At 41.4% G+C, this 121789-nt stretch overlaps 1 protein-coding gene across 4 annotated transcripts; it reads right to left on the bottom strand.

Moving 5' to 3' along the window:
* Positions 1-622: 622 nt before the first annotated feature.
* agap3 (ArfGAP with GTPase domain, ankyrin repeat and PH domain 3) lies at positions 623-116327 on the bottom strand. Of its 4 annotated transcripts, none has more exons than XM_056391305.1 (18): positions 114150-116327; positions 64103-64161; positions 60993-61080; positions 57387-57472; positions 54691-54832; positions 53933-54067; positions 51009-51136; positions 50575-50730; positions 45216-45299; positions 40612-40716; positions 38648-38819; positions 32381-32530; positions 26102-26257; positions 16325-16479; positions 15755-15845; positions 14655-14877; positions 4809-5064; positions 623-3854 (listed from the first exon to the last, which is right to left on the bottom strand). In XM_056391305.1, exons 1-18 carry the CDS (start codon positions 114517-114519, stop codon positions 3618-3620), a joined length of 2793 nt encoding a protein of 930 aa, XP_056247280.1. In that variant the 5' UTR covers positions 114520-116327; the 3' UTR covers positions 623-3617. The 4 variants fall into 4 exon arrangements, with proteins under 4 accessions (XP_056247280.1, XP_056247281.1, XP_056247279.1 ...); XM_056391306.1 differs by lacking the exon at positions 114150-116327 and adding an exon at positions 74459-75491; XM_056391304.1 differs by lacking the exon at positions 114150-116327 and adding an exon at positions 70479-72565.
* Positions 116328-121789: the final 5462 nt, after the last annotated feature.

Here is a 121789-nt window from a genome sequence, read left to right on the forward strand (position 1 = left end):
GATCTAGCTGATTGAGAAAATACGTTTTCATGGCCTTTAAGCTGTGCATTGAGGCTCGATGTCAAGCCAGCACCTTGGGAGGAAGAGAAAAAGTAAAGAGAAACCAGGTGATAAAGCACAAACAATGCCAGCCAACAGAGAGAGGAAGGGAATGAAGATATGCTGAGACAAGATTAGCAGGAAATAAGAAGTGGATTAGTAAGGGCTTGACTCCTCTGAACACTGAGACCTTTCACTTTTCCCCACAGTGTTGTGCTGCCTGACACTAAGCCTGGCTCTTTATCTTAATCCTCTTTCAGCAACTGTTGGGGGTCCCACAAGCAGGAAGTGGAGAGATTGCTTTACTTACCTCAAGACAGGCCTGGTTGAGTTCTCTGGGTCACATTAACAGGACAGAGTCTGCACCAGTGACGTTGAATTTCTCCACGTGGTTCGTTGAGGGAACATACATGCAAAAGGGGAGAACATGAAATGGCAGTGCTTGCTGAAATGATTGCGAGGCTTTTAATTTGAAAGAGAGTCTCACCTCCTCTGTTAGGCTTCAGCAGGTCAGGTAGGCCCACAAAAAGCATCAGGAGCGTGATGGATGACGAATGAACAACACGTACACAAGACAAATGTGTCGATTTCCCTAAATCCAGGGAAGGCTACATCGTTTTATTTGAGTGTTTATTAATAGGTCAACAGTCAGCCAAGCATCCAAGCATACAACAAGTTACTCTTTAGCTTTTGCTTTGTTTTACGTTCTGAACGTAAAGGAATTACAATAGGAAAATTAACTTGGAACAAAAACAAAACAGAACCAAAAAAAAAAGATATTTACATACTGCATTATAAATATGTCAAATGTACATCATTATACACAAGTACCAAAGATGGTCGGTTAATGTTGAGACCAAACAAAAGTACCTTAAAAATATGCCTAAAGAGAAACAAAAACAACATATCAAAATATGGTTCATGGGTCAAGAGGACCAAAAAACGAGTTCAGTTTGTTTCTCTAGGAGGAGCTTGTCTTCAGATAAAAGCATTAAGCTAATATGTACACTTCATGTTGTGTTTGGAGGGGGAGGGGAGTCAGTTTCTAGTTTTTTTCTGCATCTACAGTATGTAAATAAAGGTTCAGTAATCACTGTACACATTAAACTCTCAGTTATCTCCTCCTACACTGAAATGAACTTAAAAAAATAAGTTGGTCAAGTAAAGATCAGAAATAAGGCCAGTACCAGAATACAGTACAGAGAAATTTGAAGGTAAATGGTTGAATTTGTGGTTGGTTGTGTGATGTCTTAAGAGGATAGCTTGACATTTTGGGATACATGTGTATTTGCTTTCTGAGAGTTTGATGAGAAGACTGACAACATTCTCATGTGTGTGTGTTTAGTACCCAACCAGAGCCAGAGGCAGTTAGCTTAGTTTAGCTATAAAGTCAGGAAGCATGGGGAAACACTTCAACATGCTCCTCTAAAGCTAACACAGTAAAACAATATATCTTGTTTGCTTAATGCATACAAGAACAGAAATATAAAAAATGAGAATTTGTGTTTTTAGAGGCAACTACATGGTGCTTTGCTACGCCAGACTACCTGTTATGGACTCGGCTGAACGCCTCCCGGCTCCAGCACTGTACCTAATGTACAGACGTGGGCGGCGTATCGATCTTATCATTTAACTCTTGGCAAGACATACAGCATATTTCCCAAAATGTTAAACTTTTCCTTTAACATTTAGCTTTCTCCTGGATTCACAAATGTCCATTTTTAACAGATTAATTTTCATTTTCTGTAGAAAACAAACAAACAAAAAATCCGTAAAGCAACAACAAAATGGTATTTAAGGTACCAAGTTAATAACTTGCTCTGTAAACTTACATCCTGCCTTTGTAAACGTATAAAATCAAGACGGTTTAAAACCTTAAAAATGGCAGTTGAATTAATGGGAAAATACACTGTAGACATTGTGCCAACTCCACCTGAAATTATTTCTTGCCCAAGTCCTATTTACTAAATGAATGGGCTTATCCTCTCTGTGGAATACTGTACATTTGTATTAATGCAAAGAGAGTCAAACTAATTATATTTCCCTCTATGAACCTCCTTGCTTATTTGAATCCCTAAATGTCACACTCATTTCACTCACTTGAATGCATTTCGTTAACTCCCTGCTTTTAGGCTGACAGGTTCTCAGGATTGGGGAGGGCACATTGGGTTAAGGAAAAGGAAATGGTTGTTTTTTTTTTTTAAATGGACTCTAAAAGTCAGAGTAACTTCTTATAAGGAATAAGGTGAAGGAACAAGAACTACTTTTTACAGAGGTCTGTACATTAAAACACAGTTATGTTCCCAAATCTTCACTGTAAGGTGTTTGTCTTCTCTCCAGTGTCCTTTCTCCAATGTTCATGAACAGAAATGCCCAGTCGCTCTCTGCTGCACACGGTCACAGACGAAGACGTAAGCACACACGTATCGTACAGTATGTACGGATGTACACACACAGTACCATATATGTATTTCACAGCAACAATAGAGGAAATGCACTCGAGGGTACCAGTTTTACAGCCACAGGAGGTGAATGAATATTCCAGTATGCTTATGGTTTGAAATCGTGTGAATCTATGTCAAACAATTATCAACACAATCTAGTCAATCGGAAAATTACTCCAACAAAGACATCATGATGGTACAATTCCACTATTTCAATCAAACCCTTGAATTTGAATGAATTCTGATTGAAGAGGCACGCTTACAAAGCCATGTGGCTCGAGGGTCATAAAACATTATGCCCCTTAATTCCTTTACAGTCGTGGACATTTTTACTGGAGGATCATGATAAGGGTGGTGAAGGAAATGACTCACTTTCACCCCATAGGAATTCTGCAATCAGCTCCTTTTTGATGTTCCGAATCCATTTTCCTGTGAATTAAGTATCTAAATCATTTGAACTTCTCAACTATAATTGCTTTGCCTTTGTATATGAATAGTATGTCAAGAGTTTGATAGCTGTGTTGAAGACATGCATCATTACTAAAGCTGTAACAGCCACTGATATCATGGAAGATTTAGTTTCTTTCCGACATCAGTGTTTTGTCACTTCGAAAACTATTCCTCACAGTTTTGTGTTATTATGCCTTGGCTTGAAAATTTGAAAGAAGTTTCTCATTCACACTCATTATAAAATCAGTTCACACCGCAGAGGGGGGAAGACATAAAAAGGAAATGTTCAAGCATTAAGGAAATGCTTTTCGTAGGGTAGGTATGAATGCCAAAGTAAGTCATTTGTTTGGTTGACGCTTAAAAAACATAAAGCTTAAAGCTGATCATGATCATTTCAGACCAAGATTGAATGAATTTAACTAACAAAACAATTAAAAAATAATAATATAAAACAAACAATGTACAATGTCCGAACCCCACACACCCACTTCTTTCAGCATAGTGGAATATCAACAATGAGTCCGTCACTCCTGATATCTCTCCATTGGTACTGATTCTGGGTTACACAGTGTGAAACAGAGGAGGAAGTACTGGGAAGAGACAAGGGTGGGTGCAGGTTTTCTTTTTTTTTTTCTTCTTTTTTTTTTTCTTTTCCAATGTCCGTCTGCGGCTGCTCTCTGGCTCCTACATGATGCTGATACTGCGGTTGAGCTCACACTGGGCGTTGTTGTTGTTGATGTTGGGGTTGGGGTTTGGGTTGCGGCGGCTCATGTTGGGCGTGGGCACCGAGGTCAAGGTGCTCGTATCGTTGGGGCAACCGTGCTGAAGTAAGATGTCTGCGCACTCCTGGCTGCCAGCTCGCCGAGCGTAGGACAGCGGTGTCTGACCACGAGCATCCCGACTCTTCACATCCACACCGTACTGTAGCAGAAAACCAAAGTTTTAATGTTAGAACGGACAGATTTAGATTTCACAAAGTCTTTGTTTTGTATTATTAAAAACAGGCAAAAATCGGAATTTAAACTTAGTTATATTAATAACAATGTTACCATGATTTTCTCTTTACATTTTCCTTTTCCATTAGATTTGGAAAAATAAAGATTTTTACCACATAGTATGATAATACAACATGCTCAGTGTATTCTGTATCTGCCTGTGCCAACAATGCATTAAAACTGCATTATGTTTTTGATGCTTAAGTTTGTGAAATATTGAAACCCTTTATGGCCCAACCATAACATGACTCATTATAAATGACACACATTACATGAAATTCAGCTATATTTCAGCCTTCTGTATTTTTTCTGGGAGTTTTTCTTTGGAGTTTTCCACAAAGTTGAAAATAAAAAACATACAAATTTTGGGTATTTAGGCCGATTCTATTATTTCCGGACTCAGTATATTTAAATTTGACTATTTTCTAAACAAAGGATTCTGAATTTCTCCACAAGACTTTTACTTCAAGCAGGTTAAAGAGATAAATCAGTAAAATGTAAATGGTAAAGCTACACGAGTCTGTGATTTCCTAATCATTTCATTGGAAGTTTGTCGGAAAGATCTAAGTAATCTGGTACTAATTTTAAGGAAAATAGAGACAAATGTCTGTGACATTTATTTTAGTTAGTTAATTACACACTTTCTTTTGCATTATGTGGGATCACTTGGATCTATAACCTCAGTATTTCTAAAATCCTGGCTACAGACCCGCCCTGTTTATAATGAAGGGCTGGCACATCTGGCAAGATTAAAGAGGTTAACAAGCTGTTGGGCAATCTTTCCTTTCACATTAGCTCACGTGCCCAACAATAAATGCAAACAAAAACAATGTGCATCCACCTCTGACTGTTCCCTGCAGAGTCAGAGGCGGCCACTCACCCAGATGAGTAGCTGTGTGATGACCACATTCGCCATGGCGCAGGATAGGTGCAGAGCGGTGCGTCCGTCTCCGTCCCCGTAGGTCTCGTTAACCTCCTCCTTGGTGCCGTGGGCCAACAGCACCACCACCAACCTCAGGTCATCCTCCACCACCGCCCGAAGCAGCTGCTGCCCCAGGGGCACGTCCGACTGGGGCAGCCCCACCACGAACAGCTTCTGCTCATACTTGGCTCGGATCCAGCGCTCCTTCTCCTCCCTGGAGAGAAGGAAATGACAGGGACTCTATAGTTCAGGCCGGGTAAAACATGATGAACGTGCTATGTGCAATTTAGCACCTAAGTTAGAGAACTTCCAATGCATATCTCATAATTCGGAGGCAGTGATTTAAAGGCAAATACACGTATAAAAGGAAGAATGTAGACACACGAGGGAAACATTACAGTAATTGGCCTAAGAGACTCACTGGTGAGAAGTGACATTTCTAAATTATTAGAGCACAGGAAAGCCACTAGCCTCTACTATCGCAGTGGGAAATAATACAGTGAGATGGGCTGGAGAGATGAGAGAATGCCAAAGGGTGTGACGCTTTGGGCAATATTCCACTTTCTAGTGATTACAGTCGACAGCAAGACGGTTAGAGCCTGGCTAGCTTTCTAAAGGTTACATATCTCGAACAGCATGTCTGCTGCGGACAATACAGGAAGGAGGGGGACTTTTTTTTTTTTTTTTATCAGCGCTGTCGGCTGTCAGTCTGAACTGATGGATCCCCTCCACAAAAGAGGCAGTGTGTCTCCGGGCCCCAGTATCCCTTGGGGTGGCTGGGCCCTGAGTCAGATCGATGGGGCTGAATGGCAGCCAGAGAGGGATGGCGGGATGCGGGGCTCCTTCCCTCCAGCCTGCAGCAGAGAATAGAGACTGAGGGAAGACTCCATCCTCTATTGCAAAGCAGAATTCTATCTATTGCTCTCCATCTTGACCCCCGTTTCTTTCTCTGCCCACATACAAACTGTCAAAATAAGAAAGAAAAAAAAAAAAAAAAAAAAATCAATATCAATACGTGAATGACTGAGCATGCCCAGTGTGGCACTAACCCTGTGACCCTGTCAGCCGGTGTGATAAGGGGAGCAGAAAGAGGCTGTTGTTTGGATTTGTGGGTGAGTGACAGAGAGGAGAAGGTTCGTACGGATAAGTTAAGGCGGCGACGCTAGCTAGAGTGACAAGGCTCTCATGGGATTCTCTATCAACGGGCAGAAGCTCAGCAGCAAGTACTAACTGACAATCTAATTCACTTCAATTCTATTTCATCATAATCACAGCAAAAACAAACTCAAACAGTACAACTTAATTAACCTTTTAGATGAGCAATGGGACATCACATGTACGCATTAAATTGTTCATTTATCATCATGTATTAAAGGGTTGCTTCACCCAAATTACAAAAGTAGTATTGTGCCACACAGATATATTTGGTTTTATTTGCCCAGGTTTTGAATGCGATTGTGTTTGTGGTACTTTGAAATATCAGAATACTGTTATTCTATGTTTTTCTTATTACCCACAAACCAGCCTCACACCCTCTGGTTTCTATTGAAGTTTAGTAGTTTTATCCAGATTTTACTCTAATGAGAGTAAGAAGTCTATTTGTCTGGGACTATTTTCAGCAGCGGATTAATACACATTTGAAACACTAGTGAATTTACAGCTGTATGTAAAAATAAATTACTGTGCCCTAGTTTGTCATATCGATGGAACATATCTTAGCTAAGCTTAGTTAGCTGGAAATACTTTGTATTGAAGTAATCTGCTTGGCTTAACACCACCAGAGGTAAGTAAGAATTTTTTTTTATATGGGTCAAACGGTCCTTTAAGTATATCCCCAAATAATTTTTCAATTTTCAATTAACAGCAGCCATTTTAACAACTGTGACCAGTTCAGAATTAGTCACTCTCCTTGATTACGACCTTAGCGGCTAGGCGTCAGGGCTGCCAACTCGCCACAGACAGCAACCGTTTTCAGACTCATATGTCAGCTGCCAGACTCACTTCACAGAGCAGTTCGTCTTACACAGAGGAGCCTGGCACCGACCCTAACTACAGGAGTTAGGGATGTGAAGCCTTTATCAGCGAACCAAGCACAAACTGATTAACTGCAAAACACAACTGGAAGCTCATAAAGCAACTTCACCCACAACCTAAAATTGTCTTAAAGCTATTGATTCTATAAGCAGACGGGAACATTTTTGTTATGGCCTGGAGGAAAATGTGGAGGAGAAAGTCTGTTAGCCTGCTCCACCATAAGCAAATCTTTTCTTAAGGGTGATGGTATTATGTGAACAACAATACAGCCCTAATGGCAGGCAATTGCAGTGGCTCAGAGTTTTATGGTGTAAGACCTCCATCAATCCCTACTCAGTCATTATGTGTGGACAAGCCTGTTAGCAAATCAATTGGCCTTAGAACCAGTGGACTGCTCAGAGCAGGAAGGGGCTGTCCTGCCCTCCCCTCTTATTTCCGGTGAACCCTTTGAAAACAAGTCTTTTTCTTTGCCAAAGAGGATAAAGTATGTCTGAAAACACTACAGCCAATGAAGTCATCCTCGCCGCAAAATCTACAACCTTTCACAAAAAATTTCGAAGCATGTTTAAAAAAAAAAAAAAGAAAACCCCAAACAAATCAATCGCTAAGAGCTGTTGTCCAAAAGTTTGTTTCAGAAAGCTACACCATGAATGAGATGCTGAATCTGTAGAGCCCAGTGAATTGATATGAGCTAAATGAGGCAGAAAGTTAGCACCAAGATGTGAAACAAAAAGGCTGAGGAGAGCCATTAAGAAGACGTCAACGTCTCAGAAAGGAGCCCTGAGGACACTTTGTTAGCCTCTGCTACAAAACAAGCCCTGGAAACCTGCAAGGAAAGGCCTCAGTCACTGCTGATGCTGAGCTCTAAATTCAACCACGGTTCTTTTTTAGATGGTCCACTTTAACCAAAAAAAAAAAAAAAAAAATCAGCAAGGCAGTGGTTTTTAAAAATTCTCCAGCTGCTGCCACTTGAAAGAAAGAGTGTGAAAGGAAGTGAAATGGTAATCCCCCCTCTGTCTTTTGTTTGAAATAGAAAAACAATCCAAACAGAGGTAGGGTTTAGACAGTCAGGGGGAAAACTGAGACCCTTGAAAAGGACACTTCCTCACCACAGGAGGAAGAAAAATAAAATCAGCAGATTTAGCATGTCAAAACGCCTGGTCAGAGTGGGAAGGGGTGGGGATGGGGGGTGGGGGGTGGAGAGGGAGAGCAGAGTGAATTTTCACAGCATGGGGGGATATTAAGGAAATTGAACTGATGGTTCCTCTTATATACACGCATATACACGGGCATGGGTTAGCAGACACCACCCTGGCTCGAGCGCATACTTGTTCTAAATTTCTCTGTTGCTTGGGGGACAGAGGGGAGCTCAAAGTTCCCAATAAAAATGCCTGAGTCTCTCTCAACTAAATAACAAGAGGTGTTTGCTTCGCCGCGAACGTCCTCCATCATTCAGAGTTATCTCGCAGACGACCATCATTGTTGAACTTTCTTTCATTGAGTTTTATTTGAAAGAAATCTCCGGGCAAACATCAAAATGCTTGCTGAGTCTTAAGTGGAAATGGGATTCCTGGTGTCCCCTTTCATTTGCCTATGCAGAGCCCACCTAGATAAAGGCAGCCTTAACAGTGGAGAAAGGCCTCTTTTATAATTCTATTAGAGCTCTGTCCCTTCAGCTCTGTTGAGCAATGGATCCTGACCCTGACTTAATTAAGTGGCAAATGGCGGAATGATTCTCCTAAACCCAGCCCACGGAGTCAAGAACACATGACTGAATTCAAATAAAGAGGTACAAACAAGGATAATTAGTCAAGCCTGAAAGACAAAGGCGAACGGGAATTTATAGGAAGGGAAACTGAGACAGAGGGGGTGGAGCCAGCGGTGGAGTAGCCACAGAATGTCCAATCTGACCGCCTGCAATAAAGGTGCATTGGTCCATAGGAAGAGGAGGATGTCCGTCCCACCACCAGCCCATCTTTCAAACACACACTGAGTCCTCCTAAACAATCAAAGCTTCTCGAGCTCCTCCTACTCCTCCCTGAGCATCCAAATTCACTGCGGTCACATCAAATAGACGCAGTGAAGGGGAGAAATGGTGGTGTTGAAGGGTTTGAGGGGGTTGTGGTTGGTGTTGGGGTGGGGGGGGCTTTGGGTCTGAGCAGCCTGAACAGACCTCACAGTGGGGGGCGGGCAGCTTGTATGGGACCGATTCCCATGCAGCCAGCAGCTTCACTTCCACAAACCGAGGGGAGGGAAGAGACAGGGAGTGAGGAAGAGGGACAGCAGCAGAAAGACGGAGAGGGGGCTGAGAGGGAAAACGACAGAGATGAAAAAAAGCGCACACAACGGGGAAAGAAAGCTGGGCCCCAAAGCATCAAAGGTTGCTATGGGCGAGAAATGAAGGAGCAACACAGTAAACGCCGCAGCAAAAAAAAAAAGTGCTAAATAAGGCCCCCTATGGTCCAGCGGGTACAGTGTTGACATGGTATGCTCTGCTCTGAGAATAACGGCTGCAAAAGAATGAATGCAAATATTTTTACAAGTGGAATCGATGCCACTTTTCTTGCTTGCAGAGCGCCGTCCGACCAGATGACTGGGACTCAAAAGGTTGTTGTGTTGGAGCTCTATAGATAGAGAGGCCAGCAGGAGAGCATCTGGGTGCCGTAGGCATGGCGGAGGGATGTGTTGAATATATTGTGACATTAATGAGGTTGTCAGACTCCTCATGATGGAGTGGCTGTGTTTTTGTGCCAGCAAAACTAATACCTTTAAATGCTCATGCTGTTAACCCCTGCTGAACCCTCGCCTCACATACAAAGCTGAGGGGACGATAACACATGCCCTTGCTTATGTATGCAGCCTGCTTCACAGACCTCCACATTTCCTTGTTCACGTCATCGGGCAAGAACTCTTTGTAAGGATTTTGTAATGCTTACAATATTGAAACTAAACCGCATGACTGAGTGGACTTTACCATAATGAATCAGTCACTTCCTCTATGTGTACCTGGCTCTGAAACCCGGTGGCATGTGGGCAATTAGCGACTGTGGTACCACTTCTCCCACACAGGGCTAATTACTGACCTGTGGGTTTCATTTAGAGAGAGAGAAAGAGAGAGAGGAGAGGAGGACATGGGAAGACCCAGTCATTCATTTGTCTTAATTAATTACTCTTTCCTCCACCAGGGCTCCTGGCGAGGCCGGCTATTCTAAAAGCTCTTCTGAGAGATGGCGTTCCAGCACTCCTAACCTGTGAGTAGCCTGGAAGCTTTGCTCTGTGTTTTGGGGACTAACATAGAGGACACAGGCCAATGTGGGCAAATTCCTAAAACAGGAGTCTTATGGCCTCTGCGCTGATGTTGTAAATGCAACAAAAACGGCTTCGGGAGCACGAGCCAGGATGCCACTGCCGGGGCAGAAGGGGTTAAAGCAGGCAGCGGGGCCAGGTTTGGAGAGGTTAGCGGTGTGATTCATTTTTATTACCACGCAGCCCCTGCAGGCGGCAGGAGTGGCAAATTATTTCTGAAACAAAGTGGAGGGCTCTCATCAGAGCTATTACCTGCCTGTGGCCGAGGGCGGCGCGGAGCCTACAGAGGGTGACAGTGAGAGGCCCGCGTCAGTGAGGGATAGCCGTCCACATCCGTCCACGCTCCAGGACATCTCCCCCCCCAAATGAGAACTGCTGTCTGTGTATGTGTGTGTGTGTTTTACTGTGAGTGTGTGTGTGTGTGTGTGTGAGTGTGTGTGCGTGCACGTGCTTGTAGAAGATAAGGGTAAAGTTAGTCGCAGGACCTCCCCCATAGTATCCGTCAAAATAGTCTGCGGTGTTTTCTATCACGAGCATGCCAAGCAATTAGAAGTGACATGTAAAACACAATGACTCCCAGGTGCTAATTAAAAGAACAACTCCCCTCCGATATGCTGACTGCAGAGATCAGCCACAATGCACATCTTCCACACATTTATTATCACAGATTTAGCTGTGGCCTGGCCAGATTTGATTTCTGCATTTAATGCAGTTAGTACCAGTCTCTAATGAGGCATCCTTCATAAATGAATGATAAAGTGTAACAAATGGCTTCATTAATGGTTAATAAATCATTCATTATTTATAGATAGGTTATACGCCATTAATAGGAACAACTTTGGGGGTTGAAAAAAAATCATGGAATTAATGGCTTATCAGAAAGTGAAGCCGATGAGCATTTATTACCAACTTTTATAACTGTATTATTACTAAATAGGAAGGCCCAACACCAACCAAAGTGTGTTCCTATAAATTGTTTATAGATCTTAAAAGCATTAGCAAGTGATTTATTAACCTTGCATTAAGCCATCAGTTACAACTTAAACAAGCTTTATAACAGCTGACTCATCAGAAAGTGCTGCCATGCATTCTTCTTCTTCAAGGACTAGAACAGGTGATCAGGTGACATACATGTACATATGCATGGATGTAAACATGTTTCCAATTAAAGTGCATGTAATCAGTCTGATGTACACCGGTAATTTCATTGTTGCTGTGCGGCTCCACGTACGACAAATCTATATATTGTGTTCGTTCGATCCTGAATATCATAAGCTAAACCAATCTTGTGGATGAATGCTTTTAAGTTAAATCTCAAAAATGCAAGGGATAAAACTAGTCTTGCAGGCGACATTCAATCAGACGCTGAGTTGATATTCAGGTAGTTACTGAATCGTTTAGATTAGGTGTCACTAATGTTTAGCGGGGAGTCGGGAGCCATATACTGCCTGCCTAGGTGCCATCACAAAGCTGCTTCATGTCACCGATGTGACACAATTAAAATCCTCTCATAGGTGCTCCACTCTACATAAGAGCAGCACACGCAGAAGGAGAGTCAGGTGAGGATCTTTTGTGTAGAAAGAAGAAAAAAAAACAAAAAACACACTACATCCCATTAAGTTAGTCATAATTCATCTTTCATGATAAAGCAAAAAATAATTTGATACTAATGTTTACCCCACAAGGCTACATTATTCTATCAGCATCAGAAGCACCTCAATATCCAGTGGCCATATGTGATATTTACAACAGCTGTTTTTTTGTCTGAGGATTAGTTATGCTGCAAATGAGATTTATTGTTTGACAGTGAAAACTAATGGAGACGCTGCTGCGGGATAAGATCGGATTTTTAAGACAATGAAGAACCTTCCTGCTCGAGGCGACGTGGGACTGACAGTGGGAGGGAGAGGAATCAACATCAATAATCTTTCATCAAGTCCACAGTGGAGCACTTTAGCACAGATACCATTCAATAAATAACTGTAGGCCATCATTCAGTTCTGAACTGGCCGGAGAGTGGAGGATGGATTCAAGAGGAAAGGGCCCGAGACTTCCACAGGACAGAAAAAAACAATGAAAGACTGTTCATTTGCAAACTTCCTTTTAGTTAACATTTCTTCAAGATGACTATGTGTTCGAACGGTCCCAGTATGAGCATGTTAAACTAGATTTAAGGGCACTCACTTACTGCACATTGCTTGGACTACCTCACAGTGAAGTGAGCAGCTTCATGTTATTTGTATGGTTGTGTTATAGGTTCAAAACCATTAAATGTTATGTGTTCCAGGCAAAATGGATACTATACTGTCATTGCCCCTTTTATTCAAATTTTCTAAATGACTATCAGCAAAAAAACACACACATGAATGTGACATCAGGCCAAACTTGATGTGATGTGAATTAAGGTCTTTAATGGTCATGTTTCTCCACTGCTGATATATGATGGTCTTCTTCCACTACATAAAAGCTGCCCATTTAATTGTCTTTGTACACATAACATTAAATTGCTCAGTCTTGTTTTAAGATATAGGCCTATATACTGTTGCTAAAGACTGCATATAAAAAGTGCTATACCTTTAATAACACACCAGCATCAGTAAGACTCAGTAAGACAGTAAGCTGCAAACCCTTGAAGGATCTGTTCACAAGTCACTCTTAAAACAAGACTGACATGTCCATATGTTCATGGAAACAGATACTAGTCACTGTAGTTGTTCCTCCTGCCCACACTGTGAGGAGATCAGTTCGTCCACTCAGCTGAAGCTGATGCGACGCTTCAACAGCCTGAGTCAGTCAAGTCAAGTGCAGGATTTTCCAGAGTTTGAGTCCTTTTAGTGCAACGCTCAAATCTCAAACTCCTGGAAAAATCCCTGCATATCTGTCACAATGATTCTTTTTATTACTGATTAATACACTGATTTTCTTCTCGTACCATCTTTAACTGATTTAACTGCTCACTCTACATAATGTTAGAAAACTGAAAAAAGTTCCCAGAGCCTGAAGTGAAAGCTTCACATTTTTTTTACAACCATCACTGTAAAACTCAAAGGTCTTCACCTTACAATTATAACAACTAAAGAAAAGCTAGATGCAGATTATGTTTAGCAATTTTGCTTGAAAATGACTAAAATGATTGATCAGTTATCAAAATTTATGTTCAGCACTGGCTGAAATTTAATATATAACAAAAGGAAGTACTCATACAGAACCTCCACTGAATAATAAGCAGATTCTTGTTACCAAAATACATCAAATTACTCCATGTAGTGTCATTAATATGTAATTAGATGACAGCATAATACACATCGTGGTCCTTTGTAAGGCTTTAACACTGGATTTTATTAAACCCTGAGTAATATCAACTGTTATAGCAGCAGGAGTCATAATAAAAAAAGAAAACATCTATGTCTCCGTGTTGGTATCACTTTTCCTAACAAAGTTATAAAGCTGTGATGTTAAAACAGTCTAAAGCCAGCAGGGAGACCCTACAGACAGTCTTCGCTGCGACAGACAGAGTGATGACCCGGCCCTTTGTGATGGATATGTGACAGGGCAGCTTGGGGCCCGAGGGCCCGGCTCTTGGGGTGGGGTTTAGCCATAATGGTGTGCTTAATTACCTGCACAGCCACACAGCAGGTCATTAGTCAGACTGGGACGCTAGGTCTCACCTGTCACCAAGAGATAAACAATCCTCCTACCAGATCTGGGTACCTCAGAGGAAAGGGAGCAGATAGTCGTCGAGGTAAGTTGGAGCAGGGTAGCACGGGGTGAGTGGCAAAATAGATTTTTTTAAGAGATGCATATCAAAAAAATGGAAAGCTACTTGAATAGAAAAAAAAAACCTTTGGTTGAGTTTTTTGTAAAAGCTCTGAAATCTTCATTCATGCTTACTATTAAACTCCCATCTGTATCCACTGGGACTGAACGGGAACAAAGGGCTTGGGCTGGTTTCATATGTGGTTTAGATTATATGATCTTTTCTTGATTAGCGCTTACATGTCAAGTGACAAACTTGATGGATTTGGAGCTAGTCAGGGCATTTACCAGGTAAGTGCAAAATGTCACACACAACACTCCTTTCATGAATTATGAGTTCCACATTGAGTTAGTGGAGGGACAACAGATCCTGTGGTGGAAATATTAGATATTACATCCTCAAATGAAGAGACAGAGGGATGCAGACGCCAACAAGCTACTGACTCAAATAAAACAGAAGCATTGTGATCACTATGTACAGAATGGACTCGTACTGAAACATAAAATACTGTGTTCTTGGCTCAATAGACTGACATTTATGGACCCCTGGTGCTTCTTATGGAGCATTTTGTGGTGTGAAGTGCCTGTGCTGAAATGTGGGTGGCTAATAAATGGCAGCTAATGGAGAGAAGACGGTGCTGGCTTCCCGTTCTATAATCTCTGTATGCTTCATTAAGCAGCACCTTTTATTTGCAGGAGGATGCTAACCTGGTGCTGTCGCTCCCCGGCTTGGTGTAGCCCTCCAGAGCGCCCTCCCACACGCTGTTGGCCATCGTGTTTCCGATGGCCGTCATCACCATGCTGAGCTCCACCGGCCAGTCGTCCAGGTCCAGCGAGCGGACACGGGACAGGTGGGTGCCCAGGTTCCTGTGGATGCCCGAGCACTCGATGCACATCAAGGCACCCAGGTTCAAACTTGCCCAGTCTGGGTCTGCATGAGAGGGAACAGAACTTGATCATGATGACGGAACAGGAGAAGTCACAAGAGAAGCTTTATTTATTAGTCTGAAATGGATTTATGATGATCTCCTCGAACAGTTTTCATCTTTTTCGTAAGAATGGTTTTCTGCATATTACACTGCATTCATACGTTCCAAAAAATATCATCTAGTTATAAGAGAAGCGGGAGTTTTTAACTTTATTTTAATTTTACTTGAATGATTGCAGGTATAAACTTGAATACATTCGGCATCTGCACTGATCACATGAGTTTTACACATCTTAACACCCTTCGGTTTTCAAGGCTTTGATGGGCAAGAAAAGAACAAGCAGGATCCATAACGGCTGAGTCGTGAAGCCAACAAGGATTTGTTTTAAGATGAAGCTCCTCTAAAGGTCACGAGAGGTTTTATACTGTTACCGTGTGGTATTCCTGATGTTCCACTCTTAACGTGCAAGTTTGACTAATGTGTTACCACTGACAACCATATTCAATCTAAGACAGCAAACAAAGACTGAGTTGGCAAAATAAAATACAATCTTAACCAGAACACCAAAAATTTGAAATTATACTAACAGAATTTTAGGAAACAAAACACACAGTGTCAAAGACTGTCAATACAATAAGTTACAGTAGGTGGCATTATACCATGGTAACAATAATAGGCTATCGAGCTCTGAATAAAGCTCTGAAAACTAGCGTGGATACAGATACAGATACTGCAATGCAATAACTATTTTCAACCACTCAATTCAAATGTTTGTTGTTGAACATATATATATATAGATTTACAGAAAGTCTTGGTCTCTTACGATACAGAACCTTTATCCATAATGCATCAGCTTTTGAGGTGAAGGATTATACTCACTGGGTGCGTCACAGTCCACACAGAAGCTGTTCCCCCTCACGTTTCGTATGGACTGAATGGCCATTGCATCACTTTGGCTACCTAACCGAGACTGTGAGGAACAAGGGAAAGAGTAAGTCAGCGGGAACTAATCACTGCGAGAGTAAGAGAAGGCAAACAATTATAGCTGGACTCAAATCATAGACAACCAGTGATGGGTGGGAGGGAAGAGGTGTTTCAAAGTCTTGGGAAAAGACTGAGGCAGAGAAAATATGAATATGAAAATGAGGCCGTGTCTCCCCAGTATGCTGACACAAGCCGTGTTCTATCTCTGATGTCTGTCAGTTCTAATAAGAGATCCCCCACACTGCGGTGCACCTGTCTGACAACCTCCCACATGTGACAGCTTGAAGTGGGTGAGGGGGAGGGGGGGGCAGAATAAAGGTTGGAGAGAAGGAGTGGAGGGGGGGCAGGGGGGGATGTAAATGAAGCAGCAGAATTGTAGGATGATGACGATGTTGTGATTAGACGATAATCGCCAATCCCTGTCCAGTGCTTCTGGTATTTCTTATCTTCCGTGACCTACTGTACCTTATTTTTTATGCTCTCACAAGACTGCAGGCTGGCGAAGATCTGGCTCTCGATCGCTTGGACCCACAGTTCCCTCTCCTCATATGTGGACGCTTCAAAGTTCCACGTCTGACCCGTCAACGACACAATGATGAACTCAAAGGAATCCTCTTGCTCTGAAAAAAAAAAAAAAAAGAAACACACACAAATGAACAATAAATTAGTACTTAATCAAAAACAAATGTCATACATCCACCAAATACAAGTTTTCTTGGATTCTGAGCCATCACTCGTGCACAAGTTTTAGGGCTTCCTTTCTGCTTCGCATCCGTATGGTAGAAAAATCACCTGTCAGCACATTGAAGGGGGAACACGTTAGCTGGAGCAACACGCATGTCGGTTGTGCAATCTGACTCTGCAAATCAGCGGCACAGCTCAGTGATTGAGGCCCATCTATGCACGAGAGCACTGTGGAATGGGCTTCTGTTAAACTCAGCAACATCCAAGTGATTTCTTGGCACCTCCTGTGCTCCCTGGCACCGCTGTTTGGTTTGATGATGCCTCAAAACCTCCAACGCATAAACGCCAGTGCACGTTTTAATTCCACTTTAAAGAGCATTGCGATTCACCAGCAACACAAACTGATATGTTTTTTTGTGATTTAACTTTTTTTTTATGTCTTTAACATTTAATTCAGACATATCCTAAAGTTGCTGGGTTCCTGGTAAATATTAAAATCAGTTTGTAAACTGTAAACTAAATACACAGCCAGTGTCTGTTTTGTTGATGAATTGGCTTCTCGTAGAAAATAAACATGGACTGCGAAGACGCTATAGCGGTCAAATTTCTGCTCATGAATCCAAGTCTAAAACTCTCTTTGTGTTCAGTGTGAACACATTTTACAACTGTATATTATGAAGGCGTCAGGAGACCTACTGTATCCGCCAGCATTCCCACTGGTGGAAAACCAAAACCACTCAGCTAGCCAACTCCGCTGTCAGTATTATCCCATTCACCCGTGTGTCACCCCGTTACTTCTGTGACACAAAGAACGACTGTTAAGTGTTACAGCAGTTTTCCCTGCTTAATAATTATATTTCTTTCACATTCAGTCAGTCTACCGTCTCAGGAAATCCATTTTGTTGTTGTTTTTAAATCACAAAATCTGTGTTTTATCCTGCCTGCCCTGTTTAATACAGAAGCTCCAAGACTTTCTCTCATTTGGAATCTTTGCTTCTATTCTCGCTGCTGGTTGCATAATGTATGCTGACGTTCTTGGTATGTCAACTCCCCCTCAGTCAGTCTCAGTTTGGCCACACCAGATGAAGGTTTTGTCAGATACCATTTAATACGAACACAGGCATAAAAAAAACAAAAACAAACAAAAAAACAAAACAATCAAAGCATCCCATTTTGGATCCTGAAATCATAGTTTAGGCTTCGTAACTCTCCACATTTCCAAGAATGACTTTTGATGACACTCCTGGGATGATAAGTGACCAGAGCCAATCTTATTGCGTTTTTAAAGACAAATCTAATTATTTTTACCACCACTTACACAATCTCAAAACTAGATTTCAAGATTTCATTGACATTTTGAAGAAATTAGAGTAGGGACTGAAGCATCCTCTAATTTCTTGGCCAAATGCTTTTTAAAAGTGAACCGCACTGGCCATTTGATATCTCGTCTTTCAGCATAAACGGACAAAGCTAGAGACTGGGTATCTGTTTTGAGATCTTTTTTTAGAACTATTTTATTTCAACTAACCATGACTTAATGTTATTTCCTTGAAATTCTCCCATGAATTCTCCCATGTCAAGTGCGCTGACAGCTATTTTTCCAGGCCATGGTACAATGAAAGGTAGATTTGATTTTCATTACTTTGTCATATTTAAGTGTCTGAAAACAAGACAATAATGAGTCCAATAACGTTTTCTAATAATATTGGCGTACATATTAGCTACTATGTCCACACTCAACTAGAATAGTTTATACTTTTTCTTTTTTCTTAAATGCATTTGATATTTTTTGATATAGCGCAAACTCATTTATCTCCAAACAGGCTTAGAAAATTGTGAATCGACCATGGTTCTTCGCATCCTTCCTTTGTGTTTAACTAAGATTTATGAAAATGTCACCTGTCGTTTTCAAACAAGAGGTCTGACACAACATATGTTCCAACACATGCTGTAATGCCTCTGCTGTTCAGAAGCAATTCATTAACTCCGTACTGTACAATGTGACTCGTTTAACATCTCTGGTCTCTGCACATGCTTGAGCTCATAGCCAAATGATTTGTAATTACCTAATTATGTCTATGCAAATAGTCGTCTCATTTGCATAAACCATGTTTGGAGGACTGGAGGCAAGTAGACACAAGGGGAATGTTTTTTCCTGTGTAGCTTTGATCCACCAGGTCCTGGAAATAGTTCTGCTGATATGCTATTAATGTGCTGTATTAATTACCCACAGTGTTGATATCATTTATCATTACCAGAAGTCACATTACAAAGCAAAGTTTTTTCATTGCATCCATACACATGTAGACTTCTACCGTAATCCTTTCTGACGTTTGATGAGCGAGGAAATGCTCAAACTTAAATCAACTCTGTTATAAAGTGATGGTAGTCTCGCGATAATAAGATCATCAGATAAATGATATAACTAAATAAATAACTACACTTTATATTTATAATCAATTCACCCTCCTTGGTGCGAGACACAGACCTGTGCAGTTAACTGACAGATGTCTGACGGATGCCACTAATGTAGCGATCCCAGTGCCGTGGCGGAGGGCGATCTCTTTAGGGGGAAAGCAATAATCCAATTAGCTCGACACCGACTTCAATTATCTGATTTAGTTTGTGGAATTGACTACAGGTCACAGACAAAATCAATAAAGACCTGGGAGCCTCTTTATTTAGACTTAAAGTGAAAAAGGTCTTTTGGTTGTGTGTGATGTTTTAGAGCCGTAGCAGGGATTAAAATTCTTCATTTGATGGAATAAAAATGGTCTATTAGAAGGAACCTAAAAGGTGATAGAGAATAAAAGCAAAAAAAAGCAAAAAAATATGGAAAGAAAATTAAATCTGAAAATAAAAAAAAAAAAGCAAAAAAAAAAAACCTTGATTAATTGGAATACATAGAGAAGAAATCAATTTTTTTCTAGTCCAATATACCTTCAGGTACAATAACTAATGCATTTGATTAGAATTTGTGGTTCCCAGACTCAAATGTTGTTATACTTGTGTTTTCATCTTTTTAAAAAACCTGAACAAAGCTAATTATTCTGTTGGCTGCCCAGGCAATAAATTGGAGGCATTAAAACACTTTCATTATGGAGATTAAAAAAGCAATGGATGACTGATTTCTTAAACTGATGAGTATACGAGGGAAAACAAATCTAATTCTCCATGCATAGTAATGCACATGCGAGACATACAGTAGCCACTAAAGAGACAGAGGGCCATGTGCAGCAGGAATCTTTACGGGGAGACACAGGTATTGTCATTACATGCAGCTCCAGCACACTGATATTATTTTTTAATGCCATCCGCAGTGTGGCAATTCAGCTCCCAAAACCAAAGTGATTCTGCTCCATGTAAGCATGATGCTGAGGGTCAAAGTCTTGATCTCACAGACAGTAAATCTGAGCATGAACAATGTGTCAAAGTTAGCACTGCTACCTTACAGGCACCTGCCATGATGAGCTTGTAAAAGGGCCATTAGTGCCTCTGTCATTACTCAGTGGTCACAGTTGGAACATGGCTGGCAGAGGAACGATCACCTGGTCACATTAACATGAGCATTAACCTCCTGACCATATCTATCTGCGAGCCGACAATCAACAAGTTCTCGCCAATTACAAATAAATTAACAAAGCTCTGCCAGTGGGCGGACAAGGAAGAACACAATTTAAAAGCAATGGAGGAGCCAACTGTGAAGAATGAGCGAAATATGATTTTCCTTAATTAACATGGCGTAATAAAAAGGAAATTAGAGTGTAATGGCCATGGAGCTACAAAGAGGAAGGAGCAGATAAAGATACTCATCGTCCACCATTTACATGGATCATAAAACTGTTTGGGAACCTCTCAGTTACAGACGTTCATCAGATACTCGATGGCTTCTAGCAGCAACACAACAGCTCTTTAATAAGCCCAACGTTTCGCCACTAGCAGATGACTGCTTCAAAATAGAAAGATAGATTGTGAATGCATTTTTAATATTTACTGGCTGCAGTGGTAGAAAGTAAGTACATTTACTCCAAGTACCGTAGTTAAGTAGTTTTGAGGTACTTGTACTTCACTTTGGGGTATTTACATATCATGCTTCTTTATAGAGAGATATTGTAATTTTTACACGACTGAAGTCACATGACAGCTGTAGTTACTGCCGACTTTTCAGATGAGAATTTTACTTAAAAAACATATAATAAGCTTTGAGCTGTTAGTTTAGTGATTTTAACAAGTGGAATATACTGTTCAAAAAGGTCAAAAAGATTACAGAAAAGGTCCAAGGAATACTTGAATTTTTTTTCTCTCCTTCTCTGTTAAACATCCCATGACCCCTGATATTTATCTTGTGAGCAGGGGCCCCGCCACCTAGGTTGGGAAGCGTAGAACTACACCACCTCACTGTATTTTAGTTCCACTTCAATGAGCTACAACTGTAAAGTGCTGCATGATAAATAAGAATCGAATGATGTCGTATATATGACATTTACTACATTTAGATGAACTGTTACTGTTACACCTTGAGTACTTCCTCCACCACTGACTGGCTGCCATTAAAGGAAAATCTTCCCCTTTCCAAAACTGTTTAGGTGCTGTAAATCATAAAGGTATATGTTTGACCTGAAAAACAAACTGGAACCTGAAAGAAAAGGAGGTGACCTGAGGACGGTGATCCCTCTGTCGCAGTGTATGTGCACCACCGAGGACCTGTGGACCAGATTACCACCTCGGGGGGTTTGCTGCTGAGCCCAGCTGCGCTGTCTACACAGCAGGCAGCAACACAGCATCTATTCTGTCTAAGCCTCTCAAAGATCCTCTGGAGACCAGTGTGACGAACCCTTGGAAAGGACTTAACAAACAGCTCGTAGCCTTGAGGACTCCCCCCCCCCCTTTTTTTTTTTTCACCCATTTGTGTGAGAACTCGGCTGAAATGATGACAAGGTGCAGAGGTGCACGAGGTGAGCTATTGTTGTGGTGTGTAGGATGTGTTTTGTTGTGTCGTATGCATGCATCAGGCAGTCACTTAAAGAAGTGCTCGCCGTTCCTGTGAATTAACGAGCAGTTGGGAAGAACAGGCCAAGGCGGTGCCATCTGTAAATGTCACAGGCACTGCTTGCTCATTTTACACATCATTAAAGCCAATATTCCTAACCTGTATCAGAGCAATCAGGAGCAGGCCATTACTGCGACAGGGGCCCCAGGGGAACCACGACCAAACTCAGAAAGAAGAGAGCAGGGAGGGAGAGAGAGAGAGATAGAGCACACTCTTTATCAATCTGACACACACACACACACTCTCTTCCACACACTCATACATGCACACGCACATGCTCAAACAAACAAGGAGCACACCTTCCAACAATAAACAAACACATGAAATCAGCACCAACACCACTACCCTAATAGCTAGTGCATTTAACAACAGAGCAGAATGAAAACAGGGCCAATTATACATGTATCTGTGGGCAGTGTGTATAGAGCCCAAATGAGAATCTTGTTATTCCTTTCCCTCCATACTGTGGCGCTCAGAAAGCTAAGCCATTACAAGAGTGGAGGCTCCAGGGACAGCTTTCGGAAATGAGAGCGAGACGGGGAGTGACAAAACAAAGTATTGAGATAAACACCCACCATTAGCACAGGCAGTTAAACCTCCATTTCCTAATCCTCAGCTGGACTCCAGAGGATATTAACCCTTAGTTTACTAAGGTACAGGACAATAGGATACTGGATTAAGTTGGCCTTGCAGTGCAAAATTAACATTATTAATGATCGACGGTCGGCGCAGGTTATTTTGTGGCGCAGAGCGGAGGGGGAACATGATCTCTTGTTCCAGTCTATCTGTAGATGAGTCCGAAGCATCAGGATGTTGCCTAACAGTGTTTTCTTCTGATCTAGAACTTCTGCAGTGTAAGACAGTCAAAGCCCATGAAAGAAATCTGAGAGCAGACAGCGACTAATAAAAGCTCAAACAACGAGGAATGAAAGAAGAGGGGGGAAAAAAAGACAAATGGTGAAATGAACATTGTTGTAAAGAAAGTCTTTCAAATACATATCAAGGTCATTGCAGTCAATTCATCCCAGTTCTTCACCCTCCAGTTGGCAGCAACTTTGTCACTGATCCCCATGGATTCACATCACTCTGTGCGTGATGCCCCTCATTCTCAGCCAAAACGAAATGATATGTGTCAACAGCTTCCTTATTCTGTAACCCTGATGAAGACTGCGAGCTGAAACTATTGAAGCCCGATGACCCTGATAGGGTCACAAGGCCACAAGCTGACACACGATGGTCTAATAAAGTTCTTCTGTATACTGGAAGTGTTGCTGGAGTTTTGACCTCTTACTATTAAATCCTAACTGCTCTTCAGCATCTTAGTTTTAGTTAGTAGCATGGCATGAGGATTAATTTAATGGATTAAGTGGTATCCCATCATACATTTGTGAAAACATGCACATTTACAGTATATGGATATTTTCTGGTTACTTTCCACCAGTGATCCATATTATTTAAACTGATTTCATGAGGGCAGATTGTTTAATCCTCAGATACTTATGGGACACAAGACTCCCGTTATCACCATCCTTGTAAAATTCTGTTTTAAGCTTAGGGATCCACTTTCTCCAAACATAAAAATTATGTGGAGGAGTGGAGGAGTACTTTCAATCACTTTAAATAATCAGCTCAAATTGTAAAATAAAATCTATTATTGAATCCTTAATCAAATACGGTTTATTAACCAATTTAAGATTAAAAACTGGAGTTTGTGAAAATAAAGTGAACTGACCTCAGTCATTATTGCAAGTCTTGAGTGTATGTCTGGCAGTATGAGTGATGCCTCCTTTAAACATATCTTCTCTTAGAACTGTAGGACTTTTGCATTTGTGCTCAAAATGTGCAAGAATGCACTTTAAGTTTGATGAGACTTGGTTTAATTTGATGTCTTTTGCTGAAATTGCACCAAATCAAATCCTGCAGTGGAGATGTAAATGAAGACCTTAACACCTCCTTTACATTAAAAGCGTTCAGGCAAACACTTGGCTCTTGTTTCCTCCCTGATTTCTGTGACCTTCGCACGAGTAAATATCTTCATCCATAAAACTCTGAGAATCAGGAAGGAGCCTCGCACAACCGCAATCTCCCTTCATCCCTGCACCTCCCTCTCTGCTCACAGTGGACAAGCTAAAACCCCCAAAACAATGAGCATTTGATACACTTTCTTTAAAAGAGAAATACATTAATGATGCTCCCTGACAGTCTGCATTAATCAGAGGGGGCTCCCCCTGAACACAACTCTTTATCGGCCATCGATTTTCCAGTGGGTTTATGGCGAGCGACACACCGAGAGAGCTCGTCGCCGGGTGGCTGCTGGGAAACACATTACGGGGCTGTCAGTTGTCTCGCCATGCATCCTGCATCATTCTTTAAGCACATGAGAAGTTCATTACACCACACAGCTCTGACAGTGCATAGGATATTAGGGACTGTGTCCATTGTGCATATCCTTGGTGGAGGTGTAGCACTGTAGACACAACAGAGAATTCGTGGACAATCCAAATAAAGCATTAAATTGAAAACCAATACAAGAGATTAAATGTGATTTTAAGGCCATCAGCTGGACTTTATAAGGGGCGGATCAAACCTATTTGAAAGGTTGTTTGCAATTATTGTTTGTCATTTAGCCTTTCATAATCATAGTGTCTAGGATTTTCTGCAGCTTCAGCGGCCATGTACAAGAGTCTTGCTAAGTACCGTAGTTCCATATTTGGAAATGACGGTGCAGCAACAGTTTCTCCAGGCTCCCTTGTACATCCTTACACGTTCCATGTTGACCAAAATGATTTCTCACCTTAAGACGCTCACGCTGTTTTGATTTATGATGCTTCACAACTACTAAAATTCAATTTCAGCCTGCATTGCACGCTTCTGATTGCCCCGTAAATGAGACAAACTGATAGCAATTTATTCAAGGATCCCACCTCTCCTCTCCTCTCCTCTCCTTTCCTTTCCTCTCCTCTCTCTCGCCTCTTCTTTCAACAGGAGACACAACTCACATCACCAGACTTGGGTGAATCCAATATTTAAGTGATACGTCTGTATTCCAGAGCACTCAGCAGAACAGACAAGTTGATGCTAATAGAAAACCTTGCAGAGAACAATGAGAAAGATAGAAAACAATGTGCATGTTTGATGACGTGAGGAACATTCAGAATCTGCCTCCTACAGTCTGATTACTCTTAGACTTCCTCCTCAGGAAGTCCAGGACTAATCTGACTTCAATTATGCAAACGTATACCACTGTAATTCTGTCAGGAGACCCCATAAAGAGTAAGCAATGTCAATAAAACTGAAGTAGTGGACATCTTCAAAAAAGACCAGGCTTGAGGAGATGCAGGGAGCTGCAGACTGCTTCTGTATACACACAGCAACTCATTATATAGTGTCTAAATATAGATGATAATGCTCAGTATACCTGCTACTACTGACGCTGTTGAGACCACATACTACTCCAACAATAAAAACAGCACCACTTATCTCCGAGATGCTGATGATGTTCACTCTAAACAACAATGTGGTCAACAGACCCATTCAGACTTTAAAGAGGAGCTGTCAGAGACCATGATAAAAAAGTATAATGATTATAAATGCTAAGCCCCATTTAGGAGGCGTCAATGCCATTGTTGTTGTTATCCAGCGTATCAATCTTGTTGATTGATCATCGCGCTCTGGTGACATCAGTTTTATGGCCTCTGAAATGCGTCTCAGTGTTTTCACAATGCCATCCAATTAGGGTATTCCATTCATCATTGGGCTGGAGAATCATTATTAATTGGGTGGAGAGCTGACTGCCACTCCCCTGCCGAGGAGGGCAGCGGCTTCTGGAGATCGGGCCATTCATTCGCCGGTAAAAGAAATGAGGGGCTGCGAGGGTGCACGGTGCAGGGGGCCACGCAGAGATACAAAACTACATACCTTTATGTACTTCATGGGCGTATTCAATCAGAGTAGACGAGATTACATGCTCTTTTTTTTTTTTTTTTTTTACAATGAGTGGAGAAATCTGATCAGTATGTAGAAGTTGCTGAATTCAAAGACAATCAGTGAATCACTGCGAGGCAGCTTTACGACTGGTACATCATGATTAAATAAAAAGAAGTGATAAATGCATAGAAATGAACATGACAAGTTTCGATTAAGTTTTATGTAAATATTTTTCCACTTTCCGACGTAATTTAGTGTGGGCAGTTCCCTTGACTCCTCTGATACAAACACGGTAATTTACCATTTCCTGTCACCTGCCAGTTGGGAGCTTCACTGGGAGGGCGTAATACTCAGGTTTGCCCCATCTCCCGCACCTGCCTGGAAATGATCCCTCACTGGCTTCCCAACACTAAAAAGTGCTAATTGTGTTGTTCGGTAACAGGTAAATGAACCTGGGTCTCTACATTGATATGTGAATATTTGGCCTGTTAGGAACCTGCGCAACCCATGGATATCTTTTTTTTTTTGTTTCATAAGTTTTGGTCTTTTCAGGACTAATGCAGTGATGCAATTTTTTGTACCTTCATTGCCTCCAGATAAGCCGTCTGGCTTTGTGATGCCCGTGCTCTTTTTCCGTCTGTGTTTCTTGCGGTTGGCGTGAGGCGAAGGAGGTGGCTCAAGTTTAGGACTCGTCGCGCTGCCCACACTGGAATTTGCGGGATCACTCGTCCCGTTGGCTGAAAAGAGAAAGACAGGGGGAAAAAAAATCATTATTTCTTTTATGTTAAATAACATTTTTTGCATTTTTTTTTAAGGTTATCTTTGTTTTATACTCAGTGCCCATGTGGTTTAGGGTTCACTGTCACAGCTTCAGCTTGTATCTACAGTTCCATGCTATACTAACCAGGTACAACTCCACAGTCTTTGCATAAGAGTTTCTCGTGAAATCTTATAATGCACCTGCCCCATTGTAGGGTCATAATTACAAGGGAAATAAGCTTTGGTTGAAGCCACTAAATTCTTGTCCAGATCATTTCAAAAGGTTCAAAACACTGATTTATATTACTGACATTACAAAGAAAAATTTATAGCCAGGAATATAACATTTTCAAATGTTATGAGTCACAGAAATTACCCCATGGATCTGACAATTTAACTTGACAGTAATGAAACAAACAAGTAAAGAATATAAATGGTTTGTGTTAAACAAAGTCCACTAAACTGTTAGCGGTAAAAATTAAACACTGAAATTAAGAAAATTAAATTGAATTAGGTCATATTTATTATAACTGTAATATATAGATGAGGAACTGAAGGAGATGAATGAAGAGCAAGTGTCATATTTAAAAATAAAAAGGACTTCTTTCTCATTATTGCATTAACTGGTCATGGGCATAGTGTGAAATGGAGTAGATTTGAAAAATGTGAAACTTCCTTTAAAGATACACTAAGCTGGCAGCTGCAGTGTAACTTATTCAAGTCAGTAAGTGAGGAATGGTACGCACTCTTATGTATCATTGTGAAATGACACTGAGTAATGAATAATGAATGATATTGTTGAAAGCTTCATGCAAAGCAGGGGCAGACTTGTCACAGAAATGTGTCCACAGAGTAGTGAGAGTTGGAAATGGCTTTGAGTGCTCCAAAAGTAACAGTGTGACTCCGGCTTTAGATGGAGTGAAGGACAGGTATGGGGCTATCAGTGAACAAATGGTTACCTACGTTAGCCTGCAGCAAAGCTCTCTATATGACTGTCTGAGAGTGACAGGGGGCTAAGAGCCGGTTTTGTTTCTTGTAAGTGATTTTATAAATGTGATATTAACCTGTGCTACCGTTGGGCAAAGGGATAGGATGCATGGGACGATAGCAGGGGGTTGTCAGCTTGCCATCTTTCTGATTTCCTGACATTTGACATCACTTTCCCTTCTTTCCCCCTCCGGATGCCATTATGAATCTGGGAGTGGGGGCCAGGGGCCTGGGGGAAGGAGGGAGGGAGGGCCAGTAGATGGGCCCCATATTGCTCTCCTCTTACCACCCTGTGTGGTGCTGGCAGCCTCCTCCATTGTCTCCCATCAAAAGCTCATTGTAGTGTGGCAAACTCCATTCATTTCCCTGTGCACCGTCCCAGCCCCAGGGGTGGAGTGCAGGAGGACAAGGGGCTCAGGGATTATTGCTGTTGTCGTTGCCAGTTGAACATGCTATAATGTGCGGCACTGTGCCATTAGCCAGTGTACAACATTAGGCCTAATTCGGTCATTACCTTTAGGGAGATGGGGCTGTCTTGGAGGAGTAAGATGGGCGCAGCAGGAGACTGAAGATGGCAACATGGGGGAAGAGCGGAGCTCCGAGGGCCCGGCGACGCATTGTTTGAGCGTGGGCAAAATATAGGAGACAACACCTGAGACACACACTGCTGTGTCCATTCTCAACTTCAGAGATTCATCATGATGAGAGTTGATGAATATAAGAATGTCATTACAGTCAAATTCATTAAAACTATCTCTAATTTGTTAAATGTAAGAGACCATCCTTAAAAGTAGTATCAGTATTTCAGTAGCAATGTGTTGAAAAATAATAATGTTGATTATATGCCATCAGATTAATAAACATAACATTGGTGCTTGGACCACATGCATTAAGCTCTCTGGTGTTTTGAATGGCAGCACACAGCCACACATGTAGCAGCTCCTAGTCGAGGCGTCTGTTTCAATTTCCCTGCTCTCTTACAACAGCCCCCCTGAGACGAGTCATTAGCTGGCTCAGACAGCTGGGGGCACAGGGGTCCTCAATGTGGCCCCCCACCCCCACCCCCTCCTCCCACCCTCTGCTTCCTCCTCCCTCCCCATCCCAGCGTCTGTCCCGTCAGCACAGCTCCGTATGGCGGGTGGAAGACTTGAGCTCCAACCTGCCTCCGACGTGACAGCCAGCATTTGTTTAATGTCGCTTGGGGTTAAAGGGGAGGGCTGCCCCTCAGGGGCCCCAACCGTGTCATAAACACCTCTAATTATCAATTTCTGCCCCTAATGTTGTGGAAAATGACCCTGGCCCTGCTCATCCTGCACCTGAAACATATACTGGGTGATATACCTCCCTTTGTTTGTACCAGTCAGCCTTTAAGTGTGTAACATGAAGTTAGAGGAGCAGGAAATGTATAAAACTACAGGACACACCAGTGAGCAACAACATCTAAGCACCTGAGATCTAATGGTTTTATATAATGTAAAGTTTCCTGCCTTTAAGTGGTTCTCACCTCGAAGCTATGCATGATTGCTAGATTTTATTTCTTAAGTTGAGAATTATAAAGTTGGAAATCGACTGATCCTGCAAGTCGAGAATTCACTGTAGTGTTATTAGCTAGCTGTTAGTGTGTATGAGGGCCATCAGGACCAAGCTGGGTAATGAAGCACACTGGGGGATCAGGAGTCTCTCTCCTACTCAACCAATATCACCTGGGCAGCAGAATAGGTATCAGCCTAACCTGTGATTACAGTGTATTGCCTGCACTCCCACCACGGAGATGACAGTTTAAACATGCTTCAGGATGAAGGCTGTGGGTGAGACAAAGAAGGAGCTGCTAACAGCTTCCTGTCTTTACCAATGCCACACTGAAAATGAATGAGAATGAAAAAAGGGTGAGAGAGAAGAAGAGAGGCAGAGGGGGGGAATGAAGAGAGAGAGAGGGGGGTCATTTCATTGTTATTCAAGAGGCTTCGGGTGAGGAGCACTATGATTCCGCCAGGCCCCTTGACATGGCAGCCCTGCCTGTCCTCAATCAAAACCAACGGCTGCAATTAATGGCAAAAATTAGAAACAATCACCGCCTCCCCCTTATTATCCTCAATTAGAGCGTACTAATCAAGGCCTGATCGCGCTCTGCTGCTCTCTCCAAACTAAATGTCAAACTTCATTACGGCCTGGCGTAGAAATCAAACGCCCCACATGCTATCACCCTCGCATCGGGAGGCCAAGGTATAAAACACAGTGCCACAGGAAAAGGCTATCTGTGCATTAACTACCTGTGTCCTGATATGCAAAATTAGTGGAGAAAAGGCACTTATATATAAATTAGCACAGAGCAGCAGAGACATGAAGGAGAAAATGAAAAGTGAGGTAAACTTAACCCATACAAAACTGTGACAATTAACACAGATTTATCAAGATGTAATGATAATCTGTTTTTAAAACTTTTCTCACAATTATTTTCATTAGGAATTAATTTCCTGCTTATTTTACAGATCGATTTTTTTCCATAAAATGTATCAAAATAGTGAAAAATGACCAGAGATCAATGTGACATATTCTGACTGATTGTTTAGTGAGACCAACTGTCTAAATAAAACCCACAAGATATTCAGTTTGCTATCATAATTGACAAAGAAAAGCAACAAATCATCACATCTGAGAAGCTTGAACCAGAGAATGAAAAACCACTGTGTCAGAGCGGATGCTGATTAATTTTCTCTTAAATCAACCTATCTATTATTACCTTATCATTTCAGATCTAGTCTCCAGTGTCATTTTTTGTGTTTTACCAGAACAAAAATGTGTAATAGTACATTTTAAGTAAAAGAAAAAATCACCCAATAAGACAAATCATAGCATAATTTCACTTATTATTATTATTATCATTATTATTTATTTTATTTTATTTTTTGACCATGAGAAAAATATCTCATCTAACAAACGGATAATATTGAATTCATTACTGAATGATTATCCATGGAGGGTACTGATTTGCAGTAATCCGTTGACTCTGGGAATGTGACATTACTCACACTTTGACCATGACTTCTGTTATTGTCATCAGCGCTCTTACATTGCTCACTCAACTGTTTGAACCTCTTGCTTTTAATTCAGGTTCAAAGATTGAAGTGTACCAAGGAGAGCAGGATCTAAACAAGCATGCGGTGCATTAAGAATGGGTGTCTTTATGAATGCAAGCAATAGAAAAATTGGGCCGGGATTTAATCAAAAATCTGCGCTCAATATTCAAGAGACGTTACTACCTCTGCTTCTGCCTTTGCTCAATAGGTTTACAAATGAGGACATTCTTTAAATAATATGGAAATGGTTACCTGGCTAAGATGCATTCATCCTCCAGTGAATCATCAATCTGCTGTTTTTGCATCTCAGAATCACATTTTGTGTTAACCTGCAACCTTCACCAAGGATAATGGAGTGATTGGGCTTGGTTCAAGTCAATTCAACTGGCAAAACATGAGCACCCTTCACTGTGGAACACCCTCTATTGATTATTGAAGGCACATTAGGATGGAAGATAAGAGGGTTGCGTTTCAATCAAGTTTATGTGTTCTGATAGTCCAGTCACACCACAGACATATCCTCCTGTTTTTATTCAGATTCTTCAGTTGTGCGGAGACAGAAAAACAAGATGTTCTGAGAAAGTTTTTGAGCTGCAACGACGTCCCAGTGCACATTACAAGCCTTTAACTGTCTGCACCGAGTATGCACTGATTACAGAGACACGCCTTCCCAAGGACGAACAACATATCTATCATTTGACGCAGTGTTTCTACTATTATTTTCAGCTCATTTGCCTCATTCAAGCTCATTTGTGGTTACCTTAAGAGTAGCATGAAAATAATTGAAGAAAATAGAATAATGGAGCAAATTGTGGATTTGATTTAGTTGAAGACTGGGTGTTGGTTAATGAGCTATGTTAATATTAAGGGCTTTTCAGTTTACCAAACATGAAAATGGGAAATTCTCGCCACCTTATTTCCACTGCGCGCAACGTTTAGGAGTTCCTATTTGTCCGCTGCAGACCGGCCGCCAGACACACGTTCACAAACATCCAGTATGAAGCCTCTTTTTTCTCCCACACACATATTATAATACAGACGCAAACACGCTCCGTGGAAAAAACTCACATACAAACAGCGACACAAAAATATTCAGCAAGAAACACACACACACACACACTCGCGCTCATTTATTTGAGGACCCCACGAATCTAAGTAATTCTGCTTTGGGCATGCTGCTGATGGGAGACAGGGGTAGGGGGTGATGGAAGTGCCTGCGTCCAGGCAGAATTGATCGTTTGGCAGCTCCAAATGAGAGACAGGCTTGTCTGCGGAACCACGAGGGCCATGCAGTTGGACTCCAGCAGCGCTCATAAAGTGCGCTCTTTAAACTGCCGGGGCCCCTGGGAGCCCATGGGGAGGGGGGGAGCCGCCGCCGTGCTAATGAGAACTACCAGAGTGCAAACATGCATGGAAATGACTGTTATTCTGTTGATGTGCATTTAAGTGCTTTTTTACTGCCAACCACAAAGAGAGGGAAATAACTGGTGATGAATGGTACCCCCGAAAAGCATTCATTTTCCTCTTCGGAAGAAAAGAGAGGAAAACAGAGGAGGAGGGGAGGAGTGGGGGTGGGGGGGGGGCAGAGAGTAAGATGGAAGGTAAAGACAGGATGGGGGGGTGTGTGGGGGCAGACATGCATGGTGAATATATTATCTTACTTTACTCAAGTACAGTGACATGGTGCAATGTGACACAGAGGCGGTAAGTGGAGATGCATCGATGGCAGAAAGTTAACCTTCACTGTTCCTCTCCTCTGAACACGCTGCTTCTATCAAAGAGCAGCAGCCTAAAAGGTCACAGCGATCACAGCCCTGATCAGCTAATCATGAAAATGAGGCTTGTTTCACCTGTCTGAGGAACCCAGGAAATGGCATCGCCATCAAACCACACCTTTAGTTCAGATCCATCCAACCTGTTTTAATTCACTGAACCTCTTGTGTCCTTGCGGTCGTAAGATGTGAATATTTCAATTGCACTATGCATGATGAGGGCTGTGGGAGGGGTTGTAGGAGTGTAGAAGGTCGGAGGTCTTACGGGCTCCGCTGCTTGTGCTGGTGTTGATGGCTTCATTCCACTGGTCGGCGCTGGACACGGAGAAGGAGCGCTGGTGCATGCCATCTTTACTGCCGGCAAACACTGACGCGCCCGTCTGGAGGGATGTACTGCTGTTGGAGTGAGGGGCGCCTGGAAAACAAGTGACAGACACAAGAAAAAAATGAACCCTGATTCCTCACGTTCTCTGCAGCCGTTTGAATTCTTAACTCGGTCTGGTAGGACCGTTTTCTTTGAACGCAAAAAAGTCCTGTAAAGAAGTGGTAACGGTGTAATTGAGTTCAGAGTTTTTCGGTTGTTTCTACAGCACTTCAATGCTGCCGCCGCCTTATTTGTGCACATCTCTCTGTCAAACACCCCCCCCCCCCCCAAACACCACCATCACCCTCACACAGACACACACAGAACCCCTCTCCCTCCGCCTCTGCCTCTAATTAGCCCTTAATTAACAAGATACACTCTGAACGCTAATTATCTCGCCTCATCCCTCTGACTGCCACATCGATCTCCACTGGCGTCAGCAGGCGTTCTCCCCCTAACTTCCAATCAGGCATGCCACAGACGCCTGGCTCTCTTTACTAATTCATGGGCTAGGCTGCACCATGTGAGGTCCTTCCCTCCTGTTCGCGAGCAGCCGCTACAACACATCCTAACTACTCTGAAAAACTCATCCATACACTTCCAGTCATACGAGGGGAATCAGATTAACAGCTTAGAGCTTTAAAATGCATCAAACTGTGTCGTGAAATAAAATCATTTGTTGCAAACTTGTGTGATTTTGTTCCAAAAAAAAAAAACATTAAAAAGAATTTAAGATGACGTTACACTAATAAGAACATATTTTATTGGATCTAAAAGAAAAGATGGGTTGTTTATGAATAAAATTTTCCACTGTAGTTATTCTCGAAAAGTTGACACAATAACTCCATAATCAGATTTTAATGAGGTAAACAGATATCGCTCTGACACTGGAAGGTTAAAACTTCCACGGTTTTGTTTTAGGAAACAAACTAAAAAAGCCATCTCTGATTTTCTCAACAATGCTTTTCTCATCTTACAGGTATCACACATCAAGCCCTTTCATTCAATAATTACAAGAGAATATCAGTTTCTGATTGAGGTGACAATAACAGAAAATATAGTGTGTGGGTCGTGTGTAAAGTAAACTAAGCGGCACGGGTGCTTGTTAGGATAATATGTCCTACTCATTATCTAGAGTAATAAGTGTATCAAATTCACATAATCATGTCTAATTAGTATCAGTAATTATCTTGTTGGGCCCAGGAATATTAATCTTCAGGTCCCAGAGGGGAAGGAGCAGAATCGCAGCAAGAATGGGCGAGAGAGCGAGGGAATCATGCTGAGGAGCACTGACTAAATTAGCATGCTGAAATCAGAGCGGAGGAGGAGGAGGGGGAGAGGGAGGATGGGGGGGGGGGGGGGGGGGGGGGGGGGGCAGAGCCGAGGAGTTGGGGATACTGAAAGAAAAATGTGAAACTTTGTTTATGGAAAAATGATGGATGAATGATACATAAAAGAAGCTCATGACTTCTATAAAAAGGCCTCTGATTGCTAGTATCATTACTGAATTAAGAGTATTTAATAACATGATCTATAAATCATCGAGGGTACCGTGTTGCCAAGACCCGATACTACACAAATAAATGTTTAATCACCATCATCACTGTTTAAAGATACAATAATTCCTTAAACAAAATTGATTTTCTGCTATTAAAGGATCTACACTCTTTATTCCCAAAGTTTGACTCTTTGACGCCTTAAAGAAGAGAAAAAAAAAAACAAAACTCAGGTAACTACAAGGCAACTTCGATTGATATTTAAAATTCAACAATCACGTCTAATTGTCAAATTGGATGCTAATGATTAATGAATTATACATGGCTGTATCCATTAGTCCCCAGAGACCACTCCTGCATAAAGGGGAGGATAATGTAATTACAGTGGAGAAATAATCAGCCTGTGGCATTAAAAGCGCACTGTACACGCAGCTCCAGCCAGGCCTGACGCCAGCACGTTTTACAGCTTTAACACTGGCACGTAGTGGACTGACGGTGACAAACTGCAATTTGGGATCTAAGGATTTAATGCTGGATGTCGCCAACTTCAGTGACAACAAGAGTGATGTGAGGGTCAAATACAAATACGCCAAGTATTATTTAATTTTAATTAATACAAAAATAACACTAGGGTGCAGCAGATCGTTTTAGGTATTAAGAAGTAATAAGCCACTATAATTAACATTATTATGTATAGAATAAATCAAAGCTGAATCGGAGGCAAGATCAATATATTATCTATATATTTTGCAAACTGTGAAGTTGCATGAAATCTAGACAATGGTTAAAGTAAATAAGTACTGTTCTATAGAATAAGTCTATGGTTCTATTCTATGTGACTATTTACATTTTCTGCTACTTTACACTTCTATCCTGCCACCTTTCAATGACTACCATTTTACATCATTTAATTTATTTGACAGCTGTAGCTATGAGTTACTTTAGGATAGAATGTATTTTTTATAGATTAAACTGCCCAACAGTATAAAATATTAAAAATGAGCTCCACCTGATTCACCTATAGATACAACTTTAAAATACCTCTTCCTCTTTGATGCATAAGTAATAATAACGTGATGACGTAATGATATAATATTTAATAATATGACACAGAGCAGCCTTGCTATTACATAACGAGTGTGTTTGATAATCCTTCTGTACTTCTACTGAATCGAGATCTGGAGTATTTTTACATTGTAGTATTAGTACTTTTACTTCATTAATAGATCTGAATACTTCTTCCACCACTGTATACTTCTAAAAAAGTAAATATTTCATAGTGAACTCCTGCACATTTCTTGTCAAAATTAATGAAAACTCGCAAAGTACAAAAGCCCCATAATGAGTATTTCTGGCTGCCTGTATCGTCATGTGTATAAAGAGATAACAAAAGCCATACAGTGTGTACTGCAGGCTATCCAGGGCTCGGGTGTTAAGTAGAGGCGATGGATTAGCGGGGAGCAGCGCTGCCTTGCCTCTCATTTCTCTTTAGTCCGGGCCGTCAGTGGGCTGATGAGCCGTGACGAGGCCTGACCCCTCCGTGGAGTTGTTGCCATTATGTACAAGTAGTGGGATAATGAAGCATTCATGCTAATGTGGGCCGGGCAGCACATCATCTGCGGCTGTGTGTAATCCACCACCATCATCCCGACCAACGCCCAGACGCCCCCCCCCCCCACCCCACCCCACCCCCCCCACCCCTGATACTGCCACTGCTGCCAGTCTCCACACGAGTCACTCAGACATAGTCATAGTCAAACTTATCTATTATATACTGTCATCTCACATAATATATACATCAAAATAACTTTAAATACTTACTTAACACTTGTGTGGGGCATAGCACCCTGATTTCTTTACTTATCTAAATACATACTTATCTACCTTTTCCCCCTTCATTTAAGCTTAATGTAATGTAATAATGTAATAATGTGGTTTTGAATTGTCAAAGGATAAATTCCAGCTCACAGCTGCTCTTATGCCGCACTGGCGATTACCACAGATAGTCCTCATGCGTTGGTAAAATCTCTCTATATATACATATTTTATGTGGATATATAGCACACGAATTGGATTCCAAATTGGTGTGAGGCTTATCCTTAGTATACTTATTGTCTCAGTAACCAATTAAAGAAGATAAGGTGAATGCACTGGGCACGCCTGGCACCACACTTTAATAGAGAGTGCGTGAAAGCTAGTTAGCAGGCCAGTGGAGAAGTGCTGGATTATGGCTGTAACATCCAGCTTCTGTCACTATAAGCGGCAGTAGTACAAATGTAGATTTTTGTTCACATTTGCATTACACTTGTTCATTTGGCAGAGACTTTTATCCAAACTGACGTACAAATGAAACACAATCCAAGCCACAATATATCAAAGCCAAGCCTTGAAAGAGCCCATTGACAAGTGCACGCTCATTGTATGAGACTACATCCACTTTTATACAACTAATAACTGTTAAAAAAACAAAGAGATTCAGTTCAAATGAACGCATTTGGAACGATGATCAGCGGTGTTCATACTTGAGTTCATCCAACAGGGTTGAGTGTGTCTAACAAATAGGTTGGGACCCTCTGATTTATAGTACCCACACCAGGCCAGACTTGCACCAGCGTCGGACAGAGAATAGTCGTGTTGGCACCGGCTGTGGTCTGCTGCGCAGTATGTATGTGTCTACAGGTTATAGACTGCTGAAGATCAGAGCTGGAGACAAACTGTGGTGCAGAGTGAGGAGGGACTGAGCTAAACACTTTCCTGAAATCTCCACCTCTTCCACATGTACCCCCACCCCCCGCCCCTCACAGGATTGATTAAAAGTGACTGGGCCCATTAATACTTTGATACAATGTATCTGTCGCCAGTGACACGGCAGGATGCGTGTTAACAGGGAGGATCATATTTAAAATGGTTCCGCTCCGCACCCAGCAAAGGAATTAAACCTGGTCGCTTGGCAAACTCCTGGGCGCATGCGTTCTCTCATTTACTCTCTGTCTTCTCAACCTCTCCTCTTCATCTTCCCATCTCCCCCATCCACTCTGCCCCTCCTTCTCTCTGTCGCTATCCCTCTTCTTCCAGTGATTATAAAGGTCTTTAGATCTAAGGAATGAATGAATTACCAAAGGCAAAGACAAGGCTTGTGATTTGGGCGCCGTGAATGAAAAATTACCCCTTTGTTCCCTTCATCAATTGCATGTCTAATGAAATCAAAATCCCGATCGCATAATCAGAAGAGGGTCCTCTACCCGGAGAGAGACCTGATGTGATTTGTAACCTTTCTTCTCCTAAGTGGAGATTAAGGCAAATCTCCCTCACATTGTTCCCTGACGTACAAACGGATGGCAACTGAAAATCTTGGGAATTTGCCATTGAGGCGTCTTTTCCAAAGAAATGAATATGAGGAGAAAATAACATTGTTGGGTGAGAAAAAAAAAAAAAAACTAAAGGTGAAAACAAACCAGTTGGTGCTGTTTTCCCCCAAAACCTTCTCTGGCCTGTTTTTGGTGGCCCTTTGAATGACTCCCCTCAACCCCACACTCAAGGTTAACAGTCTGTGGGATGAAACAACCTGGATCCAGTGTCCTCTGCTGTGTAAACTCCTACATCTTCCTGCTTTTGACTGATTAACCCGTTCAGCGGTGGCAGCACTTTGGCCAAGTTTAACAGTGACCGGCCTGGACGGTGCTAATGGTCCTTGATGACCCATCCTTGGCTCTGCACCCGCTCTCGGCCGGTTTAGCTTTAGCCCGGGTGATGGAAACACTGTGCCCATTTCACAGCTGATGAAGGACCCCGCCTCCCTCTGGGGATCACTTTGCTAATTAGTATTAATTACTCTTAATCCTAAATCCAATCACTGACTTCCACTCTTTACGCCTGCCAGACTCTCTGCAGCCTCCGGTGGCACAGCGCGCTGGGAGAAGAGCAACTATTTTTAAACTTGTGAGGTGGAGAAACCCTGACACAATGCTCAGGACCAAACTGTTATTTGATGCTGCGACCCCTCTACCACAGAGGATGAAAAATAACTAGGTCAGTCTCATAACGGTGTAATCGTCCAGTAAAAACAAACCTTAAAGGGATATTTTTAATATGGGCAGTTGTTTAAACACAATTTTTAATTCCCTGTCTGGTCATTTGGAGGATTAATAGATTTCTCATAGATGCCCATTAAGTCATCATTTTGTACAGTTTACTCTGAGGCAGCTAATTTGCATGAATGAAGCATATAGAAAGTAGATAATTAACCTTCAGGATACTTTCACAAAGTCTCTGAACTATGGCTGCAACTAAGGAATACTTCATCAACGTTTCATCTGTCTGTTGTTCTCTTGACCGATTGATCGTTTTATTAGGAATATATTGAACAATTATTGTCACCGTTTCCTAAATTCTGAGGTGATGTATTCAAATTCCCTGTTTTGGTGATAAACAGTATAAAACCCAAAAATTAACAATGGTATAAAACACAGAAAAGTGGGAAATCCTCACACTTGAAAAACTGGAACTATCAAATGTTTGTCTTAAAATAATTGACTGATTATCAGAATTCTTTCAACTGACTAATCTGTTAAACAATTAAACATAAAATACTGCATCTTACATAGAGTATGAAAATCCACAGTTGTACCCATTAATCTGGCCTTTAGCCTTGTAATGAGGCAGGGACTCATACCTGTGTTTCCTATGCCCAGCTGCAAGGTGCTGCGGTCCTTGGTGAGCCCGTTGGTTTTGGGACTAGCAGTGGGAGCAACGGTGGCCACCGCTCTGGGTGGTCGTTTCCCAGGAACCTTGACTGTGGTCCTCAGCAAGTCAATCTCTTTCCCATGCACATTCTGCATGTAGTCCTGAATAAAGTAAAAAATAAGAAGAGCTTGACATCAGAAAGTGGTCTGCACTCTGCACACAAGTTAGAGTCCAAATATTTCCAAAATATTTCCCTCAGTTCAGGGAACTGATTATACACAGTGGACCAACAAGAATCCAGGAATTATGGAAGAAAAACAAATTAAAAGACTATTCAATTTCCATCCCCATTAGTCACAACCCATCTTCAGACCTTCCACTAAGGGTGAATGATAGTGGAAAAATGATTGTAGAGCCATTATACATCACCTGTGCCCACGCCGTCTATCCAAACAGCGAGATGTTAGGCTTAATGAATGCAAACAGTCTCATTCTCTTTCAATTTGGCCATTTGATTTGGTTTAACGCGACTACCGCCCAAATGTGGGAAGCCAAGGTGAAAATCATTGGGCTCAGCAGAAAAAGACCCAGATAGTGGCGAGCTCGGCCTTTGCCGTCCCCCCACCGGCTCCTCTGTTTTATTACCGTGTCATAAAGCACTCATTTCTTTCCCAAGCCTCCTCGCTAATTACCCAGTGAGCGCTCTCATTTCATTTTATTGCTGGAATTAACAGCCAGATCGAAGCGTGCAAAGCTATTAAGATGTGTGATTAAGCCACATTCAATTAGTTTCTACAAACAATTTAATTGATGTAGCAGATAGAATTAACAGAAGGTGATTGTGTGGATGGCTTGGCTGACTGCGAAATTAAAGGTTCCCCTCTTCCACTCTCAGTCTGTCTCCCTCCCTCTTTTCTTCTTCCCTCTCTCCTCTCCTCAATCTTTCTCTTCCCCTTTTCTCTTTCTTACTCCGGCTCTGCTCCACTGCTCAAAATGAGCTTGAGCTGTTACCGTGCTAATGTAACTGTCTCCCTTATTTCACCTCCCTCCGTAAGTCAACAGACTCATAGATTCATAGATTGCCCCGATGACCTGTAATAGCTGTAATGATCAAGAGATAGCCTGTTCAGTCAATTACATACATCACTGTAGCACAGCGCTGCTCTACTAATAACTGCTTGTAAATTAAACCACTAACACACTGTCAGTGCAACAAGGCCACACACAAGGTTCACGTCTAACTGTTGGGCTTGCGTTCAAAGTTCAAGCTGTCTCATTAGACACAAGATGCTGCTAATATTTTCCATCCAACCTGGCCAGAGGATGTAAACACACCAAACACTGGTGAGTGACGGGAGGAATCAAAGGGATTTTTTCAGAGGGACTGGCATTTCTGAGTGTGACACGGGGCTCCTGAGCTGTCTGCTGCCAGCCAGCCGAGTGTTTAAGAGGTATTAGTGGCCCAGCGGGATTCTGACAAAGATGGATGTGGGAGGCTGGTCAGGCTCTGCTGCCATGCGGTGGGAACCATTATAAATACAAGCCAGCGTGGAGTCCGGGCACAGCGGGCACGCAGCAGCACAGCCATGTCTCCATTAGCCAGCACTGGGGATGGGCACTGCAGAGGGGGGGAGGTCAGAGATGACCACCAGGACACCCTGTTTCTTAATACTGAGCTTGAAGTCACAGGGTTAGCTAATATAGACGTTATGTACAGCAATAATTCTCTATAGAAACCATGAGGATATATGGTTGGGATCCGTTTCACCACAGCAGTGATGTTAAATAGGATTGCATCAAGAGAATCGTGCGCGGTGGTTGAAAAACCCCTACATTAAAACCTCCAGCAGCACCCTCGAGTACAAACAGTAGTCTAACAAACACATAAAGCCGATTGGAAAAGAAATGGGAAGGGAAGGGGGGGGTATTTTTTTTTTCTTTTTTGAAACTCACATGTAAACTGGGGTGGTAAGTGAGGACGCCATTATCACACAGTGTGACATATTTCTTTTTCCACTCCTTGTTGAGGGATTTGCCACTTCGCTTCAGAAGGATTCCCTGTAAGAGACAAGACATCACGGTGAGCTTATGCTCTTCCCAAAGCAGCATGGTGGATGATAGGAGCCATTTTGGATGTTAAATACCATAAAGCAGCATTATTATTGATATTACAGATTTGTTATGGTGGTTACATGGAGCACTTTGGTTGTGGTAAGTCATAAAGCAAACATACATCAATGTAAAAGACAATTATAAAACAGCATGGAGGTGAAAATGTAGAAAATGAACAGTCATTTGTAATTAAATCCCTTTAAACGTTCCATCTTTATTATAATTTGTTTGGGTGACAGGTTTAATGATACATGGGTTTTTCCTACTATGAACAGCTGAAACTCCAAAACTGGCCAAATTCCTCTGGCTGAGAGGCCATTCAGAAAGGGAGACAATCCAATTTGCCAGACCTCCTCCCTGCATTCATACACATAACATGCTGAACTCTGGAAGACCTCTCAATCCTGGGATTAGGGAGTGTGATCTCCCCTCTTCAAAGCCCACTCAGGTCTTATTCTATTCTACTTTATCTTCTGGGGCCTTTTAGGGCCTCACATGGTTTTCCTTATCTGTTGAGTAAATCCACTGGTAAACAATGCAGTTCCTCTGCTGGAGGTGACCAAATGCTGCTGAGTGTAAGGGCCAGGAGGCTCTCTGGGGTTAAATAGTGAGGAGGGGCGCGCTTAATTAGGGGATTAAGACGGGGGCAATGTTTGTGCTTTTACAGCCAGAGCCCGAGTGTGTGTGTGTGTGTGTGTGTGTGTGTGTGTGTGTGTGTGTGTGTGTGAGAGTTGAAGGGGTGGGGGTGGAGGGGGGGTTAAAGGAGTTGTGTTTTGCTAGGCAGGCCCATCCTGCAGGCTTTAATCCTGATTAACACATCAGGAAGAGCTGACCCTCGGTGACCTGGGCACCAGGCTGTTTGCCGACAATCATCCTAATCCGAACCCTGATTCATCCACGGAGGAAGGGGGAGGGGGGGCAAGTGCTGACTGTTGGCTGCATGCTGGGACTCAAGAGTTTTGGCTTCTTCATATCTTATCAGTAAACCTTTCTGTTCATAGCTTCTCCCTGGAGCAGAACTTTCAAACATGTCACAAACGTGTTCTTTAAATCTACTGAAATCATTCAATTAGTATAAGATAATAAGTATATAAGTATAGGACAATATTTTCCAATGTTGTCTTATCCTACAATGGAAAAAAATTACTGACAAAACAGATCAGCATCAGTGTGAAGCTCAATAAATTTGGCCTTTTTATTTTATTTTTTAGTACTGAACCAATTAGTAGCAAATTTCAATCAAATAAAAAAAAAAAAAAATCAAAGAAGCAAAAAGGAGTAAAAAGGAAAAATATTTCAACATTTCATATTTTGTATATATTAATTTATTTAATTGCTGTTTCATAAGAAGACCTTGATCAAAAGTAAAAATCATGCGTTTGACTTAAATATAAATGTTATTATTAATATCAGAACGCCTCAGTTAATTCTTTTGTAACTATTGATACTTTTGATGATTTTACAGGAAGAAACACTGTGTCCTTCAATCAATAAGTTGCTTACTGCCCGGACTCCTGCTCTCAATTTAGTCAATAAAAGAACTGTAAACACTTTTTAAATGGCTCTCTAATCATACAGAGTAAATGATCCAGTCACAGAGCCTCTGGCGACTTTATAATGCATGTTTTACAAGCATATACAGTATGTTCCTCATCTCATGGTCTTACTGAAGCATACATAAATCTATACACGCAATCAGTGTGGAGTTCCATATATTTATCAGAGCTGTGAAGCAGATCAATAAAGATATAAAGACATTTATGTGAAAATCTTTACACGTGCAGACAAATTTTTCTGCTTTCTTTGAACAGTAGCCCATTATGGCTGTGATGTATCTTTCATAAAGCTTGTCACTTTCAGTAACTGGAAGCTTGACAAATGATTTGAAATTATTTATCATAATTGTTCTCTTGTTTGGCACCTTGGATTGGTCTGTATGTGATAGTTTGACTTCGAAAGGTAACAAGTGTGGAGTCCTGTGCTTCCCCTCTACACTGACACACACACATGCAAACACACACTCACAAAAAGATGAGTGTGTTCATCCTGTGTGACATAAGGAAACAGGCCGATAGTCAGACGCGCTCTCTGTGTCCACACAATTGTCATATCTACACAGAGGAGATAGTGTCTTTCCCTTCTTTTGTCAGACGACCAGGAGAAAAGCTGCATCCTGCCACTGAGGCTGACTGATAGGCCGGCCCTTTGTAACAGACCGAGGAGAGGGGGCGAAAAGTGTGTGTGTGGTGTGTGGTGTGTGTGTGTGTGTGTGTGTGTGTGTGTGTGTGTGTGCTGGGGGTGAGGGGGTCGGTGATGGAGCAGGAATGCACTCACTGCAGCATTATTATCCTCACTCACTATTTTTATAGATGGGTGGGGGGTGGGAGCAGGGGGACGGGGGGTGTGTGTGTGTGTGTGTGTGTGTGTGGGGGGGGGTGTTGTAATTTGATCTCCTTGATTGTGCATTTGACTGGCCTGCAGATCACACCAGTACCCCCCACCACCAGCACCACATCTGTAACCAGCCCCCCCCCCCTCCAAAAAAGTTATTTTACAATAAAGAGGGAGATGGTTTATCTTGTCAAAAGTTGCCATGATACTGAGGGCAGTTGGCCCTGGACTCCTATGCTGTGTTGGATAAGTGGGAGAGTTTACAGTAAAGATTGCTCAGAGGGTGATTCTGTTTAATCTGTGACAATCAACCCGCAGCTCACCTGCAGATTAGCCAGGTTCTGCAGGGAATTACACTAATCTACATAAAAACCAAGAGCTGCACTGAGATCAAACAGAAACGGCGTGTTTTTGGAATGGCCACCTAAAAGTTTTAAATCACCATATTGTTTTTTTTTTTAGGACATTTATGGCCATTTTTCCAGAGGTTGGGCACAAATAAATCCACAAATTAAACTTCTGTCATCTTAATCTGTATAAATCTGATAGAAAAGAGATACAACATGTCTTCATTGTCAAAAAAAAAAATCAGTATCATGAAGTGTATCTATTACACGCACATCTACTATTACTAACAGACAGATGGACTGATAGATACTGTATCTGTTTTAACAGTGGTTTCCCCAAAGCGTTATTTTCTGATTGAGTGAGGGGGCTTGGAAGTGTCACCCTGTCATTATTTCAGATGGACCAAAGCCTTGGCAATTTTCTTTTTTTCGTTCTTGGCCCCACGTTTTCAAAGAAAAAAGAAAAAAAAAAAAAGGACATTACCTTCTATCATTTGCAGGTAAAGAGGATAATATAAGGATGCTGACCCATTTTCAAAAGCCCTCATATAATCATGAGTGATTACTAATCAATGTGTCAATTACGTCTCCTTCAGTTACACTCGGACCTTTGGAAATGATCCTTACTCAAAAGTGTGTAATTCGGTGTTCACTACTACCCGTCTGGTCCTTTAAAGCAATGCATGAATATATAAAAAGAAATAAAACTGGGGAAATAATGAAGGAAATCATAATGAAATGAACAGACAGAAGCAAAAACTCAGAGATGGGAAAAAATGTGAACTATTTCAAAACAGAAGACGACTGATTACTTAATTTAGTGCAGAGTAACAGAATATGAAACCACCTTTTAAAAAAAACAAATTGTCAGGCTAATGATCTAATGAAATTCTCAGCTAATTAATAGCCATCTAAGTTGATTATATCGCTATGCATGAATTAACTTTCATGAGAAAATTCTACCCACAGACGATTATCAGCAATAATAACATTTCCACTTGGACCAAATGCTTTTATACTAAAAAGGTACAATCCATGTTCCGGATTTAAGTTTATTATCAAAACTGATCATGGAATTGGATTCTCTCCCACATTAATGAGTTTAAATACACAGATTAACTCAAGTCTGTAAAATGTATACCTTTGTCATGCTGTGATAAGTATATTTAGACTGGTAGTGTTTATTAACGAGATTAAAACAGGCCTATATTATCAGTTATAGTCATGTAGAATGATTATTTTCATTATCTGTAAGATAACTCTTCGATGACGCATGTAAATTTATGCAATTCATGATGTCAGAAATGAAACGACTGTGCCTTTAAAATATCACAGCTGTATATTTTCAGTCTGGTAGGTGTGTGATTTACACAAACGGGGACATTTCTTTGCTAATAAGTGATCTGATGTTATGTCTGAGCCCCCAGCCTTCTTCTCTCTTCAGCTACACTCGTGCTGGCATCGAAGTCATTTGTTATGTTGTATTATGTCGCCATCTAGTGGTTACAGCGCCACATGGCTTTGCCCAAATCACACTGGTTAAAACTCCATGAACTATCCACTGTGATTAAATCTTCAAAGCACAGCATATCAGTGTTAAACAGACATCCACTGACACAAAAAGGGATCATACTTACCTAGGGAACTATGGGAAATGTAGGAGAAAATAAATAAATAAATAAATAAAATACAAGTAAAACTGCTTACCTGTTTGATAGGTATGGCCCTTCCACTGCCTATGCTGTCTGTTTTACTGTCAACGCTCTTTGCTTGCTCACTGGCTTTCCGTGACTGCAAGAAAACAAGAAAGTCAGTCAGCAACTGAAGCGACACACTGACGACGAGGCGCAGTGGGAGTCGTGGGGTGTGAGGTGAGTTTTTGGGTGTACTTATGTATGTTGGGGTGAGCATGTGTGTGTGGGTGTGTGAAGGAGGTAGAGAGAGGGAGAGAGAGAGAGAGAGAGAGAGAGAGAGAGAGAGAGAGAGGAGAGAGAGAGAGAGAGACTGGGGGTCAGAGGAGGGAGGTGAGGGTTTTTTGTTTTGAGCGTTTGCAGTATTTGTGGAGAAACTCGACGTTGCAAAATAAAAGTCTCAAAAAGAAGCTTGAAATTAACAGACAAGCAGACCAGCGGAACAAACAGCAGTAACATCGACGTGCAAGTTCAAAAGAAAAAATTAAAAAAGAGACCAAACCAAGACCACACTAGACACATCTCAACACAGAGGAGACCAAGGACGATCACACATTGAGTCATGACTCAGCCCTGAAACCCTTTGGGAAGGGGGAGGGAGGATCCTTCCCTCTGTTTGAGACCCAGAGCGGGCCCTTAGTGGACCTGCAGGCCAACTGCTGCTACACCCAGTGTAGCTTCAGCTGTACCTTTAGCATAGTTGCACTGATGCACTGATAAGGGCTTTTGTAGGTACATGAGTTAAAGTTCATAACAGGTTAAAGGGAGAGAAGGGAAAATGGTTATTTTAAGAAGAAGACTTCAGTACACGTTGGTTCCTCTGACCTTTGACCTGCAAAACCTGCTGGGACATAAAACTTATTTTGCAACTGTCAAAACAATCGAAGTGTCAAAAAAAAAAATGCAAGAAATACATGAGCATTTCAAGTTCCAGTTCGTGTCTGCGGTAGGAAAAAAGGTTAGACAGTTAATATAACTTTACATGGAAATAAATCATGTAAAAAATAACCTTCCCACCCCAACACAAATAAAGAGATGAGGTACAGGCAGGGACAGACATGAGTGTGTATGGTCTCACTCAGAACATGAGAAATGTCCAGTCACCAATGGAGAAGAGGTAGAGTCTGAGTTCAAGTAAACCAACTCTGGTGTTTGTATTTTTTCCAACATTTTATTTTTTTATGATGACTTGTTTAGCTTCTATACAGACACCATACAAAGCAAGTCACAAATTCACTTCAAAATATTCAACAGATTGAGCCAAACATTGCAGTTCCCACAAAATATAGGATGGACAATAAAGGCATTATTTCATATATTCCTTATATGTATGTACTTTTTATAGAGTACCATTGTAAATAAAATACAATACAAGATATACAGCAGTCTATATTTTCGTCAATCCGTTCATGATAGAAAAGCGATTATGCAAGAGTTCATAATCTCTGTACCAAACCTAAACTGAGAAAAATGAAAATAAATAAATGAATAGGAAACAATTGAATGTGCAAAAATAAATAACTTAAAATAAATAAATAAATAAATAAAAGAAAAACAAATGTTAAGTTTAACTACATTCATACAAGTCGGTGCAACCCAGTTTCATTTGTTGGCAACTTTCAGTATAATATCTCTGTAATACCTCAACACCCTGACACACTACCTTGATTTTTTATGAAGGCCTTCATAAAATTACCCTAAATTACTCTAATCTAAAATACCTCTATGATAACACATTTATACCACATTTTTTCCATTCAATACTTCAATACTCCCTGGAAAATAAGCAGGAATCAAATAAAAAAACAGACCAAATGAATGTAGGAAAGTCTAAAAGGAAGAACAAAAAAAAACTTGGCACCTCTAGTCCTTGAGTCCTCATTTATGGCAAAAAGGCAGTGTGATGTCATGTAAGGAAAAGTTGTGTCCTTTGGGTGGCTGGATAACAGTTCCAAGAGTGACTTGACTGTACAGCGTGTTTTTGTATGGGATGTCTGAATGGGAGTGGGGGGGCGCGCGGGCAGGGGTGGACGGGGCATTTCCAGAAGAGTCCCTACAGTCTGTCTCACTTCGTGATATTCGACAGTCTACTTTGAGTGCGCTCAGACATTCAAATGGACTCGACTTAAGCCTGCGTTAGACGCAAAAGTCCTAGGGTTTCCGTATAGTGCGAGTTCTATGCATTACCCTAAATGCCATAAAGCACCAAGGGTAAAGCAGTGACAAGCTTTAAGTCCTCAATCAATAATCTCCTCTCTCTATCAGGATTGGCAAAGCAGGGGGACTCTTTTTTCTAACCATCATGCTCTTCTAATTCGGAAGGAGTTGGAAAGCCCTTTTTGTTGAAGAAAGGTTGGAAACAGAAGCACATATCTGCAAATATTGAAAAACAGTGTCAAATGGTTATTTATTTTTTGTTGTCGTTTTGTTTCATACGTGGAGATCCAGCAACAAGTCAAGGGACTAAAAATATGAAATGGGAAACGTCGAATGGCAGACATTAATAAATGGACTGAATGAATATGAACGGATGAGTGGGATGGAATTAGGTATAAAAAATGTCTTAATATTCTTCTAAACTCCTAAACAGTGTGCTTTTCAACACGAAAAAGGGACAGACAGCCTGAAGACGTCAGGAAACCACAGACAGATTACAAAACAGATTGTTTAGAGTTTTAGACCATGGAAGCACTAGGAAAGAATAATGTGTACTGTGCTGACACCTAGTGGCCGAGGACAGTTATGGTAAAAACTGGCTTGAAATGATTGTGGTTGGTGAGATTGATTTGTGAGGGCGGTGAGAAGACGGAGTGATAAGACTTTCTGTAGTAAAGCTTTGAGTTTTCATTACGAAAAAAACAGCAAAACTAGTGTACTTTAAAAAATTCCTCACCTATTTCAAGGGGCTTTTCTAATAAACGACATCTGATGTTTTTGTCGTCAGATTAAATTTGGGACAAATATCTGAACCCAGAAGTAATTACCTTTACTCTCCAACACCGTTAACTCAATAAACTGCACGTTGCAAAGGATATTTTTCTTAATTCCAAGAGTCCCAATGCCTGTGCCATGAAAGTGACAAATATTACTTTTATATCTGATTACAACTGGACTGGAAAAAGTTCTTGCAGCAATTTTTTCCTCTGTACTATTAGAACAAAATACCTTGTATGTAATGATTGAAGTGAGTCTGTTATTGATCTGACAAAGCTCATCTCCTGATGACATTAAGGCATATTTTCTTTCATTGGGTACTTCTCTTCAAACTCCCAAAATTAACAGAAAGTGAACTACTTACAAGTGTGGCTAGAAAACATGAATGGCAGCCTGCACTCTATCTGTGACTAGCAGGACTTTTTGAGAACTTGTTTTTTGTAACACATAGGTCAATTTATTTTTAAAACGGACAAAGCTAGGAAAGGGACATCCTCGACACCGTTGCTGTGTTGATGAAATATTTTCTCTTTCGGTTGTTTTGGAAAATGGCAAAAAGGTTGGCATTGTACGTCTTCCTCTCCTTAGCCCATCGCACTCTTCAAGTGTCACTGAAGAAATGTCGACATCGCCCCGTTTACTTTCCGTCCCCTCCTCCTCATCCTCCTCCGTTTCCTCCTCCTCCTCCTCCTCCTCCTCCTTTCCTCCCTCACCCTCCCTCCTCCCACCCTCGGCTCGCCGCTCCTCAGAAGGTCATGAGCTGAAACTCCCGCTCGGCTTGCCACTCCGGCACCCACACTGGGTAGGTGGCGTGCTTCGGCATCTCCATGATGCGGACGGGGAGAGGCTCATTTCTCTGGTGGACATGGTTAGTCACTACCTAGCAGGGGGGGAAGGGAGACAACAAGGGGAGCTAGCACACAGCCTGTACTGCTCGGAGGCCACAAAGCCTGCGGCTCCCACAGCAGCTAGGGGTAACAGGGTGAAGGCGGTAGGAGACATAGAGGAAGGGGGGGAGTAGATAGGGAGGTTAGAGAAGGAGTTAGTTTGAAAGAGATGGGGGAGAGAAGAAAGCAGGAGATGGGAGATGGGGTCAGAGGGCAACAGGAAATAGGTGAGGGGGAGCAAGACAGGTGGAGGAGAAGGGATATTTTAGAGGTAGGGACGTGGTATATTTACGAGGGAGGAGTTAGGAAAGAAGAAATCTCATGTAGCCTGATCTCTGTCTCATAAAGCTCACAAAGTTCTGGAAATTTCTTTTAAAAATGAGAAAAAAATTGGGGACATCTTAACTTTTGGAAAACCTGAGTCAGCCATTAGTTGTGAATTTAAAAATGCATTTTGACCATTTTTGGAGGTACAAACAAGCTCTCTATAGAAAATCATTGATTTAAAATATAACAAGACCATATTTGGTAGGTTTTCCACAGAGCTCCCTGAGCTTGAAAAGGCCGAGGTCTGGCTATGTGAGATTAGGAAAGGCTTAGCAGCAAAGAAGGAGGCTGGAGAGAAGAAGAAAGGAGGAAAGAGGGGTGCAGGCTGGGTAGAAGAAGAGGGCAGAGGCTACAAGTGAAAGACAAGCTTAGGACAGCTAAGGAAATTAGAGTGGTTAGTGCACACATATGCTTTTGGTTAGAGCAAAGGGAAAATACGACAGGACACGGGGTAAAGAGCAGGCAGACAGGGGTCGGGATACTGGTGTGGTAGTGAATCTAATCTCGGTGGTCAATATCGGATTCGGGCCAGAATAGATGTGACTGGGGTGAGGATTGGGGAGTAATCTAGACTCAGCGAGATGGTTAGTGGGCAGTTAGAGCGTTTCTTATGTGGAGCTGTGGTGTTAGACGGTGCTGGCATGCGTTCTTAGCAGCGTGTAAATAGGCCATAGGCTGGCTGGGACTTTTAGTTTTGCTCGGTCAAGCAGGACAAAGTGGCATTGGCGATTTGTTGCTGCTGTCTCTTCCCAAAAGGGAAGTCACTGCAAAGAAAGGATCTAGTAAAAATAAGAGGGGTGGGGGGAGGGAGGTCAAAGATTTAGACAGCGCAGAGGGCCCTGTTTGTTATGGGTGAGATGAGAAACTTAATCCATGTGCACTTACTACATCCAATTAGAAAAGAAAAAGGCATGAAACATGAAAAGAGTTGACGATTTTTTTTCCACAGTGTTTATCTTTGATATTTGCTTTAAGGTTTTATTTTTATTAGTATTCTTTTTTTTTGGAGCGTTTTAGGGAGCTAATGTAATTTCTATTTAGTCTTTTTCTCCTTTGCCCATTGTGCTGTGTGAACAAGACGCTTTCTTTGCCTCCATCGGAGGCAGGAGAGGTGGCTTTGATGCATTTCGAGCTACCTGTCTCCCTCTGGTGGACAAAGTGTGCTTGGCAACATGCCTCCTAGTAGTGTGAGTGGGTGTTGCTTTGCATCAGCTGTCGCATACTTACTGTGAAAATGTTGGAGCGGCGCTTTGACTGCTTCCGGATGGGCGTGGGTGTGTTGGAGGCAGCGATGGTCTCAATGCGCATCTCCCGCTGACTTATGCTGGGGGTGGAGGGAACAGAGGAGGAGTAGTCACTGAATGCACCCCCACCATTGGCCGCCTGGGGAGAGAGAGAGAGATTAAGAGGAAACGACAGAAAGAAGAAGGGAAAATGCCGGGGGGGGGGGGGGGGCAAGAGATTGAAAATGAGAAAATGAGAAAATGGAGAGGGAATAAAAACAATAGCAGGTCACTGCAGGATAAATTTAATGCACACAATTATAATAACAATAATTTCGTAAACTCAGTGTGTTGGAGACTTAACGTAACAGTGTAAAGCTTAGAGTAAAGTGAAATGATCAGTAAGTAAAACAGAGCGCCGCTGTCTGTGAAACTTACCTGGTTAATATGAACAGAGGGGATAGATGCAGCGGGGACTGATGAATGGCTGGGAGAGTTAGGGAGAGATTTGCATGGACCAATTGAGAGCTGCTGCTTTTTCCTCATGGCCACAACCTTCTGGGCAACTGGAGGAGAGAGTGGCAAAGACACAGTAACAGACTGTTCATTAATCCGTTCAAATTCTTGATTCTGGTGAATCAAGCGGTGAGAATGTAGCGACCACAATAATCCAACCGCTTCTGTAGATGGCTGTGTTATGGTGCTCCCCTCTCACAATTTAGCATGGCTACATACTGTGGTGACATATAGGCAGCTGGCACTATTTCAAAAAGAGAGAATGTAAGAGCTTGAGGCATTTATAAACCTACACAGTCAGCAATTTTAAATATACATACAAGGGAGGATGGAAAAAAAAAAAACCAGAGGAGGAGAAAAAAACAAAACAGAATAAATGAGAAAACCAAATGAATGCAGATGCTCCCATATGACGGGGGGGGGGGGGTCACTGGATGGTGTGATGAGTATGAAAACGATGTGAATCATACGCCCTCGCAGTTACCAGATCTCAACCCAATCGAATAATAACTGTGGGAGATTTTGGGCCAACAGCGCGCTCCACCAGGCAGCGTCATCAAAATACCAAATGAAGGAATATCTTTTAGAAGACTGCTACGAGATAGACTTGTATGATATAAAACTTGTATAAAAGGCAGCGGATCAGCAAGTGGTTTGTTCAGCCACGATAGAGGAATGGTTTATTTATTAAATTGATGAATATGTATGTCATATACTAAATAAGTGCTTAATGAAAGTCCATTCTTGTTATTTTTGATAATGTTGGTCACCTGCTATCTCCCACCACTGCATATGACTGTAGTGACTGAAGTGTCTGGGGCACTAGCATAAACCATTAGCATCAACAGATACATATTAATAGCACAGGAGTTCTGATGGGTAAGTTCTGATGGACACGTCTGCCTGATGTTTAGCTGACATGCTAAATTTCAGGGATGAGATTTTCTTCCCTGTGCCATTACAATATCATGAAAGATTTTCACTTAGTTTTCTCTGCACACAAGGAAGATATTGTAAACGCGGCCACAGCGCATTTCATTTAGCACAGCTGCAGGTCTGAGCAGACACAACAAAGGGTAACTGAGGGGACAGTTTGTCTGCAGGTTTACAGGAATACAAAGTGTTCGGAAAATGTCACTAATGTGTTTAGAGTGTGCCACTATTTTCTGTTTTCCTAAACACAACACTGGCATTAAGGCTCAACAAAGTAAGCAAAGCTAATTCCAGTCAGAGGCATATGAGCGCATTATCTAAACCACCTCAGGCTATTTGTTTTCCAGTAAGGTAATAAGCAACGTACTGCTAAGTGGCTCATGCACATCTCCTGCGGGGGAAAAAAGGTACCTCTATTTTCGATTTCAAGAAAGGTAATCACACAAAATGATACTTGCAATTTTTTCCCGTCATTCACTGAGCTTTTGCAGTGTGACATTAGCCAAATGAGACTGTTGTCTCCATCTGAACAACCTGATTTGCCGTGCAGTTGGTGCAACCCGTCATTTAATTCATGGCACACTCGAGTGAGGGACTAGGTGGAGCGAGAGGGAGGGAGGGAGCTGATGTTCGTGGCTGCGTGATGTGAATTAGCACTGAGGGAAAGAGAGATGATTTGAAGTTGTGCTGACAGCTGGGACCATAACGCCTGGCTGCCTGCTGCAGCATGGCAAATACAGAAAGAAGGCCCATGATACAGAGCGACTTCTCCAGACAGCCAACACTCCTTCATCTCTTTTAATTATTTCAAATTGGGCTTCAGGAAGCAATTAAGGCAGGGAGGGAAGACAACGTGCCTGTGCATCAACAGTCAAAGAAATGCAAAGTGAAAGTTGTGTTACATATTCAGATGTTTTGTGAAGGGGTGACAGGCTTTCAAAAGGAGCTGCAGCCTTAGGGGATAATGTGCCAGCGTTGAAGCAGCCGACTTTCCAAATGACAGTTTCATGACTTCAATTATGGATTCAGGGAAAACTCAGAGTTTCCAGACACCTTTAAGACGCATTAAAAGTATATTTCACCATTTATACACAACTGAATGTTAACTTGTCTCTCGCTTAGAGCTCCACATTTGTATGCAATCCTACGTCATGATTTCAGCTTCCATAATTATTTACTGTAGTGTTTGACAATTGTAATAAATTGAATTTAAAATACCTGCTGCATCATTAATTGAAGAGAGCCTGTTAATGTTCCTCACACTTCCAATCACAGCTGCTGAGCACGCAGCATAAGGGGCATTAGTATCTACATAAACCACTCCATGTGAGACAAGCATGTACAGGCATTTACGCATGTTGCGAGCAATAACTCAAACAGCTTGAAGTACTTCACAGTTCGCCCAGGGTGGAGAGGGAAAGTCATAATTAGTATTATATTTTAATAGCAGTTCTCCTCATGTTTAACAGAGCGTCACACAGAGGATGACGAGGAAAAATGTTGATTGAAGATTATCGAGTTGATCTAATCTGTTGTCAGAGGATGCAACTGATTGAGTTAATTTAGCTCATTAGTTTTTCACTCACCTAAGCAAGACCTAAATTCTCGAGATGGGAGGAAGCAGAAGAGAACCTGTACCCTCGTCGTGTTCACATCATTCGTACAAAATGTTGCTCATTAAAAGCTGTGGCTTCTGTGTTTTATCAAGAAATTGAGAAAGAAAAACCCTATAGTCTTTCCAAGCCGTCTGAAATGTGACTGGTCTAGATGTCGTAGCCTTTGGTTTTGCGGTGAGCGAGGCCTGAGAATAAGGCGATAAGGGCAAAACTAGGAGTGTAACTCCTGTAACCTCAACTATTATCGTGTTCAAGCTGCACCTTTTCCTTCCACCTTATTAAAATTGCCCCTCTCACCGTCCTGGAAGACTCTCTCCACATTCAGGCCGTAGGTGGAGCAGGTCTCATAGTATGTGCAGCGCTTCAGGTCGTTTGACAACTTTCTGGCCCGCGAGTCATCGATCACTCTGGGGTTGGCAGCACTGATTGCATCTAAGAGAACAGGGTAAGAATAGAAAAGATATTACAATATTTCATTTGAAGGATAAGGAGGGAGATATTTCTGTTAGTGTCAACAAAGTCTATGGAAAGAGCAAATCCAACAGGGTGTTAGGTCATCTATCGGTACCTTAAGATTGTCCTATACTATCTGTGGGTCTCAGCCTGAAGCACATTCATCCCTAATGGAGATGTGAATCTTGGGTCACAATTATACGCTATTGGACTATTTTCAGCTATGGATCAATACACATGGATGGTGTATTGGATCTAATCAAGATAAACTACAGTGCCCATTTTCACTGTAATAAAGGAACATGTCACCAAGTGCAAACGTTCGCCGCACTTCTGTGTTTTTAAGTTTAGTTTTGGTCAAATATGAAGTTCTACTGCTCACAGATAAAACTTGTTAGTTGGATTAATTCATTATTAGTTTTGGTCTTTTAATTGCATTCATAGACAATAAGAAAAATGTAGGATATGCCAGACTTATCCTTTAACATTAGCGCAAAGACAGTGTAAGAACATCCTTCCTGTGTAAAGAGTGTACTGCTCCATTATGGGGGAAACAATATCTTAACGAAACATAAAAATATAAAAAGGTGAAGGGCAAACACCTTGTGTTCCAACGAGGACCATGGGGACCTCAGCTGTGTTCCTGTAGCTGGAGAGGCGCACAAAGTAATTGTAGACTGTCTGGAAGCTGATCTCATCCTCCAGGCTAAAGACGAAAACCACCGCATCCACCCAGGCAGCAAACTGAGGAGAGAGCAGAGGAGGTACTGTGAAGTAAAACCTGCCTCATTACAACACAAGAACATTCACACGAATTAACAGTTTGCGTTAGAGCCACTGCTGCACTCAGCAATGTGGTTTGTGGCTGTACGAGCCCGATTTTGTGACATCACATCTAGTTTGTAGCCTATCAGCAATGATTTATTGTGAAATGATATGAGACACAAATTAATTTCAGTATTTTTATGTCTTAAAACATGTCTGTAAATCTCTTATGAATACCAGTTGCTCTAATAATTAAAAATAAGTATTGTTGTTGAAGACATTCACTACTGATTTTCATGTGATGCAGGCCATCTTTTAATGGAAGTTCATATATACAGACAGAAGGGGGCAGTGTAGCAACAGCTAAAGTACACTGAAAGTCTTGTTTTGAGGCATTGTACCACTGCTACGTGGATTGACAGTGAATGATTAAACATTACTACTGAATCTCTATCTGTTTTCTGTATTCCCGCTGCTATCATAATCTTGGAGTCTTTGTATTTGCTGCGTCATGTACATTGATAATCTTTGCATACTTTATGATCAAATGGCAGAGAGAGGTTTCCCCTGAGCGGAGGAAATCAGCACTAATCACCATCCATTGTATAAGAAAGAGGCTAAGCAGAACACAGAGTAATACTAACAGTGACAATCAAGTGATAACTATTCCCCCATGTTGCCCTCTTCTTTCATTCAGCTCTCACAACTCGTTCAGTACCCCATAGGGAATGAATGGGAAATCAAGCCTCCAAGCCACAACTCTGCTCAGCCTCCTGCGAGTGGGAACATAATGGAGGCCTTTAATTATGCCACTAATTATACAGGCAGCTGACAACTGAGCCGAACTCATTCTCATTCCCTCACTGACCATAATGCAAGTGTAAGTCGGAGCTTTGCCAGGCCAGGTATCTGTAAGCTGCTCATAGAAAATGCATAATAAATTCACACCAGGTTCACATGTGAGAAGAAACATTGAATCTAGTGAATGAAGCCTCAAGCGAGTCTTTGTGTATTCTCTAGTGTTGTGATTCGTTACTGTTTTATTGAATCTGCTAATTAAATCCTTATCAAATCTATTTTGATATAGCTTTAAACAGCTTTAGGCTGTAGTGAATAACTTTTTTAAGAGCTAAGTGATGTTAAAAAATACTCAATACATTCTAATAGTCATGTTTTGCCACATATACTACATATTTGCTAGTTAGCAAGGGTAAAACAATTCTGAAATCAATACCGAAACCATGATACAAGTGTCAATGATGTATAGCGATATCGGAAGATGAAACGTGGTTGAAAAATCGAGGTTGGAACCGTGGATTTGGAGAATCATTACACCTCTACTAGTTAGCGAAATAAAGGAATGTGTTATACATTGTTCTTTGATAGTAAAAAATAGGGAAAAGATAAAACACTCTCGAACAAGTTATGATATGGCAAACTTGTTAGCAAGCAGTTGCTTATTTACACATATGATAAAGAGCATATAGCATTCATTTGGATTCCTGTTTCTGACCTCCTGACAAAAGTCCAATATTCAGACTCCATTTAGCTCTTTCATCAGAGTTTGCTGAAAACAGCTGTCTGCTGCTTCTAAATGAATGAAGTTTAAAATCAGAACAATGCGCTAAAAGATGCTAAAATACATGGAGCTGAGGGGGAACTGTAGAGTTCAGAGATACTTGTGTGGGTTTGTCACTACGAGTACTGATGTTCACATAACACGTAGTAATTTTGTCCATGGTTAATATAAAAATGTGGATTTTAGCAGATTTTAGCTTGTGCTTTACTAGGATATTTGATATTTCATACTACTTTCTCTACTCTTGCCACACTTGAGAGGATAATATTGTATTTTTTTCCTCCACACATTAGTATACAGTGAGATAATCCAGATACTGTGTAACCATGCAAAAGCAAATGTTAGAATAAATCCATCTCATTCTTTTGGGCTTCCCGAAAGCCCAGGCGGGTAAAGTATTATCAAACACAGACACCCAGAGGTAACTCCGTTAAAGTCCTGTCAGATCTGTAAGCGGGAGGTAAGACCCACGGTTCAAGAATAACTGAGTATGAGAGTCTGATGGCTGCTCTGTCATTAAACAAGGCTGAATTACCGGGAAGCCCTTCATCAATTTTCCCCCTTTGAAAAAGCATAAAACAGTGTCACATCGCATGATCAATACCAATATGTTCTCTTATGAAGACTTAGTAAAAACCCACTCTGGATGAATCACTGGCTCCATTACTCTTCATATTTCACATACTAATAGAACAATTAGGTGCTGCATTGTCTCTTTGACCACAAAAATGATTTTGGCTCGGCTTACTCATTGATCTGTTGCTGCCCCTTAAGTGCTTTTGGTAGAGCAACCACAGAGTGCTGTCACACTGCTCCAGTCACAGTCCTGCAGTGAAGTAATAGCCAGTCTCTGAACAGTTCCCGTCTGAATGACAGTTTGCAGACAGTCTCTGCTTGACACATCTCGCAACTTTGGAGAAAAGAGACATTTTTTTTCCAGATTGACACTCTTACCTGCAACTCTGGAGGCCCTCCTTCATCTCTGATCAGGAGAAGGTAGCTCTGTCCATCCACAACAATTTCTTTCTTGAACCGTCCACCTGAGGAGGAGACATTTATTTCAAGAGTTTATTCCAAGGTCATTCTGAATCGAGTCTGGCCTAGTTGCTAGCACAAAAATAATGTCTTTCTTGAGATATGATAACTAACCAGCAGGGGTTTCTGAAGGAGAAAAAAAGGCTGCAGACACATTTCACACTCCGTAAAAACAATGATAATGCACCAAATAAACCAAAATTCAATATCAAAACACAGCTTGACATGGCTCATAAAGGTTTGTTGAGATGTGTACGGGTTTAAGTGCAGCTTCTCAATTTAGGCCTCCTAGAATGTGTTGCTGTTACAATCACATGCCAACAGGAAACCTGGTCTCTCTGGAGCCAATTATGTGGGCGAGAAATTGCCATTTAGCATGTCTAATGCACAGCTGCTGAGGGAACCAGTTCAGTGCCACCGTCACTGCAACCGCCACAAGTCCTGGAAAGACCCAACTTTCACTTCATTATCCGGCTGCGTACTCGCTCTCCATCACTTCACCGTGAGCGCTTCTTGGGTGTGTTCGAAGATTTTCACAGTCTTAACAACATAACTCATTACACTTTGCTACGAAATGATAAGACTAATGGAGTAAGTTTAACGCTGACACTAAAAGAGAGGGAAGGAAACGATGGGAGATAATATCAGAGGCAAAAAATAAATAAATAAATAAAATTCTGAACTGGTGTGCCTCAGGTCATGGCCACAGGATAGTAGTGAGAAGTTAACATTTAGCGGGGGCTTTTATGTAGCCTTGAGTTTCTCTCCCCTTTTCTTCATTTCTTTTCTAATACAAATTCATATTCCTTGCCGCTGGCGAAGCTGGCTGCAGATAAAGAAGAAACCAATGGGAGAACAACGCAATAAATTAGATTTTGCATATCATTTGAGTGGTTTGCGATCCTTTGGAGATTAAAAACATTCAAATGAGAAAGCTGTAAGGCTAGAGATGTCCCTGGGAGTGAAAACAGTGCTTTATGAATTCAAAAATATGCTGAAAGCAATTTGACAAAATTGAATAACGCATAAACTTAAAGGCCTAGGAATGGTCGTGAAATGTATGGAGAAAAAAAAAAAAAAAAAGAAGAGTGTGCCAAAGACAGTGGATATGCAGGCCAAATAAGATTACACCTGTTACACTTTTCCAGGAATTTCATAAGCAGGCATGTTAGCAAAGATTTTCATATGATTAGATAATAAAGTGTCAGAGACCTCGCTGTTCAACCAGCATATTAATAACTACACATCTCACATCACAGAGGAGGAGGTGCAGGGACAATACAGTAGCCAGGCACTGTAATTTTTAAAAGGCGGAAAGTATTCCTGTCTCAGAAAGCAATACATATCCACTTGAGCCACACTTCCACCCTGTTAAGTCCACTTTAGCCCGCTTGGCAAATAGAGGACTCTCCCAGCCTTTTGCACAGGCTCTCAAGCCCTGGTGGATGCTGGTTGTGTAACACAGAGAGAGAGAGAGAGAGAGAGAGAGAGAGAGAGAGAGAGAGAGAGAGAGAGAGAGAGAGAGAGAGAGAGAGAGAGAGGGAGAAAGGGAGAGAGAGAGCGAGAGAGATTCATGTATCACCAGCCAGCTTTTTTTTTTTCTTTTACTCAACTCACAGAGCTTTGGAGATTCTAACAAAGGACTGAGAAACTATGTGTCTGTGCGTCTCTGAATCCTGCTTAAAAAGGGGGGGAAGATGAGGAGGATCTCATTACACAGTGTGAGCGAGTGGATCAGAACGATACAGAAAACCAAAGATTTATCAGAATATGGAGTTTGTATGGAAGCTGGCAGCATGTACATACGCCAGAGCTGATTACGGAGAGACTCTCTAAAACTAGCATCTGCAATGAGAGCATACGGCTGCAGGGAAAACATGCAAGGAATTTGAACTAAACATTTCAGTTACGTAATCATCCACGATGCTGTTGTCTCCAGTCAGAGCCGAGCCAATGCAATACATGTAAAAAGAGAGCCGGTGCTGAGAATAAATGAAGCAGACTACCACACTCTTCTCTTTCTTTGGCATGACGGAGAGTAAGTATGAATTTTTTAAATGTGTTGTTCAACCTCACATGAAAGGAGGTGACTAATAACCCTGCAGACAGCCTACGGAGAGACGGTAAGTTGGTAGGCATGGTTAACACGCAGTAAGCATACTCTGCTTACAAGGAGGCTTAGACCTTGACACAGAGCCACAATCCAACAGAGCTCCATCCGGTGTTGCCATGGCAACACAGCCCAGTACCTTTTTTCAGATATCATAGCAAAAGCCCAGGAACAAAACACTGAAGAAACAGCCACAGCTGAACCTTCCTCTGCCGGGCAATGCCTCTGCAATGTAAATACCCAATCTGGAGTAAGGCCAGTGTTAAGGCACATACAACAAGAGAGCCTGAGCAGCTGCCAATCATGAGACGCACACAACGCGCGGCAATGTAAAAGGGACACAGGCACATATCTGAGCTGACATGTTTCCCTGATTACAGCAATAACACTCGTTCTGTTTTTCCAGCATTTCCACCATTGATTTCTCAAGGACTAATTAAGCTATGAGGATTTTTCTCCCTTGGTGCAGCAAAATGCCAGAAACTAATTATGCGCTTCATGTCTCATCCTCACTATAATTACACTAAAATGAAACACTGCAAACCCCTCAAAGATCATCAGTTAACTCTGGGTTTGCCAACAACTTTATGGATGTCTGAGAGGAGGACTTACCTTTCAGGCCAGAAGGGGGCATTCTCATTATGATCTCGCTGATAAACTGAAGGATATCAGATTTTCAAATTTGAGCGAGTGAATTAATCTGGCAGGGGGTCCGTCTCTGGAGATAGGACCTCTTAAACACGTTCAACTGGCTCGGGACATCCAGGAAGTAAACGGTTTACGACTGTGATAAAAACTTTCCCAGAGAACAGGGTTTAGATTTACCTTCATGTTTTAACAATGAATAATCTTCACAGCTCTAATTTACTGGAAATGTCACGCTTTGTTATTATCTCACCAGTTTTAGTGGAGGAATTAAAAACGAGATTTTTAAACTCAACTGAACCAATTATCAATCTTGGCATCCTGAAGCTTGACACGACCCGACACACAACATTTCGATACGAACTAATTAGAAAAATACTCACGAGGCAAACCAGCGCCATGCTTCATGTAAATATCCTAATACACCCATCCTAATACGGCTATCCCTCTGTAAAGCACAGCAATCAGTGCCAACATGCTTGACTTTCTTCTTGTGAAAAACAAGAGAAAACTAATTTAGCAGCCAGCAGGTTTCTGCATAATTACACTTTGATGCTTTTGAGAAGCATCATCAAGCTAATAACAAGGCTACTCCTCATTTGCGAGTTAGTTTTCGCTCTCCAGCAACAATGTGTTTTATATAACAAGTTGTGAGGTGAATCAGCAGCGTGACATTAGGCTACAGGACACACAGTACACATGCCACATTAATCCGAACCTTCGTGTCTGAGTATCTGACATGTTCATAGTGACCTCCAACGGACTCTTACCTTCAGGAGACTCCTCCTGCACATATGTGCCTGTCAAGTACCGGTGAACCAAGGCAGACTTCCCACTGGACAGATTTCCCACGATGCCCTGCAAGGCCAAGAACAAAATGCAGTGATTATTACTGACAGGTACAAACCACTAGAGTATTTAGTAAAAGACCATAATGGTGACCTAACAAAAAAAAAAAAAAACTTCTCAGCACAAGATATTTCTGAGGCTTTCAATTTGAGTAATGCCACAAAATGTGTCTTACAGGTTCAGAAATACAAAGTAAGTGAACTTTTCTTTTTCTCTTCCTTTTTGGTCAAAATGCTCTTTTCCTTTTTCCCAGGTCAAGGGTGAACCTTTAAGATCAATCATAATAGTGGTTCCACAGGTTTTAGCCCATTATTTTCAAAATGCATTTACTTTTTATTACAGCCAACAACAAAACATTGCATCAAGAGTTATATGATTGGAAATAAAGCCATTTTCTTATGGACAGGGTGAAAAGAAATCTGCTAGTTTCTTTGATGGTTTCTTTCATTCAAAAGAATGCACTGAATGCACCACAAAGGAAAGGCAGCATTACGATTAGAGCCCGACTGACAAATCAAAGGCTGAGGCATTAGTTTATGAAAGGCCTGTCACAATATCAGATTTTCCCTTCACAATTATTATAGCCAAAAGAATTTATGATAACAATATTATTGTGGTATATATAGAAAATTTGAAATAAACACATAGATTATGCTATCTGTCAAATTCATCTTTAACTTTGTTTATTGTGTGTTTTGTCTCTTTTTTGGCAAATGATTTAGACTCAAATACGAGTGTAGGGAGATGGAGAGAGAGTCTGTAACAATGACTGTACAAAAGTGCACAAAAACAGCAATTACACTTAATGCAAAGTGAAAATGCAACCACATGAACTGATAAACAAAAGACCTGCAAGACCTAACATGTGCCATCACGATATTATCATATATGTGTTATTAACACAATATCAATACTTCATTTTTTAAATATCACAGTCAATACTGGTATACAGCAACTGACCCTGAAAAGAGTCTAGGTAACAAGTAGCTGTACAAAGATGAAATGTTAAATGTATTTTGAAACGATTGTCCACTGGTAAGCACTGACAAGTTTATTTATTAATTGCTCAGTACATATCCTCAAAACCAAATTTGAGGGATTTTCATCAAAAATGTTTATGTCATGTGTATAATGTGTAAAATGAATATCGGCCCCAGTTTTTAAACTCATTGTCTCAAACTAATCTAAACTCAAACTCGTTAACTGAAACTAACTGCTGCCTGGAAGGTAGAAAATCAAAATCAAAACATATGGTATTACTAGAAATGGAAAGTACATTTGGTTTGTGGTTAAGGAACAAAACCTAAAAAACAAAACAAAACAACAACAAAAAATCCCCCCTAAAAAGACGGCTTGGTCCTTCATGCAGGCTGCGTGAGGTTGAAACATTATGGAGGAAAGTCCTCTAGCATTCATTGGTTTGGTTGCAATCTTTCCCCTGCTTCCTGTCCCTGGTGTCTAGACCAGGCCTAACTACAGCGCCTTCAGGGTGATGCATGGCGGAGGGTGGGCTGATGATGCCTGCATGTCTGGGAAGAACAAAGGCTGCAACATGCCTCATCTCCTCCCTCTCCTCCTCCTCCTCCACCTCCTCCTGCTCCTCCTCTACCCACCATCGTCCTCTTCTTCTTCAGATCATTAGTGGGTGTTAAAGTCAGGTATGGTTCTAATTATAGGGAAGTTTGAGGCACAAGAGAAAAGATCTGTTGAAGGTCTTTCCAAGCCTGTCCACTCTGTAATTGAAGTATATATATATCAGGAGGTACCCCGGCAGAATAAACTATGAATAAGCTTTAAGTTAGCAGAAGTTGTAGGCTGTGTGAGGTGAAAGCTATGAGTCAACAGAAATCGACTTTGAACGTACCACAGCCCCAACGTTCCTGCTCCTTTAACTGCTCAGCTTTGTGACCTGCTGGTATATAGGCTTCATGAAGTCAAATTGCCGTATCAGCACTATCCTATTTTACTCCTCTTTGCAGATGTTTAGCCCCGATCTGGAAATATTAAAGAGCGTGGGCTCGATTATCAAAGGGTGACAATAAAACAAGGCTTGACCACAGTTAAGCTGCCATCAGGAAACTACAATAGCAGGGTGCAGCTCAGAGTGGTAGCGGATGTTTCAGAGGTATTCTCACATGATTATGATCATCATTTCAACTAATCTGCAGGAAATGTTTTGACCCCAGTTCCGATCATAATCACTGCGGCATGAAAGAGAAGGAACTGACGTTGCCATCATATAGAAAAGCTTCCCAAACATATGACCAGCTTCTTTTCAGTACGACCTTGTCATTCAACAGTAACTCTGTGAATATTGTGTAAGGAATGATTGCTATTTTGCAACTTAATTCAGCCTTTCCAGGTCCATTTAACAAACCCCTGTGTGGAGGCTGCCAATTAACACCTTAGAAGTATAAAAGGAAACAGACGCATTTAAAGTGCTTGAAGAGAAAAAAAAAGAAAAAAAGGCAAGTTTGTTTTTTGAGCTCCCTGTGAATTGCTACAACAATGAATTCCCCTCACATGGAAATATGATGTCGACTGGCAGGATGGTGGAGTGTAGTTTTTCAAGGTTGCTTGTCTTTATGGGTGGAAGACATTAAATCATGTGAGGATGTTAGCTGGGCATTTGGCAGCGGCTGTGTGTGTGTGTGTGTGTGTGTGTGTGTGTGTGTGTGTGTGTGTGTGTGTGTGTGTATGTGCTCCAGTGGCGGTGTGGGATCAGACCCAGGACGTGTCACGAGTCTAGCCCAAAACTGTCACTCAACTCGTGTCCTGCTGCAAACCACCCTGCAATCTCCATGCCAACGCATCTCATTAAAAATCACCCACTACGAGCCAGGGAAAAGTTCAGCCAATTTCTCAACTGTTCTCCTTCTCTCTTGTGTAAAATGCAAAAAGCGGTGTGACATGGACAGAACATGCTCTCCCACTGACATTTAAATCGATCAGTGAGATGAAGCCTCTGAGGGCGAATCGACAGAGGGGCTGGTAGAACATTTTTTTAATTTTTTTTTTTAAAGTTACTCACCACTTTCAGCTCTGGCACTGACCGACTCAATGTCCATTCCTGGCTGTTGACGAAAGAGTCTAAAAAGGAAAAGGGCAAAAAAAGAAATGAAGTCAAGCAGCAGTGAAAGCTAACCCATGCGTTTGTGTCCCGTTTGACCCCAGCTACAGATAATAAGGCATTAACAGTATTTCCCGCTAGATGATGGCAAAGTGACTTTACAGCTGCAGTGTATAGACTGCCTGCGGTGTGTGCAACAAGTTTTATGACGGACTGTTCAGCTGTCAAAAAGATATGACGGAATAGATAAGTCTACCCACAGTCTGCTCGGGTATCTAGTGCATTTTAAATGACTGGGGGGTTGATTTTTGTCACTCAATGCTCAGTGTCATTTCACCTAGTTTTTGTCCTGCACACAAACACAACTTAACCAGTGGGATTGTGTCATATCTTTATGGACTGAAGTGTAGATTTGCAGTCGATTTGCAAAACCAGGCTTATTTAAGTCAAAGGGTAAAACGGTTAGGAAGACAGAGACTTTGAACCTGGCAAACCTCGACTTTTATTTCTGCCATGACGGATTCTCTGTTCCATGAGAAGCCATTTCTATATTCATATTTTTCTTTGCACATTATTCCCCCTGAAGATCAGTGTGAACAGAAGCCAAAACAGCTGAACACATTAGAGCTGTACTGATTAGCCAATTCATCCATCAACAGAAAATGAATCTGCAACAATTTTAATAATAGATTCATTAGAGTCATTCTTTGAGAACCTAAACAGGTTTCACCTTGTGAAATGGGAATATTGGATGGTTTTCTTACAGTATATTGAATAACTATGGGTTTGAGCTTTTGCTCAGACACAACAAGCAATTTTAATAAGCCAAAATATTTGGAACTTATTTGGCTTTTGGAACATTTTTCTGACATTTTATCAATAAATTGATTAAGAGAGAAAATATTCTGCAGATGAATTAACAATGAAATCAATCATTGGCTGTAGACCTAAAGCATATTCAAAGAAACAACCAGTCCATACAAATTTCTCTATCTCCCCAACTAATTTGCTCAGGTCTAATTTTGTTTGTGTCTTTACAACTTTACAACTAAAACACACAGCTGCCAAGAGGCAGCTGTGAAACACCTCTGGTAAGTACAATCTATACAGGCCTTGTCAATATAAGGTTTCTACACAGTGCAATTTCTGAAGGGGATTAAGCAAATCCATTTTAAAAAGGCAGCTATTAACAGGCTTGATTCAACTTGTTTGGTTTTCCAGTGACATTTGGAGACTTTGACTAGATCGTAATGCTTTGAAAAAGGGCAGCGGGAAAGAGCACTATAAAGAACAATACAAAACCCTGAGAAGTAAAAACACAAATGACAACTCCACAAGCTGTGCCTGTTTCCCACTGAGCCCGAATACACAGTTATGTGTCATAACAACTATCAGAACGAAAGCCACCTTCCTGTTTTGGATCATGCCCCGCCCCCCCCCCCCCCCCCACAAAAAGATAACATCTCTAATATGGGAGTGTAGACTCCCTGTCTCCAGACGACAAGGTGTGCAAAACCAACCCCTCCCCATGTCTAAACCATAACAATTAAATTGTTCATCCAGCAAACAGGGAGTCATTATTACTGTATGCCTGTTTGTTGCAGTAATAGTGGTTTCCCTTTGTGCCCCAGGTGATGCTAGTATGAAAAGAATGACAGCATAAACAGTAAGGTACCCACTGTCACTATAAGACACGTTTCTATTTTCTCTCCAAAATGTATGCTAAAAGCACATATGACTAATAACTGAGCAGACCTGAGCCAAAAAAAACCTTTACATACTACAATTATAGTAAGTAAAAAGAAACCCTCGGCTAAAATGTTTACTTATTTCTGACCTCCATTTACAAAGAGCCTTGTGCTGCTCTGGATGCTTCACTTGTTGTGGGAGAGGAGAGGAGTGAATCCCAAACAGAAGGGCCTTTCACCAAGCATTGTGTGGGGCAGAGTAGTCTTTAAACAGCACGCCCCATGTTAAGCCCTCTCAGTGTGGGTTTGACATGTCGGGACACGAGCGAGGACACCCATCTGACTCAGTTTTTAAGTGCAGGAAACCGAGTGCAGGTCACAGCGCTCTGAGATGATACCAGACGAGGCTGTTATCTCATCTCCTTGGATATCCTGTCATTTTCTACACTGCCGTTATTTCCATGTGTGTTCATCTGCTTTATATGATGATTTTCATTTAAATTATGTCTTTTTTTTTTTTTTTTTTACATAATTGGAGGGTGGATAGAAATGTAACACTCACTAGCAATTAGACAAACACATTGAAAGGTTCCGGTCTTTAGCACTTGCTGTGGTAAACCCAACATTAACACAGAGTCAATGAACAGAGAAATTAAACAGAAACAACAAAAAGTCATATTTAGAAAATAAACAGGAAAAAAAAAAAAGCAGCAGCCAGATGCCCTGATGTTTTTCTCACATTTGTCTAGTTCACATAATCAGACTTTTTCAGACTCAAAGAGGGACACATTCAAACAAAGGGCCAATCCCAATCCATAGATAACCATGCAGGGAAATTACACGTCATCAAAAGCCAACACAGAAATTGAGTTTTTTCGGCTGCAGCTGACAAGTGCTGCATCTCTGCTACAGCATATTTTTTAACTAAACTGGCCCCGACCTAACACACACATACACACACACGCTTTTTTATTTTTCCAACATTAAAAATCTTTTTAGGAAATCATCATTTTCCTCTCACAAACAAACCCTTAACAAACTGTCACACGGGAAACAAGACCAACTTTTGCCATCCTTGGAGCAGCTACAGAACAACCAGTTTGGTCGCCTGCTAAAAAGAAAAAAGAAAAAAAAAAAAGAAAAAAAAAGCCCAAATTGAATCCATGTGCTCTGTGTTACGTCATTCTTTAAATATGAGCATCCCCACTTCACTGTGTCCCAGAATGCCTGTGGAAACATAAAGACCCTGCATTTGTGATGTTTTCAGAGGACACCGGTGTCTTTGTCTCTGCGAGGGCAAAACTGTGTTGCTAGCTTGTTTGTCAGGTTTTTCACTTCACTGCTCATGTCCACTCGGATAAAAATGACCATTCAGTCTGAGGTTAGCGAAGCACAATCACTCAAGCCCCCCCTCCCCCTCCCCCACTCCTCTCCCACTTATTCCATTTCATGAGGAGGAAAAAAAAAAAAAAAAGCAATGTGAGCAGAAACCCTGTGTGCATATGGTTATTTGAGTGTGGGTGCATGCGGGCACATGCATGGATTTCTATGTGCAGTGAATCTGAAGTGGTTTTTGGAATGAGGGAGGAAAAACCTTGAAGTTGAAACTTCCACTCTAGCTCTGACTGACTTTCCAACCCTGCTTTCCCACCATAATAAATTACAGTGCGTGAATTTAGCTACCAATTAGTAATTCTACTTCCCTGATTTGGCAACCTCATGACCAACCAACAGTCCCTGTCTGACTACTTTTATCATGCACGTCTTGACAAAATGGTCCAGTAGCATCTTCCTTTTATGTGCTGATCTACAAAGCCATATTCACAGCGAACAACCCAGCAAGAGCTTGTGTCTTTGTTCTGCTGAGCTCCCAAACACCACTCTGTTATTTCTATCAAGAGGAGCTAAGTCAGAAAGACGATCAGCAGAGAAAAAGGTAAAAAATATTCATGCCATGCCAGGGTAATGCGGTCTGCATGGCCTGCCCTACTTAGAGCTCTTAAAGCAGTGTGTTGTCTGCAGACAAGCATTGATCACTTCCCTGGAAATAAATTGAACATCCTGGTTCAAGCAGGATTCCCTTTTAAACATGAGCTCTGTAAATTGGGTTTTCAAGAAGTCTTGCAGAACATTACCCAGGTTGATTGACTCAATTTGTAGAGCTAGGAGAGGAATGTGTCAGACTTAGCTAATCTTTTTTTTTTGTGCCACACAAAACAGTCCAAGAGAACAAACTGATGGAAACAATCAACCATGAATTAGAGAGAGAAGCTGCGTGCAACTACAAATTGTGGACCCTCTACTCAGACCCCCAACGAATTCAACAGTTTGTAGACTTGTTGCTAAAAGCTAACAGTTTCTAGACGGGAGAACAGCAGGATGCTGCTCACCTACTGAACCACAATCCTGAAGAACAAAATGTACCCGAGAGGAGATTTGCGGTGGCAGATGCTCAAATACAAATTATATTCGGATATTAACAGATTTCTCTCCGCTCATGCCCAAACTGTGTATCACACAGTACAATATCTCACTGTCTCCTCGTGTCTCCTGCAGCAGGTGAGAGGGCATTATCACAGTGTCACTCTTTGTCCAAATTTCCTTGAAAGTGTCTGTTTATCTTGAACGTGATTACATGCTGGGAGTTCGGCTCACCCACCCCTATGAAACACACAAACAAATGCATCTCTCAAATGAATTCCCAATCTGCAGATTTTGAGGCCAGCAGACTGATTCCAACTGCAAGGTAAAGTTGACACAGGAAATGCTGTTGGCAGGGATCCACAGGAAATGGTATCAAATGAGACATAGCAAAAAAAAAAAAGGAAAAAAGAAAGAAGAAGCATAGGGAATTCATGAATAAATTGTATAATCTGATTCAAGATAAAGGAGGATGGATCACACACATGGGGGATTTTCTTCAAATTGTCATAATGGCAAGTTAGGGCAAGTCAGAATAAATATACATCAGCGAGAATTCTTCTATCTGCTGGATCCAGTTGACACCCTACAATGAAGGCTTATCACAGAGCTCTATCCACAGCCCCGTTTCCACCATTTCAACCCTCACTAGATAAGTGCACTGCTGACCACCTATAACTCATGACTAGTGACCCTTCCTCAAACTCAAAGACCCCCAGAGAGCCCCCCCCCACCGTCACAGCCCACTGATTACTCATGCATCCACGGGCACGACAGAGTGGCTTTGTTCATCCACAGGTGGGGGTGGGTGACACAGTGCGTACCTCAAACCCCTCATCCTGTTACCTCCCCTCCCCCCCAATCCTCACTAACACACCAAACGTAGAAGCTATCATCAGGACACACTTACTCTGAGTGTGTGTGTGTGTGTGTGTGTGTGTGTGTGTGTGTGTGTGCACACATGTGTGTTTGTTTAGTTGTGCGGGACGGCTGGGCCTCAGCTTTCCTGGATTTAATTTGGAAGCAAACACTTAAGCAGGTAGCAACAGGCACCGGGTCCCGCCCAGGGCACTGAACACCTAGCTTTACTCAGGCTGATCGGCACACCTACATTCCTAATGCCTGACTGACTGCCTGACTGACTGACTGACTGACTGACTGACTGACTGACTGACTCTGCAGTGGAATAAATGGACAGATACGACTTCCCACTCCACCACAAAGGACTAGGTATCCCTGGTAACATGTCACGTGCAAATACAAATAGACCGAGCGATCAACAAAGTTGACCTCAGAACCTATTACAAGGTTTATGTTGGCTAGAGAATTACATATACGCTCTGCTGGTTCAAAGGTTGTCTTAATGAGAATGAATACAGCATATGTGCGACCTGACACTGGAAGAAGCTGTTAAGTTGTCATGGACGACTAATTAGGTCTTCGTGTAAACGTGTGAAATTGGTGCTTGACGCAAAAAAAAAAAAAAAAAAAAATGTAGCAAATCACAGCTATTAATTCAAAAAGTTGCAAATATTTGCCTCTCTCTCCCTGCTCTTCCAGGCAACCGGACAAACACCCTCCACTGTCAGAGTTAACCTTTAAACACAGTGCTTAAGTCGTCTTCTCTTCTCCCCATCATTATAGCATGTAAGCCCTCTTAATTTAGCCTTCCTAGGCTGCCAAACGCATCCCCATTACAGCCACTAACTGCTTTAATGCTACTGCTTTAAGCTGTGTCTCTCTGTGAGGCCAACAGACAGCATTATCAAGACTCCCATGTCCCGTGTCTAGGTGACACAGAGACAGAACTGGGACTGGGTTTCACCACAGTTACACCACTGTAAAACAATCCATTAAAATGTGTTTTTATCAATCACTGCGGATTTAAGTTTACTGCACCCGCCTATTCATTTACCCAACTTCAAAAATCTTACGTAAAGCAAAGTAATTGTGCTGTGTAAGTTCATATAAACAGGCAGTTCACAAAAACACTGGAGAAATAAAGCACCCAAAATAGAAATTCCAAAAGGACTCTCGAACCAGACGTTTTTTGAATGCCATCCAAACTCACAATTCCCCATGTGTTTTTCATTTGCCTGTCTTTCCTTGAAAAAAAAAAAAAGCACACTTCCGTGTTGCTCTTGAGCTGTAACTTTCTGTGCAGTGAACGAGGGGCTAAAATGGAGAACTGAGCTGCAAAATAAATTCAGCAATCTTGCAGGTCTTACCTTGACCTTTGTGGGAGTCAATGCCTGCCAGAGTCTCTATGGAGACTGGCTCTGACTTATTATCCCCAGCCGGGGGATATTGGCCAGTGTCTTTGCTCTGGGACTGCTGGGATTCACATTTGCCACTGTATGGCTGCTCTTTCCTCCTGAAACGATTGGCTATGAGCTGCCATATGCTTGGTTCTTCCTGAACTGGTTTGGAGGACAGTTTTGTTGGACAGAGGGGTACTTCCATGACCTTGACCTTCCCCCTGCTGTGGTACTGAATGTACTGCATGCCCCCATCCTCTATCTGCTCACTGGAAGTTGGAAGCGTTCTCCCTGTGAGGTACGAGAAAGGCCGCGGAGGCATTGTTATCTCCTCAGCAGTACTTTTAGTCTGAGAGCCCTCCTTCCACTCCCCCTCTGACCCTAAAGAAACTTTGTCCCGGGGCCGAGTCCTCCTGATTCGCAGACTGAGGCTCCGTCTTAAATTACTCAGTGTACTTTTTGGAGCATCGGGTTTGCTGAGTTTGGGAGAAGGTTTAACATCATTGCCACCGTCCATCTCCTTGCTCTTATCTTGAGGGGCTTTGCTAAATAGCCTCCAGCGGAAGCTCCCTTTGAGAAAACCTCCATCACTGCCTGTGTGGCTGCTCTTCTGGCTGTCTATCTCATCATCAGAACCCCTCTTTCTTAGCTCCAATACTGTCATACTGACAGGCCTGGGCCTCCAGCTCCTCTGGCGGACCCTGGGGGTCACATCTGCAGGGACTGGAGGCCGCTGAGCCACGATAGGATTGAGGCCATCCACTGCTCTCAGCTCAGCCCTCCTGCTCCTGTGCTGCTGGCTGTTTTCTAAAATGCCTGCCCTCCTGAAGGGTTGCTGGGTCTGGGTCTCCGACAGGACTGGGCCTGGGCCTGCCAGCATGCACACACTCCTGGGCCTCCGCAGCGGTCTTTCTTGTTCAGGTTGAGAATCTCTTTGCTGCTTGAGTGGGTCGCCATACATGCTCACCGTCCTCCTGCCAAGCGGGGCTTCATCCTGACGCGGCCTTCGCAACACGGCCCATGGCAGAGAGCTGTGTCTTGTCAAAGTGCCATGTTCCCCAAAGATGAGCCCTTTAGAATGGATAGTGACGGAGCGTAATGTTGAGCTCCGAATGTGTTTCTCCTGGGTGTTTGTCTGAGCAGCTAACTCCGCCACGTCTCTGCCTTGCTGTGAGGAGTTACCTGAGTTCTTGGAGGGTTGTGTCAAAAACCTGTCCGTCTTCATTTTTCCCTCCACCTCCTCCAACTCCTCCTCATTCTCCTCCACAACTACCTCCTCTTTTTGCCTCCCAGCTCTACCTGTACGGCTGAAGGAGGGCCAACTGTTGAGCTCCTGCCGTGCCCTACCCAGCCTGGGGCTGCTCTCCATTGGCACTAGGTTAATTATGTCTCCTCCTGGCTGGCAACTGTCCACCTGGGTGTGGGTGACCCGGCCCATTCCCAGCATAGACACTGGGGCATCTCCCTGTGTTTCTTTCAGGATTACAGAGATGTGGTAAACGGTTTTCCCCTGCTGCAGTTGGCCAATAGCTGTACTCCTTGGGGTTGCATCCACCGCCCCACTGCTGAGGAATAGCATGGCACTTCACTCAAACTGATTCACACATACATCCTTATTCACACACCGATACAAGTGCGTAGCATGGGCAAATGTTCACATTCTGCCCGGGAGTTGTTGAGATTCAGCTCAAGCAGTCATTCATTTGAAGACTAAATTCCTATGCCAGGAATAATCCTTCACCTTTGACTTGGGAAAAAACTTCAAACAAGTTAAAGCCAAGCCTTGCTGCCACCTGCATCCTTTGGCTCCTTCACTCAGCGACTCACACAGCTGCTTTCTCCCCACACTTTGTTCTACCTGTCCTGCACCAGCAGATGAACAAAAGAAAAACAGGTTATCCACAGCTTGTTTTGCAACAAAGTCAAATCTGTAATAGCTGCAAAAGTTGCAGCTTAAAAAAAAAACTGAATCATCCTTCCTCTTTGGCAAGTTACGAACTGTGAGCAATCCTTGTTGTTGGCGGTGCAGACAAACCCCTTAATCTCTGAGCTCTTTCCATGCAGAGCATGAGGGAGTGTGTCTGTGTTTGAACTTTCAGCTGCCTTCCAACCCCCGGGATACACGGAAAACAAGGAGTGGATCCCACGGGCATTAAACACGCCCTCCTGATTTCTCCAGAGTTGCTAGCAGCCCCCAGAGACATAGACTGACAAAAGTGAGCACAAGTTTGAGAGAAGACAGAGCTGATTACACACTGCTGTAATCAACAATGACTACAATCCGCAACAAACAGCCATGAATGGACACATTGTTTTCTCCTCTGACCATTGGCAGAACACTAAAGGGGGGAGATTCTTTTTCATGTTTAAAGGAAGAAGAGAGAGCAGAGCAATCACCGAGTATTCTATTCACCAATCCACATTTTAGTGACCACCAAATGTTATTAAATTGAAGGATCTAACATAGCTACACTGCTTAGGTTGTACACACTTTGGTCTGATATCTTTCATGGGAAAGAATTTCAATATACGTATAAAAAAATTAAAATAAATAAATAAATAAAGCCTGCCTCTCACCACAGGACCTGAGAGAACACGAATACAAACGTAACCTGTGTTAGTAACATGGAGTATCCACACAACTACACATCACGCTTCCAGTGGCTCCCACTACACAGCCCACACACTGTGGGGGAACTTAAGCTTAATTCCAAGATTGGCTGACAGCTATTTATGGTGAAGAAATTGTATTCTTTTTAAAGCGCTGGTAGTTACAGTGGAAGAAAACGGCACATTGGACATAAATTAAAATAGCATTCTCTGCATATTTACCGCTCAGGCTATTCACCATCTCACTTCATTAAGAAAACTGGCACAATGAGCCAGTGAGAAAAATCCTAATGTGAACTCTAATCAGCTGACATGTTTAGAATGATAAGACCAAACAGCTTTTATATTTTCCTGTTCCATTTCCTGTCTTTCAGTGCTTTATGATGCCAAACATAGGCCAATGCACCAGAGAGAGCACCATCTGAGGTAAGCCATATTTACCTGCTCAGCTCTGCTGCACTCTCGTTGATGTGTTGTTAAGGTTGGAACACTGCCCCCTTGTGGTCAACAAGAGATAAATACTGGTATAGGAAACAGAAAACCGGGGAAAAATGTTTCCCGAGGTCACATTGATACCAATTTAGCAAACATGGACATTGGTGTAATTTATCTGAATGATGTTTTTATGACACAAGATCAGAACAACACTCTATTTATTCATATTTGGATATTATACTGAAACTTCTAAATGCACCATTTCCCATGTTGCATATAAACCCTCAAACAGCTGCATGGTTATAATATAGTATCACTGCTTATGGCAGGTTTTGGCAGAGAAAACACAGAACAAAACTGACTGGCCATTATGGGAGTGCGTCACTGTGGGCAATCCAGTATATCAGCATGACTGCGTCACTATGGGAAATCCAGTGTAAGCATGAAGCTGCAAGTTGCAGCCCAAGCATCACAGCAGCTTTGTTCCAAAAACCGATTCTTACTAGCAGTTGATTGCAAAACCTTTTTTTTTTTTTGTCATAAAAACACCCCAAAGCGCTCTAATGGCTGAAACGCTGATCATTTCCACTCAAAAAAAACATCACTTTATACCAGCAGAAGCAAGGCCTTTGCCATTTCATACCTTCTGTACTTTTTGTGTTCTTATCAGCAGACTGGGTGGTGTTAGAATGAAAAGAACTGAAAACATTTGAGGTATTGTTCCAGGAAACCTGCTGCTTTACTTTTTAGCATATTCTTTAAGCACACGTACACACAATCAGGGAAATCTTGATGTTTCTTATCAGTGAGAGAGAGAGGGTGTTGAATAGTGGCAGTAAAAAGACTTGATAGTGAAGTTAGATCCTGTATTAAGCTGCACAAAGCTCACTGTGCTGGATTTTTACCTTTGTCGAGGTAACAGGGGTTTGTAATGATCTGAGGGTCATCGTCAAGCAAACAGTCCTCTTCGCTCCATTGGACCTGGTGGTGTCGATTTCTTCGACGACTCCCGAAGCACAGCAACATAGTCTACCTATAATCTAAAGGACTTCTCCATGACTCACAGAATAGCCACTCAAAGGAAAGAAAACAAACAAAAAAAAAAACCCCATCAGGGAGCTTGAATTATCACGTGTCAGTCCATATGATTGGTTATATTTTCATTGTCCTCTCCTCCTGGGTTTTGTCTTCTTTCAAGAATTGCTGTGAAAATCTCCCCTCAGCTCCAACATGTTGGTCGTCTGTAGCTCTTGTCCAGCATGGCTACATAAAAACTCTCTTTTGGCAGTTGCATCCCGCTGTGGTCGTGATGTGCCTTCCATGCAGACCTGATAATGTGGTTACCAGCAGAAGCCTGACCGGTTACTGGACAGTCTGAGGAAGCGGCTCAGAGAGGCCATGTGTCATGCACCTACTCGTAGTCGTTCCCTCCTGGTGATTCGTAATGCAGGTGTTGGTTAGCAGGGTCCTACATAAGAAACACTGATAGGATTAAATTTAATCCACTATCCTGTTGTCTTAGATGCGGTCCGGTCCGGGGGAAACCTGCGCTGTGGTAAATCCTGGGATTTCAAAGTGCTGACCAGGTAACAGAGCTTCTCTTGTCTTCCCCTCTCTCCTCCTCTGCCCCACGGCTAAATGCTTCTCCCTGTTGTAACCGTATCTTGATGGCAGCTAGGAGGGTTTCTCAGAAAAACAGGATTAGCATGTTTTGAGGTTCCTGAATTACCCTCCGCCTCCTCCTTGTCTGTATCTGCGTGTGTGTACACATCTGCCTGATTGTGCGGCGGATGCCATACTGTGTGTGTTGGCCATTTATCTCATCTGTATTCGTCACTGTGACTGTACTGTTGTCGTTTTGCCAACACGGCTCTGACCGGACTTTGACCTTTACTTTCCTATGTCCTTTAAGATTTTGCTTTTACTTTTCACATCTCTCTATCATATACTGTATATTATCACTGTCACCTCTATTAGTCATCATTCCCTGTGAGTAAATGACATAAACAAAAGGAAACAGAAAAAGGATTTTCTCAGAATATCCCAAAGGCCCTTTCTACTCTCCTGGAAATAAAGCATTACATTGAATCCACCACACATGCATACAGCGTATCAAAAATAAATTAGAATACATTTTTGTTTTTCTTATCTAATGGGAAATAACACCCACATTTAATGTGGAATAGGAATCATCATTTAGGTCTGTTGGAAAAACTTATTACAATCCATAATTAGTCTGTATTTGTGCCTCATCTTCTTAATTGAATTCAATTAGAGCTCATGTTATTCAACAGTATTTGCATTTTCAGTTGACATCATTCCACGCAATATACTTGTCACTTCCAGAGGGGGGCAGTCACATCACTAAGGAGCTGCATCTTGATTCAAAGATTAGGTTTTTAAGTACTTTCAAAAATCAAAACACACTCCTGTGAAAGTTTGGGGCCAAACTTTTGAAATGAAACCACCTCCCTCAAATGCCTCCACGCTGCACTCACCTACTGTACGCCTGGAGATAGTAAGATGTTGGGAATGGTTTTCACAGCATCATCAATTACCTTCAGGGCCTAAGCAATTTCAGGGGTTGTGATACCTAATGAATACCTATTAGCAGAGACCACAGGGCAGATATGTGCGAACAGCAGACATGACAGACAGGCAGCACTGGTGTGTTTATATAAGGACACAGACACCATGCGCGACAAACGCTGGTGTTGTCTAGCAGATTGCATGATGCATCCGAGCCACATGAGTAAACCTTACTAACCCCTCGCCGGTATTAGAACATGAGTCAGTGTGAGGAAGACGGCCGTGCACATATGTGCGCTCTTTCACAATGACAAGTTTGCTTCCACGGGCAAACGCGGTGACAGGAAGAGTGGAGGAAGGCGGCTCCCTGACTTGGGATAAACAGCAGTAGGCGGGAGGCGGAGAGGTGCATGGTTGTAGTCAGAGCACTGCCTGATTTTTTTTTTCTTTTTTTTCTGTCAATAAGGTGCTGCTGACCTCATTCACACATACACAACAACAGCGGCGAGACTCACATCTGACAAGCGCCCGGCATTTCTCCAGTATCATGTAGACAGACAAAACCTCTGGTGTTATCTCCTTTCTGCGAGCACAAACACACGTGTCATCCGCATTATTCAGAAGTGTTCGGCGAGAGCTTTGCATGACAAATCAGTGTCAAAGCTTGTGGCAGTGACTCACAAGGTCTAATGAGAACAAAAAATGTTCTTGAGTTTCCATAGGTGTTGATGTCATGCTCGTAAATATAGCTTCATGCGAACATACGAATGTAGAAGAGTGTTCTGCACGACATGGAGAAAGCAGAGGACATTATTTACACCTTTCAGAAAAGTCCTTGATGGAAGAGATGTCTGACCTCACTGGACAGAGCCAGAAATTAGACACATGGGTTATGAATTGCTAACAGACCCTGTACGAGATTCTGCCTGAGGCCTCAGTCATACCAAATGACTCTTGATGCAACCTTCTGTTTTTTATGTTAGCTGGTTGCTAGCAAAAAATGCTTCCAAGCAAGAAAAATATGATGAGACTTTGTTCAAGTAAATGCAGAGAAGAAGAACTGTCCCTGAGCACACATAGAAATAGACAGATGTGGGATGTGAACTGAATAGCTTTAGGTATAAAGTGTTGGTCTGATAAAACAACAGCATGGGTGTAAATTGTGACAGAAATCTTTCAATAAAGTAAATAAATGGCCGATAAATTGGTAAAGAAAAGAATTGTTACTTGCGGCTCTACAGTCGTGTAATGAATAAATTCATTAGCATACTATAATGGGATTGTTGAACCTGTCTGAAAAAGTATTTGTAATTATATTGCAAGTTGTGTTCGTTACTTGCTATTGTTACTTCTTAGGTGCATGGTTACAGCCACACATTCATTTCGTTTACCACCTTCCCATGAAGTTTCCCTGACTGATCATGCCGCCGTGTTACTGACAACCAAAACAGAGTAAAAAATAAGTGAAATTAAAAATCTGTCACTACATCTTAAAGACAAAAAAGGGGTGAATAAATTATCACAGCTAATTCTAAGTTTCTCTGGAACACTACACTAATGTTTTCCTCTGTGCGACTATTCAGCTCTCCGTGGCACAATTAACACTTAGTGTGGCTTCCCACAATAATTACAAACAGGTCTGTCAAACGGCGAATTCCCTAGAAACAGCGGAATATTTTGATTAGGAAACGAACACAGGAATGATTGTTATAGCTGAAAACTGAAAGGAAGGTGTTTCTAAATTAACAAACGACAATATTTACTCCTAAATGCCCCTATGAAAATGGCTTGGAGACATAATGTAAACAAACTGCAGTTTGGGTGTGATACAAGCCAATCTGTGCATCTGTGCATGCAGGAACGCATGTACTGCTACACTCAAACACTCAACCCCCCCGTCCCCCGTCCCCCCACACACACACACACACACCCAGGTGATTACACACAGCACCACTGATTACACGGTGACCTGCCAGTTTTCAAAAAGACATAAATTTAGCAGACCCCCCCCACCCCTTTCCACCCTCCCCTCTCCGCTTCAACACTGAATTAACGTCTGCAACTAAATAAGACAGGAAGAGACAGAGGGGCTACAGACAGCCCGGAAAGTTTATGATAATTAGGCTTGCAGTAGTGGTATTGAGCGTGGGTGTAGAGCTTTTTAAAATTCAGCTGCACTAGCTACAAGCATACGTCACCATTGCTCCACTGCAGAGAAAATGATAGGTTCGAGGACGTCTGTGGGAGGCTGTGAAAAAATTCCAGACGCTTCTGTCTCTAAAATTCAGGTTTTGAGAGAGCTTGTGCATTTCTTGTGTGTGTGTGAGAGAGAGAAAGACGGAGACAGAGAACGTATCAGATTGAATGGGAGAGACAGTGTGTATTAGTTGTGTAATCTAAGCTGTGTATAAAGCATGAAATCCCCTTGTTAAAATGTTTGACATTCAAGATGCTCACTGCTAATTTTCCTGTTCCCTTTGACAGAAAATAAAACATGAAGTGCCAAGGATCAGTGTTTTTTTTTTGGTTTTTTTCCGTCTGTGTATTTGTACCTACAGGCACAGTTTGGCGGGAGTCTTGACTTTTTGACTTTTGCTTCTTGCAACTATCACAACCACCCCGCCAGCCAATATGTTACTATTCGTTTGATGTCTCAGCCTGAGGAAGTTCGAGGTGCAGGAAACGGTGGGGTGACGTTCGCAGATTCTGGCTGGAGAGAATGGAGCAAATAACCACAGAAAAAGGACAGTGTGAATTTCAGTGACTTGGAATGGGGGCAGGGAAACATGGAGGCAACATCCTGGTTTGTAGAAGATGACAAAATGACCAGTGAGAGGACGTAGGAGGAAGCTGTAGAGAAGATGCACAGTTTTTACAGGCAGGTTTGTGTGGGCTGGTGGCTCCCAGTCCTCCTCCTCTACATATTAGTTTGCAAACCCCCACTTACTTCTGGTGTCATCTTTTCAAACTTGCCTTCGAACTCACTTTTATGCAATAGCTTTGATGTGGTATTGCATTCTGTAATCTTTATTTCAATGTAGGAGTAGCTGCAATATCAGTCTTATTTTGGGTATTATTACAGTGCAACACAGAAAAGCCTCCTCAAAGATCATCTTCAGGGAGCAGGGATGAGATATACTTGATTTCACAGAATCAATTCACTGACAATAATTGCCGATGATTGCTATAATGTGCTAAAATTTGTTGACGTCTCTGTAAAGCACCAGACAATTGTTAAACTAAGAGAGATCAGGGGTAGGGCGCAGATTTGTGAAACGCAATTGAAACGGAAAGAAATCCCTTTCATCAGCATCATTTAGGGAGAAGAGCCTCAAGTACTGAAAAGACTAGTTCCGGCTTCACATATTTCACTATCTATCATGTAGCCGTCATGCGATCACGCTACCTGGATCGTCTTCGTCCTCCCAATGTCATTCTTCAAAAAACAGGGCCATGTAATCTGTCACGTCTCATCTGGGTTTCAGTTGCCGCAGTTGTTAAAATAAATGGAACTGCCAATCACGGCATAAGTCCACCACGAACAGATGTCATCTCACTACAACATGGTAAAGTATCTTCAACTATTAAGCTAACTTTACACTAGCTCGTTTTTTTTTTTTTTTTTTTTTTTTTTTTTAATATACCCTTGCTTCATTAGGTTGCAATGATGCTCTTGAGATGATAGTCATAAAACGGCCCATTATCACCGGTTCTTGCTGTGGTTTAACCCGTAAAACCACAAGTCTGTTGTGTTTCCTATAGTAGAAGCAGTACATCTACAGTACATTGTTTAATTCTGTTCAGTCCTTTTCAAGGTTCTTCATTCTGTGCTGTTCCAAAAAGAGGGCCAAGAATAGCGACACATTTGGGCACAAGCTCCCATGTAATTTCCCACGCCTTTTGTCTCCGTTCCTGTGCCGCCCATGCACGCTGAGACAATAAGCTGGGAGCTTCGTTATGAAGTTGACAACGCCATTTTACAAAGAAGTCAGGAGGAATACCATCGTTCCTACCAATGCCACCCCACCCCCAACCCCACCCCCCACCTACCCACCCCCACCAGGGCTAATAACATGCAAACCGGGAGCAGCTGCTCACGGATCTGACACAGTCTTTATTTGTTTCTATGGAGCTGATGCAGTTCATGAACCTCAGGTTTAGAAAATACAAAAAACGGTGTGAAAAGAGTCAGTGTTCCTCCCTTGATACGGCGCCGTTGGCTTACTGCAAACTGTTATGCAATCAGTTTTCAACAGATAATGGCTCCAGGATAGTGACGCATCACAGATTCTGTATTCAATGTGGGATTAATTGTTGTTATGTTCATTTAACTAGCATATCTGTGACTGATGAAAATCTCAGATCCTCAGCCTGTGAAATAGGTCTGGGAGATTTAGCTCCACAGGTGACTGACAATTAAGCCACGCTCCACCAGTCCAAGTTAAGTGGCGGGCTGTAGAACGGGCACCGTGGTAACGTGGTTACTAACAATTAGCGTGGCACGTAGTGCTGGAGTGTGGGCTCAAAGGGGAAGTCAGAAAGGTAAAAAGAAAGAAAATCTTTGGAAAAACAAATCTATTTATTTATCGATCGAAAAACACTGAATTGACAGATTCGGATTCCCTCCCGCAGCTTCCACAGGCCTGAAATCTCCCTGAAGCTTCAAAAGCGGGGCTTTGGCATGAAATTGAATAACTTTAAAATCATTTATAGTAAAGCTCTATCAGAAATGACATGCCATCAGTATTCTGGATGAGAGCATGTCCCCAGTCAGACAGCCAGACACAGAGGCTTAGTTCCAGCTCAGTTGTCGTCTACAGTGGCTGAATGACAGAGACATGGGGGCTGGGGAGGCCAGCGCAAACATCTGGATCCTAATTGGTAAAGTGTCATGACAGCTCTATTTGTCAAAGTCAGCATGGTGCTGTTACATTACACGCTCTTTGTGACATTTTTAGGTGCCCTTAACATAATGACAGATCATCCTGTATATCCCAGCTACTCCAGAGGAGCAAGCATTTCATCATGCTCGTTGTTTCAGTCCAATATGATGTGTGCAGGAGCAGCAGGTCGAGGTGAGCCGGAAAAACCTGAATATGATTACAAAGAAGGACATGGAAAATATACTGTGACTGATGGTGCTCAGCCGGTATTTTCTGCAATTTGGCTTTTGAGAAATGAGTCCTGCTGGAGGGCTTTTGATAAAGTGTCAAGTCTGAAAATGGCTGCAGTAAAATGGACTTGATGGGACATGAAGATACAAACACAACAGCTTAACACACTCACAAACATGATGGTGATATTAAAAAATAAAAACCTATGCTCGCCGTTGTCACTTTTTTCCTCTAGTCATCTTTAATGTTAAATGTGAGGATATCAAAACTGCTGATCAGGAGATCCGATTCTCTGCAGGGCACCACAGTGTGCTGAGTACACAGTTTCTGTGCCTCCGACTGAAATTCTTACCGCAGAGTCTTCGTCAGGTTTTGACAACTGAAATATGTAAAGTATTACACAGCGAGATTGGCTCTCAAATCCTCTCTGACAAAACAAACGCCTTTTAATCACACAAAATTAGAAAAAAAAAAAAAAAAACGAGAAATAACAAAACGATTACGTCAGTTTGACGAAACACGAGGGGAAAAAGCCTGTGTGAGACATCATGTGAAGAGATGAGCGCCGCGTATTCAACCTGAAGGGAAAATAAAAAATGTACTCAGACTTTATATTAACTGATATCCATCTAAACACTCTCTCCTTTTCCAGAGAATCACTACAAAAGATCATCTCAACTTGTTCAGACTTACATCCGGACTGGAGATTGAATTCTTCCAAATGCTGACAAGCCATCTTTATTAGACAAGAGGGGGGGAGTTCTCCCTTTGGGAAGTGTCAGAATCTAGTCAATTTAATGGAGTCACATATCTTCTGTACCAAAGAGATTCATTTAATAACTTCTGCAGCTCTGTGGAGAGTGTCCAAGCATGCAGCTGCCCCGCACGCACAGTGAAGACCTTGAAGCATTCATGGGAATGATGCAGTCATCATCTCTGATGTTTTTACTGAGGAAATGTTATATTTCTGTGCATCACAGAGCCAGAACAATGCTGATGCTATACTTATAAAGCACTCATTTCAGGCAATATGCAGCACCTTTCCACATGAAACTAATTATTATAAAAGAAAACCAGATCTAAATTGCAATAAATGGGCATGTAATAAGCAGGAATGAAATATGCTGAACTTGAGATGCTGATGTGCCCCAAGGTTATATATTTCATTTATCAGAGACCTCTTGAATGCACTTAATGGCAAGTATCTTGTATGCAGAGCATGTAGAGTGTACATTATTCAACATTACTGCCTCATTGAGATTTGAAGTGTCATAACCTCCTACACCTCCAATCCATGCCAACTTTTCAGCAATTGATTTTCCCCCCTTTACCACTGAGGTGGATGGTGTTTGACTGTGACACACACACACACACACACACACACACACACACACACACACACACACACACACACACACACACACACACACCCCATGTTTTTCCCTTGTGTAATCCAAAGTGAAATAAGCAGCCTAATGAGCTGAGAATTTAGGTTTAGGCTACTGGAAAACAATCCTTAGCAGCAGAACTGACACAAGAACGTGATCTTCTCCAGGTTCTCCTTCTGCGTCTCTTCATCCTTAACTCGATCCTATCCGCCCACAGCCCTCCATGCTCCAACCCCCCCCCCCCCCCGCTTGCTGAATACTGCATCAGCAGCATCCCCAGGAGAAAGGAGGACCTGTTCTTTAACTAGACCGTTACGAATAACTGCCACTTCAAAAAAAGAAAGCCAAGATGCACCGCCTTCATCTGCACCCACACCTTCTGGGAAGATGCGATTGTATAATGTGATTCTCTTTTACGTAATCCTGCGTGATAAATAACTGTAGACACTCTCCAAGATTAACGAAATTCAGGGGAAGCCCCCCCACCCCCCCACACACTGCCTGATCTACGGTTCTAGGAGAAGATGACGGTTGTGCTATTTTTACCCAGGCATCTCCATAGGTACTATAGTTTCTGAGGTCACATGGTTGCCCACCCCTTTGGAGAAGCACTCTGCTGCAGTGCACTATTTCTGGGCTCCTGGCAGGAGGAGACAGGTGTGAGCGCTTGTGGAGGGAGAAACCTGCTGAAAGGTGCTATAGCACTCTGCTGCTTCATGGCCGATTGGTGGAAAGATACCACAAAGGTGCAAAAAATAACTGGGATCCCAACCCTCCCGCTGCATTCACCTCTCGTGTGACGGAGGCAGTTTAAACAGTTGTGAGTCAAGGTCAGTGTTTGGGGGTCAAAAGGTAAAGGTTTGTGTAACCTGCTGTTATTTTTGACTGATAGGCCCTTTGTCTGTGGTGAGTCTGAAGCGGCTGCCTGGCCGTCGCCGCCGCTGCTGCATGCCAATGAGTTCAGCATAGCAGCAGTGTCAGTTTTGCGCCTCATCATAATGACAGCTGCAGGATGGCTAGCATTATGTCGACATCAGTCTCCCTCTCTCATAACCCAAGCCCGGGCTATCTATCGAAACACAGTGCTGCTGCATTCAGAAGGCTGATAAAGAACTTAATGAATGACAGTACAAAAAGCCAGAGAGTACTTGATAACTGAGGAGACTTTCATGATAAAGGATATCAAAAACGCCATCTCATAGTGTGTTTTTCTGAACAAGAAAGGAATCCAATATCTCAGCCGTACACAGTCTGAATGCCAACTAAGCCCTGAACGCACAAAGTGTGTATTTTGTGAAGCAGAAAACAACATCTGACACACAGTGCACTGATGTTGTGTAATGTTTTAGGGCAGCGGATGCACACATTTTTGGCTAAAGACCCCTTAAAAAGAAGCAATGTCTGCCTGTGAACCCTTGTTGTGACCAGTTGTTGCTTAATGGTTGTGATCAGTTCAACCAAAGATCAAATTTAAAGGCCTGAGGAGGTACAATTACCCAGTAATTTCAAATGTAAGACGCAAAGATTTGAGGAAAGTCTGAAAAAATTCTATGCAGCCAAAATGTGTTTTTTTTTTCCTGTTGTTCCATCCTTGTAATCATTTCATGGCACCTTAGAAATATCCTGCAACTGTTGTAGAGCATGAAACTGCCTTTTCTTGTCTAAAGAAACTGAAGTGCTCGGTTGAATAATCACAAATCTCTCAGCGGAAAAAGCCTCATGCAAAACAAATGCATAAAGGTCAAGGTCAGATAATGTTAATTTAAGTGTAAAGTGCAAGGATATAAAGGAGAGACTTTGTGGTAATTCCCTGTCCAAGGCACATTCAGAATAAAAAAATCCTGCAGTCTTTGAATTTGGGACATTTTGGGAAATGATGTAACAAGAAAAAAAAAAAAAAAAACACATAATCAAAACTGAATGAGCTCCACTGAAATTATTAGAAGCAGCAGCAGCACAAAGACAGGTTTTCCCAAGGACTGTGTAACCAACAAGTCCATGTCCTTTGATGTTATTCCTTTGTGTTGGTATGCAGTCAGAAGCACTGATGCATTGGGTACCATTAAACACCATCAAACAGAAGATTCCAGTCCTTGAAAGCTAATAAAACAGCCAGAGTTGAAATTGTAAACAAGCTGAAACATGTTCTTTTCGTATCAATTATTAGATGATGCTCATTTCATTCAGCACAAATCATTCTCACTGCAGCATATTTCATTATCAGCTATCCGCCACCTGAACATCCAGATGCGTGTACTCAGGTGACATCACTCCTGTAATCTTGTACCGACGTCGAGTGATAATCTCTCACCTGATGTGTGCTGGAAGACAAAGCCTGCCGAATGATGAGTGATCACTTTAAAGATCACCATCTTTACCCAATATACTGCAGCAGAGCGGTGATGAGATCAAAATGCATAAATTAAAGTGGTGATGGTGGAAGCTCGCAAACTGGAAGATATGAATTCACTGCTCATTGTAAATGCAGGAGACAGTGAGTCTGTCAGTAATGGAAATGTTCTTTTACAGTCCGCCACAGTTGCAAATAAAAGTTATTTGATTCAAGGATTTTATGGGCATCTAAGTTGGAAAGGTATAAAACTACATTTTGATGATTTACCATAAATGAAAACCCAGCAGGGTTAAGTGTGTGAGACAAGCTGCCACCCAGATAATATTCAGAAGAAACAAGTGATTGTGTATGGTGTCAATCTCAGTGGTAATTTCCTGCTACTCCAATGGCAAATTTACTTCCCGTGTAAACTGTGTAAAGGAGGTAAATACATGTTTGCTTGTGAAATAGTCGACAGATAAGCAGCTGCTCTCGGGATTCAGCCTGATTTGCGCTGGCTTTCACTTCCTCAGAGCTAAGTAGTCTCTGCTTTGAAAGCACACACTGAAAAAGTCATGACACATGCACATTCGGTATGAAACAAACACCACTGAAAATGCATAACTTACACCGAGGTCATACTTGCCAGGATCCTGTGGGGCACTGACCATGAATAAACTCTCCTGACTATTTTAATGTCTATTCTAATAATAAAAATATGTGGGAGACAGATTGCTAATTATCCACTTCACATGTAAATAGCTGCTTGGTCTGCTGTAATTCTGTTGGTGTCTCCATATCTCCTAATGGTCCAGCAATGACTCATGCTGCAAAGGAACTAAAGCCTAGGGAAAGATGAATCCATCTATCAAGGTATTCTATTCATAAGACAAGCCTTACTCACTCACGAGTAATGTCGCTAGGCGCCTTTTATGGATGTTAGCATTACAAAGTCAGAAAGCCCTAACTAGTTATTATCAGAGGGAACCATCAAAGCAGATATGGCAAATGTGAAGACCATCAGAGGTGCAACTTGTGTGCAATGTTTAGATTTGGTCCCATCAGCTGTCGTTTTAATTGATTTGTTCACTGTGTGTCGTGCTTTCCACCTCTCAATGAGCATCTGTGTCATCAAACATATAGTAGCTGGAGGCAAAGTCACAGCGCAGCCAGTGAAATCTAAAACTTCTGTCATAAACTTGCCTTGTGACTGTAATAACATCACTGCAGAGGAAAAACTGTAAGAAAAGAAAAAAAAAAGTCTTCAAAAATCTTCAATTAAATATACAGGTCACTTGGGGAAAAACTGACTCAGCTGTCCCGGGTTCACTCGAGCAAAGATGCAGTGTAAATGAGAAATATAGTCACTCAGGTGATAAGGACATTGAATTATTCTGACACACTGGCCTTTTTCGGATACTCCGGATAGACTGCTAGATCCACAGATAATAACCAAAACATAATAGCCTCTGTGCACAGCCCCTGGAGAAGGGACAGCTGCAGAGAGTAAACAAATAGCTAATCTGACTTTAGCCAACAACTGAGCACTGCCTTGACACAATAAACGGAGAAGATTCATCTAAATCCCAACATAAGCTCTGCCCACGTACTGCGCAGAGACGGGCAAAAGACAACAGACACCCTCTATTTCTGCATCCCCCCGGTGCTCATGGGTAATACCATTTGTTGCGGCGGCTCCGTTGTAGTCCCTCTTCAATTTGATGGGGTGTACCTACTTTGTTCCTCTGTCAGCTGAGATGCATAAACAGAGTTCCACCTCAGAGGTCAATAAGAAAAACTCTGCTGGTGTCTATGTGGTGGCAGAGCATCACCACAGGGGGTCACTGTTGTTGTATGAAAATGCTAAATACTTTTAGACAACCACAAAAAAACAAAAAAACATTTGTAGCTACTGGCCTCTTTTACTACTACCACTGAAAGATGATGTAGCAACAGTCAAAGACAAACTCTGGTAGATAATACATGAATTTCTGCATGTAACCATCCAACATCTATTCTAAATTCCTGTCAAAAGATATCTTAAGATGTTTTCAAATCCTATTTTAAGATTAATGCGCCTATCAATATCTATAAAACACAGTTGTTGAACTGTAAACCAGGCTCATACAAGAGCACGCTCTGCCAGCCTGTGCTCACTGTGGACAATCCACCACCAGCGTGCACAGAGAGGTTGGAAGACGGATATTACATAAGAAGCTCATCAGTGGGGTAGTGGCCCACGCACTCCGCATCCTCTGTGGAATCTCTCACTGTTGATCGGCCTCTCACTCAAAGTAAGAACAAAATGGCTGAGGTGACTGGCTGAGTAGAAAAATGCAGCAGGGAGGCTGCAAATTTATGTAAATAATTAGCCATTAAAAGAGACGCTACTCAGTGCAAATGAACTGGGCGGCTTCAGGTTTATAGGGAATGCTAATTAGACTCTTACAGCAAAACAAACATTATTCATGCATTGCATTAATAAATGTACCTATGGCAGTGGCTGTTGTTTCCACGTTAACCCACTGCCTGTCTTTATTGCCGAGGGTGTCATTTCACAGCACAAACTGTAAACAGACAGCAGAGTGTGGTCTGTGGGGTCGTCACTGTGGTTTCAGTGTGTATTAATGTACAAACCTCAGGATCCTTGACCTTTAACAGCAGGCTGCATTTTCTTTTTCTATACAGCAGTTTCAAGAGGATTCAGAGCTTCTAACATCTATTGGTTTGTGTCAGAAAGAGGAAGCGTCAACTGGAATACTGGAATGGAAATTTTGTTTGCATGCAAATGTCATCCCCTGCCGTGACAGTTCAAATTACAAGCATTATTTTGCAGAACATTTCAAGAGTATTATAAGTAGGACTGCAACTACAACAATTAGTCTCATAATTAATAATGCGCCGATTATCTTCTTGGATGATTGATTTATTATTTTGCCAATAAAATGGCAGAAAATAGTAAAAATGTAAACCACAATATCCTGCAGCCCACGTCAACATGTTCAAATTACTTGTTTTGCCCAACCAATAGTCCAAAACCCAAATCAGTAACTATTTTCATGATATATTAATCAATTCATCAGTATGTCAAGATAAAATGCCAAAGATTCTCTCATTCCAGCTCCTCCAATGAGGATTTGCTGCTTTTTTTTTTCATAACTGAATATTTGGAGGTTTTGGGACTGTTGGTTAAATAAAAAAAGAATTTTTAATACTTCGTCTTGGGCTGTCGTGAATTATAAATAGAATTTTTCACAATTTTCTGTCACTTTGCAGACAAAACAAGCAATTGGGCTTTAGGCAATTTTTCACTATTCTCTGACATTTTGAAATGATTAATCATTAATAAAGATATAATCGCTGAAATAAACATAAGATGCAGCCATTACATGAGATAAAGAAAAGCTGCAAATCTTCACATTTGAGAAGCTCTAACTAGGGGATTGCATTTCTGCTAAAATCATGACTTAATAAATCAATTGTCAAAGTAGTATCGACTACCAGATGAATAAACTGATTGTTCCAGTGCTGAATTTAGTGCCATCAAAGCTCTCAGGTTTATGACAACAAGCCTGATGTGGCACCGGTGCCCCTCTACACAACATCCACCGCAGACTGTAATCTAAAAATCAACAGTGGCTGTGGAAAAGGACAGATCCTGCTCCACCAGGTGTTCCCTGATTGTGATGTTTTCACAAACTGCTGTCGGTTTCCTGCTGCGGCGCGGCACCAAGGCAGGGCTGTGTGTACTCCCAACATGCCACATTGTTGTGACCCTCCTCATTTCCCAGCAGATGGACGAGGTTCAGCACCGCTGTCAGATCATCAGCAACAGGCCCCCGTGCGGTATGCGCTGTGTGCCAATCGCCTGCCTCCGCTCTCACCGGCCCACAAACCCCTGTTGACTCCACGCCCACTTGCCCATCCATCTCACAGGCAACCAGTTGCCTAGGCAACCTCAAAACCCTCGCGCCTGTTTAAGTGTCAAGACAAATTTTATTTTACATTTTATTTGCACAACAGTTCCTTTTTCATTCATCCATTCATCCATTCATTAATTTACTTCCACATCTGCCTGCGAGCAAACCTGAGGCTCACATTTTAACTCTACATACTGATAAACGTGTCTCACATTAGGGACATTCGGAAAATTAGGGAAACAGCCATTAGGAGACTGCTTTCAATCAGTCTTACAGATGAGAAGAAGTAATAAAACTGCCAGTCCTCTATCTTCACAAAGTAGGCCATGAGGAGATCATCTTCAAATAGCTCTGATAGATAAGTATCATTTGAATTCCAATTAGTATGTGCTGTTTCCACCACAGTGATCTATATGTGTAGATAAAAAGCCAAAGGCATAATCAAAATCAATTATCAAACACGAACAACTATGTAAGCGTAATATCAGCACATGGCATCATTTCAGTTACATAACAGGAGACAGATTTTTTAGGAGGTTGTCTTGTTGTACAACTTACCTGTTCAGTCATGGTAATAAATGAACTGAAATCAAATGTTCATGGCAGATTATATCACTTTTTCATAAACCTATACATTGGATTAATGAGGCTATTGTTATCCAAAGTGACAAAGTTTTTAGTATTTAATATTAAAAAGGACCTGCAGGCACATTAAATCTATTCAGTAACAGCTCGTTTTAGAAGTATCTCATGGAAACAGTCACATACTAATCCACTCTCCACTGATTTTTGCACAGTCACCCATCACCCAGCAAGCCATGGCAGCCTCAACTCCACACGCTGTTTGACTGCTGCGCAGCCATCCGACTAACCAACACCATTTTTCTCTGTCTATCAGAAACATGGGTTAGGAAATTGAAAAAATGTCTATCTGTTGTTGGGTTTTGTATCAGAGAGAGAGAGAGACAGAGACAGAGAGAGAGAGAGAGAGAGAGAGAGAGAGAGAGAGAGAGAGAGAGATAGAAGAAGAAAAAAACAGACGGAGTGAGGCAGAATCACAAATAACATTCAGTTCAACCCAGCTGCTGTTGCATTCATCAATGCCAGCGCTCTGTCAAAGGGGGCGTGACATGCACAGGCAAACTCACTATGAAGCACATGCATACACAGCCACAAACACACACACACACACACACGCACCGAGGCTGATGCTGTGCTCATCAGTGTCACTGTTGCCGAGCCCCTCGCTGCACAAATCACAGCAGGAGTGCAGACGATCGAAGGAGAAGGATGCTTACATAAAGGCGAGCGTAGAAATAAAGGCATTATGGGATGCAAACATCCTCTGGCATAAACGCAGACAAAACATCCAGCATTATAGAGACAACCATCAACAAAATATCTGCATCAATGAGAGGTATTCACTTCCAATTAAAAAACGTCAACCTTTTCCTAAATGTGGGAGTGTCGCACACAAACACGCCACAAAATGGTGGTGCATCAAGACTATAGGTTCAACAATTGCACATCCACGGCCCTGAAGACAAACAAGCACCTTCAAACTGTCTCGGTGTTTCCATGGGTGTATTTCTTTTTTCCTCATTTCTAGTCTACATTCAACAGAGCACTGCTGTCATGCTCTGCTCAGCCGCCCACGTTCACCCTTGCAGAATGCGAGAGAGAGAGTGAGAGAGAAAGTGGTAGAAGAGAAAGCCTTGCTCTCACAGTGAGAGACCAACGATGCATTATGGGAGGACAAACCATATTGCTCCATGCTGTTTTTCTTACAAACCACTACACGACCAAACAATACGCGTGCGTATTGTACAAATCCAAGGTGGCATGCCAGGTCTTGATTGCTATAGCCCTGGTTGCACAGCTGAATAGACCTGAAAGGAAACACCAATATGTTGTGTTTATGTTCTTTATATAATGGGAACATGTTCGCCCTTCCTAAACTTCCAGCAATTTCCTGGTAAAATTAATTTAAATGACAAAAACCTCCTCGTGTTTGAGAAGCCAACTCAGTTATTGTTTATCCCTCAGGTCAGAGCAACATTGATTTCTGTGCGGGAAAAGAACAACTTCTGCCTCCATGTTTTTGTGACACATATGAATCCTCCCTCCAAAAAAACGACTGCTTTTCTGTCTAGACAAGGCTCAAAGACTTCAAATCCTGAAACTGCAGCATAATTATAAAAACCGTGCATCTGAAACACAGTTTTCATAATTAAGGAGCAAAGGAAAAAAAAGAAAAAGAAAAGAAAAACAAAGTGCAGCCATGTTATGTAAGACCAACAATTTTCCACCCTAAAACCTGTAAGATCTTAAAATGATATGACGGCAGAGGTGGAGACGAGCACTGCATAGAAGTGTTGCTATGTTAGCTACCACTGAGAAGACTGTATTTTATCTGTTAGCGACTTGCGCATCTCATGAGCTTATTATTATTTTTTGTAATCACTGTATTTGAATTTGACATTTCTTTGGCCAACAACATAATACATAAATAAGGGTTCAGCAGTGCTCCCCATCAGTGTGGAAATGGCTTTAGATCACCATTTAGAACTCGATAATGGAATATGAAGTGTAAATGAACAGTTAACTGAATAAATAAAATACTCTTGTCAAAGTTTTCTGAGGATGGAGAAGATTATGGTGGCGGGACTCGGTATTTCCAAAATCCTGGCTTCAGCTCCGTCTGTACAGGCTGCTTACAACAAAAGTATACCAGCACTGAGTAAACTGGAAGTCATGTTGGATTCGACTGATCTGTGTTATCATCTGAAGATCCCTCATGACCGTGACCCATATTACTGCAGGGGGGTGGGGGATCCATCAGAGGCAGTTCATCAGTGAGGATGAGCGCCTCTCATGGGATGAGAGTCATGGCTCATATTCAAGGCCATTCATTTGCACACACACACACACACACACACACACACACACACACACACACACACACACACACACACACACACAGCACACACACACACACAAGCACACACACACACACACACACACACACACACACACACAAACACTGGCAAACCCCACCCCTACTATTACAACTTCCTGTCTCCGTCTCCTCTCCCTGCAGAGCGCTGCGCTGACAGGACATAAAAAAGGTGAGGGCAAAGCAGTGGCCTCCAGATTATTACAGATAGTTTGACTCGCTAGTAGTGATGAAGTAAAAGAGGTGCAGAAAAGGAGATAATCAGACGCTTTGGCATCCGCAGTCCACTGAGTGAACTAAAATTATTTCTCCATACAGCCTGAATTCCATCTGGCTTACCAACCGCACCGTCAGAGACAAAATGTTCCTTACTGTAGCTTGCTGTAAGCATAAAACCTGGGTAACCATGGAGAGGGGATTACTTCATTCTCCATCACCGCTCACATCACCAATTAGCCAACCTGTGTTGAATCAAATGACAAGAGGGTCAAAGCTGACAGCATCTGATGCACTCTCCATTATCTGCAGCAAGAACAGTATTATTAGTAAAGAGTGTAGCACATGGCAGCCAATATAAAAGTACAGCACATGATATGAACACATGCTCAGTGGGTCTTTGGGCTCATTATTTTTGCAGCCAGCTATTAGGTAGCTAGCACTCTCATTACCTGGAGAGAGACAGCTCTCTGCAGTTTAGTGCTCTCCAGGGGAATAGAGCTTAGAAAGAGAGCACGCACCTCTGCCTCAAATTTGACCTTAACTGCTTTAAATTAGGTGGTTACCGCAAAAAAAAGGGAGGGGGGGGGGCTTTTTATCATGTTGAATGAAACCTGCAAAGCAGAGAATATAAAAGGCAAAGATTACAGAATAACTGCATTGATCTGGGGTGCAGCTTGATTGCAATGCGCCCTAAACTGATGCTTCTCTACAGCCTGTGACTAATCCACGATCAGGGGATTTGGTCTTATGGGCATGTTTTGGATGCCAGATGAGCTAGATGTTGTCTTGTTGAGAGGCAGGGCAGCGTACGTCAGCACTGCAGGCTGCTGTCCAACACCGCAGAGCAAGGACGCAGGACAGACAAGCGTGAACTGCAAAAAGGCCTTTTCCCTCCAGGATTTTCCTCTCGAGCCTGGCAGCGCTCCAAGCCTGTGAGTCTAATTCTGCCACCGGGCCAGTCCCTGGCATCCTCTCCAGATGGTGGTTGAACAGGGGGGTGAACAGGGAGATTAGGAAGAGAGTGATGACTGGTTCCTGACTACACATCCGGTGGCTGAGTCCCATTCTTCTCCTCATCCTCCCGTCATATGCCAGGCATGGCCACGGAGGCCGGATGCTCCCCTGTCTCCGCGCTTCAGCAAGGTGTTAAGCTGTTTGTGTTTATTAGTAACACGACATGATGCTATGGGAGTGCTATAAAGTCAATGCAAAACAAACTAAGAGAGGCTGTTAAACAAATTACAACAAAGTGGAAAAAATGATTTGTTTACTTCTGCACTGGCATTGTTTTGTTTTATTCGATAAATGACAAATGGTGAAAAGTAAAACCAGACCGAAAACTTGTACGGCTATAATTAAAATAAAATTCTATTAGAACAGATTAATAGCATGGAGATCTCTTTACAAAAACATTCCCCAGAAAGCTGAAAACACATTCGATTTGAGTTTTGTTGTAGATACTTATTCTGAAACAGAAGTGAAAACTAAACCTTGAAATAATTTAGGCCCTCGGGTATGAGTAAATCTGTGCGTGAGAACAAGAAAAAGGCAAAGGAGGAGACGAGAAAAAGTGATGCAGACTGTGAGGCAGAATGAATGAGAGAAAAGATACAGCGAAAGACCACGGGAGAGAGAGAGAGTGAGCGCGTCACAGCAAATTTCACACTCCAAGACCGGCAGAGCGAATCATCTGGCCAAAAACGCTAAATTCAACTAGCATGGAAAGAGTTGCATCAGCTTCTATTTTCTCAAAGTTTTGGAAGACTTTCAAGAGATGCTCTCGCCAAAATCTTACTATGTGATGCTGAAAGAAAGCTTGAAAACAGTAGGAAACACAGAATCGGAGGCTTCCCCCTTCATTGGGAAAAGTTGATGAGACAAGGAAAAGTGGCAACTCTTATAAAAAAAAAAATTAAAAAAAAAGGACTGTGTCTACAAATTATGAGCTCAGTGCAAACTGCAGGAAAGAAATGTGAGGAGAAGTGGTGATGTGACAAAGGAAAAGACAACGGGTTTTTTTTTTGTAATTTTTAGCCAAATTGCTATCATTACCAATATTCATACACTCACAGCCTGAGAACAGTAATGAATCATTAAGGCTGGAAGTCTTACGAAAATGCTACAATCATCTCCCTCATTTCCATCTCCTCCAGATTACATAAAAGAAAGAGGAAGAGAGAGCAAAGTGGAAGACACAAAGGAATAAGAGATGAGGAGCACTCAGAACGACTCAGGGAAAAGTTGCTGCATTGTTGTGACTGTGCCGGTTGATTTATGACTTGCCTGTTTAAGTACGAGGTTGCAGATGTTGCGTAACTCCATTCAACTGGAGAAGCCATCAGCCACTCCACAGGGTGGCGATGAATGATTTCTGCGCTGCCTGTGCCCATGCGCCTTTTGTCAAATCCTTGATTTTTATAGTCATTACAGAAACAGGACTGTAAAAGCAAAGAAAGACGGGAGCTGTCTGCATCACAAAAGCCTCCCACCACCAGATGCTGTTGTCAAGCCTCATCTCTTCAAGTCAATTACAGCACATGGAGTGTCTGATGTCACAAAAGGCAGCCAAAAATCACCTAGAAGCATACTTAAAATCATTTTCTTTGCTCTTTGATCTCACACAGCATAGTATTACGATATGCATTTAAGTAAATTATGTAATTTTCACAAATACTAGTTCAAGCGCAAAAAAAGAATTATAAATGGAACGTGATTATAGATGATGAGATGTGGAGTAAACAAGTTTCTCACAAAGATGGAATCAAAAAATCCACTTGGTCATGCAATATGGGAAGAATTAATGACAGTCAACGAAGTATCAAATTTATACACATACCAACAGCAACTAATAATAATGATACTGGCAAAAATTAGGTATAGACACTCATGTACCCAACAAATCATTTTTCATCTAACGCCACATCATCAGGTCAAAATTTCACTTTGTCCAAGATTTTGATAACCAAATGTACAAAACTAAGAATACTTCCTGAACGAATAAGGTAAAAGTCTGCATGTTAGCATAGTTAGCAATATCATTGTATTAGCATTTAACTCAACTCTTGCTTCACAGTTTCTCATTAACAGGAAAAAGCACTGGCTTTTAGCATCAAATCAAATCTGTGATGTTAGTGACGAACCAACAGTCATTTAGCACCCAACTATACAGCTGTACAAAACTTTTTTAGCCTCTTTAAGCTGATTATTTTTTACATTTACTGTACTGCACATTTACTGTATTTGTCACATCAGCCACTTTCAACAACCCAAGCATCTGTTTCCAGCAAAAGAAATCTGATGAACATAACAATGTTAATGTCAATGCATTTTTTGACAAGCTAGTCAAGCACCTAGAAAGCTAAAGCTAGAAAGCTAAAGGGTTGCTGAAGCAAAGACTAAAGAGCTAAAAGCAAATTGAATGTTGGACTTAAACTTGTCTAGTGGTCAAAAGCAGAGCTACAAATTAATGTTAATATTGTTCCTTGTCTGCTCAATATGTACACTAAGTAGAAAATATAATATTTATCTTTAAAGTAATAATGTGGTGCACAACTCGAAATAAAAGTAGCTGAATGAGTTATGAGTGAGAATATTCAGAAAAACTAAAAAGTGGTTTGTGAAATTTCAGTGTGATTTGCTTCGATGAAGAAATACATGATCCAGTTGAATGATTTCATAAAAGAAGCACTACTAAAGACAGGTTTGATGTTTGACTAATGCTTTGGTACATTTGGTGAGAGCCATTATTACATAACATGATCACTAGCCAAATTGTCAGTCGTGCATCATGGCCATTAACAGTCCTAAAATGTATTAGATTTTTATTACGCATACCCTTTTAGATGCTGTTTGTGTGGACACCCAATGCCAAGTCCACAAAGTCCATGTCAATATGTTGACAGCAAGTGATTAAGAGATGTAAACAAAGTGCAAATTGTGCAGGTGCCAAGTGGAGCTCCAAACCTACACCTCTCACCCACGACTGCAGCACAACTGTGGGGATTTCTATCAGTCCATAAAATTGAGTTAGAGCTGAAGGGTCGTAGGTGTTGCTTTCAGACTGACACACCACATTAGCCGGCACACGTGTGAAATGACAAATACTCAGGCAGGTGCAGATGCTGAGTGATAAATCGCAAATGAAATTGATGAATCACGTTTTATCATATTTGATCTCATATAAAAAGACATTTTAAATAACACATGAATCAGACCAAGTCCAAAGCGTCCCACAGCCCGGGACAATATAGAAAAACTATACAAGACCCCAGATTTATAAGAACTAAAAAATAAGTTGGCTCCCAATTTCACTCACTCTGGATTCTTTCTTGACCATTTCAAAAACAAAATCTCTCCATTAAGTCAAAGGTTATTGGAATATGTTTTTACTGCACAGACCAAACAATATGAATGGACGGGTGAGTTCACAGTTCTCAGGTATGACAGATGAGAGAATCACCCATTCAAGTAAGCACACACAGTGGGTTCCCTTTCAAGTGTGAAGTGGTTACAAAAAAAAAAAACACTACCCCGTTTCCACTGGCTCAGTACAGCACGCCAAGCTCCCCGTGATCATATGCATGTCGACTGTGTCTTCACAACAGCAGGTGCTCTCGCTCACCTGCAATTATTGTGGCCCTGCCTGACACAGTCTGTGCTGTCAACGAAGCTGTGTTATTGAGCTAATATCGATTGGCCTAGTATGTGTCATCATGCAGGTGTGAAAGAAAAAAGGGGGAGAAATTTTCATTTTTCAAAAGCCACACTGTGCTACTGTAAGCTTTTAGCAATTTCGTAGCTCCTGTGTGGAGTAGTTTCTGTGGAGATTTATTCTATTGCTGTGTTCCTATTCTTTCTTTCTTGTTTCTGTCGCCCATGCCACGCAAGGCTCCGACCACAGCTGCTCACAGCACCGGTGTACCAACCGTATGGAAATTCTGCCTACAGTGAGACAAGTGTCTTCCACTGTAGCAAGGGCAAAATGTACACAATAATTACATGGCTGGCTTAGCATGGGAAGAGGAGCTGGCGGATTGGACAAATTGCTATGTGTGATGAGTGGTAGGGAAGTAGGCCAGCTGAAAGGATGGCAAACCCATCTGGGATCCTCTCTGGTGGTTATCACTATGAGCAATCCCCATGCTCCAGATGAAGATCCAGAAAGATGTGTTCCAAAGACGTCTTACTATGTCATCAGTGCTGCCCTGCTTATAACCTGCCCTGGGCTATATGCTCTTTTCCTTTCACAGTGCATATGTCAGAAATAATCAAACTAGAAATCTATTCAGTACCGAGACCAAGGGTACATTTTCTTCTTTCAACAGATCAGAACGCAAAATCAACTAAGTCAACATATTAGAAGCTTTATGGGAGACTTCAAGTTGAAAAAAAAAAAAAAAAGGTCTTATATCAAATCAGAACGTTAAAACTTATTCGGCATTTGAGCTCATGGAAAGCAATTATTTTGGTACTTCTTATTCAGTCCTTATTGAGTCCCGTGACCCTCAGGGTACCTGCTGTCACACACAATGTCCAGATGGCTGTGGCCACAAAGAACAGCCTCACTGATACACAGGTACTAATGCAATCTAACAACAGCTGGCTGTTTGAAATACCGAGGGTGAAAGGGCAGTAAGTCAGGGCTTTGTCTGCTCAAGGATCCACAGAGCGGATGTAAGGTGAAACTCTGCCCAGTCTGGCAGGCTAGCTGACCCTCCAATTATGTATGCATCCATCCAGTTGTGTCTTTTAACAAGCAGTGTAACTGTACATCCTGATATCTGACAATATAGCCACTGTTCTTGAGTGTGTGTTTATAATGGCTCATGCTGCGCGTGGCTTACCTGCAGAGTTGCATGATGTTGAGAATCCATCAAGATGGTCCAATGGCAGCGAGGGCATAAAGGGGGAGGAAAGAAAGAAAATCAATTAGTAGTTCAATACATGTTAAGTTGAAAATAAATCAGTTGAGACCTCAGTGGGTTACTCAATAAGGCAGAGTCTTTCATTATGAATCAGTTATATCTATTTGCCTATACCCTAATCCAGTGGTACATGACCCCTGAGTCCACTTGCTGACATATCTAATCCCACCACATTATTCCAATGATCTGTGATCAAATCCAAACATTATGGATCACTGACAGCATTTCAGTATAAAAATGAAAGCCCCTGTGATAAAATAGAGAATCATTGGACAGACTTGATATTCTGCCAAATATGAGAGAGTCAGGGGTATGCTGTCAGCATATATCAAATTTGTTGTCATTGTTAATTCTCGTTACTCTTATTTGTCTCGTCAATGTGATCCCAGGTTTGAAACCTTTCAGAATAAATTCTCAACCAACCACCTGCATAAGTTTTGTTTCATTAGTGTAATAATCAGTGTGTTCACTTGACAGTTTACTTTGTTGACAGTTTGTTGATACTTGCTCATGACACTGCAATCTGTCTAAGGGAACTCAATAAAGGAGTTGAATAATGTATCTCAAAATATTAAATGAATAATTCATGAAATCATCACAAAGAGACACAAGTTGTCAGGATACGATTTATCCAGTACCAGTCCCCCATATGGTTGACATTTTCACATTTTTGTAAGATGTCAAAAATAAGTCGAAGATGTCACATCAAAGACTGAAACTTTTCATTGCAGACAGCGTGGGCTTTTTATGGTTAAGTGTCAGATTTGAGTAGCAGCATTAAATCAAGAATGCTACACTTAATCTTTTGACAATACCCGATATCAGATGACACTCCTGTTCAGTGACATCACATCAAAGTAATCGCAGACATCAGAGATGTTCCTTATTGAGTTTAGATAATCTTTGGTTGAGCTGTTCGATCTCCATTCCACAAAATCTGCTGACTTGCAGATGCTTAACTGAGTTAGATGAATATCTATCTAATCCATCTACCCTTGCCCCCTCCCCCCGCTGCTTCTGTCTAACCTGATAGAAAGAAGCCTGACATACATACCAAGAAATCTCAGAGGAATGCAACTGAGCAGACAGTATGGGAAAACACTATCTTTGTCACTGCATTAACTGCAATTTTCTGACCATCCAGAGTCATTCAGTTCTGGCAGACTAAATATTAAACCGAGTACAAGTTCAAGGCAACCTTTATGTAAACAATCACACCAGGAGTACAGCCTCACATGTACAAAAGAAAACTGTGCTTCGCTACTGCAGTGATTTGCAGAGTATGATTGATAATGGGTAACACACAAAAAGGTTTTTACTATTATGTAACATTCTGAACATTTCAAATCAGCACCATAAAGGTCTTCATAATCAAACGATCCAAAAAATATTGGTTAGTGTGGGTGTTATTTTCTCCAGATGGACACAAGACGACAAATTATCCAGGATCTTCGAGTAAGGCTCCGTAGAAACAACCAAACAAACTAAACTGCTTCCATGTTGAGGAAAAATTTATGTGTGTAGCGCTTCCTCTCGGTTCCACTGTACGTCCAATAACTCATAGTCATCCAAAACCGCTCCATGTTTGGCTTTGCAGTAGCTATCCCTGTCCTTGAGTCAGTGCAGGCTGAGGTGTTGCATTGCTCAGCACGAGGTCATTAACCAGAACAATTTTCAATGAGTCATCAGCATACCAGTTAATTCACACAGTGCATCATATAATAGTTTGTTGAGTTCTACCAGCAGCCAAATACGTGCATCCTCAGACACTGTGACCAACAAAACACACGCACCACAAGCATAAAACCAGCAGGCTGTGGAATAAAACTAAAAGTAATGCACAAGGTGGTGGACGGTGTTGGATATGGCCCTAATCCACTTGTTCCAGGGCAGCGACTAACAATTTATCTGACGACTACTTTGACAAGTAATCATTTGTCTATAAAATGTCCCCATTATGATTCTCCAGAGGCCAAGATGACATCTTCATGTCCTTGTTTTATCCAACCTTCAGTCCAAAAACCAAAAAGGTATTCAATTAACTGAAGTGATTAACTGAACGTTCGGCTCAATCAGACTGAAAGTTGTCTGTAGTCAGTGTGAATGTGTATGTCTTCAGTATGAGGCCGTCCTATGACAGCATGTCCCTGCCTTCCATACAGAGCATGCTCCATCTCCCTGTGACCTTAAACAGAACTAAATGGATATAGCAAGTGAATGAATGAAAGTTTGCGGTTGACTGAAAGGTTAAAATTTCTCTCACGTGTGTTTGCACCAAATCCACTGCTGCAAACAAACCTGTGTAGGTGTTTTAGTGAACTGTGTTGAAATATCCCACCTATCCAAATATATCATTCCCCAGCTCAGACAACTTCAGGTCGACCCGCCCTCTGGGTACTCTATCTGATGAGATCTGATCCCTTCTTTGTCAGAAAGAAAGATGTCTAGTCCTGGACCAGCTGCAAACAAAAGGGGTCTGAGCCAGCAGTCAGTGTGATATGGGGTCAATTATCTGCAGAGAGGCTACAGAGATACTGAGAGGACAAAGAAAAATAAGTTAAAAGGTTGTTATAATCCTAAAAAATGGTATAGATTGATTCTACCAGACATGCAGTGTTAAGAGGCTTCCTAGACAATAGGCCAACCCCAGCAACTTAAATTCCTGACCCTCTGTCACTGCTGCAATATCGCCACCATCCCTGCCCCCAAAGAAACCAACCAAAACCACCAGCGCATCTATCTCCTCAGGCTATTGCTTTCAACAGACACCAATCCAGGTCAGGGGCAAAAGCCTGTGTGTGTGTGGGGAAATTCACACATCCAGAAAACACCACATGCACACCACAAACACACTCACGCACAGCTACTCCAGCCACCTACTAGTGTTACATAACACATGCCACTGCCTACCCATCCACCAGCAGATCTGCACTACACTAACCAGAGCTCGTACACTGCAAAAGTAAAGCAATGCACTTCCCAATCTCTCTGCGTAGAAGACTCATGTCAAACATGAGGACAAGGTTCTCTGGGCTGCTAATGCTAAATGACCTATGTCTGTCCTGACTGTGTAAACTGAGATTTCACTCAAATGGACTTTTCCCCAAACGTGACATCTGACAATCTGAGAGGGTGAGCGTGGCCAAAGGATTTGTCTTCAAAGTGGGCCACTAATCATGCCCAAGCTCTTGCTCGCCAGCCCACTAAAGGTAGGGTCCTTTTTGCTTAAAGCCCTATTGGCATGAAGAGACTACAGGAAGATTTGTTTTATTGTTTAAACAGACAAAATGTGGCTTTGAATTAGCTTGGGCCTAGATTATTTGCCAATTTTTCAGGACAAAGCCAGATTTCATGCCAAATTCTGACACAACACGAAAGATTTTTTTGAGCTGAAGTCTCTTGAAGCCAAATATGTGAAAAGCCACAATTTAGTAGTGTGAATACCTTCAGAGAGGCGCTACAAAAACATTAGTACTGTGAGCTATCGCTCACTTTAGTTTAAACATATTTTTTGGTGCGAGTACTTTCAACTGGACAAATGGCACAGAGCCCTGCAAATAAAGACCACAGTGCTGCTAAGAACCCAATTTTTTGAAGAAATAAATGTCTTGTAAATGTCTTGCAAAATGGATACAAATGGCTCTCGGTGCTTTAAAACAGCAGCAGGGTGCATCTCTAGACAACAGTTGGTCCAATTTCACAACAGAATGGGCCCAAGAGCACAGAGGGGCCTGAGATGTACTGTGTGGCAACACAAGTGTCATAATTCCTCCTTTTTAACTCCAAGGTATTTCATTTGAGGCCAGCAGTTCGTTCCAGTTCGCAAACACAAAATCGAGGGAGAACTCATCATCTGAGAACAGCGTCAGGCTGCTGAACAGTGCACTTTTCAGGCCAGGCTCCTCAATGAGGAAAATCTCATCATCCAAACCGGAGCTGTTGAGAAGCTGCACTGACACAGCCCTGAGCAAGACGCTGAGCAGCTTCCTGTATATTAAATGGGCACACCACAGTGTCCGTTCACACAGAGGATGATACAGTCACTCAGTTTACAGCACTGTCTCATACCAGAAACACTGCATTAAAAAAAAAAAAAAAAAAAAAAAAAAAAAAAAAAAGAGTGTTCTTGGTGAACACTGTAGCTTCCTGGTAGCCTTCTTCTTCCAAATCTCCATGGTAACATCGCTCTTAATTGGCAAACTATTGAAAATATGACTCTATTAATGACTTTCTTAGATTTTAGTCACTTTTGCCTTCTGATGTTTGGTGTTTCGCATTTTGTGGCCTACTATCATTTTGGCTGAGATAAATGTTGTCTTTCTCAATCTACCAGAGATGTTATTAGGGAGGAGACAAACCACTATAAAAGTTTGTAACACCAAAGATGGCGACCGCTTTATAACAGCCTGACCGGGAAACATATCAAGCCAATCGTGTTGTTGCACCAACATAAGCGCACAGTTGAGGTTCACAACATTTTTAACAGATGTGGTAGCAAGACTTCCAATAAGCAACAGAAGAAGGTGGATATCAAAACAAAACCTTTATTTATTCAAACAGCAAACTCTTGCATTTGTTCAAATGCTCCGGTCAAATGAGCTGCTGGTGTGACGTCGCTCTGGATTGAGCCATAAGAGAAGATGATGTCATGAAACCATGCGCATGAGTAGTAGAAGTATAACCTGTGGGAAAAGGCTTAGTCACCAAACCTTTTAAGTGGTTTTGACTGGTGATTCTACACATGCAGTTTTTATGTCCTGTTGACCATTGAAAGTGCAATTATGGCTCTCTCCCCATTCATTTAGATAAGGGCCTGGTCTTGTTAGCCCGAAATAACTATCTGGGGGCGTTGCCAAGATGGTTGCCAAGTGTCAAGACTTGCCTATAAGAACTTTGGCTGTACTTTCATAAGATAGGCCGAACACTCTTTTGCATGATTTATGCATATGCATAGAAAATGCTGCAGCACTAAAGAGCCATACACACAAAGAGATATTAACCATTCTGCCTCTAGAAAAGTGAAATAATGATGATGTAGCCTGCAATGATCAACTTGGACCCTAAAACCACATGGGTATAATGCATTAGCATCACGGCTTTTGCTAATTGCAAGTCATTATTTGCTTCAAAATGGAAACAAAAACATTTCCCTACTTTAAATTATTCCACAGTTTTCAAGTATCATCTCATTAATAATGCAGTTATCAGTTATGGGCAGCATGTGGTGCATGAACTGCTGACAGTATGGTCTATTCATAGCTCAATGGAAACAAATACAAATTCATACATGAAAAGACTGAAGACCATTAAGCCAGAGTCCTACAGGAAGTTAATCTTTACAGCTTGGAGCCAATGTCCTGAGTTAACAGCGGCCATTCTGAAAACCCCTCAGATGTCGGGTCCAAAATGGGAACTCTGACTGTGTTCCTAGAGGGGCTGCACATGCAGTTCACATACCCCACCAGTCCTGGGTCACGGCCAGGGGGACTCAGCAGTGGAACAACTTTAGGTTATTCCAGTCAGAGAAAGCAGGAAACAGGGGTATAAACAGTAAATGGGGGTCACATTACACTTCCTCTCTAATGATTCCCACAGAATAAAACATCTCCTCACAACAAACCCTCCTCCAGAGTGTTTCACAAAACAGTGACCAAAATATCACAGTTGATCCAGACTTAAGCTTAGTAACAGATGCGTCAGCTCAGAATCAAACTTTCTGGGTTTTTTTTATTACTTTATCAAAACCAACTGTCCACCGCAGATTTTTTTTTTTCCTTCAAACTGTTACATCTATGACACGCATTTTCCCATAATCAGCTAAAAAATAAACTGGAAAACAAGCACCTGACATATGGCCTGAGTGAGCCCTTTGAAGCTAGCGAGCACAAGGCCAGAGGACATGTTGAAACACCATCAAAACAATGACATCTACAAAAGGAATGTAGGACCTGTGTGATAACACTCAGCTGGTACATGTTAAACAAGCTATACTGACAAGAGGGCTAACCTCAGGAAAGTCGTGTTGGCAACGTTTAAGCTATTTTCAGTCTAATGAGAAGTTATTTAATATATACAGTGAGGATTTTCTATTCGCAGCCAAATGTAGGAGCAAATGTCAAGCTACTACATACACATCTAGTTTTAAGTACTACAAATACACCATGTGATTCTACGCTTCGGGTGTCTAACACAAGAGTTATTATAATAGTAACTGATTTTATCCTCAGAAAAAACCTGGTTCGATGTCCTTTTCAAAAAGATATGACTTTTATGGGGGGTTTTACGCCCAGTCAGGCTATCAGATAAGGAACAACACAGCCTTTCAGGGGAGTACAGAACAGGACAGTAACTTTCATGAAAAACTCCACCGGCCTCATGTGGAAACAAACAAACTCAAGGCATGTCCTTGAAGATTGACTGATGCAGAAAAACTGTGACATGTCCCTGAGCTATTAAGGGAATTACAATGAATTTCCACAGGCCTGCAACCTTTAAATAGTCTGTGTGTTCTCAATTACATGGTTCTCCAAGAGCAGGAATGACTGACTTCTAACACCACATACTGTACACTGCCATACTCTGCAGTACTATGGCCTCACACACTGTAGGCCACACTTTGATTATTAGGCATTTTCCTAGTCAGTGAAGAAAATGTGCTCCCTGAGGGCCAGAAAAGTCCCTGTATGATATTTCTCTTCAGAGAGAAAAGGCAAAAGCAGCTTTTTCTTCCTAAAGAACGAGACAACTAAAACAAGATCACTGCTTTCTTTTCTACATGGCGTTATGTAAAAACGCTCCTGCGGTTCAGGTTGATTCATTGCCACTATTCTCCATTCATCCCCAATTAAATAAGATCTGAATCCTCCCACAGTTAAGTTTCCACTAACAAAATGGTCTCAGATAACTATTTCTATTATAAGGACACTTCATTCTTCACTATGATCCTCTATCCATCCCCAACCTGGACGAGGCCAGAATCTTCCCACAGTTAGTCACGGGACTGCTGGCAGGCTGAGGGGACTTGGAGGCATATGCGCATTTCCATCTGTTGCTCACTCACTGCTTTCCAAACCCCTTCCTCTGTCAGCAGCCATCTGTTTCCAGCCCTACCCCACTGGCAGGAAACATGAGCACTTCCACCGTAGGATATGGATGATGCACAAATTGAAAAAAAGAAGAGTCCACGGTAAATTTAATTGACAACTGTCTCAGTCCTAAAACAAAACAAAATAATGTTAAAAGAGGAAATAATGAATATCACAAGACGATACAACCTTATCTTATTTTCTGGATTTATCAGTTGTTTGTAGATCTGCAACATTTAGACAATTGACAGAAAATTCATCAATAACTATTTTGATAATCAAATAATTCAAATAAATCATTTTTTAAAGTAAAAATGCCAAACGTTTGCTGAAGTGATACAAAATATGATGCTTGTCTTTGTCATACATGATACACACAAATTAAAACAGTGACTTCTTCACTTTTGACTGATATTTTATATATCAAACAATTAACCTGGAAAATAAGTGGCAGAACAATAATAAAAAGAATCTGCAGCCCTTATTGTTTTGAAAAAACAAAACAAAACAAAAAAAACATCTGCAGTCTAAGGTCATGTCGTCAAATTGCTTATTTTGTCTTACCAACACTTATTATTACTTAAAACAAAGAAAAGCAGAACAATCTAAATTTTGGTATTTTTAATAGATAACATTATATTTACCACCAATCGATGAATTGTTTTCCGCTCCACTTGGATTAAAAAAAGAGAGCATGCACTATGGTGAATTAAACTGTACAATATTGCATTATGCTATCCCACTAACATCCAGTATCCCATATATTGTAGTATGCTGTCATTTGAAATTTAATTGGAAAAGTCACATCCTTACAATTTCACAATAGCCCTGCAGCAAAGAAAATATCACCATATATCTTCAGAAACTCACATTTTCTTCCTCTTTCTTTCAACTAAATCTAATGAAGCTGCTTAATGCTGGATCACAGATTCATGTATGGCTGGGATAAACATTTATCTCTTACACTGTATTGAAAGCGCACTGATTCAAAATGAACTCAGCTCAGAAATTCAATGGCTCTTCCCTTCAATAAAACATTAGATCAGAGCTACTCCACACTACCCATTAAAAATGTCAGAATATGACAGAGAAAACAAAACAACCCTCTACTTTCTGCTCATGAGAGATTTGGATGAGTACACTCAAAATATTCCTTTAAAAAAAAAAAAAAAACCCTGACCAGCTCATCCCCGCCCCTCCTCATTCAGAACACAAGAAAAAAATTAGCTGTCCATCAATGGGAAAGAGAGAGCCTTTGTTCAATGGCACAATGGAGGATATTCTGCTGTGGAGGATAGCGTCACATTCAATAAGCCAATGCTATGGCGCTGCAGCAGAGAGAGGACAGCGGGGTTGATGCAGAAATGACACTCTGACCCCGCAGGCCTCCCAGACCCCTCGGACCGAGGCTCTGTTTACAGCTCGCCAGTTCAGCTCATCTCTGCTGACCCCCGGTGAAGAGTCGGGTGCCTTGTTAAAATGCATTTCAATGGGGATGTAATGAGCATTATGAAGCTGCAGCTGAGAGAAACTGTACGGGCTAATCATAAAACAGGGAGTCTTTTGAGAGTGAGGCATGTGCAAACCCTGTTAGCTGGCGTGCATCTGTCAGGGGGAAGGTCTGTTACTACTACTCTACACAAGAATAAACTTGTGACGTAAACTTGATGCGCAGTGTTTTTTCAACACTGCACTCAAGGATTAAACATGGCTGAAACCTGATACTTGCCAAGCGACCACACAGAGGTGGTTCAGTTGCTATCTGACAATGTCTTCAAGAGAATGGGAAATCAAAAGAGGCTTACACTTTATCAATCCCCGCTTGAGCGACTGACATGGGAGCTTCATGCACATTTCAGGTGCTCAGATTAATCCGTGTTACATCACATCAACAGGCTCAACTCGAAGCTTGACAGTGGTGTTGTAGACCTTTGAGGCATAAGGAACTCTTTCCACCTCAATAACTGGATCAGTCTTTCATCCAGCACAGATGCAACTGAAATGACTTATGTATTTTCCAGTTAATTTTCAATATTCAATATTCACCGGCATTCAGTTCGAGCATTGTACTTCAAACACATGTTTTAAACTTTCCAATATAGGCAAAAAATACCAGAATTACATTTTTTCAATTGATTTAAATGAACAGTTTGATATTTTGTGACATGTGCTTATTTTTACTTTCTCTCCGGGAGTTAACAGAGAAGATCAATACCATGGGAAAAAGACGAGACGGGCCGACTGGATTGGAGCTAGCTGGTTAGGATCCTTACCTCAGCGACGTTTCTTCTAGACTGGGAGGTAAACCACTGTTAACGTTGGCTTTGTAGCAATAGCAAAACTTACTAATAGCTCCGTTAAGAATACAGCCGGAGTCAGGAGGCTTAGCTTGGCATAAAGACTGGAAGCAGGGGGACACAGCTAGCATGGCTTTGTCTTAAGTTTAAAAAATATTCACACCAACAACTTTAAATCTCACTTGCATCTCTGATAGCAGATTTGTAAAACGCTGCATGTTGTAGGCTAACTTCTTCCACATGAATCACTGCCATCTGTACCTTTCCATTTATGTATAGATTAAGACTGCTTCCAGTCTTTGTGCTATGTTCTACATAAATGCATCAGTATAATGGGAAAATAATAAGTATCAAGTATCTACATATTTCTGCTGTGTATGTGAATCAGTACACAGAAAATTAAAAGAAGGGAAAAAACAGGAATAGGCCATGCTTGGGCCTATTCCATGCTTCGCTGATGTATTTATGTGAGGCTTTATTTGGGCATAAGATCTACAACTAGTAAATACTTACTGAGCTACTCTATAAACACCAGCATTCCACATTAACAGCAATTTACATTGACATACCATGCAAGAGACACAGCTGGTGGTATTGACAGACATTTCTAACCCTATAACAGTTTCTAATCCATATTCACAGATACGGTTTTGAAATATAATGAGCGCATTGTGAAGATTTCGCTTGCCAGAAGTGGCAGTGGCATTCTCCTGACACAGATGGCCCACAGTGACAGTAAGCCCAGTTCATCAAATCAAATTCAAACCCCACAACCCCCAACACACACACACACACACACACACCCCAAACTCAATAGTGTTACAACTCACTGGAAAACCTTTGTAAACACAGCCTTCATTTAATTTGTAATGAATAATTATTAATCAGGTCTATATATACCACCATGATTCTTGAATTAAACCACAAAAGCTGTAATATACATAACATCTGCTATAGCATGGCAGCATGTGGTCAGTAAAAACAGTGTTAATTAAGATATTTCAGTGTTTTGCATCTCAGTGGTCCTAAGGAAATGAATCCCGCCTCAGCAGCAATGGAAACACGCATTATAATAATTCTCTGCTTGTGATTAGCAGATGAGCACCCTGCTCATGCTCTCCTTGGCATTCGAATACAAGAGGGGTGCAGTGTGTATCAGGGAGCTGCTTAGGTGTCACACAAAGCCAACAGAGAGCTGTGAGGCTTCAGTCTGCATGCTTTTTGTATCTCTCTGTGTCATCCCTATTGCTATTGGAGCACACAGTGTCCCATTGTGCGGGCTTATTAGTCCCGTCTTGAAATCCCAAGAACCCCTCTTGAGTAGCAGTGGATTTAGGTGACTGCCCTTGCTCTGACATTGGACTATCAGTCGGAGACATGTATGTCATTTTGAGCTCTTTGCCGCTTTACGAATTACAGTTATTACTCAAGACACAATATAACATTACAACAATGTAGCATCATAACACTCGGCTCAACGAAATCCCCGCAAAGTAAACACAGGTCAGTGTCCTGAACTCATCAACTGCTGTTGAGAGAGTGCGATGCCACCTTCAAGCTCAAAACAAAAAGAGAGTCAAACCTTTATGTCATGCTGGCCCTGTCCATCCCTGATGTGTGCAGTTATTGCCCATTGTAATACATGCCACACTGTCTATCGGTGTTTTTATACTTCCTATACCTGCATACGTGCACATATCTTTCAACCACCGACAGAGAGTCCTCAGAAAACTAAAGAACATCGCATAAGTTTGATAAGAATATAAATTAGGGTAGAAATCAGAATTCCCATTGCAAATAGAACCAAAGAAAAGTATTCCCAGGGCATAGTCTTGTTAATGGAACGCTCCTCCACTTTGAAATGAATGGCTAAAAATATAATGGAAATCATATGCTATTTCAAACAATTATTCAAGCAGTAAGGGCATGGCATCCAGTGTCTTGGCAGATGACTGTTGGATACTCATTAGTTGGATATCTGAACTAGATCCGTGTAAGTAAGGATATCTTTTAACTATGTAGTATGAAATTCCTTATAATTATGCCTACATATGAAAGGTTGGAAACTATTTTATCCAACCATGCACAGTGCATATTGTGCAATATCTGTCTTACCCTTCTATAGCTATTTATTTCCCTTTCCTCCCTTTGAACCAATCTGTGATTCAAATGCATACAGGAGGTTTAACCTGCCGTTGTGCCCCCCTCAGTTAGATCTGTGTTTCTTGGCTGACAGCTCAACATTCATCCGCAACAAACTTCACTTTTTCTGCTGCATCATCAATGTTACTTCACAGTGAAGCTTTAAGATGGCCACTGGCAAGAGGGCTGGACTGTGTAATGTAGCGATGATTAGCGCTGGAATATCAAGGGAGAGGTTTGGCTGTCAGTGAGGACGATGGAGCTACCACTAATTATACATGTTTCCAGGCAGACCAACAACATTTTGGTTTTTATCAGATTGCAGATAATTACACTCCTTTTTTTTTCTTAATTTAATGGTTCACATTTTTTTTCCATCCTTATTTCACACAATAAATCAGTAAATAAATTGTGATCAGTTCTGTCCTGACTTGCTTTGTAGACACTGTGAAAATATTTGCTCTTTATTATTTTTAGCAGGATCCAATCATTAGCATAAGCCAATTTGTTGGTCAGTCTCTTCGACAAGTCTCAAAAAAATCTGCCTGCTGATCCTCTTCCTGTTCTTCCGGTCCTGTCCTGCCTCTTCCATCATGGGACAAAGTTACAAAGAGTATCTATGAGCTAGTTGCTCATGTGGGGATGAAGCCTTGTCCTAGATATATTCCCACACTAAAGACTAAAGTTTAACCTGCACAGCCACTGAAAATTTATGGATTAGGCCAAATCACTGTCCATGAAATTACACCTCTCACTTTAGCCAGACTGATAAAGCACTGCTTTATCACCACAGCACCACAGCAGAATTTTAGAGTCATTTTAGCATTTATGTCAAAGACGGTTCTCAGTCATTCAGGTCATAGGTCATAAACATTTGGGAACTTATCCACAAGGCATGTTTTACCAGCCAGGTAAAGTGGCCAACCAGAGTCTCAAGTTTACCGTGTGTCAGCTGCCTTTTGGTAAATCCATTACTAGCAAATTTGTCAGAGACTTTGCACAACTTAAATACAACTGTGTCCTGCATTATCACATTATCTTGTGGCCCAGAATCTAGTTCAAACACAATTATTATGTCAATTCACATTATTCTCACATAGTGTTTTTCCCTAGATTAAGTTAAGTGTCATCAAATTACTACAAACTAACTAATATACAGAAATTCCGGGGCCAGGCAGGGGGGGACTGCTAGGTGTCTGAGTCTGTGTGTAAAACATAATCAACCTGCCATCTATAGTGTGCTGTGTGCCCTGTACTTCAAGGGAAATTGGGGGCAACAGGGGCCGAGCAATAAATATCTTACCTGAGGCCCCCTCACACAGAGATGCTTATCCCAGTTTTTTGGATTAGTAGTGAAGTATCTTCAACTCTTGCCAACCACTTCTCATATTTTGCCCGTCCTTTTGCTTACACATTCCCTGGCCCGATCATTATCAGAGCTTATTTAATTTAGACGAAGGCATCCGTTGTCTTGTATTCACAAACATTATTTAGGAAAATACAAAATAGAAAAACAAGCCATCACTTGTTCTTACATGTTATCTGTAATTGTAATACGAGTCAGCTCACAGAAACCAAACAGCAGCCTGAATATCAATTGCAGCAAAAGGAACGATGTGAGGCAAAAAAAACTTTAAAAAAACAAAAAAACATAACAAAAACCAGCATGGTATGTCATCATCATGTAAAGGTCTTGTTATTCAACAAAACACCAGTGAGACCTTAGTAATGAAGGGAATTCATTTTGTAAAGGCTTTAATTTCTATTCACTCTTTCTTCAGCATTTTCAGCTAAATGCACGAGCTACTGGTTCCTTAGCAACAGACTCTGCAATGGTGCAAGATTGAGGAGGAACAGATCTGCAGTTCCACAGTGCAGGTGAAGACAAGTTGGCCAATGTCTCCTGTTGCAGCCCTTCAAAGCCTCTTGAAGTTACAGTTATTAAGGAAACTGCATCTCATTTAACCGGACAAAGCACCAAAATGTAGTACAAAGCTGAGGCAGTGTTTCTGCGAAAAGGATATCAAAATCTGTCACACCTTTCGACATACAGCATATGCTTAGAAATATCAATCCATGCGCTTAAATACAAATTCCAGCCTATACATGTCACCAATGTGCTAAATCGACCCACGGTTGGATAACAGTTAGTGTGTGCCTTGCATTTCTGAGCCTGTTTTGTTGTTTGCCAGTGGATTTTTTCCTTTGGGGTTAAATATCTTCCCAGTTTAACATTTCGTATAAGCCTGCAGGTGTGGACATAATGCCACAATATCAATTTGTTTTTATTCCCAAGGCTACCTGGCCAAACACAGACGATGTAACATTCTACTGGGAGATTTCTCAGGTTTGGCACACAGCACTTTGGAATCAGAGAGTAAAGATATATTTCTGATCTTTTGCTTATGTTCAGCAATCACACAAGAACAAAAAAAAAAACGGTGGGAGATGTCACAGAGAGACCAGTTCCTGTACCGACAGAAGCTGCAGTGAACAATGATGTGAATAATGCTGCCCACATGCCGTCTTTTGAGTGCAGTAAAAAGGTCTAGCGGCCTTCAGACATGACAACTCAAGAATCTGTTGGCTAGCTACCTACATGTTTTAATGTTAACATACTATCCTAAATTTAAAGCTCTTTGTGTGCGCTTCTTTTTCTGAGGGTTGTTAAAGGGCCTGCTAGGAAATGCAGAAAATCCTCTAACTGAAGAAGACTCACTAGCTTGAGGCAGAATGAATCCACAATAAGAGCAAAGTTCAACACCACAAAATTACTCTTACAATGCTTTCCAAATGTAGGAGACCCTGCAGTGGAAGAAAGCTGACTTTGGGTCAAGTATTTGCTAATTTTTTTAGGAAGAAGAAATCAAAGGTTTATATCAAACTTGATTTGTGAATGGAGCAAGCAATAACCTTTCTGTTTCCAAAAGGTACATCTAAGAGATAACTCATAAAAGGCTCCAGTGTTGTCCTATCAAGACACAGAATAAAAGCTTCACTGAGTAAATTATGCAACCAACCTAAGGCATCAGAAAAGAAATTCTATCCTCAAAAGGTTGAACTGAGACACAACAGGCCCACATGTTGAATGTTTATTTTCACATGTGGATGACTTTCATTTTCATTCAGATCCGCCTGAACCCATCACACAGTATAATGCTGATCCCGTCATACGAAAGCTTAAGGACCAGATCTGTTATTGCCTGCTGTGTTTTTGACAGGTAACACAATAAATCCTAAAGTATTGCATGTACTGTTCTTTTTTTTTTTTATCCAAACAGAGGAAATATTGTAAAGATCCTCACTAATGTTCCTTAGGTCTGTTGATAACCTTGAAAGACTGTCATTACCAATCTACATTTAATAAAGCATTGCATCCTTGATTCACATGCCAAAATCCTCCCTTAAAGTTGCATTAAGGAACTATTCAGGTAGCATTCAACAACATTTCCCATGAATCTTTGCCACTGGCATGCTGTAAAAGCTACATGAGAACTGTTGTTCTTGAATGCATCTTTGTTAAAATGACAAAGTGCTCTAATTGTGCTGTCCATTACACAGCAGTCAAGCTGCCCTCAATGATTTTCCATTTTCTTTCTCAGATTCTAGAAACATAACAAAACAAATGCACATGTAAATTTATTGATGGCTGAGTTCAAGATGACCTGCACCTTGAGTTGTTATAAGAAATATATCTACATGGAGATAACGCTATCATAGCTAGTATTGGAACTAGTGGTGGAAATGTGTATGTCTAGACAGTTGCTATAATACTCCTCAAGACCCATGACAGCTGATTTTGATGGGCTGTACCCCGACTGCAGCCACTGATTGGATACATGGGTGGGTGAGTAGCAGAGAGAAAAACATGAGAAACCACTACCACAATTTAAGACACTCGCATCTGTCAGTGCATCATCCTCACTTGAATTTGACAGGCGGCTGCAGCTTTGCGCTCACACTGGTGGTGTGGTCTGGTTTACAGTCACTGTCATCCTTCCTTGGACAAGGTAATGACATTTCGACTTGATTTCCAGAGTGACAAAAGAATGGGCCCGCTTGACTGGCTTTTATAACAAACCAAATGATGTCCATCATGCCATCTCTAGTGGTAGCCTACATCATTATTTCCTCGCTCCTGCTCCCTGTGTAACCACTGTGTGCCTCTGCAATGTTCAGGGCAATCTCTACTTCCATGTAACACGTGATTTTAATTTCGGCAGCTTCTGTTTCACTGACATGGATTCAAGATAATAATAAATAAAACAAAAAAATGTCATACACTCGCTGGAGGTCAAATTGTAGTGGATGAGATTGAAAACAATGCCTCCTCCAGCAGATGGCTTTAAGCAACAGAACCAGTTTTTGGGGAGATAATTAGCCTACAACTGCCCAGGCTGCCTCTTGTGACTGCAATTGAACATTTCGTTGTTAATACTGCAGTGCATGAGGGCAATTCAAACCTTGAACAGGACTCTGAGATCGGCTACGCCCCCAACCTCAAAGTGTGATTGTTGACACTGTGCTATGGGCCCATGACAATGTTACCAAGTGTATATAAAAGGAAGGAAAAGGAGACCCCCCCCCCCCGACCCCCCCACCTATCCCCCAATCCTCAATGAATGAAAGGCACCACACGATAGTGAAAACCCAGTATGACCCCCCCACCCCCCCACCCCCACCTACTCACCTTCGATGGAGATTACATGCTCTCGGATCTGGTTCTGCAGGGCCAGGTCATCAATGCGCTCGATCAGGTCGTAGATTGCGTAAATGTTCGGGTGGACAGACTCGAACCGATGGATCTCTGCCCTGATGGCCGCTGAGTTGGACAAAACAAACTGCGAGCCCGCTGGGCCGGGTTGGGCAGCCTGGCCCGAAACAGTCCCCGAACCGAACTGGCCAGCCCCTGAGCTTGCAGACGATCCGGATCCGAACTGGGACGGGATGGACTGGGGCACTGGGACGGGAACTGGCGCTGGGACCGTGCCTGGAGTGGGCATGGCTGGCTGAGACTGCTGCGAGATACTGGACACTGGGACGCTCGACTGGAAATTCATCTTGGGTTTTTTTTTTTTTTTTTTTTTTTTTGGAGCGACTAACTCTTCTACAACGGCAGCACAAATATGCAGACTAGAATTTGGGATTCAAGCGATGCGAACAAAAGAAGTCCGCGCGAACTGATGGTCTGGAAAACGATCGGCGCAGAAGCATCAATAGTTGGTCGCCAATTGCAACAAAACGCGGCTCGTATTCATATTATTAAAACTTGACTGTGATTCATTTTCCGTTATTGGCCAGATCTGTCCAGGGCCCCTTTTTTTCTGTGGCTTACAAACCCGCAATGCCTACCACTTGGACACTCCTTTATGGGCTACACCGCTGTTTTGGTCAAACCCGTTTTCCTTAGTTGCTCAGTTTGAAGGAGACAATGGGCTAGGCTTCAGCGAGGCGCCCTGGTCCACTGCCTTGAATGCGTTGTTTCTGCGCTGAAATGAAATAGCGTTTAGTCCTCTTTGGTCCAAGTGGTCCCTGCCCAGCGCCCTCCTCCGCATGCTGAAACGTCACCCATCACGTAATTGTACTTGAGATGGGGGAGGGTGTGATTGGATTTGGTGGAGGGGGAGAGAATCGCAACGTGCACATCATTATAATAACCTACCTGACAGTTATGCAACCACAAAAAGAAATTAAAAAAAATGGGCCGCTGAACGATACAAGAGTAGATGCTGCAGTTGCATTAGAAATGAATTTTGTCGTTATTTGCTATTGTGTCGTCTGAATCCCCCCCCCCAAGCTAACGTTTCCCGTATAGGCCCACACTTTCACACATACATGCACGCGCACGTGGACGCGCAGTAACTTTGAAATCCTAAAATACTGTATGTTTATTTACAGTTTTATATGATAGAATATAATATTGTTGATGTGTGCGTGTGTCAGATTCAAAACCACAAAAAAAAAAAATTGTAGGCCTGGACTATTTATCTTCTGTGGCCCTATCTTACACAAACACACATTTGTATTAGGCGATGATAGAAGGAAGAAAAGCCATTTGTAAAATTCTACTTCAAGCAAACCAACAAAAAAAAAAAATGTAAATAGTGATGTAAAGAATTTAATACAGAGAACACATACACTTTTTTTGTTTTAGGCCAGCATCCTCCCCAACATCCACACCATCTACTTTAGCAGATATCAATACATGTCTAAAAGGTCTCACATTAAGGAATCTCATAGGAAGTGGTGTGATGTGGATCCTATAGTGGATCTTTCTTCCCTACAAAGGAGGAGACAGAGCCACCTGCTGGTTTGAATGCGCCTTACAACAACAGCTGTCCAAGGCCATACCTGACTGTCACAGTCAGTCAAGCCTCCACTGCTGTTGCAGCAGTGTGCTGCTGCAGATAATGAACAGACACAAACATTTGCTGGAAAGAAAAGGCATGCATGTAATTTGTACGTCACACTCTCAGAGTCAGGCTTTGTGATGCAGTAATGGAAAAGAAAATAAATGGGCCAAAATGAAAAGAGTATTATGTAAAAGAAAATGTGAAGTCATTCAAAGATAATGGAAGAAAAAAATAAAGCATTTCAGTCCTTGAACTTCCTGGCAACAAACAGTTTTGTTGTTGAAATAATTTTCTCACACATTAATAACATAGAGAGCTATAATCACTTTTTTATTATCCTTTCCAGCATTACAGTTGGAGATTAATATTGACTTTTATCACAGTTATTTTCAAGTGGCACAAAGGTAGATAATTCAGAAAATACCCACCATAATTGTTTGTTCTTTTTAAAAGCATAAAAAATGCTGCCCATAGTTTCTAATATCATTTAAATATGTGCCATGGTATTATTACTTTCATGCTCGCAATTTCTTTCTTTCCTATGTTTGCCTAATTGTGTTTATTTGATTCATTATGTAACCAAAACTGTTGTGGCAGCTAAGATGATAATGCACATCTCTGAACAGCTGCATTATGACACATAAGTTTTTATTCTGTGGCACAGCAGTGTCACGTCTGAGCAAATGTGAATTCAGCAGCCAGAGGAACCTGCTGCTTTGAAGATTAGGATCATTATTCATGGTCATTATATCATGATGGATGATGTTGCTCCAAGTCACCAACTTGCTTCATGACTGAGTCGTCACATTGTGCTTCCTAATGAGCGGGACTGAACCAAATCTGAAGGATCCCTCAACAGATATGGCTGAATCAGCAATGCTTTTTTTTAAAATAGCTATTATTTTCTGTAAACTCACTGTTTACAACACATTGTCAGAATCTGAAGCAGCAGACATGTATACTTTTATTTATGTAACAATGAACCACTTCTGCAACATACTGCACCTCGCATTCTGTGTGTGTTTGTGTGTGTGTGTGTGTGTGTGTGTGTGTGTGTGTGTGTGTGTGTATGTGTGTGTGTGTGTTATCTTCAGCCTTCTGCCACCATCTGTTGACCAAATTTGGAACTCCTCCTTAAAAACACTTTACTATGCTCATCCTGTTGCACACTCCAAGTGTGAACAACAATTTTAGCAGCACTGTTTGTTTACTTTGGCTATAAAGATTTTGTCATCCTTCAGTTCATTTCATAGCAATGTTCCATTTGTGGCTCATTTGCATGACAATGACAATTACCTGTCCTGCCTGGGTGCCGCAAGTTAAACTTGGTGGATCTGAAAATATCTTAATATTCATATAGATGATTGACTTCCTACCCTATGGAGTAACTTCCTGCTTCTGATTATATTCAGTAGTGCCTCATGCTTGCTGCAATTACATGAATTATGCAGTTAATTCTCTGGCTCTGTCAGTATGTATTGGCACATGATAATGTTGGCCCTGCTATCGTGGGCCATTGTTCATGCAGACACCTTGTTTTATAGGGAATATGACACACACAAGAATCTCCTTATTGACAAATGTTTAACCTTACAGGTTGTAATTACAGCAACTATTCTGTACAATTTAGAGTCAGTGTCATGTAATGTATGTCATATATATTTCCCATAGTGTTGTATATCAGAATATGTGGAATATTCATAAATGTTGTGTCTTGAAAGATAATTTATTAATACCTATTAGGCCATTAAATGTTATGACTTTTGCATTTTATTCATATGCACAAAATCCATTTTCATTTATACGTGTGAAAGTGCAAATGTACACATAAATACAAATAGGAAAAAAAGAGAGAAGAGTTTGCGTTTAATTATGATCAACAGTTCTATTTTTTTCAGTTGAATAATAAGTTCAGGTCTGATCCAGAGCGCAATGGCATCAGCAAGTAAAGTGTTTTATCTCACAGCTGAGTAATTGAGCTTCTTGCTCCATGTGATCTGCAAGAGCCTCAGAGAGCTGCCCCAGGACACTGGAAGTTGTCATGCATACAAGAATAGTCGAATTTCATTTCATTTTCTGGGAGAAAATCTGTGAAAAAGCCTCAGTGATGAAATCTGTCTGAAGTAGTCCTACTGGTTGTCAGTTTAACTTGCAGAGATGAATACACCATCTTCTGGAGAAATTTCTCCCATCTTCATGAGTCCAAGTGGCCAAACCCTTAATGTGAATCTTTACAAAGGCCTCACTATAAAACCATTTCAAATGAAGGATATGTCGCACTTGAACTCTCATGACATTACTTGACTGAAGATAAGACTGAGCCACTCGAAAACCATGGCATATTTATCCGCCTGGCAATGTACCATACATACAGAATGGAATGAAGTTGTATTATTATTCATTATATAATATACACACAGTTGCACATAATGCACACAGGCAGCTGAGCAATGGAAATAAAAGGAAGAGCTATCATCCCACTAGCTGAGAACAGGGAAGATTAATCAATTCATTACGAATTATTCATCTGTTTTCGCTCAGTTAATTTTGTGTCATGTGGATCTAATTTGTCTATTTTGTAAGTAAAATGTGTGTTTTAATCAATATTGTCTGTCTAAGCTTTTACACTGTGCATGCTCTTTCTTAAACAAAGGTCTCTAACTAACTAATAATTGGTCAGGAGCAACACATATTCATAACTTAATGTATGTGATTGAAATTAGTGCTGTCTGTTTTACAGAAACAGGGCAAAGTAATTTTGCTAGTTAAACTGATAAAATATCCAAAGCTAATGTTAATATCATCCTCTTTACTGTTATACTCTTTAATGTAATACCGGGGTACATAGCCATAGCTCAGTTTCTTATTTCAACTTCAGTTTTACAGAAGGTAAGAATGAACAGCATTATTTTGTCCTATCTGCTTCTGTCAAATGCAGCCACATACACACCTTAAAATCCCTTGTCTCCCATAGACATTGAAGTCTAGCCAATTAAAACCCTGAATATGCTCTGTGCCTCTTGTGCCTGACTTGATACAAACATCATAAACCTTTCAAACTTGAGTATGCGGGAGAAAAGAGGGAACCAGTAGCTTAATAAAGGGCAAAACTACTTCTCAGGGCAAAATCTGACATATTAGCATCCACAAGAGGAAGCATCATTTCATGAGCAAACTGAACTAATTGCAGAGGGTAGATATGATTCTCAGCTATGTTTAGGCACGCTTGGGTGGCATCCAGACACACCAGTTTAAACTACCATCTAAGGGTGTAGCTAGTGTAGCACAGTGAACACAGGCCTCTCAGAGATTTCAGATAGCTGTGCCTGGATCAGGCCAGTGACCTTTCTGGTTGTTTTGGCAGAGCTCCTCTCTCCTTTTCTATTGCTAAGGTTCAAGTTGTCAAACCATTTCAAACAAAACTCCAAGGTCATCCTTTTACCATACACTTTAATGGAGTTTATTTTCAGCAAGAAAAACATGTCATTTCTTAGGTTTTTACTGATTGCTTCTATGTTTGCCTTGAGGAATCTTTCACTTTCAGGATACATATAGTCTATTCCTAGTGTTTGATTATACAGCAGACTTGGGAACAAGAAGCTAATTGTTATTGTTCTGCTGTTTAGACTCAGAATTGGCTCAACATTTCCATTTGATTCATAAGATGCACTGATTTTGTTATAGCAGTACCCCCTCTCCTTCATCCCAGTCTCTGACCTTCCTCCCAGCTCATGTTGATATTTTGAAACTCAAAACAGTCCTCAGTTGAATTCTAAAATATGAGGTGGGAGGACGTTTGGGGAAGATAACGGCACATAAAAACAACACAAAAATGGTAGCAATACAAATACAATTTCCATATGACCACAGCCTCACATACAGTTTACAGAAGCCTTTCTGCCTGTTTTTGCAAAAGCTGTCACCTTTGGAAATCTCTTTGTCTAAACCAGAATTTAAAATTTAAAAAAGTCCTGTGGGTTGGAGACATTAATGGATATGCAGGTGGAAATCAAACAAGTCATTGTTACCTCTGATGTTCTATATACACACACATATATATATATATACATACATACATACATACATACATACATACACACATATGTACATAATTGTGTTTTATTGCATTGATATGTTATGACTGATAGTAATCTAATTGCGTACAAATATATTTTTGAGCTTGTTTCAGAGATCCACAACATAAAACGAAGCTTTAGTCTGGGGGTTTGGATCCCTTTTTCTGGAGACTTATAACACTTTATTTAGAAGAAGGCTAACAGGGAGTTAGGCCTCTCTAGGATCTAATCAATGTCAAACATTATAACTAATATCACAATCTAGGACATAATGTACATGTCTTTGTCTGGGAATTGCTTTTGACAACCAAAGCAAAATATCTATTCTTGCATAGCCTATTGACCATGTAATATATTAAATATTTGTTTCTTTTTGCACGATAACAATTTTTATGGTCATTTTGGTATTTTGTCACCTTCATCAAATGTGCAAACTCAGTTTGTAAAGGTTAAATTGTTCCCTCATGGAAGTTATTTGTGTATTTGTTTATCGGAATGCTAGGTAACAGGAAAAGCACTGGGTTTTCAACCCTGATTCCCTGTTTAATGATCTGTTTGCTATTTACACTGTTGCACTGCTGCTCAAGATGTCAGCTTGAGAGTGAAAATTTTCTAAGAGCTACAGTGACTTCATATACTGTACAAGGGTCACTGAGGGTGGCAAATCTGAGGTTTTTGTTTCAAAAATTTTGACTGAATTGATATATGATGGTGTGAGAGGTAATAAAGGGTGAAAGAAAAAGAAAACACCCATTTATTTCCATTTGATGTCTTTGGGTGAAACAAATTATGGTGCCACAGTGACCTCTAGAGGGAATTTGGCCTATTAAAACGTTACATGGATTAAAGGATCAGTTCACCTAAATGACAATTAAAAAATAAACTAAGCATTGACAGAATCCTGCAGTTTTATTACCTCATGGCTATGCCAAACACATTTCTGTTTTAGAGTTTAGCAAACACAAATTGCGCCCTCTTACATGCATAAATTGCATTTAGCACAGTACAGTTAGCACAGTAGACAATCTGAAATAATAACATTTATGACTGTACCAATTTCATTTATGTCTTAGAGATAGTCTGAGACTCTGGCATGTATTCATCTATCAACTCTTCAGTAGTTGGTATTTGGTCTTTCTCAAAAACATTCAGATTGGGATGCAAAATGGGATAAGTGACAGCAACCCAAGAGCATTGATTGTGCTGCACACTAAAAATCAACAGTAGGTTACTGATTTTTTTTATTTTTTAGATTTTTCAGTTGCGTCAATTTTCGCATTTCCGCATTTTTTTTCAGATTACAAAACAACAAATCAACCAAGGCAAATTATAAACAATTGTTGTAACTTTACACAGTTAGGCCTATTTTATTAGCTTTTTTATTTTCATTGTTTAGAGTATAGTCTTTTTCTTCGGATTCCATGTATTAACTCACTAAAATGATGCCCAATTAAAAAAAAAACCTATATAGTATACAATTAAAAGTTTTCGTTTAATAAAATCCCACTACAGCTTACGACAACCCCAAACTACCTCCTCTTTGCAGCAAAATAGGATCATCCACACACTGCAGCCTTACATTAACCACACCCCTTCTCATGTTGCAGCAAAACAGTCGACTTAGTTTCCCATAATACACCTGGAAAAGTACAGTGACGAACGCATACACTGATGGGAAATTTGAGACAGTTTTCAGAGCCGTATCTTTTGAACCTATTCAGTGGAAAGCACATATTTATTAATCAGTTTATTTTATTGATCCTAGTGGGCTTGTAGGTTATTTACGCAATACAAAATGTAATAATCAAAGAGTAAAACTGTATAAATCAAATATGGAACAGAAATGTTATAAAATAAATTATATTTGAGACTCACAAAATTTTTCTTAATTTTTGAGACTG

Source organism: Seriola aureovittata, chromosome 12 (assembly GCF_021018895.1).
Source record: "Seriola aureovittata isolate HTS-2021-v1 ecotype China chromosome 12, ASM2101889v1, whole genome shotgun sequence".
Taxonomy (NCBI): domain Eukaryota; kingdom Metazoa; phylum Chordata; class Actinopteri; order Carangiformes; family Carangidae; genus Seriola; species Seriola aureovittata.

Excerpts from the sequence above, each read along its gene's own strand:
- agap3 (XM_056391304.1), bottom strand. The coding sequence starts at position 72,087 with ATGCTATTCCTCAGCAGTGGGGCGGTGGATGCAACCCCAAGGAGTACA. Across the intron at positions 61,081-64,102 it reads CAGTGCCAGAGCTGAAAGTG|GGCATCGTGGGAAATCTGTC; the intron begins GTGAGTAACTTT and ends TTGGCCTTGCAG. Across the intron at positions 54,833-57,386 it reads GAGGGCCTCCAGAGTTGCAG|TTTGCTGCCTGGGTGGATGC; the intron begins GTAAGAGTGTCA and ends CTCTCTCCTCAG.